This window comes from Danio rerio, chromosome 18 (genome assembly GCF_049306965.1).
Source record: "Danio rerio strain Tuebingen ecotype United States chromosome 18, GRCz12tu, whole genome shotgun sequence".
Classification (NCBI taxonomy): domain Eukaryota; kingdom Metazoa; phylum Chordata; class Actinopteri; order Cypriniformes; family Danionidae; genus Danio; species Danio rerio.
This window is the reverse complement of record NC_133193.1, coordinates 36,603,598-36,747,776: the sequence shown is the minus strand read 5'-3', so window position 1 is coordinate 36,747,776 and position 144,179 is coordinate 36,603,598. Positions and strand designations below refer to the sequence as shown.

The 144,179-nt window shown below is 36.4% G+C and overlaps 6 protein-coding genes across 15 annotated transcripts; 1 reads left to right on the top strand and 5 right to left on the bottom strand.

Annotated features, from left to right (window-relative positions):
* Positions 1-11,236: 11,236 nt before the first annotated feature.
* On the bottom strand, positions 11,237-15,553 carry olfcq19 (olfactory receptor C family, q19). Of its 2 annotated transcripts, none has more exons than XM_073928743.1 (6): positions 15,280-15,553; positions 14,838-15,060; positions 13,820-14,647; positions 13,466-13,693; positions 13,171-13,294; positions 11,237-13,099 (listed from the first exon to the last, which is right to left on the bottom strand). In XM_073928743.1, the coding sequence occupies exons 1-6, from the start codon at positions 15,498-15,500 to the stop codon at positions 12,186-12,188; spliced, it is 2,538 nt and encodes an 845-aa protein (XP_073784844.1). In that variant the 5' UTR covers positions 15,501-15,553; the 3' UTR covers positions 11,237-12,185. The 2 variants fall into 2 exon arrangements, with proteins under 2 accessions (XP_073784844.1, NP_001077346.1); NM_001083877.1 differs by having other exon boundaries at positions 12,186-13,099; positions 14,769-15,060; positions 15,280-15,500.
* Positions 15,554-37,272: 21,719 nt separating this feature from the next.
* Positions 37,273-45,846, bottom strand: nampt3.1 (nicotinamide phosphoribosyltransferase 3, tandem duplicate 1). Its single transcript, XM_009293769.4, has 9 exons — positions 45,680-45,846; positions 44,373-44,435; positions 44,188-44,253; positions 41,555-42,103; positions 41,397-41,459; positions 40,929-41,291; positions 40,774-40,836; positions 38,957-40,669; positions 37,273-38,702 (listed from the first exon to the last, which is right to left on the bottom strand). The coding sequence occupies exons 1-9, from the start codon at positions 45,744-45,746 to the stop codon at positions 38,695-38,697; spliced, it is 2,955 nt and encodes a 984-aa protein (XP_009292044.4). The 5' UTR covers positions 45,747-45,846; the 3' UTR covers positions 37,273-38,694.
* Positions 45,847-50,980: 5,134 nt separating this feature from the next.
* On the bottom strand, positions 50,981-54,635 carry nampt3.2 (nicotinamide phosphoribosyltransferase 3, tandem duplicate 2). Its single transcript, XM_021467940.3, has 4 exons — positions 54,277-54,635; positions 54,122-54,184; positions 52,311-54,017; positions 50,981-52,043 (listed from the first exon to the last, which is right to left on the bottom strand). Exons 1-4 carry the CDS (start codon positions 54,476-54,478, stop codon positions 52,036-52,038), a joined length of 1,980 nt encoding a protein of 659 aa, XP_021323615.2. The 5' UTR covers positions 54,479-54,635; the 3' UTR covers positions 50,981-52,035.
* A 1,484-nt stretch (positions 54,636-56,119) lies between these two features.
* LOC141378705 (uncharacterized) lies at positions 56,120-66,069 on the bottom strand. Of its 2 annotated transcripts, XR_012393937.1 has the most exons (3): positions 61,533-66,069; positions 61,284-61,431; positions 56,120-56,239 (listed from the first exon to the last, which is right to left on the bottom strand). XR_012393937.1 is itself a non-coding variant. In XM_073929791.1 (2 exons), the coding sequence occupies exons 1-2, from the start codon at positions 62,547-62,549 to the stop codon at positions 61,378-61,380; spliced, it is 1,071 nt and encodes a 356-aa protein (XP_073785892.1). In that variant the 5' UTR covers positions 62,550-65,820; the 3' UTR covers positions 60,082-61,377. The 2 variants fall into 2 exon arrangements, 1 of the variants encoding a protein (XP_073785892.1); XM_073929791.1 differs by lacking the exon at positions 56,120-56,239 and having other exon boundaries at positions 60,082-61,431; positions 61,533-65,820.
* Positions 66,070-66,453: 384 nt separating this feature from the next.
* Positions 66,454-101,731, bottom strand: LOC137488235 (uncharacterized). 7 transcript variants are annotated; one of them, XM_073929795.1, is made up of 13 exons: positions 101,599-101,686; positions 99,894-100,000; positions 98,899-98,997; positions 98,719-98,817; positions 98,551-98,589; positions 90,508-90,616; positions 87,252-87,334; positions 70,669-70,731; positions 70,484-70,549; positions 67,757-67,851; positions 67,579-67,711; positions 67,421-67,483; positions 66,454-67,315 (listed from the first exon to the last, which is right to left on the bottom strand). In XM_073929795.1, exons 7-13 carry the CDS (start codon positions 87,301-87,303, stop codon positions 67,020-67,022), a joined length of 768 nt encoding a protein of 255 aa, XP_073785896.1. In that variant the 5' UTR covers positions 87,304-87,334; positions 90,508-90,616; positions 98,551-98,589; positions 98,719-98,817; positions 98,899-98,997; positions 99,894-100,000; positions 101,599-101,686; the 3' UTR covers positions 66,454-67,019. The 7 variants fall into 7 exon arrangements, with proteins under 7 accessions (XP_073785896.1, XP_073785893.1, XP_073785898.1 ...); XM_073929792.1 differs by lacking the exon at positions 98,551-98,589 and having other exon boundaries at positions 67,757-68,127; positions 101,599-101,731; XM_073929797.1 differs by lacking the exon at positions 98,551-98,589 and having other exon boundaries at positions 101,599-101,731.
* Positions 101,732-106,568: 4,837 nt separating this feature from the next.
* LOC137488308 (uncharacterized) lies at positions 106,569-119,976 on the top strand. Of its 2 annotated transcripts, XR_012393940.1 has the most exons (8): positions 107,191-107,516; positions 110,441-110,562; positions 110,906-111,039; positions 111,128-112,912; positions 113,885-114,011; positions 114,185-114,270; positions 114,579-114,621; positions 114,719-115,178. XR_012393940.1 is itself a non-coding variant. In XM_073929807.1 (4 exons), exons 1-4 carry the CDS (start codon positions 107,230-107,232, stop codon positions 119,708-119,710), a joined length of 564 nt encoding a protein of 187 aa, XP_073785908.1. In that variant the 5' UTR covers positions 106,569-107,229; the 3' UTR covers positions 119,711-119,976. The 2 variants fall into 2 exon arrangements, 1 of the variants encoding a protein (XP_073785908.1); XM_073929807.1 differs by lacking the exons at positions 111,128-112,912; positions 113,885-114,011; positions 114,185-114,270; positions 114,579-114,621; positions 114,719-115,178 and adding an exon at positions 119,690-119,976 and having other exon boundaries at positions 106,569-107,516.
* Positions 119,977-144,179: the final 24,203 nt, after the last annotated feature.

Here is a 144,179-nt window from a genome sequence, read left to right as displayed (position 1 = left end):
AGGGACTCTAAAAATTATGAATATTGTGTCCATTGTAAGGGCATGTTTTTAAGAGCAGAGCTGTGAAGACACATGAGAAGGTGCTCTTCCAATCTGAAGGAAGATGACCACAAAGGCAGGAAGAGAGGACTTGGCCTAGCAGCAGTGGTTAAATGAACATGTTCAAGTGCTGTTGTAGAAGGGGTGCTAAAGATGTTAAGCCATATGCATGATGTTGGAATTGCAAGTGTAGTTCGCAATGACTTTTTTCTACTAAGGTTTGCAAGGTCTTCTAAGTCCCTCTACAGTAAACACGGGCATGACCCCTCAAAACACGACTATAATTGGTAAACAGTATGCCATCATGGAAGATTTCTACAGATCATGCGTAAAATGTATTCAGTCTTAACTTTAGAGGATGCAGGTAAACCATCAAATTTCCTAAATGTGATTGCGGCTGTAAAAGAAACTGGGATTTGATGAGGATCAGAACAGCTACAAAATTCCAAGCCTTGCATTAGAAATTGGCCATTCTTTGTTAAAAGAGAGTGAAATTATTAATTGCCATGCTCTCATGGCTGGAGATGAGAACCTCATCAAGTCCTCAGATGTTCTTCTAAAAGCTTTGCAGAGCAAAGTGGTCAGAGTACATTGCACACAGTGCCTTAAGCACAACTAGTGATTTGAAATATAACAAGCCAATGCAACGACCTCTTACCGAAGAAATCATGAAATGGAACAATCAACTTGATGACCATGCAAAGTCGGCAACTGCGGCACTGAAGAAGGAGGCAAAAAAAAAAAAACAGAACTACTCCAGTGTTGCAAAAACAACATTGATTAAGCTTGTCCTCTTTAATAGAAGGTGTATTAGAGAAGTAAAAAAATTAAACTGAAAATTTTCCTGGAAAGAGACTGCTCAAACCCCAAAAAGTGATTAATTTGTCTAAACATGAACTGAAGTTGTGCATGTGTTTTGAGTGGGTTGAGCTCAAATGAAAAAGGGGAAGAACCTAACTCTTAAAAAACTAACTCTTAAAAATGACAAAGTCCCTAAATCTGATGATCACGAAGAGAGAGATAAATAGGAATGAGAATTTATTTGCTGTTCTACACTGCATGAGGACATCAAAGTCTCAGGAAGTTTGCAGATGAATAAGCAAGTGCTATGCAAGCCTAATTCCCAGCTGAGAATATAAATTGTAACAACTTCTCAAATTTTAAACTTTTAGACAAATAAAATAGAACAACTTCCTGACTTTCTGTGTCAAGACATTACAGTTCATAGACAATTTTACCATCTCTCTGAGCACACCATTCAAAAGCGCAAAAATTTCCAAATTGCTTCGTGCAGTTGAAAATGAAAAGCTGTGTGATCAGCAGGAAAAATCTCTTGATGAAATTGGAGGTAAGTTCATGTTATTGTTTGTTTTCTTTGCACTGTATTCTGATACACATTTCCTCTTGGAATATACTTACCCATTACACATTTACACCTGTCCATGAACATACCTGTTGCCCATTTTCTTTTGGAATATACTTATAACCTCTTCCCAATTTCCCTTTCAGATATACTTACCTTCCAATGGGATGTTTGATTTATTCATCAAACATTCCATTGCTGGTTGCACTGGATAGTGTAATTTTACTTTAACTGTCTGTTACAAAGGAAAGGATATAAAAGTGCATTATTTACAACTTTCCACTGTATGCCAAAACCTAATTTTACCCAGTCCTATTTTATAATAATAAGATCCCAGCCACAATAAATTACATTTTAATTGTGTTGTGTTTTGGCTGAAAATTGAATTGATACTTTCCGACTTATTGTCCAGATTTTACAGATGATGGTGACCATGACGACAATGATAAGAGTGATGAAAACCTAGACATAAGCATTGCAGATGAAAACTGCTATGTATTTTAAATGCCAACAAATTTATATCATACTGGAGTGATAATATATTTGATGTTTGTGCACTAAAATGTTTGGGAATGGGTGATTTTATTTTTGTGTTTTTTTGTGTTTTTTTCTGTGGTGATTGAAGAACCTCGTATCTCACAATCGATCAACCAGTCTGCAGGGTCACAGATCCATGGTTAGTAGTTTTTATTTAAAAAATTTGACAAAAAATCTGTGTCCTGGTATAATTTCAACCAATGTGAACATATAGACATTTAATATCAACATGTTACATATGATGGTTTAAACACTGAGGCCCCTATTTAAGAACCTAAGCACATGGTCTAATCTTTTGTATTGTTTTTTTTAAACTGGCCTGCACACAGTCTAAAAGAGTTTCCCTATGCTCTAAGCATAGAAATGTGTGCAAATGCACTTGCTTTTTAAACAACATGATATAGGATGTGCAATTAAGAACTGCTTTAGCCTGATTCTAGTAAAAATAATTAGACGTCACATTGTACCAGGGGTATATAAAGCAACATAACAAAATTTTATTAAAATTTGTAGTTGATCACTACTGTGGATAAGATTAAATATTTTTTTTAAAACAAGTTATAACCAATCTGAAAAAAAAAATCTGATAAAATTATTATTATTATTATTATTTTTTTGTGTTTTATGAAACACTATGCCAAATGCTCTTGCAGGGCACAATGCATAAAATTGTAGTTTGTGATTAACAAAAATTATATTATCCTGTTTTTTTTTAGTTGCTGACAAACAGAAGCCAAAATGTACTGTGAAGAGACCATGGTCGAAAACAGAGGTCAATCCAGTTATGAAGCACTTCAGGTCACACATTGCTCAAGGTCATCTGGCATTGTTAAATAAGTGTAATTATGCAAAAAGTGTAAGCCAGTCCTCCAAGAAAGAAGACTGCAGAACATCAGGGATTTTGTCCGAAACAGAGGGCTGACCCTAAAGTACAGATTAACCAAAAATCTTGATAGATTTCACTCTGATTTTCCGGTTCTTAAATGTGTTGTAGCACTTTATAATAATTGCACACTTCAAATAATTTATTAAACATTTAAAAATAATTCATCCTTTGTTGGCGACGTAGTGGCATAGTATGTAGTGCTGTCTCCTCACAGCAAGAAGGTCGCTGGTTCGAGACTAGGCTGGATCAGTTGGCAATTATGTGTTGTTTGCATGTTCTTTCTGCACTCGCGTGGGTTTCCTCCGGGTGCTCTGGTTTCCCCCCCACAGTCCAAAAACGTGCAGTACAAGTGAATTGGGTAGGCTAAATTGTCCATAGTGTATGTGTGAATGAGTGTGTGTGTGGATGTTTCCCAGAGATGGGTTGCAGCTGGAAGGGCATCGGCTGTGTAAAACATGTGCTGTAAAAGTTGGCGGTCTATTCCGCTGTGGCGACCCCCAGATTAATAATGGGACTGAGCCTAAAAGAAAATGAATGAATGAATCATACTTTGTTGAATATTAACTCTACCCTAATGGATGTTAGTAAGCAACAGATACTCTGCACATTGTTTTTCACATACTGTATATAGAGCATTTTAATACTTTAATAACTGAAATTTCATTACTAAATTAATGTTGCATGAGTTACAAACAAGTTTTTTAAGATTAGTTGAAGGTTTTTAATATTGTGAATAAGTAAACAATTAATTAACTTTTCATATCACCATTTATAACATTCTAGTATTTTTTTAGGCATATTGTAACAGTTTGTAAATAATGCAATACCTAGTTACTTAGCAATGAATCCTCATGTGTTTATAAATCAAAAATAGAGCACTTTTAGCATTTTGAGTCCTTAATGTCTCTTAGTGTTAAGTTAATGCTTAAAAAATGTTGTAAATACTTTATCCAAAAGAATGTGTTTTAAAAAAAGATTGTATCATAAATGTTTTTTGAGTGGGACATTTGAATTTTCTGTTCTGATAGAGAGAAAAAAATATACAATAAGTGTGTGTGCGTGTGTGTACATACATATTAGTACATGTGCTCCAAAAGACAACAAAAAACTGACCTTTACAATAAAACCAGTGGTGCCATACAATGCCATAGAAACATGAAATGCAAGCGAGAACAGAGAGACAACAACAAACTGATCCACTAACCACCCTAAATGGTTTCCTGCTTTGCTATGTGGTCATCGCTTTAGTTGTTCACAATATTTACTATGGATTTATCCCTTTCTTTTAGCAATATACTTGCTTGTGCATGAACTTATCTGTTACCCCTTACCAATTTAAATATACCTGCACACAAACTTGTATTACACATTTCCCTACCGAATATATATTTACCTATTATCAAAAACAGAGCATTTTGTCTATCCCTATTTTTTCGTCAGCACATATAGACCTTATAAACTATATTGTAAGTACCTCAATTTGTTTGTTGTGTGAATATCGATCTTATAAACCAGGGTTGCCTTTCGGATGGGGAACTTCAATGCTATAAGTGGATTTTAATCCACGTATGGGGATTTCGTTTCAGAAAGCCAATTGTCTGAAAGAGTATATAACGGGCCAATGAAATGCCAAATGAGTAGGCAGCGCAAGCAAGCACATGTGGCTTATTGCAATTAACTCTGCATATAAGCACAGGGAAAGCAAGGAAACGCTATCCTTTTAGCTTCAGAGACTTTTACAGCCTTCTGAGAGAGTCGATGAGGGTTCCTCCTGCTGTGATCCAGCGATTTCGAGCGAACGGAGCAGTCTCCTGGTCCAGAGTGTGTACAGCGGCAGACGGTCGAGCTGGGCTTCTCCCTTGCCTGGCGTTCTTTGGGTCCCGCTCCTCCAAGCGCTCCATCCAAGCCTTGAGCGGAGGAAGCGATCCGTCTAACCAGATGGTAGCCCTTACGTTCGATGACACCGGGGACCTGACGTCCACTGCTGCATCGGAGGGTGGGCTTTCATTGTCCTACGAGAATCCAGGCCCGCTTGCCCCCCTTGGGCAGGTGAGCGCTGTCAAAATGGATCCTGAAATGGATATGTTAGCCGTGCTTTCCCAGGCTGCTTCGGTTTATCCCCAGCTTCGCGGCCAGACCGACTAGATGGGTGCTACATATCGGACCAGAGGGCTAAGCCTTTAAAGCCTCTCGTCCCCTTCTTCTTGGAGGTGCACAGTAGGCTCACGCAGTCTTGGAGGGCACCTTTCTCTGCCCGTGCTGCTTGTTCCTCCACCCTCACCACTCTTGATGGTGGAGCGGCCAGGGGGTATGTGGCGATTCCTCAGGTCGAGCGCGCGATTACAAGGCTGCGATCCAGGTTGATTCCGCGTTGCACACGATGGCCACCTACCAGCGATACCAAGCACAGGTGCTGGCCGAGCTGCACGAAGGTGGGTCCAACCCAGGCTTTTTACAGGAGCTTCGCACCGCAACCGACTATGCTCTTCAGACCACTAAGTCCGCTGCATGTGCGTTGGGGAGGACGATGTCCCCATTAGTGGTCCAGGAGCGCCACCTCTGGATAAATTTGGCTGATATGCTCAACAAAGTCCGCTTTCTTGACTCCCCCATATCCCAAGCTGGCCTATTCGGCGACACCGTCTGTGAATTCACCCAGGAATTCAAGGCGGTGAGAGAGCAGTCTGATGCAATGGGTAATGTGACCTATCGGCGGGACTATAAGTCCGCTCCGCCCGCCGAACCATCCATATCTGCTGCTCATCGCCGAAGGCGCTTGGCTACAAGAGCTGCCCCGCACACGCCTCAGACGAAGCGAGCATCGGAAAGCAGGCAGCCCCCCTGCCCAGAGCGCCGCTAAGTCCGGTAAATGGACCGCGAAGCGTCCCTGGGACAGGTCATATGGAGAAGAGGGAACTTGCTATTTCGCCGCTGGAGGGGCGGGCCCCATTTCCAACGGCACATTCACTGCCATGAAAACATCAATGAAAGAGCACTTTTCCACTTCCACGGATGGAGGACGGTCTCCTTTCTCCCACCCCTCGAGCCTCTCCTACGGAGTTTGGGTGCGGAGTGAGAGCAAATCTCTCGCCTCCAGCTCTTCCGTGGGACCCTCGCGCTTACAGGATAAGCACACCTACTCCGCGCTGCCCCACTGCTCGTACATGAGCGATTGTAGAGATAAGTACATTAACGAGAGCTCTGCCTGCATGGTTAGCGTGGACCAGCCCTTCGCGGTGGCTCAAACGCATAATCCGACTCGGCTATGCAATTCAGTTTGCGAAATGGCCCCCAAAGTTCACGGGTGTGTATTTCACCAGGGTCAGCCTGCTGTCTTGCGAGAGGAGATTGCTGTCTTCCTAGCGAAGGATGCAATCGAGCCGGTCCCTCCAGCCGATATGGAGAGCGGGTTTTACAGCCCGTACTTCATCGTGCCCAAGAAGAGCGGTGGGTCACGGCTAATCCTAGATCTGCGTGTTTTGAACCGATGTCTGCACAAGCTGCCATTCAGAATGCTCACGCAGAAGCGCATCCTCTGGTACGTTCGTCCTCGAGATTGGTTTGCAGCAATAGACTTGAAGGACGCGTTTTCCATGTCTCCATTCTTTCTTGCCACCATCAGTTTCTGCGGTTTGCGTTCGAAGGTCAAGCTTGGGAGTACAAAGTCCTTCCCTTTGGGCTCTCTCTGTCTCCGCGGGTCTTCACCAAGCTCGTGGAGGGTGCCATAGCGTCCCTTCGGCTCGCGGGCATCCGCATACTCAATTATCTCGACGACAGGCTGATTTTAGCCCACTCTCGGGAGCAATTGATTATGCACAGAGACAAGGTGCTCCGGCACCTCCACCTGTTGGGGCTTCAGGTCAACCGAAAAAAAAAAGCAAACTCGCCCCCGTGCAGAGGATCTCTTTTCTCGCGCTGGAGCTGGACTTGGTCACCATGACAGCTGATGCTTAACTGTCTGAGAGAGCTCGACAGCAAAATAGTGGTCCCACTGAAATTATTTCAGAGGCTCCTGGGGCATATGGCATCCGCAGCCGCTGTTGCGCTGCTCGGATTACTCTATATGAGACCACTCCAGCACTGGCTTCCCAATCGAGTCTCCAGACGCGCATGGCACGCGGGCACACACTGAGTCACTGTTACTGCGCTGTGTCGCCGCGCCCTCAGCCCTTGGAACGACCACTCGTTCCTACAGGCCGGTGTGTCTCTAGTACAGGCGTCCAGTCATGTTGTTTCAACAGATGTCTCCAGCACGGGCTGGTGTGCTGCGGGCATGCAGCCACGGGCCTGTGGAAAGGAACCCAGTTGCACTGGCATATAAATCACCTGAAGCTGTTGGCAGTGTTTCTCGCTGGAGGCATTTTCGGTCAGTGACTCGTGCCTGGAATTTGGGCCGGATTACTCTCACGTTGTCCTGAGACCCCGCCCAGGATATGTGACCAAGGTTTCCACCACACCGTTTAAAGACCAGGTAGTGAACCTGCAAGCGCTGCCCGCGGAGGAGGCAGACCCAGCCCTTTTCTTATTTTGTCCAGTTCGCGCTTTGCGTATTTATCTGGACTGCACTCAGAACTTTAGATCATCTGAGCAGCTCTTTGTTATGGCGGTCGGCAGAAGGGAAGTGCCATATCGAAACAGAGGTTGGCCCACGTGATAGTGGATGCCATCTCCCTTACTTACCAGTGTCCCCCGAGAGTGCGTGCGCATTCCACTCGGAGCATTGCATCCGATTGGGCGTGTGCATGCGGTGCCTCTCTAACAGACCTCTGTAGAACTACGGGCTGAGTGACACCTAATACATTTGCAAGGTTTTACAATCTGCGAGTGGAGCCGGTTTCCTCAAGGGTATTAGGTAACCCTTTGGTGATTGAGGAAACAACTCAGTTAAGGTGTTGAAACACGCTTTCTGCACCATTCTCCCTAACACAGAGATATGTGCGCTTTTTCATCTGTCAGTAAAGTTCCCCGTTAGGTGAGCCCTGCAGATTCCTCCGAGGCCCCCAGCACTGACTCAGCGGAGGAGTCACTTGCTGGCCTATTACATTGTATGTCTGCCTGCTGGTAAGCCCGCGTTTTGGGTATAGGTGCATGCTATGCGTGATTCCCACTAGGCGATCCCATATGCTTATTCAGCCACGGTGCAGTCCCCCCTCACGGGCGGACCCGTGTCTTCCCTCTCCACTAACCATCTTATTACATGCGTACTCCCCCTTCTCAGGGCTAGTCCATATATTTTGCCCCATTGGGTAGCAGGTGGCCTCCGCAGCGTCCTCCCTATCGGGACTGCATGCTTTCCCAACGTACTGTCGTATTTTCCTAGAATTATCTAGACGCTTGCGACTGCCAAACAATATATCTAAATCCGTAAAACTTTTTTTGAAGTGGGATAAGTTAGGGCCAGGGGTCACGTTGGAAGACCGCGCCTCTTTGATGCAGGAGCGCTCACGCTATGCCTGGCTATCCTCTCATCGGAGGGGAAGGTAGGGTGCAGTCATTATGGCGTTTTCCAGACATTTCCCCATACCTGGATTAAAATCCACTTATAGCATTGAAGTTTCCCATCCGAAGGGGAACACTCTGGTTACTAAAGTAACCCTCGGGGAACGGAAATGCTATATAGCATGGCCATAATGGTTGTTCCCTAGCTGTAAGTATCAATCTCTTCAGCTTAAAAGGATAGCCTTTCCTTGCTTTTCCTGTGCTTATATGCTTATATGAGTTAATTGCAATAAGCCACGTGCACAAGCTTGCACTGCCAACTCATTTGGCATTTCATTGGCCCATTATATACTCTTTCAGACAATTGGCTTTCTGAAACTAATCCCCATAAGTGGATTAAAATCACCTTATAGCATTTCCGTTCCCCTCCTCGGCGAACGAGGGTTACTTTAGTAACCAGAGGGATCACCAAACTTGTTCCAGGAGGTCCGGTGTCCTGCAGATTTTAGCTCCAACTCAAACTAAACACGCCTGAACAAGCTAATCAAGGTCTTACTAGGTATACTTGAAACACCCAGGCAGGTGTGTTGAGGCAAGTTGGATCTAAACCCTGCAGGGCACCAGACCTTCAGGAATGAGATTGGTGACCCCTGTTATAAACCATGTTGTCCCTTATAAACCAGGAAGCAGCTCATTCTGTGTGTTGTATGAATATTGATTTTATAAACCATATTGTCCTTCATATATCCCCTCTTTTCGCAAGGGTGTCAAAGTCTGGAGTCTGCTACGGCAAAACACGAGGCACAGCAGGTGGTTAAAAGCGAGGTACGCAGGGCTTTACAGGACACATCCGCAGCGTGCAAAACCCTCACGACCATTAGTAAACCATTCAAAAGAGGCGCCTCTTACAGCATTAAAGCACATGCGGTGTGATCAACCCCCTAGGTTGTAGTCTTTAAAAACAGCAAAACTTTCTTGGCATATTAGACATACCATTTTCTGTCCAACATTCTTCCTTAAACAAGATATTCAGAGTGATTTTTTCTTTTTTTTTTGCCTGACTCATTTTCAGTCATTAATGGTTGATTGCATTTTAATATCTGAGAGTGTGTTCTAATTCTACTGGTTGCGCTAACCAGGGCTGGACTGGGGCAAAAAAAATCGGCCCTGGCATTTTGGGCCAGAGCGGCCCACTAAATTCAATTAAAATGCTATCTATCTATGCACGTCCAATATTTTTTATCAACTCATATTTTATAAAACACAAAAGCCATATGTATGAAATAAATAAATACAAACTTTAATCTCAATTTAATTTCTGTATACTGTCCATAAAGATATTTGTTGAGTTCTAAAAAATACACTATTCATTCATTTATTTTTCTTCGCATAAGTCCCTCATTTATCAGGGGTTGCCGCAGTGGAATGAACAGCCAACTATTCCAGCAAGTTTTATGCAGCAGATGCCTTTCCAGCCACAACCCAATAGTGTGTGTGTTGCTTATATGTGTGAGCGTGAGTCATTATCTGAATGAGCTGCAGGTGTGCATGCTGTCAGTGTAAAGCAGGTCGCACACCAGAAACGACGCTCGGCGGCGCGCAGCGCCACGCAGCGCCACGTATTTTAGAATTCTAATCATAGGTTTCTATCAGGATACACACACCGGCGCCGCAAGTCGGCGGCTGTCGGCGGCGCCCGGCGACGGCTCAGGACGCAGTTCATTTTTCAGCCGCGCCACAGAGCGCCATCTGATTAGTTTCATGTTAAATATCATTCGAATGTGCGCGTCTGGTGTGCGATACTTTAATCTGTCATGTACGCGCCGTGTCGCGGTGCCGAGCGGCGCTTCTGGTGTGCAACCTGCTTAAGTGGATGACGTAATGTTAGAAGTCCAGTGATGATGACCTCTGCTGGCCAGCGAGGGGAATGACTATGATCGAGTCGGTGACACTTAGTTGATGTTAATTATTGTCGAAATACATCTAGTAGTACTCTGAAAATATAGAGTAAGTTTACTGAAAACGCATTAATGTGAAGCTTAAAATTTTTTTCTACTGGGCTTAAAATGCACTTCATCTGGGCTTAAACCACCAACCAAAAGGGTTGAAAATACACTTTATCTGAACTTAAAGTATACTTTAACCATGCTTCAAGTACATAATTTAAATGTTTTTTGTTTTTTTTTAAATGAAATACACTTTTAAAAATACATTTTAATGGCACTCGAAGTAGGTCAATTTAAACACAACACAAGTATATTATTGCATATTTCAAGTAGCTTATAATTAATCTTAATTATATATAAAATAACAATAGGCTTATAGTTTAATATCCACTTAGGATACTAATAAGTCTAAAAAAGTACAACTTAGGTACAATTTCTTTTCACCTGGGTAGACAATGCAAAATTCTTCTGCAGTTGGTTGTATTATACTTTTTTGGCATTGCCTTAGTTGGGTTTGTCTGTGCTGCTGTCACAGTCTACTGTCTGTGGATAAGGGAGAAGAGACTGGTGGCAGCATGTAGTGTTTAATGGAATTAATGATTCTAAGTAGACAGAAATTATTTTTTTCTGTGTTGAAATTACAATCATGAGCTTGATCACATTTAGGTCAACATGAGAAAAAGTTTAATAGCAATATTAAACATAAGATGGTTCATGTAAACTTACTTATAGATGAATGAGTTAACCTGTTCAAAGTATTGCTGCTTATGTAGCAAACGGTGACATATAGTTGTTTTTTTATCCACCTAATATTAATAATATTATTAATATACTATATATATAAACAATCCATACTTGCATGTGTAAATAAAATGAAATAATTACAATAAAAGTTATTATAATTTGAACGGAATCTACATTCATACCCTCTGGCACCTTCTTTGCAGCACTGTACAAGACGTATGACCAGAAAAGTAATGGTCATGAGCCTGTATTTTCTTGTTTGTTTTTTTTTTCTTTCACTTATATCAGTTGGTAAAGTTTGGTCCTCACCACTGTCTTGCTTGGTTTGGGACTAGTGGAGCTGTGCGTTGATGGAGTTGTTCTTCAGTGTTTCAGATTTCAGCATACATTTACATTATACTGAACTAAACTCAACTTTAACTGACAACTGAACTGAAGCAGTTTTTATTTACTAGAACTTCATCTATATTAAGCTGTTTTGTCACAATCTACATTGCAAAAACATATGTAGAAGTAAACATTAATTCAACTGAAATTGAATTGAAAAATGACAGCATTTATGACGATTTAAATAGAATAACAGTAACCAAATATAGTGGTGGTGATGGTATATAAACATATCAGCAGCACACATTGTCGCTCACTCTCTCCTTCTAAGTATAACAAAAATATAGTTTGAAAAAACTTTAAAAAGACTAATAACTATGACATATTTATTAGGCATTAGCAAATAGTTTATTCATAATTTCCTAAGCATTGATTCCACATTGATATGTTAGTAAGTGGTTTAAAACTACAGATATAGATGCTATATTCTTGACTTACAAGGACATGATTAATGATTGTATTGTCATACTTTGTCATCAATATTTTTACTACTAAATCAAGTGGTGCGTTATTTATAAACCAGTTACTTAAGAGTAGTTGGTGGTTTCTGAGAACATTCAGAATATTTAAATTATTTATACATTTTATTTTCACACATGTAGTAATTGGTATCAAGTGTTAACAAAAAAAATTGTAGATAAATATTGATTTATTCATGCATGAACACACCCTTACTATAATGAAAATTGGCTTAAAGAATCTGATCTTTTTATATATGTGTGTAAATCAGCTGAAACATTTTTGAAACTCGTTTTTGCATTGTGCTTATTTTAGTAAGATTAAACAAAAAATGATAGGGATGTGTCAATACGATTAAGCAATTTCACACCATAGCAATTCAAAACTATGTATTTTGTGCTTCTTTTCCCATAATTGCCTTTTTAGTGTTTCTCTCTGGATGTAAAAGGATGATGTAGCACTTAGGGGCAAATATGGCCAGCAGTAATCCAAAACTGGAAGCTAAAATGGCAAATATTTCCACAGCCACTGCGTATTTTCCTGGAGAGCTCACATATGCTGGAACAAATGCAATCCATACAGCACAGAAGATCAACATGCTAAAAGTAATAAACTTAGCTTCATTAAAATTATCTGGAAGATTTCTTGCTAGGAAGGCTAAAAGAAAGCTTACTGCTGCCAAAAGTCCAATGTATGCTAATAACATTGAAAAACCAGCCACTGAGCCAATGGCACATTCGTAAACTATTTTAGAGCGGATATATTGGTTGTTTTTATGGGGTGCGGGTGAGGCAGTTGATAGCCAGACTGCACATATCACAACCTGTATTGCTGTCAATACCAGAACTGTGCATCTTTGTTGAACTGCTCCAAACCATTTCATAGCACCTTTGCTCTCTGGTCGAGATGACTTGAATACAGCTATTACCACCATAGTCTTGACCAGAATGCTGGAAATGCATAGGACAAAGCTTATGCCAAACACAACATGTCTTAACTGACACGTCCATAACTGGGGCTGGCCAATAAACAGCAGCGCACACAGGAAACACATTTTTAGTGACAAAAGCAGCAGGAAACTGAGCTCTGAATTGTTGGCCCTTACTATAGGCGTATTACGATGAACAGCAAATACAAACATCACAAGAACACAGAAGCAGGTGCCAAGGAGGGAAGCAGTGGTCAGAGAGATGCCCAGAGGATCCTCATAGGACAGAAACTCTACTTCTTTGGGAATGCATTGGTCCTTATCTAAATTAGACCAAAACTCATCTGGACACATTGTGCATTCAACTGCACCTGTAAGTGAGACAAAGATATAAGTTGAGAATTGTATAAGAAAGTACTTTAAATTTAAATAAATGCCTTACCTGTTATATTTGAAATCTCACCATCTCCACATGGGAGGCAGTCAAAACAGCAAACCGGCAAGCCCTTAATCGTGGCAAGCCTAGTGCCTGGTGCACAGCTCTCACTGCACACAGAACTTGGGGGCTGAAAGAGACCTAATCTTTTAGTAATTTGTCTTTAAAGTCCCTTTTATATAATTCTCAACTTGTCAATTATGGTATTTGTATTTTCATTGATTTCATAACTTTACATATTTTTTATATTATAAATAAACAATTTGTAAGTATCTTTATATTAATATACAGTGTTATTTACTTTTTTTGACTCAAAGTTCCAATATAATGCATCCTCATCCAGTGTAAGCACCATCCCTGTTGCAACCTCTTCATTTACTACACCAACTGTTTGGGCCCTTATTGAGCCGTCAGAGCTCGGCTGCCAGTTCAGGACATCATAGATGGCCAAAGCATCTCCATTCTTGTCAAATGACACATGATCCCCAAAGTCTGTGGTAAAGTTGACATTCTGTAGGTAATGAACCAGCTGTACAGGTTGTAAACAGGACAGATGTTGCGTTCATTTGAAATATGAATTAATATTTTGCGCATGTATTGCATTTCCACATCAGCTTTTACATGCCTGGAGAAAATGTGTACCTATGGCTCTTACCTGCCAGGGTTTTAAATTTGTTATGTCAGCACAGCTGTTTACACTGAATGGTCCTCTTCCGTCCTCACACTGCATCAAGTCATTAAGCGCATGTGCCAGGGCATAAACTGCCTTATAGACATTGTAAGACGCTCGTAGCTCTGAAACCTCTGTGTATGGTGTTTTTGTGGTTCTCAGATCCTCCTGTCCTGTACATATATTTATGACTTGATCTCCACTATTCTTTTTACCCCCAGTTTCAAAATTGCACCCAAACATGATTTCCCAGAATATTCTGATCATATTGTTTTTTGGATCATTTGTAGGTTGGAGACGTAGCAGAAATTCATAAAGTCCCTGAATCTCCCCACGCCTAATAGCAATGCCAAGTGTGCCCTTCAGAAAGGGCAGTAAACGTGGACTGTGATGTACAAAAGAGGTAGCCCAAGCTTCACTTGCAATCCACTGCCTGTCTGTCATGTTCTGCAACACCAACTCATCAATCAAAGGTATCAAAAAGGAAGGAGTGGAAAAAACAACTATCACTCTAGCTGTAGAGGCCTGAATCATTTTGGTTATGTGCTTAATATCTTCGAGGTTGTTATCATGGGGTAAAACTTCAGAAAAAGCAACACAACCTCCAAACAGCTGCATTTCTTGCTGGAAGGACTGAGCCGCATAAACTCCATAGTCATCATCACTGTAAATGAGACCAACCCAAGTCCATCTAAAATATTTCAAGATCTGAACCATAGCACGGACCTGGAAGGCATCACTGGGAATCGTTCTGAAGAAAGAGGGGTACTTTTTTCTGTCACTCAAACAGGAGCAGGTGGCATAGTGACTAACCTATTTATTGGAGATGAAGAGGCAGAGAGGGTGAGAGAGAGAGGCATGAGACAGAGAAATAATATATATTTTATGTAATGTGTTTTTACATTTTACATTAGCTTTTTTCACCCCATCTTACTATAGGTACTCGAAACAACCCTAGAATACTTGAAATTGCAATGGAAACAGTTGAACTTGAATCCCCTACGATTCCAATCACTGGGGGTGGGCCAGTGCAGTTGATGTTATTGAAGAACTCTTCTGTTCCACTAGCCATGGATATGGCAGCCCGAAATGCCATTCCTAGCATCACACAGTTGTCAAATAGATGGTAACCAAGAGTGATGTTTGGCAGAAGATTTGGATTTTTATTGATTTCATCAATTGCAAAAGCCATGGTTTGAGCCTGCTGGAAGCTTTCCATGTCAAATCTAATTAAAATATAATAATAATACAAAAAAAAATAGATTTACATATTCTGTTACCAGTACAATTAACAATAAATCAAGCAAAAAGTATTAAGCAAATTCACAATAGCAGTTAATACTGAATTCAATATTATGTGATATTTTATGAAAACAACTAGACAGACAGACTTTGGATTTTTTATTTCAGCCATATTCAAATGTTATTATTTACTCCATACTCACTGCACACAGTATGGTGGTTCTGGCTCTGTTTTGAAGTCCAGATCTGGGAACACTGTGAGGAAGTCAACCTCAAACAGGCCGCCAAGTATAACATCTCCATCATGGTACATTTCATTCAATCTGAAGTGTCCCTGGAGCTGACAGGTGTTTGATCCGAGTATTGAAGCTGACATAATAAAATTAAAAATCAGATAGATGGAGATGTTCAGAATGACCCACATTTTGAGTCACCCAACTACGCTACACTCAAGCAAAACCACACGCAACCATCATTACAATTTAGTGCATTTAATTTATGATAAATGTTGTGTGGGCTGTTGCTTTAAAAGAGCAGGCGGTGCTAAGTGATCATCCCTGGACATCAGGGTGTTAAGACCAGACTACATCTAATGTAGAAGCTTTGGGAAATTACATCAGTACTTACTTCCTAACAGTGCTGTTCCATCAAATGTCCTCTAGATGTCAGTCCTGCATTTGACTTTTTTTTCTGAAAAAAAAAAAAAAAAAAAAAGAGTAAGAAATAAAGGTAATAATATTAACCTGCCTTGAACTCTTACTCTGGTAGTGCCATGGTAAAATGATGCTAATAAATTTTAATACTAAACTGAAAAATGTAAGAATGTTTTGACAAGATGACTAATGAATACCCAGCTAGAAGGGAACGTTCTCTCAACTTTGGCTAACATTCCCTACAGGTTGTGTTAATGTTTAAAAAAAAACATTTCAATGTAATATCCAATGAATATTCAAAAAATGTTTTTCCCAAAACAATGAACAAGAACATTCTATCAATGTTTTAAAAATATCTGTAAGGGAACAGATTAAACAACGTTCTCTTAGAAAACGTTTTCACAATGTTTTTTAAAACAAAGAAAGAACATTCTCACAGTCACATTAGAGAAATGTCTTAAGAAAATCATTGAGATGTGAGATGTGGAATGTTCTTTGAAGAATGTTCTAGCAATAAAACATCTGAACAAAGCTAGCACATTTTATCTGCAACATTTTAAAAACATTTTAAGAGTATTGAAATGGCATCAGATTAAACAATGTTCTCTTAGCAAACATTTTCACAATGTTTCATAAAACCAAAGTAAGAACATTCTCACAGTTACAACAGAAATGTTATTATATTATTATTAAGAACATGATTTATTTTCAATATCAAGACAGAAAGACAATTAACATACTAATTTTAACCTGTACTTAAAAAAAATATACAAAATGCCATGTTCAAATACTTATTGCAGGCAAATAAGTAAAACCTAATGGTTTAAAAAATAGTGGCAAAGCACAGATTTAAAGTGACAATTAATTAGCATTTCCTACAATTATGAAAATAAGTATTATGTGTCAGCAAATTATTCTTGTTTAATATACCAGATTTTTTAGTTTTTGTTTAATTTGTTACACGTTATACAATGAGCACTAGAATATAAGAAAATGCAGTGCTTTAAACTTTTTTTCCACATTGCTACTGTAAAATTAGATATGTTAAATAGTTACAGAGAGTGTTTTATTTTTGAAAAACAAAAAAGAAAACAAACAATGTTATTAACAAACATGTAGAATATTTCTAGAGAATGTTTACCTACCATAAAAGAGAACATTCTGGGAACTTAAAGAAAACTAGCCGCTAATAATGTTATACGAATGTTAGAATATAATGTTCTAAAACTGTTACCAGCGAATGTGGTTAGAATATTTCTAGAGAATGTTTTCCTACCATTAAAGAGAACATTCTGGGAACAATAGCCGCCGAAAACAGTAATGCAACATTGCTTGGTAATATTCTCAGAACATGTAGAGAACTAAAAATTTCTAGCTGGGTACATGTCATGGTGACTTAAGCATTTATTTTTTCATTCATTCATTTTCTTTTTGGCGAAGTCCCTTTATTAATCAGGGGTCGCCACAGTGGAATGAATCACCAAATTATGCAGCTTGTGTTTTACACAGTAGATGACCGTCCAGCTGCAACCCATCAATGGGAACCACTCTTACACTCTCATTCAAACACATACACTACAGACAATTTTAGCTTACCCAAATCACATATAGCACATGTCTTTGGAGTTGTGGGGTAAATAAGAGCACCCAGGGAAAACCCATGCCAACATCGGGAGAACATGCAAAATTCACACAGTAATGGCAACTGACCCAGCCAAGGCTCGAACCAGCAACCTTCTTGCTATAAGGCAACATCACTAACACCGCTAACACTTTGGATAACAATTCACCTCCGTGAAGTTGGCACCCCATAAAAACAAATAATCCCCAAAAACTTTACCATTCGTTTGTGCTGATTTGTGCCGCAAAAACGATCAGGATCAAAAAGTCAGCCACAACTGAACCAGATCTGGGCCATATCTCAGAAAAAGCATGGTCCATATCTGGGCCAGATGTGGCCCATACATTTTCTCAAATCTGGCCCAGCTGCGGCCCATGCACTTTCTCAGATCTGGCCCAGATGCAGCCCATGCAGTTTCTCAGATCTGGTTCAGTTGCGGCTGAATTTTGGGTTAGATGTGGCTCACGTCTACATTTGGTAGCTATATAAAATCACATTAAAAGGAATGCTTAGTTTAAATTGCTTTATTTAAAAAAATGCTTTAAAGGAAGCATATAAATTGATAAATATAAATATATAATTTATATAAATTATATAAATAGATGCATACAAAAAAAAAAACACAACAACAACAGATTGATCAATGCAATACAAATAAATATATGAATTAGATAAATAAATGCATACAGAATTATTACAAATTAAATACAAATAAATATACAGAATAAGAAGAACATACAAGCACAAATGTATATACAAATTAGATAAATAAATACAGAATAAACACAGAAAATATATATATATATATATATATATATATTTATTTATTTTTTTTAATAAAATGCATATTAATTAAATTAACAAATATTTTATAACCATATAACCAGAACCAATAATTAAAAAGATATATAAAGGGCAATCCAAAAACAAGATCAGAGGCTAGGCAAGGGTCAAATAAACAAATGATAATTACAGAAACAAGATAAACAAGTACGAGTAGACAGAACAAACACAGAAATCGCATATTTAACAAAAACATATTACTTAAATAATTACAACTAAATATTTATTAGCATCTACCCAGAACCAAAAAATAAAAATAAAAAATTAAATAAAATAAACTGAAAATCTAACAGGGCAGTCCAAGAATGAGGTCAGGGGCGAGCAAGGGTCAAAGCAAAAAAAAAAAAAAAACAGTCCAATGCAAAACATCCTGAAAATAGGAGAAGACAACAATTAAAAGGTGCTGTTTGCAGAGTACATACAGGCAAAACTCGATTACAATTTAAAGCACTTTAAGCACCTATTTTTTTTTTTTTAAGACTGACAAGCAACGTATTGAACACCTGAAATGTATTCTTAGCAATACATAAAAACATTCCATAGGAACTACCTATCAATGTTAAAAATATATAAAAAATAATATTACTATAATATTTCATAGTATTAAACCTATTTTAAATGTGCTTGTGAAATTATTATTTTTTTATGTTTTCGTAGATGGAAAGAGAACTGAAAATTAAATTACATTAAATTAAAGGACTAGAAATACTATTATATTGCTAAAATAAAACAAATTTGAGTAAATAATACTAATACAGAGTAAAAGTACATGGTACTATTTAAGTTAGTTACATTTGAAAAAAAAAAATCAGATTTTCATTACGGACCTTTTTTAATTCTAAACTTGTTTGAATGGTTTAATTGTTTAATTACAAGACTACATAAAAAGAACTTTGCACTAACAAAGGAAGATTATTTTAAGGAAATTTATTTTCAAGCTTAGGAAGGTTTTACGTATATGATGAAAAGATGTAAAAATTTAAAATGTAGCCTTTTATTTACACATTTTACACGGTTTTTCTTGTTTGCTCATTCTGTGTCTGCCTTTACAATCTGGCAAATTTGTTGCTTAAATAACGTTTATAGTACTTGGATTTTTTTTTTTACATAATTATAAACAAATGACTTTACAAAAATATATATTTTAAAAATAATAAAACAAATGACTTCATTTCATTTGACGTATTTGAAATATTTTTTAACATTTTCTACATTTTTCAAAGCAGTGTTTTAAGAGCCTTATTGTTTATTTTGATAAATGTAATAACAGATTGCTTTGACCTGTAATGCCTGTACAATTTAGTGACGCTTTAAGACAGACTATGTATAAATCATACAAATACCTCATTCAAAAACGTTTCCAGCATACCAACCCCATGACGTCAGACACAGCAATATTCCAAGATGGGGGTGCCTTTGTGCTAAAAGCTTTAGTAAAACATGCCTTTTTCATCAACATTGTTACATTAATCAAGTTTGGTTAATATATTTTTATTAAATCGGAAAGCAATTTACGAAATAATGTAAACTTGATTGACTGCATCACTTCTACTACAAGACACTGGGAAGAATTTTTGCTAGGTGATGTAGGAAGATCTGACACTCAAAGTTTTCTCCATCAATTCATAGTCTGAAATCTTGGTCATTAGTGAAAGTACCTTTGAACTGACCGCAGATCTTGATGTGGTCTTTCTTTATCTGGTCTTCTCCACTTTCGATCCTTCCCTGGGTTCATCTTTACAAGGAACCTGCTGAATGAAAAAAAAAAAACTTAGTGATAAAAACCTGGACTATATCATGCTCTAAAATGTTTGAAATAAAAGCAGCATAAAAGGACAAGCTTGTGGTGGAGGTTTGCTAGAAAAACCTGTGAGAGAGGATGTTGTGTGTGAGTCAGACTAAGACAGACTGTTGTATGAATGTGTGTTTTTGAGTGTATGAATGTGAGAGTGCATTCACAAGAGTGCGTGTTAGTTTGAGGATTTTGCTATTTTAAATATTAGGGTCCAACAGAGTAATTTGGTTAGTTAAGTTGTTTAAAATTATTTTCATTGATTAAATACTTGCCCATATATAGATGTAAAGAATAACCAAATGAAATAATGTATTAAAATGTCATTATCATTTTTTTATTCAATCTGCAAATCATTTGTTGTGAAATTTGAATGACTTCCATTCAGTATATGAATAAAATAAAATTAGAATAAGAATAAAACAATAGAACTCTATAAAAAAAAATACTTCCTATCAAAATAAAGCAGGTGCTTTTATCTTAAGGAACTTTATTAGTATAGTTCCCTGCTTCCAGTTAGTTCAACTTCAGATACCTCCATAATCTATACTCTGGTGCTTCATTTGGTTCTTGACTTAAGAGTAACTGGTGTCGCATTCCAGGTCCATCACAATCTGAGCTAGAAGGACAATATGACTAAAGACAAGACAAATATGAATACACATAACATACAGAATAAAACATTTAAAGATATAGTTTACTATTCTGCCACCATTTATTCATCCTCTACTTGTTTCAAAGCAGTTTGAATCTTTTAAACACTAAAGCAGATATTTTGAAGAATGTTAGAAACCTGTAACTATTGATATACAAAGTAGGAAAAACTGGGTTTGTGTTCATTCATTTTCTTTTCAGCGTCATCCCTTTATTAATCTGGGGTCACCACAGTGGAATGAACAGCCAACCTATCCAGCATATGTTTTACGCAGCAGATACTCTTCCAGCTGCAACACATCACTGGGAAAAACCCATACACTCTCATTTACACACATTCACTATGGACAATTTAGCTTACCCAATTCACCTGTACCGCATGTCTTGTGGAGGAAACCGGAGCACCCGGAGAAAACCCACGCCAACACGGGGAGAACATACAAACTTCACACAGAAATGCCAACTGACCCAGCCGAGGCTCAAACCAGAAACATTTTTGCTGGGAGGCAACAGAGCTATCCACTGTACCACTGCACTGCCTGAGTTTATGTTCAACAGAACAAAAAAATATTTTGAAACAAGTGGAAGATAAAATATGTCATTATTTTTGAGTGAACTATCCCTTTAAAATTCAAGTGTCAAGCATTAGTCTAAAAAACTTATGTATCACTACAGGAAAAATAAATCAAGTACCTCTTGTGAACAAGCAAAATTATTATGCCATTGTTTTCAATGGTTTTCTTTTACATTTTTCACTGTGAAATTATAACTTAAACATGCGATCCAAGGTAAATTAACTACTTTTTACATAAAATAAAAAGTTAAGATAAAAATAAAAGTTACATCAACAGACTCTGTTTTTCCAGCTCACCAATACTTTCAAATTTTACATTTTTCAGAAAACAATTCAATAAATTACCTTGTGGAAACATTTAGACTTTCTTTCAAATTAGATTTTTTTTAATAATAGATATTTTAAATAAGCTATGACCTCACACAGTGATAAAATAGCAGCAATAAATCTTGTAATATTTTAATAATAAATAAAACATAAAATATATTATTTCAGTACCCAACAACCAGTCTGACATATACAAGTTACAAAATATGTACAATATTGTACCTGGTGTGCTTGATGATGAAGTCAAACAATTAGTAATGCACTGATGTGAGAGTAGTCCTTTCCTTCAGCTTGCATCCTTGCATAATTACTTTCTTTTCTGTAACAAATTAACACAATACAATCAATTTATAAAAATATTATTTTTACTTGCCACAAAACCATTTGTTTGGACTTGATACATAAGTACAAGATTAATGGTGCAATTTAGTTTCCAGGCAGTTTTGAAGTAATATAAAACAAAAGATATGGATTTTAAGCTTATTTAACACAATTAATTTTATTTTTTAACAAGGTTTAATATTTCATACCACACTTAGCCTTCTTTTTAAGCTAATTAATTTCCTTCATAAGTCATTTAACACATCATGTTTCATCTGTGGATTTTTTTTCAAACGTTTTGGCTTTAAAAAATTTTTTAATGCAGACCAGTTTCAGCAGTGGCCAGCAGGAAACCACATAACGTTACTCTGCAAACTTTTGCTGAAACTTTATAAAACACACATTAACAAGCAAATCAAGATCATTAGGATAAACGTTACCAAAAAGAGACTGTTCGTTCAGTGTTTCAGCTAAAACCAGTAACGTTACAAAAGCGGAACTCGGCACCTATCACAACTGTATCTATAAAACGGGCAGCATATGAATCATTCAGTCACGCTCCCGTTTCGACGCTGTTCTTCATATAACACGTCTTATTGATCATTTAATTGGGAATGACGAGCGAATAAAAGGACAATTGTAACTTAAATGAATTTGTTAAAACCCCGAGCACAATCAACTTAACAGATTACTGAACTGACGGCTGCCATCATTCTTAGCCGTTTTTAGCCATATTATCCACATATAAGTTACAGTTTTATCACTATTCAAAACAGGGGCTTTTCTAACAAATTTCTAACAAAAAAACATTACTTGACGACAAATATCTCACAAATATGATTTTAAAATAATAATATAAAGAAGAAGATGAAATGGCGGACTTGACTTCACTTCCTCGTTTGAAAAAAATAACCGTCATTCATGAGGCTCCGCCCACTCCACCGTAATGCAAGGATGAAGCTAAACACATATTCGCCACCAGGGGGCAGTTTTATGATTATGTTTTTAAATAAATAAATATATATATATATATATATATATATATATATATATATATATATATATATATATATATATATATATATATATAATATATATATTAGGGTAAGGGTAATTAGTCAAGTTATTTTATGACAATGATTTGTTCTGAAACTGTCGAAAAAATATATAGCTTAAAGGAGTTAATAATTTTGACCTTATAACACTAAAAAAAAAAAAAAAAAACTGCTTTTATTCTAGTCGAAGACTTTCTCCAAAAGAAAAAATATTATCAGACATACTGTGAACATGTCCTTGCTCTGTTATGTAACATGCTGTAATTCTAGAATATTTACTGTTATTTTTTAATATTCAGTAGCTTGTTATGTAAAAACTATAACAGTTTAAGATATATTTACAATTAACTAATTGCTAATTAACATGCTTATTAATAGCATATTGTCTATAAAATTTGTTGACGCTGTTACAGGTGCACACACACAGAACCAGGATAGTTGCTACATCTAGTTTCTTTTAGATAGACCGCATTTTTTGCCCTAGACTGATGAGCGAGGTGTCAAATCGACCGGCCTGTTGAGGAAAGATGTGCTATGTTTTTTCAAAGAGGTTGGGGGTACACTGCCCCCATGAGGGGCAAGAAAGTAACCCCCAAAATCCCCTTAGACAACATGGGCACAAAAAGGTTGAAATCGATATCTAGATTAGAGTCGTAGAAGCTTGGGGGTTGCCTCATTTTACTCGGCGTATTAAGTCCGTTTTAAGTAGTGACATATTAAGTTTGTTGACACTCCCTAGCAACCACTTGTAGGCCCCTAACAACCATATAACAACATAAACAAGCCATATTTCAGCACAAACCCAGCACTAACGAAAGACACCAGTTTTGCGTGATTTAGGCCCCGTTTACACTAGTGCGTTTTAATTTTAAAACGGCGATTTAGAATGTAAAACGATCCGCGTCCACACTTGCGTTTTACCCAGCGTTTCTGAACAGCTCTCCGTCCACACCAAAACGCTGAAAACGCACATCACGTGACCACACACACACTCTGATCAAGCGCTGCAGCCCATCTACCCAGATGAGAGCTCTGTGAGTCGGACGGCTCATCAAGCATCTCCCGCTGGATCTAATCTCACTATATTTATTAAATGGGATATTTCATTCATCATTCATCTTGTTGTCTTTATCTAACGACATATTCCCTGACTTTGGTCATCGGAATCTATTACTTGTTCGCAGGTAACGTGGTTTGGCTGAGCGCAAAGATAAGTTAATGATTATTGTAACCACGTAGCCTACATTCTGCATATTGACTGATCGCTTGCCTTTATTTCCTATAATGTATAAACTTATTGTATGTTATACTTTTATAATGGCCATTATCGATTATTAAAACTGATATTCAGCAAAAGAGAGGGTGTGTTTCGTATTTTCACTGAAATTGAAAGGAGGCTGTTGTTATAGGCTCTGTTTTGTTATAAATATCCACACAGTGAAGATGACGCTCATATATGCAGCACAACGCCTCAACATTTCTGCTGTCTGTTAAGTTGCTAATATTAAAATGAAAATAGGCAGTTCCTTAAATCATGTTTACATTTTATTGTTGAGAAAGTGAAACAACGTAGCCAGGGTGATGTGAATGAAGTTATAAAGTAAACTGTTCCCTTTGAAGATTTACCCGTCTCCTCGGTATAGTCTGTTTTCCATATCAAACTGAGAAGAAGAGACTGCAGCCTTGATCAAACTTGCGAAGTCTGAACTTACAAGGAGATGCAGGACTGAACTGTGTGTGTTAGGCTACTTAATATTGAGGAAAAGCCCCAATCAGAGAGGCGAATGTCTGCAGCCCCGCCTCCGTTTTCAGATGTCTACGTTTTTGCTTATCCACTCTAAGACGGAGCAGCAGCGTTTCAGAATGAAAACGGCCTCTCCAGCGTTTTCAAAACGCTCCGTTTTCGGCGCTCGAGAACTCCGGCGTAGTGTGGACGGATGGCGTAACCGTAGCAAAACTTATGCGTTTTCAAACTAAAACGCATTAGTGTAAACAGGGCCTTAGAGAAAAGGGGGTGGAGAGTGACTTCACGACGCCCAAAATATTTTGCTTATATCTAAAGGAGGAAAACGGATAGTGTGTTCATTTAAACGGCACAAACCAGCACAAACTGAGCACAAACGACCTGTGCTGTTTTGAAGTCTTTTGCGCAACATGGGGTGCAGAGTGACGTCACACGTCAAAAAATATAATGCTTATTATCTCAGACTCCAAACCAGCAACGTTCATTTTTGCGGCACAAATCAGCAAAAACGTAGCACAAACGAATGGCATAGTTTTGGGGATTATTTGTTTTTATGGGGTGCCAACTTCACGGAGGTTAAACAAATGTTTTAATTTTGTCTTTAAGATTGCCATGCATTTTTCTAGGTTATCTTTACAGAGGATTCAAGAAATGCACTGTTTAAAAAATTATTAACAGGATATGTAAGAGTTATTTTATTCAGAACAGATGCTGCCAATTTTCTACTTTAAATATTAAAAAATGTAACACTGAAAATAATTTATTTTGTTTCAAGTTATTTAAATAAGACAAAAAGTGACTGTTGGTTTTAGGTAGTGTGCGTTTTAATTTCAGTTATTCAACGATGTTGTTCAATAAATAATCATAGATAGCAGTGTGTGTTTCCTTCAGTTATTTTAAAATCAAGTAATTCTCCCCTCATTTAAACATCTCTCACTTGTAATATGAGCATATTTACTGTATTGTACAAAACTTTATATAAATGAATAAAATAATTGTTCATAAATCTAAATCGAGTTAAAACGTTTAATTAATCGAGATTTAGGTTTTAGGCCAAATCGCCCAGCCCTTGTACAGCATGTTTCAAAGCTAGTAACCAATAAGCTGATAACCAATGAGTTTAGCAAACTAAAGTACAAAACTATGCATCATTCAGCTCACTGGACCATTTCTGCATGAGTTTTATCACATATTTTATAATATTTTTCAAAACACGGGTGAAATAATCTCCCATCATCATAATACAAAATGGAGTCATACATTTTATGACATTATGAACTGAATGAAAACTTGGTGGCAAATGGGCAAGACATAGTTTTGAAAAACAGTGGCAGAATAAAGATTTAACGTGACATTTAGTTCGTATTTCAGTGTTTTTTTACTGTGCTTACCTCTAAATTCTGTTGCACTGCAGGTGAGTTGCCGCAGAAATAGAAACAAAAACTAATTTTAACATGAAAAAGAAAGCTTTTAAAATGTGTAACGTTAGTTAGGAGACACTGTTAAGTATCCCTCTTGTACTCGCCACTTAAGTTGGGCTTCGCACTTGCTCCTCGCGAAAAAAAATGACGCAATATCGATGTGCGCATGCGCAGTAAGACATGGTATGAGATTCTAACGGATGTTAAAACGAAATGTCAGGATATCAGTTCCATGAAAGTCCCTAATCTAAGAATTTCCTTAGTTTGAAGGTTGACACTAATGATAGCAATAGCACGTCTGCGCAGGAGTATGCATAGCAGTTAAGCGCAGCTTCAAAAAACCAGCCGAGTTTTACAGCTCCTCCATTCATAATGTCGAGATTTACTCGATAAGGGAACGTCTTGACTCTCTAAACGAGAAGAAAACAGCACGATCTGTTTACTTAACTATAGCAACTGCGGCTCCCGTTGCCGTATGTTGCCAGAAACTACAGTGAAAAGCTCAGAAAAGCACGTAAGGGTGACCATAGACATTATATAATAGATAGCTACCTCACGGCCCGCTTCGGTTCGTTGCTCCTCCGATCAACGCGGCCACCATCTTAATCCGGTGTAGCAGTCGATTCTGTTCCCCTCGGATGTCTGTTCCCCTTTACGCAATTAAACTACATGGTTTGCGTTGTTGCCGAGGTGTAGCAGTCGATTTTGTTCCCCTCGGAATGTCTGTTCCCCTTTACGCAATGAAACTACATGGTTTGCGTTGTTGCCGAGGCACCATACGTATGATCGCAAACAACGTACCCGTGAAGCACAACTGGATGTACGGAAAGCAGAGTGGTTCTTAAAGTACGTCAATCAGTGAACTAAAACAGACAAAACTGAACGCCGTTTTCTCCGATATACAGTACAATAACGCTTATATTTATCAACTGATTATAATTTTATAGTGTGAAAAACCCCATCTATTATAAATGTCTATGAGTACAGTCAAGACAGGAGTGTTCAAACTCGGTCCTGGAGGGCTGGTGTTCTGCTGAATTTAGCTCCAACTTGCTTCACACCTGCCAGGAAGTTTCTTGTAGATTTGGTAAAAAGTTGATTAGCTGGTTCAGGTGTGTTTGATTAGGATTGGAGCTAATTAGTTTAAACGCTTCAGGGGCCTGTTTCAGAAAGGAGGTTAAGTGAAAACTCAGAGTATTTTAACCCTGAAATGAGAGAAACTCTGGGTTTTCCGTTTCAAAATGGCAGGTTTGTTAAACTCGAGAAAGCAGGGTAAGTCAAGCCTGTTTCTGAAAGAAAGGTAACTTTAACTCAGAGTCAGTTACTGTGGTAACTTACTCTGTGAATCTAACCTGGTCAGAAGCAGGTTTTATTCTCTAAACTCAGAGTTTCTGTCGGTCTCCTCCCCTTTTTTAAAGATGAAGCGGTATTTCTCCCCTTAGCCTTACGCCTCCACACACCTATTTTAATGCTTATTTTGGATACGTGCATAAAAACGATTGATGGAAACGTCATGATGCACATAACTTTTTAAAATATGCATAAAAACGCGCATAACTGAGTAGGATACACTTTTATTCGATAGAAAATGTGCGCATAAACTACGATGGAAACACTTTTACTGAACAAATTACAGTATGTACATTAAAAAAAAGATCATGATCATATGATAATGAATGTGTGTAAATGAACAAACCAGCAGGCTCAGCACACTGTAAGACGTCTTAAATATTGTTTTAGTCATTCTAAAATGCCTTAACTGTTTCAGTATTAGTGTATATTATTAATTACCTCCGAACGTCTGGTGCGTGAGTCTCCGCGTCTCATGGCTTCAGACGCCCCCACGTGTTCATTGTGTTTCAGCATTGTCTTCTGACATCGAGGCGCAAGTACATTAATTAGGCTAGATAAAGAATTAATTGACGCAGCTTCTTCTACCACAGTAAATTCTGTTTTTACTGTTGATATTTGGTGCCAGTTTAATCAGAAATTGACGATTTTTTTTCTCTTTGACTCGTTGGATGGAATTTTATTCGCATCTTTTATGCAATATTCCAGTTTTGCACATACATTTATGTAATATATTTGGATGGAAACATAGCTATTGCCTACATTTTAGTCACACAGGGAAGAACTGTAATAGAATGGCTTATCCTTTTTTAATAAATAATTAAATTAAATTCACCTTCAACATGCACTGTAACTAGATTAATGGGATTATTATTCTTTCTAAAAATTATTTTTAGTACTGCTTACCTTCTAAATGTTATATTAACCTCTATCACTTGATCAATAAAAAAGGCAGACACACAAGTGCAGTGTTACATCATTTAAAACTAATAAATGTATAAAAAAAAGTTTAGAAAAAAAATATAAACGTCACAAATTACATTACTTATTTTATTATACTTAAATATTTAAATACTTAAAAAGTGAAATTAGGCATTAACTTGAGTAGCTGTTTTCCCACGCTAACTGTCTCTTCTTCACTAATGGTTGCTTCTTTTCAAATATATACGCTTATATTTGCTATAACTTTGCATGAGAACATCAAGTTCAGCTGGAGAAAGAAATGGTGATCTCTTTTATAAGATATTGCCATTGTCACTCGTAATGTCTGCGCTCCATTGATAATGCCTTTTTAAAGTCACGGTGTGCGCGCTTAACTCTGAGTTGGTCTACTCGAAGTTGATTGACCCAACTCAGATCAGCTGTTCTGAAACCGAAAACTCTGAGTTTTTAATCTCTCGGTAAATCAACTCAGAGTTCAAGTTTAAACTCTGAGTTGTTTGAACCTCCTTACTGAAACAGGCCCCAGGACACCGGCCCTCCAGGACGGAGTTTGGACATGCCTGGAAAATCAAAGAATGGGTAAATGAGAATGGTCTAGATATATTAACTTTTGCATCAATAAATATAATGTCACCAATTCCACCTTGGTTACTTGAACAACCAAAAGTAGATTTAAAATTACATGAAAACAAAAGAGAGATGGAAGAAGTTGTTAACATAAACACATATGTCAAGAACTACATTATTAATGAATATTACTCATATCTACAAATATATACAGATGGTTCAAAGAGTATGGAATCAGGGGCCTGTTTCAGAAAGCAGGTTAAGTAAAAAACTCAGAGTAGTTTTACCCTGAAATCAGAGAAACTCTGGGTTTTCCGTTTTTAAAATGGCAGGTTTGTTAAACTCGAAAAAGCAGGGTAAGTCAAGCCTGTTTCTGAAAGAGAGGTAACTTTAACTCAGAGTCAGTTACCGTGGTAACTTACTCTGTGAATCTAACCTGGTCCGGAGCAGGTTTTATTCTCTAAACTCTGAGTTTCTGTCGGTCTCCTCCTTTTTAAAGATGAAGCGGTATTTCTCGCATTAGTCTTACATTTCCACACACCTATTTTAGAGCTCATTTTGGAGATGTGCATAAAAAAGATTGATGGAAACGTCATGATTCACATAACTTTTGAAAATACGCATAATATAACGTGCGTAACTGAGTAGGTTAAACTTTTATTTGATAAGATGCACATAAACTACGAAGTGCACTTAACAAATTACAGTATTAAAAAATGGTTTGTTAGATATGATGATGAAAATGTGTGTGAAAGGACAAACCAGCAGACTGAGCACACTGCAGAACATCTTTAATGCTGTTTTAGTCATTCTAAAATGCCTTTACTGTTTCAGTATTAGTGTATATTATTAATTACCTCCGAGCGTCTGGAGCGTGTCAAGATCTCTGCGTCTGGCTTCAAACGCCCCCACGTGTTCATTGTGTGTCAATTGTCTTCTGAGGCGCAAGTACATTAATTAAATAAAAAATCATTGATGCAGCTTCTTCTACCGCAGTAATTCTGTTTTTACTGTTGATATTTGGCGCAAGTTAATCAGGAAGTGACGATTGTGTTCTCTTCGACTCTTTGGATAAAAACGCTGCTTTATTTTTAGGCGTTATCCCAGTTTTGCACAAATTTATGTAATAGCCTATAATTTGATTGAAACACAGCTATTGCCTACATTTTTGTCATACACAGAACAAAGTCACGTACGAGGCTTGTCCTTTTTTTTTCATAAATAATTAGCTTAACCTTCGACATGCACTGTTACTAGATTAATGGGATTATTATTCTGTCTAAATTATTTTATTACTGCTTACCTTCTTAATGTTATATCAACCTCTATCACTTGATCAATAAAAAGGCAGACACATAACAAGTGCACTGTTAAATCTATTAAAACTGATAAAAGTGTATAAAAGTTTAGAAAAAAGTATAAACGTCACACATTACTTTACTTATTTTATTATACTTAAAATGTTTAAATACTTAAAATTAAAAAATACGCATTAACTTGGGCAGCTGTTTTCCCACGCTGTCTCTTCTTCACTGATGGTTGCTTCATTTTAAATATATAACTACACTCATATTTGCTATAACTTTGCATGAGCACATTAAGTTCAGCTGAAGAAAGAAATGCAGAAATGCTCTCTTTTTTTTTTAAGATGTTGCCATAGTAACTCGTAATATCTGCGCTCCATTGATAATGCCTTTTTATAGTCACGGTGCGCCGCTTAACTCTGAGTTGGTCTACTCAAAGTTGATTGACCCAGCTCAGATCAGCTGTTCTGAAACCGAAAACTCAGAGTTTTTAATCTCTCGGTAAATCAACTCAGAGTTCAAGTTTAAACTCTGAGTTGTTTGAACCTCCTTACTGAAACAGGCCCCAGGAAGGACAGGAGTGGCATTCTATGTCCCAGAGCTTGAAGTGAGGAAGCCTGGAAGGATATCAGATGGAACTTCTGTATACACAGCGGAGATGGTTGCAATTTTGATGGCATTAGAGTGGATATATGAAACCAGACCTGATAAAGCTCTAATATGTTCTGATTCAATGGCTGTCTTGATGAGTTTAAAATCAATGGAATCGAAAAGAAATGACATTCTAACAGAAATTATGATCAAGTTAAATAATCTAACACAGATTGGAGTAATAGTTCATTTAATGTGGGTTCCAGCGCATGTCGGTATTTAGGGCAATGAGGAGGCAGATAAAATAGCTAAAGAATCTCTACAACAAAATGAACCAATTAGACACATTTTACTAAGCAGAGCAGAAGGAAAAAGCTTAATCTTAGAAGCTTGTAATAGGAAATGGCAGAAAGTTTGGGAGTCCAATATCACAGGTAGACATTATCAAAAGATCCAAAAAACAGTAAAGAAAAGCAAAATATCACATAATCTTAGTCGAAGAGAACAAGTTATTTTAACACGTTTAAGAATAGGACATACATTTTTAAATCAAACATTACACATAATGGGGAAACATGAGACAGGTTTATGCAACACATGTCTAATAGATGAGACAGTAGAACATGTTTTAAAAAGGTGCAAAGCATATAAAAATGAAAGAAGAAACCTTAAAGAGGAATTGCATAGTTTAAGATACCTGGATTTCACAATAAAGGGTTTATTAAAAGATGGTTTAGATTCAGGAAGACAAATAAAGGCAGTAATAAGGTTCATTAAAAATAGTGGATTATACAATAGAATTTAGGAAACCAGTTCAACCTCTTCACACTCCATCACAGTAGGTGGCGATATGCACATTTAAAGTTGGTTCGCAACTCGCCATAAAACGAAGAAGAAGAAGAAGAGTTTGGACACTCCTGAGTTAAGAGGTTTGTTGCAACGCTCTTAATAAAATCCTTTACCTTAGGGATTATTTACACTTAAGATAAATTACTTAAGGACTTTTATGCAACCAGGCGCTATTCTCTGAGGTGCGCCTTTCTGTAAATACGAGACAGTCCAAATGCACAAATTTCCTCAATAAAATGACAAGTGATTGACTTAAAACGTAGTTGTCTGTAATGTCCAGTGGTCAGCCAGCCCTGGCTTTTCTAACTTTAGCACTCGCACTCTTATTTTACTAAAGAGAAAGATGATTCAGTAGCTTAAATTAAAACTAAAACTATTTTACAGAAAAAGATTTTGGTTTACTGAAGGAAAATAAAACCCAAAATAACATAAAAAATAAACCAAAACTAATAAAACCATGAATGAAACAAAATAAAACTAAACTGAAATGAAAAGCAAATTTGAACTATCAAAATTAAAACTCATTAAAAAAAGAAAAGATGTAATGACTTTGCTGTGGACCCAGAGTGTTTGATATGGTCTCTTTAATTGGCAAATGTTGGATCAAGTGTCTTTAAAAATCTTCTAAATCCAGATTCCACAATTATAAAAATAATAATCATATTAATAATAATAAAAAATAAAATAAAAAAAATCCTTGATCCAGCTGGTTTTTTAGCAGGTCATGTGGACACTGGTGCAGCTTCAGATGTGGACACAAAGAGAACCGCATTACATGATGACCATGTGTTTATGATAAAACATCTTTACATGCTTTAGACTTGAATAAACCAACCAAAAGCAGCTCTTGTGTTCATGTTAAAAGGGACAGTTCACCCAAAAAAGACAATGTCCTGTACATTTACTCACCCTCCTGTCATTCAAGATGTCGACTTTCTTTTTTCAGTAGAACATTAAAGCAGATATTGAGTTGAATATGTAGTTCTTTGGTGTTTCATATAATAACATTGAATAATGACAGGTTTATTAAATTAAAAATACACATCCAAACGAGTCTGAATCAATAGCGTTGTCTTCTGACGACAATGAAGTGAAACCATAGCTTTGTGTAAGAAACTGAACAATATTATTAGCTTTAATCCACAGCCTGGTCAAGCAGATGTTGGCACTTGTGTGACTGTAGTCAGGTAAACCCAGGTAAAAAAAAGTGCACTAAAATGCACTTTATTTAAGTACTAAAAGTGCTCTATTTTCGCACACTAATTTTGAACTTAATGTACTAAAATATAGTATTAAGTAAATGTTAAGATAACTTAATACCACCTAAGTGTACACAACTGTGCTATTTTGAGACACCCTGAAATTGAACTAAAATATGCTTTTAACATACTATATCTGTATTTTAAAAAATATATTTAGTTACAACTAGAAATACGCTTGAACCCTAATTTTAAACATTTATAAATATATTTAAGAATAGCTTAAAGCATAATAGTAATATATTCAAAGAATATACAAAATGTCAAAGCAGTGTGCTAAAATACACTTTAAGTACACTAATTATACTTTTTTAGTAATGTACTAAAAGTGCTTTATTTTCGCACACTAATTTTGTACTTAATTTACTAAAAGATAGTATTAAGTATATGTTAAGATGAACTTAATACCATCTAAGTCAGGGGTTTTCAAAGTCTAAGACAGTGGGCCTCCCTTTTGACACAACTTATCCATTGGCGCCCCCCACCTCCCAAACACGCACGCGCACACACACACACACACACACACACACACACACACACACACACACACACACACAAATATATATATATATATATATATATATATATATATATATATATACACAGTATATATAAAGACACAGACAGATGTCAGACTGTTAACTCACTTTTATCATCATTTGCATGAAAGTGCAATTATTTACAGAGTAATAACAAGTATTTTAATATAATGTTTTTAAAACTAGGATGATGGTTCAATATGAATAGAACAGATCCAAGAACTGTTCATCCCAGTCAAAACAGTCGAAGTTTAGCGGGTCTCATGCTGTCATTAGCCAAAATATGTTGACAAACCACACTTAAAGGTCGTGGTTCATCAGCTGGTCCTGTCCACGTAAATCCTAAACTCAAATGCTGATAATCATATCGTCGTCTTTTGGGTTTAAGCCCTGAACTTGAAGGCTTTGAATCGGGGGGTCTCAGAAACCGATCCATTGTATTAGCAGGCGTATACCTGTATTGGCACTGGCAGGCTTGCCAAACAGAAGCGAATTCACAGCTATGGCCTTCTGGGTAAAAAAGTTTTTCTTATTTTTGACGTATTATTTTTTTTAGCTTTGTTTAATTAAAACGTTTAAATATAATAAAAAATGCATATAATAATTAAACTTAATAATTTTATTTTTATTATATAATATTTTCCCGCGCCTCCCCTGACATGCTCTGGCGCCCCCCAGGGGAGGCGCGCCTCACACTTTGAAAACCCCTGATCTAAGTATACTCAAATGTGCTATTTTGAGACACTATGAAATTGAACTAAAATGTGCTTTAACATATACTATATCTGTATGTTAAAAAATACATTGTTGCAACCAGAAATACACTTGAACCCTACTTTTAAACATTTATAAATGTATTTGACTAATTTAAAGTATATAATAGTAATATATTAAAAGAATATACAAATTGTAAAAAAAAAAAAGTGTGCTAAATACTGTATTAAAAGTATTTGGGGAAAAATGTACTATTACTACAATACATTACTAATAGATTTTTAATAAAGTCAATTTAATGTAAACTTAAAATTACCACACTCAAAATCAATTTAAGTGTTAGTGATAATATTGCATTCACTTAAGTACAACTTTTGGAAAAATGTACTTCTACTACAATACATTACTAATAGATTTTTTATATATTAACTTATTTTAAGCTTAGGATTAGTATGTAAACAGTGTACTAAAAATCAACTAATGTTTAAAGCATTTAAAGCTGACTAATAAAACTGTTTTGGATGCTTTTTCTGTAGTGTACTTTAGGTATTACTGGTATTTAGTATACTTTTGTCAAGTTTACTAAAGTCCTACTGAAGTATAAACATACTTTTAATTAGTATATTTATAGTGTAAAACCATCAAACTTATTTAACACAAAAAAATAACTATTTACTAAAGATGTATTTGCGATTATTTAAGTGTATTTTAATTGCATTTAATTATATATTTTTTCACCTGGGAAGTCTAGATCAGATATGCGGCCGGTCAGAAGTGCGATATGCACATTAATACAGCAGCAGTTTTAAAATGACACTATAACAATAATATTTTTACAGTACTGTGATGGTTGGGTTTATGGTTGAGGTGGGGATAGGCAGTATAAAATACAATTTATTGGGTAATTTGATAGATAACATAAATAATACTTGGTATAACTACTGTTTTTACAGTGCTGTGACGGTTGGGTTTAGGGTTGGGGTGGGGGAAGACGTTAATAAAATACAATAAATGGGAAATTCAATAAATAATTCTCGTTAACTTCCGGCTGCATCCACATCCGATCTAGCAACAACCCTGTAGTTTCATTGTAGTCTGCTCCCTTTGATGACGAATGTGTAAAGGCGTGTGGTTGGACTGGAGGTCAGGTGATACCGTTTGTTATTGGTGGGTTGATCACATGACATTGCATTTTCACTGTCACTCATGAATATTTTATTAAAATGCAGGAAATGGTTTAACATTTCTTTGTCTTAATGGACCACTAGTTCTCAAAACTGTCTCATGGTGAGGCCGTCTTAAACAGAGTTCAATTAAAACATATAATTTAAAAAGAAAATTATAAAATCAATAAATACCTCACGCTTAATTTTACAAGTATATGTTTTAGCAAATGGCAATCATTCTTCCATCCATATATGTCTGAACATCACAAGATCTTTATATATTTTTTGAATGAACACCTGATGCGACATTAATAAACAGCACTATAGGCGAATTACTGGTTTATAAACAATGATGCGCGCTCATCAAGGTTGCAGAAAAACAGTGAGGGAATGACATTCAATGTGGTCCAGAGTTTGTTTTTGTCTTAGAAATAAGATATATTGATTACATATTATACAATATATATAAAATATTAGCAAAAGTAACGTTAAAGTCTGACGGGTCTATTTGCGATAGCACTCTCCCAATGGATTTTAGATAAGATGAAATGACCAAGCATCCAGCCAGAAATGTACAACGATCTTATTAAAACTCCAAGAGAATTTAACAAGAGAGAAGTTAAAGGCCTAAAAGTCTTTGGATGCCAGCAGTTTTGTTCTGTGTGGTCGCGTGCAAGAAATAATGTCCCATGATTACCAAATTTAAAATATGTAGTGCTAAAAAACGAGGTTCTGCCTAGCCAAGGACAAAGAAAGAAGACAGAACTGTACAAGGCCTGAGTAATCATCAACAAGCAAAACAACTGCATTCTGACAGCGAACTACACCTGTACTGCAGGGTACGTGAACTTGCATGTTTACATTTCATTCTAAGCATTCAGTGTCCGCCGTTTAATTCACCATCTGTAACAGCCTTTGCTGCAATCATTGCTGCAATCAACGAGTAATGTGTATGATTCAGCATAGCGTGAACTTACCTGATATAAAATGAGAACTGCAGTCATTTTTAATTAGGTCCTCACTCTATTCAGCTCTTCAGATGGCTGTTAGCCAAAGACCTCTGCGGTTGGCATTAAAAGCATTGTGTTGTATGGTAAAATTAAATTTTTCTATTTTTGGACTTTCGATTTTGGCATCTTACCGCACACAACATGACATGTTTGCTATTGCATCTGGTCTTTTTTTGCAACAAGTATGCGCTGTTGAACCCGTTTGACATCATGTGTGACGTAGGTTGGTAAGTCCCCTACATGAAAATTAGTGTCCAATGATTAAGATGAATCACTCTCACGCTGTTTGCATATTATAACATGTCACCGACTCGGTCCCAGTCATTCCCCTTGCTGGCCAGCAGAGGCCGCCATCCCCAGACTTCTAAGCATTACATCATCCACCTAGACTGATTGTGCACACACCTGATCTAAATCCAGTTAACGACCCACGCTCCCTATATAAGCCACACTCAAACACCAGCTCATTGCGAAGTCTTGTTCAGCCATGGCCCACATTTCTGAGTGTTAGTCCCTGCCTGATCTTCTGTGCGTTACCCTGGACTGTTTCTGACTCTGAATTGCCTTCTGCCTGCCCTTGACCCACCCTTGTTATATGGACTCTAAACCACGCTGCCTGCCTACGACCCACGCTTGTTATATGGACTCTAAACCACGCTGCCTGCCTACGACCCACGCTTGTTATACGGACTCTGAACCACGCTGCCTGCCACTGATCCATGCCTGGTAAGACACTCTGTGTCTGTCAGCTGCCAGCCCCACGATCTATATTGAATACTGTTGATGTTCGCACTTTAGTGCGTGTTGTATGTTTGTGATTGAACTGTGTCTATTAAATACTGCAAAATGGATCCCTCCGTGTCAGTCTCCTCGTTACAAACAAGATTTTCTTTTTTTTTTGTCACACTATAAGATATACTATAAGTGATCTCTTACATTTTATTAAACATCATACTTAATACTACATAGCAATTTTTACTGCCTATTTGTCTACAACCCATATCAAGGATTCCAGCTACTGCCCCCACCAAAAACATTTAGTTATATACTTATTTCTTAGCCACATATGTAAAATGAGACAAAACACAACTAATACATGCATTCAGTTTTATTGAACATCAATTATATAAAAACAAGTGACATTCTGTAACAATTAAGAAAACAAAAAATCATATAAACAAATACACCGTAAGCTCTTTTTAACACTTCTGCATAGTGTTTCACTCTGACTCCTCAGTTCTTTCCTCAATGAAAAACTATGAATGAGGAAAAGTGCAATAATGCACTTCCAGTTAAGCTGAAAATAGCCAATCATCAGTCTTATTAGCCATTCTGTTATGTAGGGGAAGGGGATCTGTGCAGATTTTCTTGACAGGATAAGTTATGTCATTTGGAAAATACTTTGTGTTTGTGTGTATTTTGACAGAAATATAACTTGGAATTCCCCAGTGTGTGTATTACTGAATCTTCATCTGTGTTCTGCTGTATTGTGTTCTTGATGAAGGCTTGAGATAGAAGGTTCTGTGTGAGTCTAGTCCAGTTAATTTAATCTTTCTGATGTGTATATATATATATATTTTTTTTTTTTTTTTCAATATTTTGCCTTTAAATCAGGGGTGCCCAAACTTGGTCCTGGAGGGCCGGTGTCCTGAAGAGTTTAGCTCCAACGCCAATTAGACACACCTGACCCAGTTAATCTAGCTCTTCTTGGTCATGCTAGAAGTTTCCAGGTAGGTCTCTGGGTTTGGGGAGCCCTGCTCTAAATTAAAAGAGAATAGGATTTTTGTGTGTCCTTTTTGTTACCTATCCCCTCCCCAAATATGCACTTTTAAAATAGTTTGTAACAGTAAACTCACTAGGAATTGTGGCCAATCAAACACAGTCTGGGGTGTGCATGTTAATGATCCTGTGTGCAACATAGCAGTCTGTATTTTGTTCTGATCTGCTTGTTTTTTTTAACCGGGATTTTTCACTCAGGATTTACTTGAGAAAGAGGAAACACCGGTGTGTGTGTGGCTCTTGGTGTGTCCATTTCCATCTACTACACTCTTATTATTTAGCTAATATTATTATTTAATACAAATTTCCCTGTTGAAGGTCATCCCACCGATGTGCAGCTCTGCCAGCCCCAACCAAGCAAGCCAGAGGCGACAGTGGCAAGGAACCAAACTCCACCTATTTAGGTGGAGAAAAAACCTTGGGAGAAACCAGGCTCGGTCGGGGGACCAGTTCTCCTCTGGACAAAACTAAAGGCAGAGCTGCAGTTTGGATGTCGGAGAGGGTCGGGAACAGTGGAGTCCTGTTTTTCCTGGCTATACTTTGTTATGTTCCTAGTGAAGAGAAAATAAAACAGAAAATTTGTTATATGCATAGAAGAAGGACCTCAATGAGGAAATTTCATTGAATGATTGTAGAAAAGCCTGTAGAGAGGCTCAGACACAAATTGTGAACACAAGATTGTAAATAATAAAATATAACTGGCTAATAAGAGTTCATAGATCTCCAATATTACAAAATATTGTGGATAAAAGTGGTGTAAAGTAACTTTGTCATGATTTAGTGAAAAATGTTGTGTAAGTCTCACCTGTTTCTGCATGTTGTGTGTGTGCTCGGGTCTGTGAGCAGTGTGGTGAAGAAGGGGATGATGGGAACTGCTCAGAGGGACACAATTCACTCTCCTTCAGCTCCGCATTTTCTCTGACCTCATTGAAGGTGTACGTCTTTATGATCTTCCCATTCCTAAACACAGTCTGGAGCAAGTCTTCTCCGTACTCCCCCAGACTGCCGCTTCCCTCTTCCAGTGTCACCAGACTTCCACTGGGTGTCCTGTGAAGGGAAAGCCGGCCTTTCTTTGACTTTTTAGTGGGGTCTGCAATGGGGTCTTTAAAGACGTTTATGGGCACCCCGTTCGTCACCGCATAACTGCACTTAAAGCAGCAGCTGAGCATATCTCGGTTCAGTTTCTGCAGCAAAGCTCCTCCTGAACCAAAGCCGATGTTCTCAATGCTCCATCCGTGCTTTTTTATGCCCTCTAAGATGTCCTGTAAAGAGTCTATGTCGATGCCATCCCCCTGGATGACTCTGATGTAGGGGGGCAGCACCTTATAGCCTTTGGAGTTCTCGAGCGGAGGGAACTTCTCTCCTAGGATCTCGAGCACTCTCAGAACTGTTTCTAGAGGGTCTCCTGAATCGGGTCGGACCACCAGCGGGGCGTCAGCGCTACGCATCTCCACCAGAGACCTCAGTTCTTCGCCCCAGATCTTCTCGCAGGCATTGTAGATGTCGTAGCTGTCACTGACCACAGATACAGGGACGGATGGGAACATCCTGACAATGTGTTCAAAAGCGTCCTTCTCGTGGTCCTTTCCCCAGGCTGTGATTGTGCTGTGCTCTGCGGCTGGCACCGAGAAACCAGCAACTGGCTCTTTAGTGCCGTAATATTTCTTGATGAGTCTGATCCCAGCCATGGTGTCTGTTCCTTTGAAGTTCACCAAGTGTGCAGATCCACCGATTCCAGCTGTTTCCTGAGATGAAACTCCTCTGTAGCCGAAATCGTGCAGCTTATATTCAAGCCCGTCCAGGCTTCCAGAGGTTTCCATCAGATATTTGGCCAGAATCTTCTTTTGCTCTCGCGAGTTGGTCGCGACAGTGATAGGATACCAGATCTGCAGAAGAATTGTCTCTATCCAGTTAGTCAGCCAGTAGCACTCATCATCTGTGTTTTCCACAGTGAATAGCACGTTTCCACGCGGGATTACACTTCCCTCTGGCACAGCCTTGATCTCGATAGGCAGATGGCCGTTGTACTTCTCCAGAATGTAATTCCATCCTTTCTCATTGAACATGTCGTCATGAAAGTGTTCCCGGTACACTTCCTTTGCTTCCTGAATCTTCTCCAGAGTGACGACCTGTCCTTTAAAGTACTTGTGGAGAACATACTGAAGTCCATAGAAGACCGTCGTGTCATATCTGATTTTCCTGGGTTTGTTGGGGTTGGCCTTCTTCTCACGGCACTCAAAGTAAGAGTACATCTTACTAGTGTTGGGCGGGTATTGGTTGTAATGTGTCACCTTGTAGGAGTCAGTGGCTAACAAGATGTTAAAGTCAGCATCTTCTTTATGCCTTCCTGAGTCCTCTGAAGCAGAGCTAGCCTGAGAGACATCGTCAGTCTCAGAGAAAGTGTCCAACACAGGAACTCTATCAATCTGAGAGACAGCGTCAATCTCAGAGAAAGTTTCTTTTGCAGAAACACTCTCAATCTGAGAAATCGGGTTGGTCTCAGAGGCAGTCTTAGACACTGTGACAGAAGAAGAAAAGACAGAAAAAATTGATCAGTATGCAGGTTTTTCAATAGTCTCTGGATTCATCATTGCATAAACCAAAAACTGAATAATTCCATACCTTTGAAAGCTGGACTCGCTCTGAATATAGCGTCTTCTTCCTCATCAAGAACAACTGCAAGTCCTGGAGAAGATAATATACAGCATTTAACAAAATGTCAAAAAGAACTAAAGAACAATTTAAGTCAAATTCAGTTGCTTTCCTATTGCACCAACCTTGATATTTAGAGTAACGTTGAACCAGTCTTCTTGTGTTTGTAGGGTCAGCCTTCTTGTGACACTCAGAGTACATCCTACTTGTGTTGTTGGGTGGGTGTTTGTTGTAATGTGTGACAGAGTCAATCTCAGAGAAAGTGTCCATGATAGGAACTCTATCGATCTGAGAGACAGTGTCAGTTTCAAAACAGGTGTCCATTGGAGGAACACCAACAGTTGAAGAGACATCATCAATCTCAGAGAAAGTGTCCACTGGCGCAACACCTTCAACCACAGAGACGCCGTCATTCTCAGAGAAAGTATCTTTTGGAGAAACACTCTCAATCTGAGAAATCTGGTTGGTCTCAGAGGCAGTCTTAGACACTATGGCAAAAGAAGATAAGACAGAAAAAACATTATCAGTATGCTGGTTAGTCAATAGTCTCTGGATTCATCATTGCATAAACCAAAACCTAAATAATTCCATACCTTTGAAAGCTGGACTCGCCCTGAATAGAGCATCTTCTTCCTCATCAAGAACAAATGCAAGTCCTGGAGAAGATAACATACAGCATTCAGTAAAATGTAAAAAAGGACAATTAAAGAACAATTTAATTCAGATTTGGTTGCTTCCCTATTGCGTTTACCTTGATATTCAGAAAAACGCTGAATCAGTCTTCTTGTGTTTGTAGGGTCAGCCTTCTTCTTGCGATACTCGAAGTAAGAGTACATCTTACTTGTGTTGGGTGGGTATTGGTTGTGATGTGTGACAGAGTCAATCTCAGAGAAAGTGTCCAAAATAGGAACTCTATCAATCTGAGAGACAGTGTCCGTCTCAGAGACAGTGTGCGTTGAAGGCACACCATCAATCTGAGAGACAGCTTCAGTTTCATAAAAGGTGTCCATTGGAGGAACACCAACAGTTGGAGAGACATCATCAGTCTCAGAGAAAGTGTCCACTGGAGCAACACCTTCAATCTGAGAGAAAGAGTCAATCTCAGAGAAGGTGTCCATCACAGAGACACGGTTTGTCGGAAAGGAGGTGTCAGTCTCAGAGCAAAGAAACCTCTCAGAGACACCATCACTCTCATGTAGGAAAACTACCACAGAGACACCGTCATTCCCAGAGAAAGTGTCTTTTGGAGAAACACTCTCGACCTGAGAAATCTGGTTATTCTCAGAGGCAGTCTTAGACACTGTGGCAAAAGAAGAAAAGACAGTAAAAAACATTATCAGCATGCTGGTTAGTTGATAAATTAGTTGATTGCTCTAAGTAAAAATAAAATTCTTTAGTTAGGGCTGGGCGATAAATTGATTTTATAAATTAACTAGACTGTGTAGTTAACATCGATATGTTTGAATGAAAATCGTTTTTCACTCAAAACACATGTAACGCTTCTCACTGGGATTATGCACATTGCCATAAACACACAACATGGCAAAGAGCAGGGGAGAACTCTGGCTTTTTCTCAATTCTATAGAGAACAAACTAGGTTACCTCAGAAGAACGAACTCAGAAATCCACAAGAACACAGAACGTGTCCTCTGAGAAATGAGATGTTGCATTTTTCCTGCATTATAACCTTTTTTACTTGTTGGATTAATCTAAATTTGTAACAATCGATTCCTGAATCATTCGAATCACATGTATGAAAACATTTTGTCAACCCTGTTTAATATTTAATGATGACGGGAAACGTTGTGGAGGCACCTAAATGTTTTCTTCAGGGTTTCACTAAGTGATATTTAAGACTTTTTAAGACCATTATGATTTAAATTTTAGACTTATACAGAGCTAAATGCTCAGGGAATCTTCTTTTTGAATATCCAAATTGGAAAAGATTTTCACTTGATCTTTTGAAAGAAATATTATTATCACTTAAGTGATTGTAACTTAATATTGCAATAATAATAATTTATTAACAAAAATATATGTCAGGTCAGTAGTAGTCCTCAATAGTAAATAAATGGAGAACTTTTAGGCAAATGTTACTGTAAGGAAAGTAGTTAAATGCTATTTTTAAATACAAAGCCTATTTGAGATTAGGATTGGTGGTGAATGTATGGGTGTTAATGGCCAATTTGACAAGCTATACATGAACAAAGGAAAATTATGATCTGTTAAAAAAGAATTAAGACCTACAGCATAATATTTCAGTAGATTTAAGACTTTTAAAGGCCTAAAATTTATCTTTTGAGATTTAAGACGTTTTAAGATCCCTCGGATACCCTGTTTCTCAGGTTATTAAAGTTGTCTTCTGTCACTACTTGTACACATTCAGTGTATCGCTGCACAATTAATCATTTAAACATTGATATCTCAATTTAAACACCTATGCAATATAAATTGTAAAATTTGATGATTTGTATATGTTTAGTAATCCTTCGTTGCTCAGCATTCAAATCTGCTTTTGATGGACGCCGAGTTTCAGTTTTTACCATTTTCATGTACAAAGTACTGGAATAACAGTTTATAGGTCACATATAAACACTGACGTTTATGGTAAAGATTAAAATCACAGTTTGACCACCAATATATGCTTTTAACTTGACGATCAAAAAGGAAAGTTGCAGCAATTACATTGTTTAACCAATAGGTGGAGACAACCAGTGGTCAAAATATGCCACTGAATAATTAAAATCATGCCACTGAATAAGTAATATGATACATCTAGAAATGAAACATGAAGTTTTTTGAAAGAGTGCCTGACCCATTAATTGAAAATGAGACTTAAATTAAATACGACATAGTGTACAAATTATAATGTTAGATTTATATATTTAGCATTTTCAGCAACAGCAGCAAAGATCATTTTTCATAGTACTGATTATTTTACTATTTATATTTATTCAGATGGTTATTTTTATATATTTATTTTTCAAGTTATGTTTGCTAAACAGATTTATTGATATAAAAAAGGTCATATAATTTATTTACAATGCAGTTTGTAAAGTAATATTTTCTGTCTTTTAGTAGAGATATTATATGAGACATTATATGTCCCCTTTTTAACAATTATGAGATTAATTCCTCTGTCATTTTTAAAAATGGTTGAATTCATACTATATTATTTATCAATAAATCTTAGTCTATTTTATTTTTAAATGACAGCAGGTGTTTCAGGAAAAGCACGCTTTATAAGTAATACCATTCAACTAAATTTTTAAGTAGTGGTGCAAAAAAATTGGGGAATTTTAAAAAAGTCCTATCGCCCAGCCCTAATTTCAGTTGTCTGGATTCATCATTACATCAAAAAACAGAAACTGAATAATTTCATACCTTTGAAAGCGGCTGGACTAGCTCTGAATAGAGCGTCCTTCTCCTCATCAAGTACAACTGCAAGTCCTGGAAAAGATAATATACAGTATTCAGCAAAACATGTACATTTCTGCACTCCGTACAGCACATCTGGCTGAGAATATTCACTGTCTGAAAAACAGTTTACTTCAAATACAGTTGCTTACCTTGATATTTGGAGAACCGCTGGAACAATCTTCTTGTGTTGTTGCTGGTCATCATATTTGATTCTGAGGGAGAAAAATATCATTTAGCTTTTCTGAACAAACACCAAAGTCTTAATTTCATCATCTAATGAGTCTTCCACTATGGATGTGCATTCTTCAAAATATCTTCTTTTGTGTTCATCAAGAGGAAGGAAACTCGCAATGTTTTTTTACTGAAGTTTTATAAAATTTACTAAAAGAAGGAAATTTCCATTTCAAAAAAGAGAAATGTGCTGGTAATTTTCTACCAGGACATTCTTTGTATTTTTACAGATTTTTTTCTTACAGTGTAGCTCACAATAAAGTGACATTTAATTTAAACATTAGCACATTATTTATGTAATGTGAGACAATATTAATCTGTGAATAAAAATGTTCCGAAAAAAAAAACAGTAATTCATTGAAAACATTAACAATATAATAATATTATAATATATAATAGTATTAATAAAGTAATACATTTATAAGTAGTAATTTAATAGTAATACACCTAAAACTGTTAGTTTTATATGGGTTGTATACTAGTATTCCACTGTATTACATAGACAGGCATTGCATTTGAGTTCTGAATAAGGCAAATAGGCTTAACCCACCTGTTTACTGTAGTAAAAACTTTTTTTCTATATTCAAGTGTATTTTTTTGTTTCCATGTATTAAATAAATAAACTGCCACTTTTCTAATTAAATGACATACATATACATATTTTAAACTGACAGGCTAATTCCTATATTTCACAATCTGAATCATAATAATAAATGAGTATTTTTTACACTAGTCAACACTTGATGTTTCTACAGTATCTCTGTCAGTGAGTCTGTGAAAGGTAAAACGATTTCTGCCTCCGTTTTCATTTCAAATTTAAAGGAGACTGGGGTGATAATTTAGTATACAGTTTATGAGCTAATTCCAAAAGTTTTAGGGGGGCTGAGTAGAAATATAGGGGGGGCTACAGCCCCTCTAAAATAGGCCTAGCCACGCCCATGATTTATTAAACCTAATGACCTGTCCTCGACGCAAAACGACGAATTTTAAGCTTATATTCGTGACTAATTGGACACTGACGATTGAGTTTACTTCAGTAAAGTACAAAATATATTAAATACATAAAAATAATAAACATACAGTAAATCCTGGATGTGTTTGACTTATTTTGTACAGATATTTTAGCACATTCGCCATTTTCCTACACCACATTTATTTTAAATACAAGTATATAAACCTATAAAGCTTAAAAATGTATGTATACTGAGTTGTACATATGTTTTACCTTGATTCTGGCAGAAATCCATCGGTAGTTCGTTATTTCTCGCCAAATTATCTTGTTTGTAGTTCATCACTGCAATGCAAAACGATTATGAGGCAGTTTGCAAAACAGGCGCTTATACATACGTCAACATTCCAATTTAGAACGTGTTCTAAAAGCCCCGCCCACTCAGGGAGCTGCAGACGCACGTCAACACGCGGCCGCCATAGAACTAACAATATATAGGATTATAGGATAATATATGAAGAGTTTAGAAGCACAAACCTCTAAATGCCATTTGATATTTCTTGTAATATTAGCATTTCTCTCTGATTCTTGTGTAGGCTCAGTATTATTTCTTTTAAAGTGACAAAAAAGCTCTTTTAACTGCCTTGGAAGTTAAATAACTGAGAAAAATGCTCATTTTAAGAGAGAATTACAGATGGCATTAAGAGGTTTTTGCATCTGAACTTTGTATGCAACAGTCATGATGCAGAACATAAAATAAAATACATACATACAAATAGATATGCACACACCAAGATTATTAAAATTTAATCATTGTAAATATACTGATTATTATCGTTTTTATTACTGATTTATCCTAAAATGTTGATTGTTAAATGTACAGTTTATTCTGATTTATTATTTTTGTAGTGATTTGTATGAATAATACATGTTGAATAATATATTGAACATTAATGTGATATATTGAATATTATATATTGAATATGTATTGTTGATATTTAATTATTTATAAATATCTTCCTTTTTTTACACTACTACTATTTACTGTGTTTACTGTTTTTTATTATATATTACGTTTTATGTAAACTTTAGAACTGTTTTGGCAATACATTTGTAACATTCGTCATGCCAATAAAGCAATTATTGGATATATATGTTTAAGGGATCCATCATATTGAAATCATTAGATTTTACAGATTTATTTTTCATTATTAGAGATGTTTTATAGCCTTCTTGTTACTTGTAATTGAGGTCAAAGAATTATAAAATATTTTAAAATATTTACAGAAAAAACTAAAGGAGGAAAACACATTTTTTTTTGCCTTGTGTGAAACTTCCCAGGAAAAATCTGAGGTCAAAGAATATTATTTTATTATAAAATATTTTAATATATTTATAAAATATATAAAATATTTTTATATATTTAATATTATTTAAAATAAAATGTATTTAATTTTATTTATTATTTAAAATAGTATTTAAAAATATTTACAGAAAAAACTAAAGGAGGAAAACACATTACTTTTGCCTTGCTAAATTTACTTTTGCTAAAATTAACAACTGCTAAGCATTATCGAGTGTATCATTGCGAGTTTAACAATTTAAAAAAGAATTGTGCATTCATCAAAGTTAATTATTTAGTAAAATGAAAATTAAACCGGTTTCCAAAAATCATCAGAAAATTTACAAGTACAAAAATAGATGTACAAGTCTTCTAGGCTCAGTGTTACAGAAAGAACGCAGTGGTGAAATGTCTTTTCAAAAAGTATTAATAAACATTTTGCAGGGATAGTAAGATTACCTGTGTAATATTTTAAAATGAATTTCTTTTAGGTGGCGCAGTGGGTAGCGCAGTTTCCTCACAGCGAGAAGGTCGCTGATTCGAGCCTTGGCTGGGTCAGTTGGCATTTCTGTGGCATGTTCTCCCAGTGTTAGCGTGGGTTTCCTCCGAGTGCTCCAGTTTCCTTCACAATCCAGACACATGCAGTATAGGGGAATTGAATAAACTAAATTGGCCGTGTATAGGTGTTTCTCAGTGATGGGTTGCAGCTGGAAGGGCATCCACTGTGTAAAATATATGCTGGATAAGTTGGCGGTTCATTCCGCTGTGGCGACCCCTGATTAGTAAAGAGACTGAGCTGAAAAGAAGAAATGATTGAATTTCTTTTACCTTATTTGACAGTAAAAACTTACTACTTGTAGACCAAATATCATCTATAAAATATAAAGAAAAATATTGCTTCCGTGTCAAAATGGCTTTCGGGAAACAACTATTTTCTGATAGGCTATAAAAGTTATTACACTTTTTATTCAAGATACTGATACCACCAAGAACAGTTTTTGGAATTTGCTTTAAGACTGAGTTATAAGTAAGATGGATTTTCATTAAGTAAAGCAGTTTATTAGATGCTTTTCACAATCAAATTATAATCGTTATGCAAAAAAACAGTCCCTGACAGAGAATTTCCTGATAAATCTCACCACTGCTATTTAGTAAATCTCAAACAAAAATAATTCCCTTGTCAAACCAATCTTTTATAAATATACTTTTGTTTTTATGCAATACATGTTGGTTATTCAATGGAAGCCCATTTCACACATTGTATAATAAAAATATATAACTAAATAAAAAAAAAAATTAAAACTATAAATTCAGAGAAATAAAGTCACAATTCTGAGTAATAAAGTCAGAGTTGTGAAATATAATATCATAATTCTAAGAAATAGTTGCAACTCCGAGTTATAAAATCTGCATTCTGAGTTATAAATTCTACATTCTGAGTTATAAAGTCAGAGGTCTCAGAAATAAAGTTACAATTCCAAGTTAAAGTTTAGTGTTTTTCCCATGCTGATAAACTTCAGGTGACCTGTTATATTGATTTTTTTTCCAATTTATACGGTTCCTTTTACAGCATCGATGTTGTAATGTAATTAAAATACTTTCAGTTAAATAAACTTTGGCATTCATTTAGTTGATCAAGCGTGAAATGAGACAAAAAGCCGTTTACTCGCATGTGCCCGTCAGAATCGGCAGGCTAGCGCAGAAGCTCTATTGAATATACTGGGGTAAAATAAATGTTCATGTTTTAAAGACATGGCGGGAAAAAAATTTATTTAATGCCGAGCTTCTTGTAAAATCTGAGACAAACATATCGGATATAACTCAGCAGGTGGAAAACGATGATTTTTAAAGAAAACAGACCTTAAATGTGCAGATATTTGCATTGGCATACAGTTGACCGGAAGCGATTAACCCAGGTTACTGGCAAATTCAAAGTCCTATTAGCATGCTTCGGCATATACTTTATTCTGAGTTATAAAGTCAAAATTGTGAATTATAAAGTCAAAATTCTAAGAAATAGTCGCAATTCAGAGTGATTAATTCTGCATTCCGAGTTATAAAGTCACAATTGTGAGAAATAAATTCACAATTCTGAGTTATAAAGTCAATTCTGAGGGAAGAAAACCGAAAGTTTAGGATCAACACTGTAAACATTGCAACAGCATGCTGTGGACAACAAACCTCCAGCTGTTGCTGTGATTTCAAAGTGCTGATATGGTGTAAACATCACATAATATCATTTAGTTCAGTTTGATTTAAACAATCAAAAGCATATTAGGCATAAAACAATGCAGTCCTCTGGACACCCTGGTATTGTCTATTATTGTTAACCAGGGATTGAAAGTTTAAAAACTTTTTATTTATATTTTGATTTATTAAGACACGACAACATTGCATATTGCAAATCTACATATTTATATAGAAAATGTGTGTGCGCATGTACAGTATATACATACCGTGCTCCGCATATATGACATACTCACAGATCTCTCATTTAAATTATTATTCTCTACAGGAAGGTATACTATATTATATTTGAGCATGTAGATCAGATTAGTCTGTACTGAAGCCAAATCTGGAGCTTATCTAACAAAAGAACTTATGATACTGGTCCAAATTTGTTTACCCAAATTTTTATGTAAGAGAAAAATATTAAATAAAGAATCTAAAAAGAGCAAAACTCAAGAGAAACAAAAAAATTCGTTAAATTTAGTTGAAATTTAGTTTGTTTGATGCGCCTAATTTTTTTTTAAAGTTAGGAGCACCAGTGCTACCAAGCAAAAAGGTTAATTTCGAGCCTTGTATTAATAACATATTATATATAATATTTGCATAATGCTTTCAGCGTATTATAACAGCTCGTTACCCAGTGATAAGCGGTTATTAGGCAAAATTAACGTTAAAGTGAGTAGAGTTTGTCTGACAGGTCCATCTGCGATAGCACCCTTCCAATGAATATTGGATAAGACAAAATGGCCAAGCATCCAGCCCCAAATATACAACTATCTTATTGAAACTCCCAAGATTTTACAAGAAGTTAAAGGACTAAAAGTCTTAGTATGCCTACAGTTTTGTTGTGTGGTCGTGTGCAAGAAATAATGCTCCATGATTATTACCATATTTAAAATATGTAGTGCTGAAAACCGAGATTCTGCCTAGCCAAGGACAAAGAAAGAAGACAGAACTGTACAAGGCCTCAGTACTCAACAAGCAGAACAACTGCATTGCTGCAATCAACAACGAGTGATGTGTATGATTCAGCATAGCGTCAATTTACCTGATATAAAATGAGAACTGCAGAGTCATTTTTAATTAGGTCTTCACTCCATTCAGTTTTTCTTATGGCTGTTAGCCAAAGACGTCTGCGGTTGGCATTAAAAGCAGTGTGGTGTACGATAAAATTTAAGTTTTTGAACTTTTGATTTTGGCATCCCACCGCACAACACGACATGTTTGCCCGTATGCACGGTTGAACCCGTGTGACATCATGTGTGACAGGTTGGTAAGTCCCTTACATGAAGATTAGTGTCCAACAGTTAAGATAAATCACTCTCTCACGCTGTTTGCATATTATAAAAAGTTTTTCTTCATTTTTTTGTCACACTATAAGATATACCATAAGGGACTTTTTACATTTTATTAAACATCAGACTTCATACTACATAGCAATCTTTACTGCCTATTTGTCAACAACCCATATCAGGGCTCAACGCTAAGGATTTCATCAACTGCCCCCTAAACATTTTGTTATATACTTATTTTTTTGCCACTGTAAGAGCCAAGTATGCATAATTCATTTGTGGTTATAATTTAGTTAAAAAGGTTAAAACATGATGAAAATTGATATTTAAATCTAATAAGAATTCATTGTGATTGTATTATCTAAAATGCATAATTTAATAATTAATACAATTTAGAAACCTTTACTTTGGTATTTTGGCTTCCGCCAGTAATATATCATGAGGTCGTTAGTTCATACGTTTAAGTCAGATTGCAGTTGTGGATGTTGGAAGCAACAGTTTTTTGACCGAGCTGATCGAGTCTATTGAAACATTGTGTATTTTTGTTTGCATTTCTTCAGTAAACCTTTTTTAAAAGAAGAATCGGTCTTACTCGCGTTTTTGCAAATACTAGTTGTTGGAATAGAAGCTACAAAAGGTCGTACATAAGGATTTGCCCAAATGGTGTGCCACTACAGCCACATATGTAAAATAATGAGACAAAACACAACTAATACATGCATACAGTTTTATTGAACATCATTTACATAAAAACAAGTGACATTTCTTAAAAACAGAGAAAACTAAAAAATCATATGAAACACACCGTGACCGCTTTTTAACAATTCTGATTGGTGTTTCACTCTGACTCTTTAGTTCTTTCCACCAGAAAACAATGAATGAGGAAAAGTGCAATGCTACACTTCCAGTTAAGCTGAAAATAGCCAATTGTGAGTCTTATTAGCTACTCTGTTCTCTAGGGGGAGGGAATCTGCAGATTTTCTTGATACGATAAGTTCTGTCATTTGGGAAATACTTTGTGTGTGTGTGTGTGTGTGTGTGTGTGTTTATTTTGACAGAAGTATCACTTGGAATTCCCCAGTGTGTGTATTATCGAATCTTCATGTGTGTTCTGCTGTATTGTGTTCTTGATAAAGGCACACTAGTCGTTTCCAGGTAGGTCTCTGGGTTTGGGGAGCCCTGCTCTTAATAAATAGAGAATAGGATTTTTGTGTGTCCTTTTTGTTACCTATCCCCTCCCCAAATATGCACTTTTAAAATAGAGTTTGTAACAGTAAACTCACTAGGAATTGTGGCCAATCAAACACAGTCTGGGGTGTGCATATTAATAATCCTGTGTGCAACATAGCAGTCTGTATTTTGTTCTGATCTGCTTGGTTTTTTTTTTTGTAACCGGGATTTTTCACTCAGGATTTACTTGAGAAAGAGGAAACACCGGTGTGTGTGTGTGTGTGTGTGTGTGGCTCTTGGTGTGTCCATTTCCATCTACTACACGCTGTTTATTTAGCTAATATTATTATTTAATACAAATGTCCCTGTTGAAGGTCATCCCACCGATGTGCAGCTCTGCCAGCCCCAACCAAGCAAGCCAGAGGCGACAGTGGCAAGGAACCAAACTCCACCTATTTAGGTGGAGAAAAAACCTTGGGAGAAACCAGGCTCGGTCGGGGGACCAGTTCTCCTCTGGACAAAACTAAAGGCAGAGCTGCAGTTTGGATGTCGGAGAGGGTCGGGAACAGTGGAGTCCTGTTTTTCCTGGCTATACTTTGTTATGTTCCTAGTGAAGAGAAATTGAAACAGAAAATAAAACAGAAAAATTTGTTATGAGCATAGAAGAAGGACCTCAATGAGGAAATTTCATTGAATGATTGTAGAGAAGCCTGTAGAGAGGCTCAGACACAAATTGTGAACACAAGATTGTAAATAATACAATATAACTGGCTAATAAGAGTTCATAGATCTCCAATATTACTAAATATTGTGCATAAAAGTTGTGTAAAGTATCTTTGTCATGATTTAGTAAAAAATGTTGTGTAAGTCTCACCTGTTTCTGCATGTTGTGTGTGTGCTCGGGTCTGTGAGCAGTGTGGTGAAGAAGGGGATGATGGGAGCTGCTCAGAGGGACACAATTCACTCTCCTTCAGCTCTGCATTTTCTCTGACCTCATCGAAAGTGTATGTCTTTATGATCTTCGCATTCCTAAACACAGTCTGGAGCAAGTCTTCTCCGTACTCCCCCAGACTGCCGCTTCCCTCTTCCAGTGTCACCAGACCATCACTGGGTGTCCTGTGAAGGGAAAGCCGGCCTTTCTTTGACTTTTTAGTGGGGTCTGCAATGGGGTCTTTAAAGACGTTTATGGGCACCCCATTCGTCACCGCATAACTGCACTTAAAGCAGCAGCTGAGCATATCTCGGTTCAGTTTCTGCAGCAAAGCTCCTCCTGAACCAAAGCTGATGTTCTCAATGCTCCATCCGTGCTTTTTAATGCCCTCTAAGATGTCCTGTAAAGAGTCTATGTCGATGCCATCCCCCTGGATGACTCTGATGTAGGGGGGCAGCACCTTATAGCCTTTGGAGTTCTCGAGCGGAGGGAACATCTCTCCTAGGATCTCGAGCACTCTCAGAACTGTTTCTAGGGGGTCTCCTGAATCGGGTCGGACCACCAGCGGGGCGTCTGCGCTACGCATCTCCACCAGAGACCTCAGTTCTTCGCCCCAGATCTTCTCGGAGGCATTGTAGATGTCGTAGCTGTCACTGACCACAGATACAGGGACGGATGGGAACATCCTGACAATGTGTTCAAAAGCGTCCTTCTCGTGGTCCTTTCCCCAGGCTGTGATCGTGCTGTGCTCTGCGGCTGGCACCGAGAAACCAGCAACTGGCTCTTTAGTGCCGTAATATTTCTTGATGAGTCTGATCCCAGCCATGGTGTCTGTTCCTTTGAAGTTCACCAAGTGTGCAGATCCACCGATTCCAGCTGTTTCCTGAGATGAAACTGCTCTGTAACCGAAATCGTGCAGCTTATATTCAAGCCCGTCCAGGCTTCCAGAGGTTTCCATCAGATATTTGGCCAGAATCTTCTTTTGCTCTCGCGAGTTGGTCGCGACAGTGATAGGATACCAGATGTGCAGAAGAATCGTCTCTATCCAGTTAGTCAGCCAGTAGCACTCATCATCTGTGTTTTCCACAGTGAACAGCACATTTCCACGCGGGATTACACTTCCCTCTGGCACAGCCTTGATCTCAGTGGGAAGATGGATGTTGTACTTCTCCAGAATGTAATTCCATCCTTTCTCATTGAACATGTCATCATGAAAGTGTTCCCGGTACACTTCCTTTGCATCCTGAATCTTCTCCAGTGTGACGACCAATCCTTTAAAGTACTTGTGGAGAACATACTGAAGTCCATAGAAAACCGTCGTGTCATATCTGATTTTCCTGGGTTTGTTGGGGTTGGCCTTCTTCTCACGGCACTCAAAGTACATCTTACTAGTGTTGGGCGGGTATTGGTTGTAATGTGTCACCTTGTAGGAGTCAGTGGCTAACAAGATGTTACAGTCAGCATCTTCTTTATGCCTTCCTGAGTCCTCTGAAGCAGAGCTAGCCTGAGAGACACCGTCAGTCTCAGAGAAAGTGTCCAACACAGGAACTCTATCAATCTGAGAGACAGCGTCAATCTCAGAGAAAGTGTCTTTTACAGAAACACTCTCAATCTGAGAAATCTGGTTGGTCTCAGAAGCAGTCTTAGACACTGTGACAGAAGAAGAAAAGACAGTAAAAATTGATCAGTATGCAGGTTTTTCAATAGTCTCTGGATTCATCATTGCATAAACCAAAAACTGAATAATTCCATACCTTTGAAAGCTGGACTCGCTCTGAATATTGCGTCTTCTTCCTCATCAAGAACAACTGCAAGTCCTGGAGAAGATAATATTCAGCATTTAACAAAATGTCAAAAAGAACTAAAGAACAATTTAAGTCAAATTCAGTTGCTTCCCTATTGCACCAACCTTGATATTTAGAGTAACGTTGAACCAGTCTTCTTGTGTTTGTAGGGTCAGCCTTCTTGTGACACTCAGAGTACATCCTACTTGTGTTGGGTGGGTGTTTGTTGTAATGTGTGACAGAGTCAATCTCAGAGAAAGTGTCCATGATAGAAACTCTATCGATCTGAGAGACAGTGTCAGCCTCAGTCTCAGAGAAAGTGTCCATCACAGGAACTCTATTAATCGGAGAGACAGCGTCCGTCTCAGAGACAGTGTCCGTTGAAGGCACACCAGCAATCTGAGAGAAAGCTTCAGCTTCATAAAAGGTGTCCACTGGAGCAACACCTTCAATCTGAGAGACAGAGTCAATCTCAGAGAAAGTGTCCACACTGTAAAAAAAAAAAAAAGTTGAGTAAACTTAAAATAATAAGGCAACCTATCACACATAGCTTTTTGAGTTAACTCAACAAACAGGGTTTGAAGACCAGTGAACTCAAAATATTTTGTTGAATTCCTTAGTTCTCTGAACAAAAAGTATCATGTTCACCCAACAAGATATTTTTGTTTGCTGAACAAAAAATATCATGTTCACCCAACAAGACATTTTTGTTTGCTGAACAAAAAATATCATGTTAACCCAACAAGATATTTTTGTTTGCTGAACAAAAAATATCATGTTCAACCAACAGGATATTTTTGTTTGCTGAACAAAAAATATAATGTTCAACCAACAGGATATTTTTGTTTGCTGAACAAAAAATATAATGTTCAACCAACAGGATATTTTTGTTTGCTGAACAAAAAATGTCATGTTCACCCAACAAGATATTTTTGTTTGCTGAACAAAAAATATCATGTTCACCCAACAAGACATTTTTGTTTGCTGAACAAATATATGACAAAATGGTCCATTATGCATTCACTAATAATTTTTATAATTTAAATTAAATACACAAGAAGTCAATTAACCTTTTATTTTTTTTAAACTGTTAAAAACACAATATAAAACATTTTAGTACAAAAATCAACATTTAACAACTTGTACTGAATGTTTTTACATGTGTGAAAAGTTTGTACACTACAACATTGCCTAAACATAAAATGACAGGCGAGCTTTCTTCATGCTTTACTAAGTTAGTAAAACCAAGCTAATGTGTCCAACACTTAAACCAGATGAGTACAAAAATATCTAATCTAAATAAACGTTAAACCCCACTCCATTCAAAGTATATAAAGTGTAAAGCACTTTGTCAACAAAGTACACAATTCCAAAAACAGACATGAATAAAAGAATAACTCAGAAGGATGTCCTCCTCTTAACTTGAAGTTTTGTCAAGTCTTTCCCAGTTTTTCTGGCCAACGGGGCATCAGAAACTTTTGAACAGTCACTAGAATTCTCATCCCGAACCTCAAAACATTGTCAGTTCAAACATCCTATAAAGCATCTCAAATCTATGAACACAGTAATATGAAAGTACAGTATGTTTTATTTCACATTTGAACTTTAAATTGCACCTACCTGTGTATTAAATGAAAAAAAAATAAAATAAAATATAGTTAGATATACAGTACTGTAAAACTCAAGACTTCAGTCTTCATCTTCAGTCTGCAAAGTTTGTAACCAATGATGGTTGCAGTGCCTTTTTGCAAAATGGCAGTGTGCAACTATAACAATTTAGACTTCAGGGACTGAACTCTCGCAGAGCATGTGCCACCAAGATCCATGAATACTTTCTGAATCACTTCAAAAGTATATTCATAAGTAAAGTTCTTTTGTTTATTCCATATTTAGTGCATACAAGAAACCGAACAAGTAAGCAAAGGCTGCAGGCAGATCTGGAATATCCTGAAGAACAATGGCTTCCTCCAGGATTATAGCGAGGTTTATCACATTGGGCAGGGATGCAGAAGTGCCAACATCATCTTCCACCACAGTGAGGATTCCAATCCTTACATCTCTGGTGCTGTGATCTTCAGGGTCTGTGTCCTTATAGGAGATTAAGTAATAGAAGGAGAAATCAATTGATGTGTAATATTAATTACTACTTATTGTTATTATTACTATTATTGTTGTTGTTATACAAAGAAAATAGAATACATGTAATACTTAAGTACTCACAGCAACAATTTATAGCTATACACAATGAATAATTTATTAAGCATTAGCAAATAGTGAACTCATTATCTGTTAAGTATTAACTCTACATTAATAGACGTTAGTAAGCGGTTTATAAATACAGCTACAAATGCTGTATTCTTGACTTAAAAGCATCTATAAATGTTATTAATAATTGTTTTCATACTCTGTTAATGATTATTTTTTATTACTAATTTAAGTATTGCATTACTTACAAACCAGTAATTTATAAAGTTTGATTTTTAGATCATTCAAATGGCATTATAAATGATTACTAAACTATTCAAATTAACATGTATATAACTTATAATTAAGGCATATATGAATAGTTACTTTGTATGTTAATAAATGCTTTATTAACTCAACAACTTCATGCAGATTTGTGACCTAATCTAAAAGGAGGACTATTTACGCTTTGCAAATCCATTATAAATGATAATTAAAGGCTCAGCATTAAATGAACAATACACCTTTGCCATCTAAACATACTGTAAATTTAATAAAAACAATTTAACAATATATTGAAAACATGTCAATGTTATTTATTGATGTTTAAACTGTACAGTAATTTAATTTTAAACAGGATAGCAAACACTTTTCTCATTTGAGTTTCATTTGTGTATTGTGAAAGTCGTTCATTGTACTGTTTAGAACATAACTGAACATTTAGTTGTCATTTATAAGGGAAATATACAGCATAAATAGTCCTCACTTTAGGACACAAAACTGGATAAAGTCGAAGGTATTAAAACATTTACAAACATACAAAGTAACTATTATTACATGCCTTAATAGTAAAATATATTAATTTTAATTTCAATAGTTTATTAAATATTTATTATGTATTCTGAATGATCTTAAAAAGACACAAACTATTCTTAAAGATCTGGTTTGCAAATAATGCAATACTTAATTTAATCAAAGTACGAAAACACAATCATTAAGCACTTTATACATGTGCTTATAAGTCAGGAATACAGCATTTGTAGCTATATTTACCTACAGTTTTCTAACATCTATTAAATGTAGAGTTAATGCTCAAAGGGGAAATAAAGCACTCAGTCAAGTTTACCTTATTTTGTACGTTGGATTCCACTTTAATGAAAATATATTAAACTCGTTTAATGTAATTATTTAGATGAAAACGGCATGTTTTACAAAAGATTTTAGACCTAGGGCGCAGCCATCTTGAAATGTTGCTGTGTCTGACGTCACAGGGTTGGTTCTGTTTCCTCAGCTGAACAGATAGAGTGGAAGTACTTGATTGAAAACAGAGACTGGACAGCCTAATTTAACCCAAGGCATGAAGTTGAGGACTTGGAGCTGATGCAAATACAAGCATCAGATGTGTGTATAATATAAAAGTATAAATATTTATTCAATTTTTTGTCCTCTTTTAATTACAGATCATTTAAGGTGCTTTGATTCACTCTTTGAATCAAATTCATTGCTCCTGATTCATTTGCTGCCTGACTGCCTGTCTGAGTTTCACCCATGATTGTAACGGACTGAACACGGAGACTGGACAGCCTAATTTAACCTAATGCATGAAGTTGTGGATGTGCATCAGAGAGCTGCTGCAAATACAACAAATACAAGCATTTAAGTGTCTTGACATAGTCCACAAAGACGTGACTTAGTAAAGCGTGAATTGCAAGAATGATTTTAATCGTTGCTTTAGTCTAAATGTAAATCCCCTCGTCAGGCAGTGCTGGAACAGCTTGAGAAAGTGGACCACAGCGCATCAAAGAAAGGTATTAACAAAAGAAAATTACACAACTTAAGACACTTAAATGCTTGTATTTGGTATATTGCAGCAGCTCTGTGATGCACATCCACAACTTCATGCATTAGGTTAAATTAGGCTGTCCAATCTCTGTGTTCAGTCCGTTACAATCATGACAGACAGGCAGTCAGGCAGCATATTACAGAGAATGAATCAAAGCACCTTAAATGATCGGTAATTAAAAGAGGGGAAAAAAAAAAAAATTATACTTTTATATTAGACACACATCTGATGCTCGTATTTGCATTAGGTCCATGTCCTCAACTTCATGCCATGGGTTAAATTAGGCTGTCCAGTCTCTGTGTTCAGTTAAGTACTTCCACTCTATCTGTTCAGCTGAGGAAACAGAACCAACCCTGTGATGTCAGACACTGCAACATTTCAAGATGGCTGCGTCCTATGTCTAAAATCTTTAGTACAACATGCCGTTTTTTATCATAATGGCTACATTAATATACATATATATATATATATATATATATATATATATATATATATATATATATATATATATATAGATATATATATAGATATATTCATTCATTTATTTTCTCTATATTAATCCGGGGTCGCCACAGCGGAATGAACCGCCAACTTATCCAGCAAGTTTTTACGCAGCGGATGCCCTTGCAGGCACAACCCATCTCTGGGAAACATCCACACACACATATTCACACACACACTGATACACTACGGACAATTTAGCTTACCCAATTCACCTGTACCACATGTCTTTGGGGGAAACTGGAGCACCTGAGGCACTTACATGCAAACTCCACACAGAAACGCCAACTGATCTGAGGCTCGAACCAGCGACATTCTTGCATTCTTGCTTGACTACCTACTGCTCCACTGCTGAGCCTATATTTATATATATATATATATATATATATATATATATATATATATATATATATATATATATATATATATATATATATATTTTTTTTTTTTTTCAATCCAATGACTAAAAATAATGTTCACTTAATTGAGTGCTTTATTTCCCCTTTAAAAGATAACAAATTAACTATTTGCTAATGCTTAATAAAACATTTAGTGTGTAGCTATTATTTTGTTAACAAGCAGACTAATGAAAGCAGAATAGGGTATGAAAATGGGTAACTTACCAGACACATCTTGAGAAAACAAGCAGAATTTTCACGCAGAAAAAGTGGCAATCCCTCAAGAGCTGCTCTTTTTCGATGGGTGACAATATCAGTGACCAAGAAGAAAGTAATTTAAAAGAGTGTATTACAGTCTTATAAGGTCTTGTAAATTTAACAAAGGGATTACAATTGTTTTGCAAGTAAAATTGTACTTTGAGCATGATATTTCATTCATGCTGTTGAAAACCCTGTGGCATTATTTTAAGTGTAAAACATAAAACAATAATTTTTAAATAATTGTGTGGTTTCCATACAAAGGAATTTGATAATGGTTGTGTTATCAAAAATAAAAAATAAATGTAATCCCTTGAACTTTGTTTTGTTTCATGTGACAATTGACCCTTCGCTAAGCCACACCCTAAAACCGCCATCCACCAATTGTGGCTTAGCAACCGTAGCTATGCGCAGGGGCTCTGACAAGAAACAGGTGAACGTGTTGTACATATGGATTGTGCAAATCCTACACCAGGTCTCCTAAAAGTTTGGAGGGGATGGTCGAAATATTTCTCTTTTCAAAACCAAAAACCCAAGAGAAGAAATGCCAGCGTGGATCAAGCTCTGTGAGGGGTGCTAAAGGAGCGGAGTTAAGTTGGTTTTGTTTTGATATTTCTGACATTCAGTAATAGACCGACGGCAATAACTCACACACATCTTACCCTAAATAGATCTAAACTGTTTCCTACAAAAGAACAAAGCAGGTTATGTTTCACAGATGTCTTTTTCTTTTTCTTTTTTTTTTTCCGCTCAATATTATGAGTAATGCTCCGTTTAAGCCTTAGCCATAGTAACGTTAACTTAGTCATACTAATAGCGAATAGGTCATAATGACATGAGTTATTGATCTAGTAAAATATGAATCTGCAACTGCGAATCTGTTGCTAACTTTACTGAACTTTATATTTACATCTATTTCAAGCTACAAATATTTGAAATTACAAATCAACAGAACAAAACCGAGATATGATCACAAACTGAGCACTTGCAATTAATATACTTTATCAGCAGCTGTTTTTCAGTCATTTATAAAGAGCATACAAACACACTGACAGTAATAGGTAACTTACTGTCTATTGTTATGAATCAATGATGCTAATATTCGGCAAAATTCCATCAGTTTTCAGTTTCTGGGTGTTTTTTCTATGAATGAACTATTAAAAATTATATCATGCGTGTTTCCTCGTCGCTTATTAACGCTATATTTCATTGCACAACAATTAATCTATCAGGCTTTTTGGCTAAAATAGAGAAATCAGTTTAATTTGTTAGTATTAGATTATTTGTAAATTTCACCTCCCCTGCTGAGCATAAGCTAAGCTGTTGAATGGTCAGAGTATGAGGCGGCTAGGGTAAGCTAGCTTCAATTTTGATAGAATTATTCTCTAATCAGTTGCCTATTATGTTGTGAACATACCAATATAACACATACTGCAGTCCTTTTTTGTCTGGCTTTCTCAGATATCTCACCATGTTCGCCAAAAATTACATTATATGCCTGGCAATGTCTGACACCAGCGCACACATTGTAAAAGCCGTGTCAAGCACGAAAGCTTGACAGGCGTAGCAACAGTAACTAAGGAGAGCGGGGCTTAGCGAAGAGTCAATTACTTTGAGTTACGTACAATAACGTACAGTTAATATTTTTCTATCTTCGTCTATACATGTATTCATTTGAAATAGTCACTCAAAACAAGTGAAACATCTGTTATTTGTCTTACCTTAACTGTCTTACCTCTGTCACACAGTCAAAACACTACTTGACACAATTTGAGTGAAAGAAAAATTGCTTGAAATTTAAAAAAAATTGTTGTAATTCCGTTTTTTTTTTATTTTTTTTAGATGGTATTGCCTGACCTTGAAATTCCTGCTTTTGTTTGACAGGACAACTATGTTGCACATGTTAAAAACATCACACTGATGAATAAGGAAATAAATCTTAGAGTACCTGATCATCCAGCTTGTCCAAAAGTGTCTTCATCTGTGCACCCAATGAATCCCGTCGTTTTCTGTACAGTTTCAGAAGAGGTGCTGTATATTTATCAATTGACTCTCAGGAGATCTACATTAAAGATTCGAGAAAACTCCATGCAGATCTACAGCATACAAAAAAATACATATTAATATTTACACATAAAAAAATATATAACAATGTAAATTCATAAAAATATTGAACAATTGCAATATAGTGACTTACCTCTTCCTTTAAAAAAAGTCCAGGCCATCGCTCTCTAATTTCTTCCACCAATGGCTGAATCTCAACAACTTCTTTTCGGCGAAGAGAAAAGGTTTCTTGCATTTGCCGGTGAATGACTGTCAAATCCTTTTTTTTTTTCTTCATTTCATTGATCATAGCAAGTCTCACCTCCTCAAGGGAATCTTCAGTGTGGCCTTCAGGATGGTCAGGTAAAAAATTTACCTCTGCTCTTTTAGGCTTTTTCATGTAGGGCCTTTCTACCATACCCTCACAAGATTTTCTTTTACAGTTAACACTCAACTCAGAACAACCAGCCTCCTTCAGTTTGGCCCGATAATTGCCAAGCTTAAACTTAATACTCATCACCCATCCGTCCCAACCTGTGCGTTTGCCGGGTTCTGTAAGGCAAGGGTGTTTCTGTACAAGACAAGACGCAACTGACTGGATCTCATAGGCATCAGGGTAGGCTTTGATATCAAATATGGCCTGCACAATCTTGTCCAGAATCTGGGACTTCATTTCTCTTGAGACATTTAGGGGCTTATTTGTCTGCTGGTAAACCTCATTGGCTTTACGCAGCCTGAGTTCAACATCCAGAGGAAAAGTGGGTATGTTAAATGTGGATGGCCACTTTTCAGCACTTCTAAGGTTTCTTAACACAGATGATTCAGGACTTTGATCCCCACTGTGACAGCTTGGCATGCTTGCTGTATCAAGAGAAGACACTGAATTGGAATCTCCTGCAACACCCTGTGAAGGACATACCTCTTCCCACAAAAGCTTTAACGTTGCCTTCTCTGCTGGCAGCTCATTGATATCATTCAAGTTGCAAAGTTCATTGTTAAAGTCCAGATCTTCAAATTGTATTAGAAAATCTCCATTTTCTAATTGACACTTCTCACTAAGGAAAGACTTCAACTGGTCCACCGACTGAGGTCTTTGAGGCAGCTCCACCCTCCTGATGTTGGTAGGGGAAATGTGAATCTGCAACAACATATTCTCTATAAAACAAATCATCTAAAATCAAAAGGCCATTGCTAGTGCTCAAAGATACACCTATTTTCTATTGTAATCTTTATAGTTGGACCCCCAAAAAAATCATCTGTTCAGATTAAACAATTTTATGTCTGATTAAAGAAGCAGAGAAAACTGTTTACGGTTACTTATAACCTCTAAGGAGTTAAAAACACTTTTGGTGTCACAAGCACTTTCAGACCAACTTTGTATGGACTCAGTGGATGAAAGTCATTCAGCATGTCAGGATCAAGAACATGAATGTCACTGAAACTGCTTTCCTTAATCTCAAATGATCTAAAATGTTCAAGATACCAGGCTGACAGTTTTGTGCAAAGGAATGACACATCTTGGGAGGTCACTACACAGTTCAATATTTTGAAAAATTCTGGCAAACCACTACATTGTCCTGCAGAGATTACCATGCCAGCTTTATATCGAACTCCATGCAAATGAATATCAGAGGAGAGTGAGACTTGACTTGTGTTAGGATACCTTCTCTTAATCACTGTTCTGATTGATGTTTCCAGAGAAGCAATTGTGAAAACATTTGCTTTCTCCACATATACAGTTTGTTTAAAAAGATCGTCACCATCTAGATAATAAGCCATTATTTGTTGATGCTTTGAGGAAAGTGTCAATAGAACATTCTTGAAGTTTTGAGTGTCATGGACTACTTTTTTGAAGTAGCTGTGCTTTGCCTCAAAGCGCATTGTCCAAAGTGACACTAATGGTCCAAAACAACTAATCAAATGCGGGTAATGGTTAATAAAATGATGCTTTGGACGTAGCTAAAAGCAAGGAAAAGTTTCAACCATGCAGTAAATTTTGGTGATCTACAATTTTGCTCTCTAGGTAGCACAGCGCCTCCTCTGAAAGTTTTGATGATAGAACGATCTCAGTAATGTCCTTCAGGTCCATTAGAATCTACCAAGATGGTTCATTTTCAGGGATTATGTGACCAATCATTAGAGGTAGCAAACGTAAAAGTGTCCAATTTTCGTGTGCATTTCCCCCTACAGTACCCTTGGCGAAACATGACTTTGTTAATACCTTTGGCTTGTTAACCCTGTCTGAATCTTTGTACAGGAAAGAATTAATGTAGTTATTGAGCTCATCAAATGAAAATTTTCCTTTTGAAATTAAATCTTTCAGGCACAAAGACAATTCTACAGGTACAACACCTTCCAAAAAATCATGTAATGCATCAGGTGGGAAGCCTGTAACAGGATGAAAGAAAGACAAGTGCTTGCTTAGAACACATTCGCCTTTCACACCACTGACATGTTGCACACTTACATCTGTCTGGACTTTCTGCACAAAGGAATTGTGTTCTTCTGCAGTTCTTAACTTGAAATTACTGATCTCAACCTGGCCAGACTTGAGTTCATGCTTCCTTATCAAACAAAATCTACAGAAATTGTCAGAATTAAAGCTTTCTTGAAAGCCTGCCAAGCTATGGGCTCCTAAATTATCAGCACATACGCAAAAGACTGTTCCGTTTACATACTGACTGAGAGCAGGAACAAAAACACCTGTTTGTTCCAAACACTTCACATCCTTTATCAGTGGATTAAGAAATTTCTCATATCCAAAGAGCCGCACATCATCACTTTTACCAAGGACAGCAAGTTGAATGGAATTAAGACTAGAGCGAAATTTGGGCGGCAAGTTTAGAATCACCCAATAAATAGCAACCATCTTATGAATTTTTCTTGAAGTGCCCAAGGGATTGCACACTTCAAATTCATCCACATACAGTCCCAGAGATATTGCAAGGTCTTTGTCACATAGTAGTCTGTTCTCTTTAAAGTAGGAACCATCTTGAAAATACTCATAATGTCCAGAAGTAGACTCTCCACTGAACACAATCTTATTCAAAATATCTTTATGACCCAGTAGGCGTTCTAAGACATGATATAAAGACACATAAACAAAGTGTTTTTTGTGTGTTCTGTCATAGAGATACTCAGTTGGCTCAATTACAGAGAAGTGCTTTTTGAAATATAAGTTCCTTCTATGGTCTGTGGATTGTCACCGACTCGGTCCCAGTCATTCCCCTCGCTGACCAGCAGAGGTCACCATCTCCGGACTTCTAACCATTACGTCATCCATTCCACCTGATCCCAGCACACCTGTTCTCCATTCCACTAATGACCCACGTACCACATATAAGCAGCTCACACACACACTTCAGTGCGAAGTCTTGTTTAGCCCCGGCCAGCATTTCTGAGTGTTCTATCCTGCCTGATCTCCCGTTTACCACTTCAGCCCGTTTCACGACTCTGCTCTGTCTTCTGCCTGCCCTCGACCAAAGCCTGTTTCCTCGGACTCTGATTCTCGCTGCCTGCCCCTGACCAAAGCCTGTTACACGGACTCTGAATCACGCTGCCTGCCTCTGACCCAAGCCTGGTAATCACACTGTGTCTGTTATCTGCTACGTCTCCCTTGATGTGTATGTTGTATGTCCGCACAGCCGTGCGAGTTGTTGATGTTTAAGTGTGACTTAATAAATACTGCAAAATGGATCCCTCCGTGTCAGTCTCCCCGTTACATGGATAAACTACCTTTTTCTGTAGTAGTCAGGAGAAGAGGATTGGTCTCAAAAATAGCACTGCTAATTTTCTGGAGGATACTAGCATCTACATCAATGTTGTGGTTGACAAATATTTTTGATGTTTTCAACAGCAAGAGACTTGGAAATGTAGAACATATCATGAATTTCCTCAATGATGCAATGAATGGCACTCTTGGATACATGCAAGACTGTTTGCATTTTCAAAAAGAGAGATGCCAGTTTGTGTCTAAGAGTCTCAATATCCATACTCTCACAACCAATTTCAGCAGCCTCTTGAACACACCGTGAGGGCTGCTCTGCATCATCATGATTGTCATCAAAGTTTGTTGTATCAGTATAAAGGTTCTCAGTTACAGTGACTGAATTTCTTATATCTTTTATTGTGTGATGTTTGTGTTTCCTATTCCTGTGAAAGGTAAAATTGGTGAGCTTGTTGGTTTTATACTCACAGCTAGAAAAAGGACATTGTATAGTTTCATGACTTCTTAGATGTCCTCCAAGATGTTTAAAAAAAATCACTTTTACTGCAAACAGTTTCAAACTCACACAACTCACATTTTAATTTTACATTGACATGTCTAATAGGTCTGTGGGTGTGGAAGCGCGATAAATGTGATTTCAAAGCACCTTGTGTCCTAAATGAGCAGACACAATCCGAGTATAGACAGGGCCAGTTTGCCCCTTTGTGACCTCGTCCATGACGAAGCCTGTAGTGTTTTACCAGGATCTCAGTGTCAGTATTTGAAAATTTGCAGTATCGGCATTGCATTACGTCAATATTTAATTATTTTATTAAATTGGTGGAGTCATTTTGAGCAAAAAAAAAAAAAAAAAAGAATGTATTTTTAGCCATTTTACTTTTTTAACATAAATTTAATCTAGCTGACTGTTTAGGTAAGTTGGTTGAAATATATACTGGCAATTTAGTCGAGCTAACTGATGAACAAGCACATAATGCTCTTACATTAAAAAATAAAAATCACGCGATTTTCATATTATTCAAATGACAAAGTTAAAGCACGTCACCATTTGTTCCACTGGCAAGCTTGTCTGGTTTGAAGGAAGAAAAAGGGTGTTATGTGCACAATGCACACTAAAGTCACTTGCTGACAAGCAATCCAGATAGACAGGACCTCAACTTATATTCGTTTTTTGCAAGAGAATCTGCCAAGGAAACATCACACCTGATACTAATTGTATTAATCGTGTGAGTTTTTAAAGCAAATGACTCGAATGAAATCGCTATTTGTACCAAATACAAGCACACAAAACTTTGTGATGTATCGTTAGCCAAAATAAATGCACGAAACAAGTAATCCACGGCTAAATTACAACAAATAGTTATATATTAGGATACATTGGAACATCAAACCCAACATATCAAATAATATAACGTTAGATGACAACATAAAAGGATATATAAATGCCGATGATTTTGCAGAAATCCGGGACAGCTCTAAACAGCTCTGTTACGGTCTCTCACATCAATATTACACTGGTAAAATAGATCAAGAAGTTAGATGGGTAGCACATCGCACATAAAAACATATACAAATATATACAATCGATGGTGAAAACGATTGACATACGTTACCTGTAACTCCGAAGAAAAAAAAGATGGTCCGATTTGACACGCACGCACGTGAGCTTTATGTACCCCCAGCAGCGAGCTATGAAAGTAAATCGCGCATGCGCTAAAAGCTTGTAACGCGCATGCGCCAACGAAAGGGACATGCATCAACTCAAAACTAACAATCTTGTATTAGTTCAACAAAATATTGTAAGTTTTTAACATCGAAACACCATATTTGTTGAGCAAACTAACTATTATTTGTCAACATTTTAAATTACATTTTTTCAGTTTACTTAATACACTTTGTTCAGAGAACTTTGTGTTAGTTGGCTTTTTTACAGTGCATTACAGGAACTCTATCAATCTGAGAGACAGCGTCAGTCTCAGAGACAGTGTCCCTTGAAGGCACACCATCAATCTGATAGACAGAGTCAGTTTCATAACAGGTGTCCATTGGAGGAACACCAACAGTTGAAGAGACATCATCAGTCTCAGAGAAAGTGTCCACTGGAGCAACATCTTCAACCACAGAGACATCGTCATTCTCAGAGAAAGTATCTTTTGGAGAAACACTCTCAATCTGAGAAATCTGGTTGGTCTCAGAGGCAGTCTTAGACACTGTGGCAAAAGAAGAAAAGACAGAAAAAACATTATCAGTAAGCTGGTTAGTCAATAGTCTCTGGATTCATCATTACATAAACCAAAACCTAAATAATTCCATACCTTTGAAAGCTGGACTCGCCCTGAATAGAGCATCTTCTTCCTCATCAAGAACAAATGCAAGTCCTGGAGAAGATAACATACAGCTTTCAGTAAAATGTAAAAAAGGACAATTGAAGAACAATTTAATTCAAATTTGGTTGCTTCCCTATTGCGCTTACCTTGATATTCAGAAAAACGCTGAATCAGTCTTCTTGTGTTTGTAGGGTCAGCCTTTTTCTTGCGATACTCGAAGTAAGAGTACATTTTACTTGTGTTGGGTGGGTATTGGTTGTGATGTGTGACAGAGTCAATCTCAGAGAAAGTGTCCAAAATAGGAACTCTATCAATCTGAGAGACAGTGTCCGTCTCAGAGACAGTGTGCGTTAAAGGCACACCATCAATCAGAGAGACAGCTTCAGTTTCATAAAAGGTGTCCATTGGAGGAACATCATCTGTTGGAGAGACATCATCAGTATCAGAGAAAGTGTTCACTGGAGCAACACCTTCAATCTGAGAGAAAGAGTCAATCTCAGAGAAGGTGTCCATCACAGAGACACGGTTTGTCGGAAAGGAGGTGTCAGTCTCAGAGCAAAGAAATGTCTCAGAGACACCATCACTCTCATGTAGGAAAACTACCACAGAGACACCGTCATTCCCAGAGAAAGTGTCTTTTGGAGAAACACTCTTGACCTGAGAAATCTGGTTATTCTCAGAGGCAGTCTTAGACACTGTGGCAAAAGAAGAAAAGCTGATTGCTCTAAGTAAAAATAAAATTCTTTAGTTAGGGCTGGGCGATAAATTGATTTTATAAATTAACTAGACTGTGTAGTTAACATTGATATGTTTGAATGAAAATCGTTTTTCACTCAAAACACATGTAACGCTTCTCACTGGGATTATTCACATTGCCATAAACACACAACATGGCAAAGAGCAGGGGAGAACTCTGGCTTTTTCTCAATTCTATAGAGAACAAACTAGGTTACCTCAGAAGAACGAACTCAGAAATCCACAAGAACATAGAACGTGTCCTTTGAGAAATGAGATGTTGCATTTTTCCTGCATTATAACATTGTTTACTTTTAGATTAATCCAACATTTGTAACGATCGACTCCTGAATCATTCAAATCACATGTATGAAAACATTTTGTCTGCCCTGTTTAATATTTAATGATGAAGGGAAAAGTTGTGGAGGCACCTAAATGTTTTCTTCAGGGTTTCACTAAGTTAAATTTAGGACTTTTTAAGACCATTATGATTTTAATTTTAGATTTATACAGAGCTAAATGCTCAAGGAATTTTCGTTTCGAATATCCCAGTTGGAAAAGATTTTCACTTGACCTTTTAAAAGAATTATTATTATCACTTAAGTGATTGTAACTTAATATTGCAATAATAATAATTTATTAACAAAAATATATGTCAGGTCAGTAGTAGTCCTCAATAGTAAATAAATGGAGAACTTTTAGGCAAATGTTACTGTAAGGAAAGTAGTTAAATGCTATTTTTAAATAAAAAGCCTATTTGAGATTAGGATTGGTGGTGATTGGTATTGGTGTTAATAGCAAATTTGACTAGCTATACATAAACAAAAGAAAATTATGATGTATTAAAAAGATTTAAGACCTACAGCATAATATTTCAGTAGATTTAAGACTTTTAAAGGCCTAAAATTTATCTTTTGAGATTTAAGACGTTTTAAGATCCCTCGGATACCCTGTTTCTCAGGTTATTAAAGTTGTCTTCTGTCACTACTTGTACACATTCAGTGTATCGCTGCACAATTAATCATTTAAACATTGATATCTCAATTTAAACACCTATGCAATATAAATTGTAAAATTTGATGATTTGTATATGTTTTGTAATCCTTCGTTGCTCAGCATTCAAATCTGCGTTTGATCGAGACTAGAATTCAGTTTTTACCATTTTTATGTACAAAGTACTGGAATAACAGTTTATAGGTCACATATAAACACTGACGTTTATGGTAAAGATTAAAATCACAGTTCGACCACCAATAAATGCTTTTAACTTGACGCTCAAAAAGGAAAGTTGCAGTAATTACATTGTTTAACCAGTAGGTGGAGACAACCAGTGGTCAAAGTATGCCACTAAATAATTAAAATCATGCCACTGAATAAGTAATATGATACATCTAGAAATGAAACATGAAGTTTTTTTAAAGCGTGCCTGACCCATTTATTTATTTAGCATTTTCAGCAACAGCAGCGAAGATCATTTTTCATAGTACTGATTATTTTACTATTTATATTTATTCAGATGGTTATTTTTATATATATTTTTTCAAGTTATGTTTGTTAAACAGATCTATTGATATAAAAATGGTCATATAATTAATTTACAATGCAGTTTGTTAAGTAATATTTTCTGTCTTTTAGTAGAGATATTATATGAGAACCTTAAAAAAAGCTCTGTTTACCATATAAGTGGGTCTAATTGGATTTGCATTGTAAAAGTTAAATAAAAGTTAAAAATGTATTATTTTTATTTCAAATGTTAAGTTTTTAGTTATGATACTTCTAAAATCATTCCACATAAATCTGCAGATTTTTTACAAAACTCTCAGCAGAAATAGCAAAAATGTCTGCCCCTACTAATAGCTTTCGTAAATATCAACACTGTGAAACAAAACTTGGTCAGTGCAGAAGTCAAGCAGCCCAATGCTAATAAATGCAATAATATACAGCTCACTAGCCTAGTCCGAATAATTTATATGAACTGATATAGCACAAAATAAAAATGAATAAACCTCTGAATGTGTTGAAATGAACAGTTTAAAATAATAGGAAAATATATCATCTTGAAAATGTCCCCTTTTTAACATTTATGAGATTAATTTCACTGTCATTTTTAAAAATGGTTGAACTCATACTATATTATTTATCAATAAATCTTAGTCTGTTTTATTTTTAAATGACAGCAGGTGTTTCAGGAAAAGCATGTTTTATAAGTTAATAAATAATATTGGGGAATTTTTAAAAAGTCCTATCGCCCAGCCCTAATTTCAGTTGTCTGGATTCATCATTACATTAAAAAACAGAAACTGAATAATTTCATACCTTTGAAAGCGGCTGGACTAGCTCTGAATAGAGCGTCCTTCTCCTCATCAAGTACAACTGCAAGTCCTGGAAAAGATAATATACAGTATTCAGCAAAACATGTACATTTCTGCACTCTTTACAGCACATCTGGCTGAGAATATTCACTGTCTGAAAAACAGTTTACTTCAAATACAGTTGCTTACCTTGATATTTGGAGAACCGCTGGAACAATCTTCTTGTGTTGTTGCTGGTCATCATATTTGATTCTGAGGGAGAAAAATATCATTTAGCTTTTCTGAACAAACACCAAAGTCTTAATTTCATCATCTAATGAGTCTTCCACTATGGATGTGCATTCTTCAAAATATCTTCTGTTGTGTTCATCAAGAGGAAGGAAACTCGCAATGTTTTTTTACTGAAGTTTTATAAAATTTACTAAAAGAAGGAAATTTCCATAAAAAAAAGAGAAATGTGCTGGTAATTTTCTACCAGGACATTCTTTGTATTTTTACAGATTTTTTTCTTACAGTGTAGCTCACAATAAAGTGACATTTAATTTAAACATTAGCACATTATTTATGTAATGTGAGACAAGATTTATCTGTGAATAAAAATGTTCCAAAAAACAAAAACAGTAATTCATTGAAAACATTAATAATATAATAATATTATAATATATAATAGTATTAATATAATAACACATTTATAAGTAGTAATTTAATAGTAATACACCTAAAACTGTTAATACAGTTTAATACGGTTTGTATACTAGTATTCCACTGTATTACATAGACAGGCATTGCATTTGAGTTCTAAATAAAACAAATAGGCTTAACCTTAAACAGGTGTACTGTAGTAAAAACCTTTTTCTATATTCAAGTGTATATTTTTTTTTGTTTGTTTCCATGTATTAAATAAATAAACTGCCACTTTTCTAATTAAATGACATACATATACATATTTTAAACTGACAGGCTAATTCCTATATTTCACGATCTGAATCATAATAATAAATGAGTATTTTTTACACTAGTCAACACTTGATGTTTCTACAGTATCTCTGTCAGTGAGTCTGTGAAAGGTAAAACGATTTCTGCCTCCGTTTTCATTTCAAATTTAAAGGAGACTGGGGTGATAATTTAGTATACAGTTTATGAGCTAATTCCAAAAGTTTTAGGGGGGTTGAGTAGAAATATAGGGGGGCTACAGCCCCTCTAAAATAGGCCTAGCCACGCCCATGATTTATTAAACCTAATGACCTGTCCTCGACGCAAAACGACTAATTTTAAGCTTATATTCGTGACTAATTGGACACTGACGATTGAGTTTACTTCAGTAAAGTACAAAATATATTGAATACATAAAAATAATAAACATACAGTAAATCCTGGATGTGTTTGACTTATTTTGTACAGATATTTTAGCACATTCGCCATTTTCCTACACCACATTGATTTTAAATACAAGTATATAAACCTATAAAGCTTAAAAATGTATGTATACTGAGTTGTACATTGATTCTGGCAGAAATCCATCGGTAGTTATTTCTCGCCAAATTATCTCGTTTGTAGTTCATCACAGCAAAGCAAAACGATTATACGGCAGTTTGCAAAACAGGCGCTTATACTTACGTCAACATTCCAATTTAGAACGCGTTCTAAAAGCCCCGCCCACTCAGGGAGCTGAAAAAACCTTAAATGCGATTTGATATTTTCTTCTAATAGTAGCATTTTTCTCAGATTATGGTAGTATTATTTCTATTAAAGTGACAAAAAAGCTTTTCATTGCCATGAAAGTTAAAAAGCTGAGAAAAATGCTCATTTTAGAAGAAAAGTACAGACGGCATTTAGAGGATTTTGCATCTGAACTCTTTGTATGCAACCGTCATGATGCAGAACATACATAAAATAAAATACATACATACATATACAAGCACACAGATTATTATTATTGAATCATGTAAATATACTGATTATTATAGTTTTTATTACTGTTCTATCCTAAAATGTTGATTGTTAAATGTAGTTTATTCAGATTTTTTATTTTTGTATTGATTTGTATGAATAATATATGTCAAATAATATATTGAATATTAATGTAATCTATTGAATTTTATATATTGTTGATATTTAATTTAACTATTATAAATAAATATCATCTCCCTTTTTTTACACTACTACTATTTACTGTGTTTACTTTTTTATTATATATGCATATTACGTTTTATGTAAACTTTAGAACTGTTTTGGCAATACATTTGCAACATTTGTCATGCCAACAAAGCAATTATTGGATATATATATATATATATATATATATATATATATATATATATATATATATATATATATATATATATATATATATATATATATATATATATATATGGGGGATCCATCATATTTAAATTATTAGATTGTACAGATTATTTGTTCATTATTAGAGATGTTTTATAGCCTTCTTGTTACTTGTAATTGAGGTCAAAGAATTATAAAATATTTTAAAATATTTACAGAAAAAACTAAAAGAGGAATACACATTTTTTTTGCCTTGTGTGAAACTTCCCAAGAAAAATCAACAACTTCTAAGCATTATCGAGTGAATCATTGCCAGTTTTACAATTTAAAAAAGAATTGTGCATTCATCAAAGTTAATTATTTTGTAAAATGAAAATCAACCCCAAAACCGGTTTCCAAAAATCATCAGAAAATTTACAAGTACAAAAATAGATGTACAAGACTTCCAGGCTCAGTGTTACAGAAAGAACACCGCGTTGAAATGTCTTTTCAAAAAGGTTTGAGTGTTAGTGAGTATACAGGGTGTAAGTGGAGGTTTGAGTGTCGGTGGATGTATGGTGTGTTTGTAGGAGTGGTATTGAGTGTCTGACTTATTTGTGTAGGGGTTATTTGTGTATATGTCAGTGGATGAACAGGGTGTTAGTAAATGTTTTTTGGTGGATGTTAGTGTATGGGTTATGGGTGGGTTTCATATTGTTGGTGGGTGTGGAAGAAGGTGCAAGGTACATGTGGATATGAAGATGTGGGAGAAGTGGGTTGGGGGAACGTAGTTGAAGGGTTGTGTAGTGGATACAGGTGTAGAAAGGTGAGTTGGATGAGAAAAGTGTGGTAGCATGAGTGGGATTGTGGGATCTAGGTGTATGGCTGTTGGAGGTTTGAGTGAGGGGTGTCGATGAGGAAGAGTGGGTGATGTGTATCTGGCTGTTTAGGGTGGGCGTTTACAGTGATCATAGATGTAGGTGTGTCACAGTACAGCTCTTGCCATGTAGCACTGCTATGTTTCTGTCACCGCTGTCCGCTGTTTCTCTCCCCTCACTTAATCCCACCCAAAACTCAACCTACACTTTCTACACCGTTTAATCCCTCTCATATGAGTTTGGAAATTCACAGATTCAGATATTATCTGAAGAGCAGATAGTAAAACTTTTTTGTTTGATGCTGTTTAATGGGACAAATTGCAGAGGGGACTGACAATCTCTAACAAGTTTTACATGTGGCACAAAACCAAAGCTTTGAGGAAGTGCAAAGATCGGCTGTGTATCAATCCTCTTGAAGAACAGACCAATTTCTGTCTCCCCTTCTGCTGTAAATGACACAATGTCCTGTATTTCTCCATGGCTTCCATTATTTAACTGAATGGCACTTTCCCTTTTTCTCTTAGACCGACAGTAAGCCTTGCTGGTAAAAACCAGACCATTATGGACCATCCTATTGTGTACTAGTACAATTTCTGGTACTTGTCTCTCTGCTGAGAAGAAGGCATTCATTTCCTCATCCTTTAACTGCTTAGTTGTGCCACTGTCTAAAACTGTGGTGCCCTGCCAACGCAGACATTTCTGCACTCTTGGATATTCACTGAATTCTCTGCAGAAGTTTAACACATGGTCACTGATCACATGTGCATCATATGCAACAGAAACTTGTTGACAATCTGAACAGCAACACTTTTAGTTCCGTGGATCAACTTCAAGAGACGTCCGTTCGCATTTTCAAAAACAAAAGCCGAGTGTGCCCACAATGGACCCCACAGTTTCACTGACTTCGCAAAGTGAGTGAGAAGATGTACATTGAAAGTCATGCCTGTCTCTTCATAGAGTAACTAAAATTTGACAACAAACTCAAGGGGCATGATGTCTGCTTTGTTGACTTCCTCATAGGTGACAGATTCCTGAAAAAGAAGGAATACTGCCAATACAAGTAAACTGAGATGTTTTAAATACAGAGTATCAAGCACACTTTCAAGACATGGCAAACAACAGAAAAGCAACCAAGCTCTCCATTCTGATGCCTTTCAGTACCTGAACTCCTCAATTGGCCTAGGCAAGCGGGTAATGAGATGTGGAGGTTGGATGCTTCTGATGCGATTTTCTAATACACGTAATGTGTCTGGTCTACCAATGTAATAGGGCTGATAACTACTCTGAAAAAAAGTTTCAGTAATCTGTCTGGTAACACCAAGAAGGACAGCATGCATATAATCAGGTACGAAGCCCCACACTACGTCAAAGAACGTCATGTTTATCAGTTGGGATGGACCTTTAACCCCTCTGACAGGCCTACCTCCAGCAAAGGCAATCTCCATATCTCTAATTGTAGATTTTGAGTCTCTGTCATCGTATCCTGAAGCTGACACAGTGTACTTTACTTGTCGCTCAACTAAAACACCTGGTTGAAGGCAGAAGCCATGTCCATAATAGCCATTAAATTGGGTCATGTTCTGCATTGCCGGTCTTGCTTTAGAATCTACACAGCAGCAGATGCCAACAATTTTGCTATTTATCTGAACACCATTTTTTCTCCATGAAACACCCTTAGAGCTGAGTGACTTTGCTTGTTCAGTAAATGGTTTCAGGTAAACTTGCATAGATGGCTCATGGCTTCCAAACCAAAGACCGGCAAAAATCACATGCTTGAATCTAATTTTGGGAGGCAGTTCATTCAAGTGTAGGTGTATTGGCCAAATAGAAAATTTTGAAGATTTGAAAACAGGAGACCCATCTGAATTAAAATTGTATGAAAAGTTGTTAGAATTTGACAGAATCCCTCCTGGTTTAGACAGCTTTTCATAAAATGCTCCATCAAATATGTCTGAGATAACATTCTCAACACTGTGTGGTCTGTCAAAGCGATAGCCGAGGTGCTTCTGTATTTCTGGATTTTCCAGAAGATTCTGGATTTGTGGTGCAACTGGCACATTGATAAAAAAGCTACCATTATTTAAAGTAGTGATGTCAACTGTTTCGCTGCAGGATGGACATTGATTTATGTTCTGGTCAGTGACTTGTTTTTGTGTGCCTAAGTGGCATTTGCAGGCCTGACAATAAAGGTGAAAGTCTACAATCTCTGAGTTGTTCTTGAAAACCTTGTTAAACAAATGTTTTGAACCTGGAACAACATCATTATCAAACAGAAAAATTAATCAGGGTCAGCAAGTCATCTAGTTGACAGCCAGTAATGTTATGCACAGCAGCATAAGTCATTATCAGCAGAAGAGCCTCAGCCTTTGTGATGGAGCCTGTAGATTTGAGAATATTGCCCATGCCTTTGTCCGTGCCAATTTTTTTAAGTGGATCATCACTTTCACTATCTGTTCCATCTGTGTCTTCAGAAGATGTGCTAAAAGTGTTCTCCTCTGGTTCGTCCAAAACAAATAAATCTGATAAATCTCCACCCTAGAGATTTATATATATATATATATATATATATATATATATATATATATATATATATATATATATATATATATATATATATATATATATATATATTTACATGCAGTTTAGTTTAGGACAGGATAAACAACTAATATGTATTGGTTGTACAATGGATGATTCATTGTATGCATATTGATAATGTGGTATATAAATATATAGCTTCTGAAAACTAAGCTCTTGCAGCCTAAAGGTTTGTTATAAATTCCATATACAATACACACATTTAATTTTTTATAAATAGCTTTTTGGTTTTGGGCATAAATTAGCTTTTCTTTTATTTGTTGTTAAGAAGAAATCCCAGAAGATGGGTTTTATGATGTTTTGATGAATAAAAAAAGTGGAATGAAAAAATATTCTCATGCATATTGAACCGAACCATGATTCTTGTGAACCGTTACATCCGTGTATATATAAATATATATATATATATATATATATATATATATATATATATATATATATATATATATATATATATATATATATATATATATATATATATATACATATACATATTTATTTTTGTTTAGATTTCAAATTCATAGCCTTAAGTGCTAAGGAGGGACACCAGCTGGCAATTTCTCAGACATAGAAAGACAAATTTGTTCCCCAAATGAAAAACAAAAACATTAAAAGAATAAAGACAGAAAGAACATATTACGTAAATGATAATCTTAATAAATTGATTAATTTAGGAGCAATTTTTTTTAAAAGGGATTAATAAAAAAATTATATATCTGTTTTTTTAAGTCATATTATTTAATTTTTTATTGTTAAATGTATATGAATACATTAACATGTACTTAATTTGAATTTTTGTAAGTTTTTTCTTCCATGCAAAACTTTAGACATCAGCTCACCTTTGTGAGTCAAAAAAAGCGGGTCTCTGTCTGCTTAGAATTTAGTGTAAAGAGAGACTATGCTGCATTATAGCAGACCTACTGTAACATATACCGGGTCTAACCCAGGGGTTTTCAAAGTGTGAGGCGCGCCTCCCCTGGGGGGCGCCAGAGCATGTCAGGGAAGGCGCGGGAAAAAATATAATATAATAAAAATATAATTATTAAGTTTAATTATTATATGTATTTTTTATTATATTTAAACGTTTTAATTAAACAAAGCAAAAAAAAAATAATACGTCAAATATAAGAAAACCTTTTTTACCCAGAAGGCCATAGCTGTGAATTCGCTTCTGTTTGGCAAGCCCGCCAATACAGGTATATGCCTGCTAGTACAATGGGTCGGTTTCTGAGACCCCCCCGATTCAAAGCTGCAATGAAGTTCACGGCCCTTTGGCCGCCGGGAAGAAGGAGGCGGAGAACCGAAGCAGTTTTAAAGTGATTTATTAATGACAGTGACGGCAGCCTCCTAAACCAAAACAAACGGACGGCAGCTCATCACGGAGACTGCCGTCAAACTGAAAGCAAAAGTAAAATATGTCCGGGTCCGGTCCTCTCTCGGCTTCCTCTGCCCACGTTCCTCCTTTTATGATCCAGGGCTCCTTCCGTGGGATCTGAGGCAGGTGTGCACCGCAGGTGTATCCACTCACGCGGTGGCCTCACTCCGTTCCCATGGCTCTCGGCCATGCCCCCTCGCCACAAAAGCCTTCAAGTTCAGGGCTTAAACCCAAAAGACGACGATATGATGATCAGTATTTGCGTTTAGGATTTACGTGGACAGGACCAGCTGATGAACCACGACCTTTATGTGTGGTTTGTCAAAATATTTTGGCTAATGACAGCATGAGACCCGCTAAACTTCGACTGTTTTGACTGGGATAGACAGTTCTTGGATCTGTTCTATTCATATTAAACCATCATCCTAGTTTTAAAAACGTTATAATAAAATACTTGTTATTACTCTGTAAATAATTGCACTTTCATGCAAATGATGATAAAAGTGAGTTAACCGTCTGACATCTGTCTTTATATATACTGTACAGGGCCGGAGTGGGACTCTTTTCAGCCCTGGAGTTTCAAGCCTCAGACCGGCCCACCTCAGTTCACCACTGACTATATTAAAATAAGGTCATTTCCAATTCAGTTCTAATTACACTATTACGTCTTTTTTTGAGAAAACAGCTCTTTTAGAACTTCAAATGTTCAACAACCCTTACAGTATTATGTCTTAACAATAAAAATGAAAAAAAAAAAAATTTTACTCAGACAAGGACCGAACCCAGGTTGGCCACGTCATAAACTAACGTACTAACCACTGTACCACAACAGCTATATGATGAATGGAGACTTATCAAGTTATATCATCATTAACCTGCAGGCTGCATCCTGCTCACGAGGCTACGAGAAAATAGATAAAAAGAGCAGAGCTGCGGTAAAATAAGGAAGAAGGCTGTGGTCAAGTAAATAAATAAATTATTTTTAAAAAGTGTGACTGCTGAGAGCAACAGATTCTGGAACTAGGGACACCGGCCCTCGCGGCCAAAAAACGGACCGGCCCACTGGGAATTTTCCAGGTCCTCCCGATTAGCCAATCCGGGCCTGATACTGTATATATATATAAATATATATATATATATATATATATATATATATATATATATATATATATATATATATATATATATATATGTGTGTGTGTGTGTGTGTGTGTGTGTGTGTGTGTGTGTGCGTGTGCGTGCGTGTTTGGGTGGAGGGGGGCGCCAATAGATAAGTTGTGTCAAAAGGGAGGCCCACTGTCTTAGACTTTGAAAAACCCTGGTCTAACCGACCCAGTCCCTAGAATCGAAAAGACCCAATATTGTTTTGATTCAGTGTGAATGTGCCATTTTAAGTAGCGTTGATGTCATTACAACCCAAATGAAGTCTATCAATTCAAGTCAAAAATCACCTACAATATACTGTAATAAGCTTTATATATTTCAGATATTGTAATTTTTTTAAATAATTGTATAATTTTATAAAAAGACCAAATGGACTAATGAGATTTTATTAAGATTTATATTAAAACAAAATTCCGTACCATTTAAATTAACGTTAGCTATACAATCACACAAATGAATGCGCAAATGTGTTACAAACATTATGCTACATTAGGCCCCAAATTATTATGCAGAAGTTTAATTAATTTGTTGATTTCATTGTTATTATTTGTTTCTTTTGTTTTTTATTGATTTTTGTATTAAGACTAATTCTAAATAAAAAACATTTGATACATTTTTCCAGATCAACACTTAAATGAAATAATTATTATTAAAAAAGATTGTTCTGTAAAATAATTAGAAGTGACAAATTGTGAAAAAAATAGCTATGCTGAATTCAGTATCATATTTCTAGGTTTGCAGCAGAAACAATCAAGCAAATACATCATGCTTGTTTTTCTTTTTCTTATTTTACAAAGAGTTTTATGTCTTGAGTGTTTGGACTATATTGTGAATATAAAAAACTAGCCACATATATGTGTGTGTGTGTGTGTGTGTGTGTGTGTGAATCCAAAATGCATATGTCTTACATTGCAGTGTTTCCTCATTAGCGCAGTATTAGAAGTTGAGATTGCGTTAATGTAATAGCCTACGAGCATGCGGATCTCTTTGCTTGCGCTCCGATTTCCTCTGCTCGTGCACTTGTGCGCTCTCAAGTAAACACTGCTGAAGTGCGATTAAGTGCGTTAATGTAATGAGTATGTCTCCAGCATTTATTTGTTTTGCTAGGAATATTTATGAATGTGTCCAATAGACCTACAGAGTAGGGTTGTGATTATGAGGAAATTTCCCCACCGGTTAATCGACATGTGACAACACCGGTAATACCGGTATCACCGTGGGAGTGGGCTTTCTTCTTTTCCTCCTTTTTTCTGCTTTTAAATAGCTTATAAATGCATGTGTATAATACTTTCACTTTCAGTTTTGCGGGAGTTGCCAATTCGGCGTCAATTGTTTAAATGGATGAAAAGGAAACTACAAAAAAAAAAAAAAATCACTGTTAAACAACACATAACTATTATTACCATAACGAATAAAACACAACAATACTACAGGCTGAAAAAACTGGAAGTTAGGACTATACAAATAACAACCATAAACGCCTATATTATATATTAACAGATCCAGTAATGCGGAAATGGAGTGTGCCGCTAGAAGCGGGGATGAAAAAGAGCTGGAAAACCCTAAAGCGGGTGTTGTCGCCGCGCGCGTACTGAATAGTGGTGTTGTCGCGCGAGTTCTTATCAGCTGTGTTGTCGCGCGCGTACTGTAAAGCGGGGACGGAGGGTATGTCGCGTCGCGGGGGCACTTTTGATCATTTTGGAAGGGAACTTTCTATCCAAGACTAAAAAGGGCATGTGCACTGCACATGTTGAGCACTGTGTGTGCACGTGCCTGCAAGTTGGGGAATACGACTAATAATCAGTCATGGGGACTGCAGAAACACAGCACACTGTTCAGATTGATGCATGAGATCTCTATCTCACTCATGGTTTGTCCTCTCAAGTGGGGGAAAGACAATGCACAACGTTACCCACTGCTGTCAACCTGGGCCAAGTCATATCTCTCTTGTCCCAGAAACCTCAGTCCCAAATGAGAGGGTTTTTTTCTGTTGCAGGGGACATTGTAAATACCCAGAGATACCAGCTTTTACCAGATTATATTTATATGATAATTTTCCTTTAAAGAGCCCATATTATACATGAAATAGGGTCATATCTTGGTTGTAAGGGTCTCCAACAACAGTCTAATATGCATGCAAGGTCAAAAAACACTTTCATGGTCTTATAATCTGCATTTATTTTTACCTAATTATCCCAGCGACTCCTGTATGAATCGTCCAGTGATTCATTTGTTCCCAAACCCCTCCTTAGCGCGGAGCTAATCTGCGCTGATTGGACCGATGACAGTCTGTCGCGATTGGTCGACTGCCTTCAGTCAGAGAGGGAAATGGCCAATAGCTAATCAGCAATTTAAAAAGTAATCACAGTTCATACACGCTCGATAGTGTAGGCGTGAATTTTAACTGCCACACTATGGCGAGTGGATAGTGCCACGGATAACCGAACGAAGGAGACAGTCGTGTACTCGCCATACCACACACACACACAAAAACACACACACACCTCCGGATGACAACGCTCCCGCTTCCGCCCGCACCCGCCAGGTTTTAGCCTGAGAACCCGCTCCGTTTTCTGCCCGCCGCGCCCGGTCCCTCTAGAGCGGAGAACACAACCAAAAATCACCCAGTATACAGTCCAGACAGCCAAGCTGTCTGTATAGACACATACACACAGCACAAAGCACACAGAGCTCGTTCGTTCGTTCGTTCGCTCTCTCTCGCTCTCTCTCATACGCTCTCTCATACCAAGCAGACTCTCTCTTTCTAATTCGCATAGCAATATCCGTGATATTGCTAGACAGCCCGCTCCCGTCCCAAATTAAACCCGTTACCGACCGCTCCCGCGATTTATTCGGAAATTTATTCCCGCGGCTGTCCCCGCGCCAGATTTCTGCGGCGCGGGAATAAATTTCCGAATAAATCGCGGGAGCAGAACTCTAGCACGGAGCTCCATAAACAAACAGCACGCGTCGCGTTTTTAACGTGACTTTGCACGCGATAAGATAATATATCCAGTTAACCTGATACAGTACACGCGGTTACAAGTAACAAATCACAACTAAATACATTTGCAAGCTAGAGTCAACGAGGCAACAACTTTAACCGCACGTACTTACACTTGAGAAATGGAAGAAACCCATCCTGACGTCCATCAGTTACTCTTTACTGATCCTTCCTTTAACAAACTCAGATGAAGTATTCTTTGTAGCATGTAGCTTCCAGAAGTTTCCAACTGCTTGGTTATAATGCTGAGGTTTCATCTTTGGGTAGAGACTCAATATATCCATCTGCAGTGTGACTTCAATCAACCGGCATGTTTGTGTGTGTGTGTGTGTTTGTGGGTGTGTGTGTGTCTGGGTTTCTGCGTCAGAGGGTGGGGCCTCAGGTTTGAAATCTCCCGGGTTTGCGCGTGCACGTGAATAACTTGGTTTCGTTCGTACGTCATGGCGAAACACCTAATGAGTCGGTATCAAGGCGACTCGTTCGAAGCACTATGAGTCGACTCTTTTATAGATGAATCAACAGTTTTAAACACTGTATTCTTACAGATTTAAGCCTTAGCTGGATACTTCACTTCACTTAGAGCTGTGTTACACACTACATGGAGGGGAATTTTCAAAAACCCATAATATGGGCCCTTTAAACCCATCTCTATCTAAGTGAGTGAGTGATTAAATGTTGAATGTGATGAGTTTTCAACAATACTAAATTGAAACTTAATTTTTTTACATGGTTTAATATTTTTTTATTAAAATTGAAGTTCCTGTTTTAAAGCTTACAGATAGATGACTAATTTGTATGTCATTGACACTTTTGGCACTTTTTTGGAGTATTTTCATAAGTTTTGTTTTTTCCTGTAAATGATTCAATAAATACCGTACCGTGACATTCATACCGAGGTATTACCGTGCCATGAAATTCTGATACCGTTACATCCCTAGTAAAATATGATCCTTGCATAATGATCACAACTAAACAAGCTGGCACTCATTTTATATATAAACTATAAATAAAAAATAATAATAAAAAAAGTTGAGAAATGGAACATTATGTAAAAAAAATGTAAAGACAACAGGCTAAATAAAAGCGCCTTGTCAGAGCTAAACATCACCGCACACGTGTCAGTTTACAGCTTCTGTAAAGTTCAGACATCATATACAGATCATACAATCTCAATCAACAACATGCAAATGTATAAATATTTCGATAAATATTGTTATGGAATATTTATAAATATATGATCTTGCTTTTAGGTTATGATACCATCTCTTAAAAGCAGCAGTTACAGGCGCTGCATAAGGGCGTGCACTGTCAGTGGCGGAATACACACAGCACTGGCAAAACGTTTTATTTTTAGTTTTATTTGTTGCAGATTTGCGTGTTGTTCCTTTTTAAAAATACCTTTTATTTTTAAAATCTCTCAAGTTAATGTTGTCTATCGAGTAACATAATCTCCCTCGCATTGGAGTTCGGTGCGCAGTAAGATTGACCAACAATTGAATGGCTTGCCTATAGACTGATTTCACGCGGCCGCCATTTTCAAAAGCGAAATCGAGGCTGCGGTGGGAAGAAAACCGGAAGTATCATTAGGAGTTACATAGAAATGTGTAACTGGCTGTATATCTTATTAGCGAATTTAAAGTGACACAAATTTATCATTTCTCCGCCTTCCGGGTAACCCGAAGGTCCGTTCTGAATAAATGGTGAATGTAAAAAGGGATATCAGAGCTCATTTTCAGCTAAGTTAAGGGAAATGGCACTAGTTAGCTAACTTTTTCTTTTCCAAACACACGTTTTAGATGCAATTCATCAAACTCGAGTTAATAAACTGATTCTTTCACCACATTAGACTTGTCACAATACTGAATTAAAAGAAAAACCGGCAATTTCACGCTAATATTTAAGGCAATATTGATGGCTTTCTTAAAACAGCGCTGATTTGCCATTGTGGTCACGTGTTCAACAGAAATGATTGTGATTGGCCGAGAAGGTCATCTTCCCCACTGCTGTATACTGAGCACAAACACAGACGAGCCGAGCAATCTGCTTGATGACTCGACTGATCTTGACGGCTGCTTCGCGCTCCAGTCCGTGTATCTGTGTTTGCACTGGGTGAAGATCGGTAAACTGAGTTCAAACCAAACACAGATACACGGAGACTGAAGCGCAAAGCAGTGAACATCAGTCGTTTCGAGACATCCGCGCTCAGCAGCGCTTCCATGTTAGCGGGGAAATAGCCGGGTTTAAAACTTCAGTACCAGGACAACACTATTACAGACAACATAAGGGCGTGCTACAGAGGACTGCTGTGTTTTATCACTCACTGGGTTACATAGACTGAAGCATGAAAGCGTCCTCATGGTGTTTAACTAGTGCCATGAGCTGAAGCCTAGGAGGACACTTAAGCGTATCACTGAGATTGTGATGTTGTTTGATGCTAAATTGCTTTTAATTGTTTAAAATAAACGTACTAAATAATATTAAACTGATGGTTACACCATTTTCTGCATTTTGAAATCTCGGCAACAGCTGGAGGTTTGTAGTACACAGCATGTTACTGCAATGTTTACAGTGCTCGTCCTATACTTCCGGGTTTCTTCCCACAGCAGCCTCGTTTTGGTTCTTTAACATGGCGGCCGCGTGAAATAAGCGTATTGACGGCGTAGGCTAACCGTTAAATAGGCTGAGCATATTTTTATTAATATTAAAACACATTACAAGAAACTAGACACCCTTTGATTTTTTTCGTTTACGTATATTTTTTTCAAACAAAAAATGTAATGAATATTTTATTTTGGTTTTAATTTTATTAGAAATAATATAATTTAAAGGCTACACAACTCCCCCATGGCTCCAATTGCGTTTTGACAGATATCCTAGATAGACTTTCTGGCTCAAAGACATTTATGCCTGTTAATTTCAGTGCTGTATTTTGACAGATTTCGCAAAGGCTTCAGCTATTCTACCTGTCAGCTGGTACCAGCCTCGGTTTTGCAACTTGACTCGTTAGGCGTCTGTGTCTGGATGACAGCGAGAGAGAGAGAGAGAGATGAGATCAGACCTCAGATTCGATGTGTGACCGCACGTCTCAGTTACTTTGTTTCAATTTTTAATATTGGCTCATCTAAATTAACTTTTCATTTATTAAAAGCCGAAATATTGCCAGACAGACGAAGCAACTTTCGGTTTTTGAAGAGAGCGTCCTCAGAGATAAAAGACGCGCGCACACACAGGTTAGCTTTACCTCTTGTAGGCCAATTCATTATGGATTTTTTTTTTAATTAAACGCATAATAATCAAGTGCAAAAAAGAACAGCTGAACTTTGGAAAAAGTGCTCACGGCAGTTGCCGCTATAGTTGCTTCGTTTCTCTGCAGTTGGCTTATTAATGGCGCGGCATTGCTAAAATCAGTCTTGTTTTAGTAAAAAATAAATAATAATAATAATAAATAATTTATTTATTATTAAACATTTTGAGATGATGTCGCGTGATTTTTAAAATGAGAGTATGCGTTGAGTATTTATGGCTATTGATCTAATCTACCCGCGACCCACCCATAGTTGAACATCAAGTGTGTTGAAGGTTCGTGTATAAATTAGTTGTGTTTCCTCCAACTGCTGCCACCTTTGTCAGGCAAAGTTTGCAGATTGCCTCATTAACGTCTTCAGGTTCTCTTTTTGCATTTGGTTTAAACCCAAAATATAGCAAACAGGCGCTTTTGCATTGCGTTTTGACACTTAATCGTCCGCCATTCTCTTTCTTTAAATTCGACTCCTCTTGTTCTCTTCATGTGATAAATAAAATATGACGCATTGTAGCTATGTTCAGATGATAATTCTACCAGTCAAGAACATTCATTTCAACTTCCGTGACAGCGGATTCAATGCAGCGAGTGACCTCATCATGTTCCCTGTCAGCTCGCTGGACACTGCTCCTTAGTGCCCTACTGTAATACGCAGTGTATAAGCGACCGCCGAAATACCTTAGTGGCTAGAATGACTGTTCGAATTAAACTGGCGGCTGGCCTGACCGCTGTCGAAATTCGCTCTTTTTGACATTTCCGTCATTATCTGTTTCACCTTTGCAGGGACGGATTTCAATGTTGTAACAAACAATTTGATTACTTCTTTGCGCTAATCGAAATGCATGACGACTGTTCATTTACTGCGCAAGCCCAAGCCTAGACCCGCTATGACTAGCTGCTGCAACGTCCCGCGGCTGCTTTTGTCCTTTCATGTGCGACTCGATGACTTTGAGCCCCATGGTTCCTAACGAATAGGTCTTTTTGCATTATTTACACATTGCCTCTTTGCCACATTGTTAAATTTACACTTTCCCATTTTTGCATTTTGAACCTCACCTCGGCAACCGCATAATGAAAGCACGCAGGTGCAGACCGACGTAAGTGTCTGTAGCCGACCTGCCGTAATAAGCTAATAAATCACGGCGACTGTCATTTCTCTCCTGTTTCACACATACTAAATTAATCAACTATTAGATGTTTTACGGTGAACCACAGTGCTTCCCTATCGTCATTAAGCACATCTGCTAAAAATGTAATACCTACAGCCGTTTTACGGTAAAATTTAAGACAATTTAAGACCTTAATTTCCTGGATTTTAATTTAAGACTTTTTAAGGACCCGCGGGAACACTGTAATAAGTTTTGGTGTGATTATTACCCGCTATTAAAAAATAAAATGTTTTGAATGAGAAGCTGTAATGTAGACGTGGCGGGATGATTTTTGGCGTGGTGCCCCGCCATGGAAGAATGAGTGTAGTCGAAACCATGCATTGTAAACTTCTGCTCAAAGGTGTAGTTTGTAAGGTTGACACTTAGTAGTTGAACTAGGTATTGCAGTTTAAATTTAAAACACTTTTCACCCGTCCTCTCCAACAACTCCACACAAACGCAGGTTGCCAGATTAATGACACCAAAAGAAGTGAGCATCCCTGACTATGAAGCCTTCAACATAACTACACCTGACATCATGTTCTAACCACCTTAAATTTCTGTTTTGAACAGAAAAATATTTAAAGGACCTCCATTTCTCACAGATGATCAGCAGCATAAACTATATGACAATAGTTACCTCAGGTAGAGATTATGTGCTTTTCTCAGTGTTAAATGCTACCAATGCGAGTTTGAATAACATTTTTGGTCTAACATGGTATTTTTTAGAGAAATCAAAATATTACATAAAGCACCTTTAGGCCCAATCCCAATTTTATTTTTGTACCCCTACCCCTTCCCCTTGGCCCAGCTGAGGGTTAAGGGGAAGGGCTTCAAAATGTAGTGCTTTCTTGTTTGCAGAATAATGTAGGCTACTCATTGAATCATTAAATAACAAAATGACCAGTAAATGATAAAACGTGGTTGAAATCAGGGGCGCAGCAACCAGGGGGATAGGAGGATACATCCCCCTCACTTTTAGAGACAGACCAATTAGAAGGTGATTAATAATAAAATAAATGTAAAATTCTATTTCTGCTACTTGTCTTTGTCTGTGTTGATCTGCTCTGGGTCCATTGAGCTGTTGTCAACATTGTGGTTGCTTATCATCAATTCATTTTCCTCCTATAAAACAACAGACAGGCCATTAATATTCTTGATTATACATTACTTACACATTGTTCATAATATTCTATATTTTATAATATCTTGTGTTCAGAAGAAAGAAACAACTTAAGGGTGACTATGTTAGTATTAAGATTTTAGTTTTAAGGATAAATATAAGCTTTATAATTACCTTCTGTGATCAAAAACCTTAACAAAATTTGAATTTATAAGATATAAACATGATATAAACATCCAAAGCTTGAAGTTTCTCACTTCTGCTTAAATGGATCAATGATTTTCATGATGCCACCTCATACATGTTATCAGTTTCTTACCAAATCTTCTGACCAATAAATATATGCTAATTATTTTTAAATCTTATATTAATTCAAAAATTATTTTTTAAAAACTATACTTGCTTTAAAGGGCACCTATCATGCAAATGTTACTTTTGGAAGCTATTTGCACAGAAATGTGAAAGTATAGTGCGTAGATTTAAAACAATAAAAAAAAAGTGATCTACATACATTTACTTGCTAACTTCATCAAATATATTTTTACCCAATAACAGTGATTATAGCCCGTAATTGAATGTCATAACTGGCATCACTCGTTAGACATCATCAATATATGATCATGTCATCTTATCAGCCATCCCTATTACGCCCTATTCACACGGGGCGTCAGCGTCAACGCTTCCCATTCACTTTGAATGGGTGACGTCAGGCGTTGCCGAACTGCATTGTGGATCCGTCGGCGCCGCTTCAGAAGCGTTCCTCGCTGCAGAAGTTGGGACCAGCTCAACTTTTCAAGCGCCGACGGAAGCGTCAGCCAATCAGATCGCTGTATGCAAATACACCAGCTCAGACAGTGGCCTATTGCTGACTGAATTTCATTGGCTGACGCTTCTATGACGATCGTTTCAGCTCCAACTTCAGACACGCCCTCTGTCAAGCGTTGACGCTGAAGCCCCGTGTGAATAGGGCGTTACTGAGAATCACACTGTTAAAATGACTCCACCTTACCCTACAAATTAGAGGTGCTTTACACCTGTAGATTGATTGTTCTGAAACAGGAATTAAAACTGTTACAAGGATGCTTTTTCTCTTGGTGCAGTTTTCACATGGGCTGAGTCCAAAATCACATACCATACTATATAGTAGGGCTGCTCAATTTTGGAAAAAATCATAATTACGATTATTTTAGTCATAATTGTAATCACGATTATTCAAAACAATTATCATTTGAAGTCAAAATTATTTGCGCTCCTGAGAGGTTTTTTTTTTTAAATAACTATTTTCCAAATTATGTTAAACAAAGCAAGGAATTTTAACAGTATTTTCTCTAATATTTTTTTCTTCTGGAGAAAGTATTATTTGTTTTATTTTAGCTAGAATAAAAGCAGGTTTAAATATTTTGAAACCCATTTTAAGGTCAATATTATTAGCCCCCTTAAGCAATATATTTTTGATTGTCTGCAGAAGAAACTACTGATATACAATGACTTGCCTAATTAATCTAATTAAGCCTTTGAATTGCACTTTAATTTGAATGCTTGTATTTTGAAAAACATCTAGTAAAATGATATGTACTGTCATCATAGCAAAGACAAAACAAATCAGTAATTAGACATGATATATCAAAACTATTATGTTCAGAAATAAGTTAAAAAAAACTTCTTTCCATTAAACAAAAATTGGAGGAAAAGGGTTGCTAATATTCAGGAGGGCTAATAATTCTGACTTCAACTGCATATATACAGTTATTTTCCACCCTGCAAAGGAAAGAGAAATAAATACAATAGAATAAAAATATGAAACAAACTGTGATTTAAGCATATTCACACTAAGAAAAACACTATAGCTACAAAAATCCTTCAGTCAAGAGCAGCGAGTAATTTTCTCGTCATTTGATTAATGATAAAACTGGCGGCCATTTCACACTGTCACTTTAATGGTTTCTCTTTCACGTCTTTTGATTCTCAACTCGTTTGTTTATTACGCAAATGAGGGTTAATATGAATAATCACTAATCACCACGTTTTGACACCTATTTGACCATTAAAGCGCTCACGTTAATGACTTTAGATGTCTGCGCTCCTCTGCTCGTCTCAGTGTGCGAATGAGACTTAATGCTGACTGTGTGCTTTTGTGTGTGCGCGTGTTGCACACACACATAAGCACGCGGTCATACGCGCTTTTGGTATATGATGCAGTAATCGTTTATCTCGATTAATGGTTTTTCATAATCGTTAGAAGCCATAATCGAAATCCAAATCGATTAATTGCACAGCCCTACTATATAGTATGCTAAAAACAGTATGCTAGCCGAGTAGTATGTCTGAATTCATAAAATTTAAAAACCAGTATGTGAGAAGTACACGGATGCACTACTACTTCCGGCAACTTATCCAGCACATGTTTTACGCAGCGGATACCCTACCAGCCGCAACCCATCTCTGGGAAACATCCATACACACTCATACACTACAGACAATTTAACCTACCCAATTCACCTGTACTGCATGTCTTTGGACTGTGGGGGAAAACGGAGCACCCAAAAGAAACCCACGCAAATTCAGGGAGAACATGCAAACTCCACACAGAAACATCAACTGACCCAGCCGAGGCTCGAACCAGCAAACTTCTTGCTGTTAGGCGACAACACTACCTACTGTGCCACTGTGTCGCCTATATTATATTATATTACTGTTTAAATGTTTGATCTTACCCGATGGTAATTCCATTTTTTCTTATGGAAAACCAGCACTTGTTTGCACTATTAAGATGTTGTTAAGTTGTGGTTAGTTTAAATTAAAATGGATGTGTCTTTGATTCAATAATAATGAATATTTTCAAACGTCTATTTGCAAACTATAGCAGCCTGAATAACAATATATATATATATATATATATATATATATATATATATATATATATATATATATATATATATATATATATATATATATAACATTTTATAATGAGGCAACATTATTTAATGCTACCTAATGTATAATGTACTAATGTACTCTAATGTAATTAAACTTTTTGGTCCAGACACGATACAACATCAGGCAATAACAAAGAGTTGGGTTTTTGGGTGCTAGTTGTTTAGCAATGGCTCAGTGTGTCCCAGCCTTTAGATAATTGATTTCCTTTTGGGTGAATGAAGCCAAATCACACAAATACCTCTGAATCAGACATGTGACGGGGTCTTGTCTGTGTCTTCGTGGATCTGTCCTGGGTCCATTGAGCTGTGGTCAACATTGTGGTTGTTTATCCTTCATTGATCTTCCTCCTATGGAACAACAGACAGGCCATTAAAATGTTTGAATCTTTAAAATACTGGTCATACTACATGACATTCATTGGCTATAATTCATCAGTAAAAAAAAGTTTAGAAAATTACATACAGGTCTAATAGTGTGCAGTAAACACATCCATCTTAATGATTTTTATATTACAGTATAAAAATACAGTTTGAGCATGCAAATTTCTGTCGTACAACACTGCGAAAATGGGTGGGATTAAAGAATAAGTCATGTTTTGATTTTCAATTTGTCTCACACAGTCATGTGATGTAGGTCGCAAGTCAGAGTTTACCAAGCTTGAACTTGAAGCACCAGCTTGCAATTCCAGTGTGTGCGTATAAATGAAAGCCTATGGGGCGAAAAGTGCAGTGTGACAGCGGTTTAACACTGCACACTCGGGTATGTAAGGGCATGGTATTGGTAATAATTTGTAGATGGGTATCCAATATGGTTACTCAATAACCTTTGTCATTTCACCACCTGATGGCAATTTATAATTATAATTCCAAAGACATCAGTATGTAATTATCTGAATTTCTTCTGAATCTGAAGAAACCTCATTTATATCTGAAAAGGAGTCATCTGTAGCTGAACAACTCTGGTCAGTAACCAACAGGTCCAAATTTGTCTCCTTAATGCTTTCCACCTATGTGTGAAAATATAAATAATAAAAGACATAAACAGATAAAAAAAGTCTAATTTTAAATAGTTTAAATGTGATTTTCTCATGTTTAAAAAACTAATTTGACACTTGCTGCCCATGACTTGTTTTTTTCCCAAAGTAATGCTTTGCATGGTGTAGTGTATCTCATTTTAATATGTGAACATGTTTAATAATTTGAAAAAATTGAGTAATAACCACTTAATTGTGGAATTTCCAGCATATACTATAGTCATGTACTACTACAGATAAAGTTGAAGATACAGATGAAGCTTGAAGTTAAATTTTGCAGCTCAGGATTTAACACGTAAAATGTATTGTAGAAAAATTCTATTAATTAGTTGGGTTAAACTTAATGGATAAACAAAAAAGACAGTATTGTACATGTGTGAATTATCTGGATCTGTAACATCACTCTACTAAAATGTAAGATATTATTGAATAACTACAAAAATTGCATTGCAAAAAAAATTGTAAATGAAGCTAAAATAAATGCAGCTAGCTTAGATGATTATTTTTTTTTTATTTTTATTTTTTTTTTATTTTTTTATTTTTTATTGGTTTTAATGAACATACAAACGTAAACAAAAAAGGCCAAAGACAAATATATCAGTGGACAAATATAGCAGCAAAAGGCAAAGAGAAAAAAAAAATCTATAAATAAATTATTTCAAAATAATAATAATAAAGAAATAAATAAACATACCAACAAAATACCAAAAAAATAAAAATAAAACATAATACACAAAGTTATGCAGTGATTAAGGTCACACATATTGTGAAAATACATCAGATGTGTTCATAGAGTCAGAGAATCATTAGAGGCATCCATATTTTTTGAAAGGCATCCCCTTTGTTTTTTAAGTAGTATGTATATTGTTCCAAGGGCATTGTTTCATTCAAGAGTTTTATAAAGAGTTCAAATGTTGGAGGTTTTTGTTGGTTCCAGTTGAGCAAAATGCATTTTTTTGCTAGATAGGAGATGATGCCGAGTCTCTTTATAGAAATAGGATCAAGTGTCTTGTTCAGTTCTGTACCAAAGAGGTATAGTGTTGGTGTGTTGTCCAATGGAACTTGCAAAGCTTTGGCTGTAAAGTCCTGTACTGCTTTCCAGAAAAATTTTAGCTTTTTGCATTCCCAAAAAACATGCATGATTGATCCTAAATAGGTTTTACATCTGTGACACCTGGGTGATACATTAGGGTACATTTTGCTCAAACGCAGTGGGGTCAGATACATCCTATGTATAAATTTATAATTTTGTTCAATTATTCTGTTATTGGAAAGGGGAATGAAAGTATTCTGGCATATAGCCTCCCACTGATCGTCATTAAAATTATATCCCAAATCTCTTTGCCACACGTTTTTAAGTGATCCCAGTGAAGAGTTGTAATATTCTAATAGTGCAGAATATATCTCCGAGATTTTTCCTTTTAAAGATTCAGAGTTCACCAAAATCTCCTCTATATTGGACAGCTTTAGGGATAGTTGACCTCTCTTTTCGTGACTAATTATCAAATGGCGAATTTGCAGATATTTATAAAAATCCTGTCTTGGTATCTTGAACTCTTGCCTTAAGTCTATGAAGGATTTAAGGGTATCATTGATAAACAGATCTCGGAACTGACATATACCATGTTCTTTCCACTTTATAAACAAAGATTTCCCAAGCGAGGATGGCAAATCTGGGTTAGGGGACAGAGGGGCTAGCATAGATATTTTAGCAGAGAAACCACAAAACCTTTTTGCATCTTGCCAGGCCCGAAGAATGTTGTGGATAACATAGGTTCTTGTCACTGGGGGTAATTTTCCCATATTGTTAATGAAAGGAAGAGATGTCAGAGGTATAGGTGAGCAAAGAGCTTCTTCAATATCTGTCCAGTGAGCAGTTCTTGATGGTTGTATCCAACCAATCATCCCCTTTATCTGCGCAGACCAATAGTATAACTGTAAGTCAGGAAGGCCTAACCCTCCTTTCTCTTTTGTGTTAGTTAGTGTTTTAAAAGATATTCTGGGTGTAGAGTTCTTCCAGATAAAAGAGCTTATCAGTTTGTTAACATTTTTGAAAAAATCTTTATTTAAGTAACAGGGCAAGGATTGAAATAAAAAATTAATTCTTGGTAATATATTCATTTTTATTACGTTAATTCTTCCAAGCAGTGAAATGGGGAGCAAATTCCAATGTTCCAAATCTTCCTTAATCTTTTTAATAAGTGGGGGGTAGTTTATGTGAAATAAATCTTTGAGATTAGGAGAAACATTCACCCCTAAATATTTAAATCCAGTCTGAGACCAGGTGAAAGGTGAGATGGTCTTTAGCTTATTAGAAATTGGCATGTTCATTAAAAATGCATTAGACTTTGATAGATTAATTTTATAGCCTGATATTCTCCCAAATGTATTTATCAGATCTAGTGCTGCTGGTACTGAATTTTCTGGATTATTTAAGTACAGGATTATATCGTCGGCATATAGTGAAATTCTGTTTTCTATTTTATCAATACAAATCCCTGATATTTTACTGCTGAGCCGTACGGCCTCTGCAAATGGTTCGATGGCTAAATTAAATAAAAACGGGGACAGGGGGCATCCCTGCCGACATCCTCTATGCAGACCAAGTTTTTCGGACAGAGTCCCATTTACACATATTTGGGCTTGCGGGTTGCTATACATAGACTTTATCCACCCAAGACATCTATCGCCAATATTGAATTTCTTTAGAACTGAGAATAGGTATGGCCACTCGACCCTGTCAAACGCTTTTTCAGCGTCCAGAGATATTATTAATGCTGGTTGTTTGTACAGGGCCGAGTGGTCAATTATATTTAGTAATCGTCTAACATTGTCAAATTCATTTCGAGTTTTTACAAAGCCAGATTGGTCAGGATTGATAAGTTTGGGCAGTAAGTTTTCTAATCTACGAGCGATTAATTTGGATATTATTTTAAAGTCAACTGGGAGCAATGAAATAGGGCGGAAAGAGCTACATTCTGAGGCATCTTTATCTTTCTTGTGTATCAAGGATATTGCAGCTATCTTCAATGTTTCGGGAAGAGTTCCATTTTGAACAAAATCTGTAATCATTGGCATAAACAAGGGTTCAATCTGAGGCCAAAAGGCCTTGTAGAATTCTACAGGATATCCATCCAAGCCTGGTGCTTTTCCAGTGGGGAGTGATAAAATAGCTTGAAACACCTCCTTTGAAGTAAATGGAGAATCTAGTAGTTCCTTTTCCTCCTCAGATATTGAGGGCAAGGATATCTGCTGCAAAAACAACTTAATATCAACTTCGGAGGGGTTATCTGATGTATAGAGCTTTGTGTAGTAGTCAAAAAAAGAGGATTTTATTGATTGCAAATCATATTTCAGTTGGCCAGCTGCATTACGTATACATTTTATAGTACGTTCAGCCTGCTCCTTTTTGAGTTGATAGGCTAAAAGCTTGCTTGGTTTATTACCATATTCATGATAGTGTTGTTTAGTAAAGAATAAAAGTTTTTTGGCATGATCAATTTGAAGTAAGTTAAGACTATTTCTAACAGTGTTGAGCTTCTTCTTGTTTGCCTCTGTAGGTGACTGTTTGTGAAGTTGTTCTAAGCAGGAAAGCTCTGTTTTCAGTTGTTCAGTTTGTTTGTTTATCTTTTTTTTCCTTGCAGATGCATATGAAATCAGTTGTCCCCTAAGCACTGCTTTAGCTGCGTCCCAAATCACTGCAGGAGTGACAGGGGAGGTCTCATTTTCTTGTCTGTATTGTTCCAGCCATTGCCTAATATTATTACAGGCTTCTGTGTTCGTAAGGAATGAAGAATTAAATTTCCAGTACCTTGTTGAGTGAATCTGTTCGTGTAGCAACAGCCGAAGGTAGACTGGTGCATGGTCAGATATAAGGATTGAACCTATACTACAGGAATTAACAGATGGTAGTAAACCCTGTGGTACGAGAAAAAAGTCCAATCGAGAATATGTCTTGTGTCTCGCTGAATAAAAGGTATAATCTTTAACTAAAGGATTAAACTCTCTCCACACATCAACAAGGCCTGCATCATTAGAAGCCATTTTTAAAGCCTTTGACGCATTGGGGTTAGAGGCAAAGGGTGAAGATTTATCTAAACTACTTTCCATACAGCAATTGAAATCTCCAGCTATTGTTCCAAACTCTGTATTGTATTGGCTAAATAGGGTAATCATTTTTATCATGAATTTAGGACAGTCTGCGTTTGGGGCATAGATGTTGAGCAATGTAAGTTCCCTGCCGTAGAGTGTTCCATGTATAAGTACATACCGACCCTCTGGGTCATTAAATTGTTCTTTAAATATAAATGGAAGATTTTTATGAATCAGTGTTGCTACCCCCCTTTTATTACTCGCAAAGCTTGAAAAATATACCTGTCCTACCCAATCTCTTTTAAGTTTTTTATGCTCCTCACTGGACAGATGTGTTTCCTGTAGTAGTGCAACATCAGCCTTTTCCTTTTTTAAGAATGTAAGAATTCTTTTACGTTTAATAGGATGCCCTAAGCCTCTGACATTAAATGACATTATATTAAGTATATTGTTAGCCATTGGAAATCGTATGTTTCCATATTTTGTTGTGTGACAAAGTAATCGAAGTAATGGAGCAGTATGAACATAATAATAATAAATAAAAGAAGGAAAAAATAAAAAAATATATAAAAAACGAAACGAGACATCCCCCCACCCCCAGAACAAAAGCCTAGTCCCCAAATGACAAGGCATCTTTAGATAACCACAACTTTCCTGTAGCACCTAACTAAAACGGCCAACAATAGGTGTCCACAACAACGCGTAAAAGAGTATATTAACATGTAACGTTAGGCTAGACATAGCCTACAGCTTTACTTTATGAATGAAATTGAATATAACAAAGCTCCCGTTATTTAAGTCAACCAAAAATTATTTAACTAAGAAAGAGCAAGATTTTGTATAGGGATCGTAGCAAAAAGCAAACAAAATAATAACGTTAATAGTAATAAAATCCAGGAAAACGGGAATTATGTCCTCATATTAAGTATACTGGTGGTGAACGGATAAGTTCAAAATTTAGTCTTTAGTTATGTAACAGGTAAAATATATCTATTCCCAAACAAATGGTCCAACCTGGTCATAAAGTTTGCGGTCAAGTAGTGCTAATGCTGCGATGGAACTCCTCGGCTTCGTGCGGTGTGGAGAACAGCTGGATCTTGCCGTTGTGGAGCACCCTCAGCTTACAGGGATGGTGAAACCCGCGGAAGTTTCCCATGCTCAAAAACTTTCTTTTGACATCGTTAAACTCACGCCTCTGTCGAATCGTTTCTGCGGAGAGATCTTGGGCAAATGAGATTTTGGATCCATCGTGGATGATATCTCGATTTCTCGCGTTGCGCAGTACAAATTCCTTGTCTTGAAATTTGAGAAAGCGGACGAGCACCGGTCTGTTTTGGTTGGGAGTTGCAGGTGCCAGCGTACGATGGGCCCTTTCCAGTGTGAAGGATTTCTCGGGTTCAAGACCTATCCATTGAGGGAGTGTGTCGTGTATAAAGTCCAGTAAAGAGCGTGTACCCTCTGCTCCTTCCTTAAGACCGAACACACGGATGTTCTTCCTCCTTCCGCGGTTTTCCAAGTCGTCCGTTTTCATTTCCAGATGTGCAATCCGTTTGGTCGCCATGGTCAACTCAGACTCCGTTCTGTCCAGTCTGTCCTCAATTGCAGAAATGCGCGACTCCGTTTCCTCTATGCGTTTCTCGTTCGCAGAAATCTCACGTTTGATGTCAGTCAGGCTGTTTTCCAAAACTGAGACAGAGCTTGCCATTAGTTCAAGGCGGTTGTTTATGCCATCTAGTTTTGATCCGAATTCGGAGCGAAGCGCTTTTAACTCAGTTAGCACCTCAGCTAAGTCCGCCATGCTGCCGGCCTCCACACTCTCTGTCGAAGGTGATACTTTCGCGCTTCGTGTACTCGTCGTCTTGCGTGCTTTAGTAAAAATATCACATTCCTTCAAAGGCAGTGGTTTAGGCATAGCCAGACCCAGGTTAATAGTCAGTTTGTAAAAGGTAGGAATAGTTTTTTTTACGCGAAGTTGTGGAGAGCTCTCAAACTACGCAGCCATCCTCGTCCAGATGATTATTTTTTAAATGTGATGAAGTGATATCAAATTTTGATACTACCTCTCAGCCTAAAGCCAACTCATTATGTTAAATGTACAGTATACGGCTTTATTTGGCAACTAAAAGAAGCTTGCTGTCAGTTTGCAACTAAAGAATTTAACAAATTAGGAATTTCTTTTAAAAATGTTTAACCCAATGTGACTAATCCAAACAATTGGAGTTGAGTCTAAATTACACTCATCTGGGGTTCGTTCTTCGTACGAGGATTACTCAGTTAGTTAAACTTGGTTATTGACGATTTGACAACATGCAGGATTGTTTTGTTTAAAACTAATTTAAGAGTTGTTGTGAGCAACAGGTCTGGTAGCTCAAACCTGCTCGCAAACAGCAGCTTATTTCATATAAACGGAGTTAGATTCTCACTTAAGACCTTTCAAGCAAAGGTAATACTGAAACTATATTCCAAATGCTGATATTTTCTCACAGTAGTAACCTACAGGTTATTTACACTGGGGAAATTGTAAAATAGTAAAAAATTAAGCTTTAATAAAATTTGTGTATGATAATAGACTTGGCCAATATTCTCATTTTCTCGGGCACACATTTTGAAAGTTTGAAAGTTGCAGACACCTTTACTAATATCAAAATGCTTTTTTTTAAAGCAAAATTTATTTAAACAGGCATTTATTAAGAAACTTGAATAGGCCTACTATAATAAAGAAAAGTAAAACCAAATCAATTGCTAAATAGTCTTGACACATAATAGTGTAAAGCCTGCAACCCACAATTGATGTGGAAATGTATTGTGTATCATATTTACACAGTTTACTGCGGATTTGATGCAATTTTGCTCATGTGGATAATTGAATATTAATCAGATGATGCCATTATGCTGATGTGCCATCAACCAATCATTGCATTGCTGATCATAATTTTAAGGATCGATAGATCTGTCCCTCACAACACATGAAGCGACTTGAGATCAGTTCATTCAGATATTTTAATCTGATTTGTGAAGTTGTTTGAACAACCAGATTAGCCAGACATCAGTTATCAATGTAAAAATATCCAAGATCTGTGAATCAGCTTAGGTTGTTTAAACAAGGTATGAAGAACGAACCCCAGATAGCAAAAAAGTTTCAGAAAGGTACCATACCATGTCAGGAGGGGTCTGGTATGAATGTGAATATTCTGTCTATGAAACAAAATAAGGGCTTTGAAATTATGTTCGACTGTAACACGTTTTACATGCCATAGCCATATTTTATATTCATATTAAGTTGTTACATTAACAGTTGTTATTAACAGAAACAAGCACAGCTACCTCAAAATCAGCCATCTTCTCAAGCCTTTGTCTGGTTTTGGCTGGTATGATGGACACATTGCCAGGCTCCAGGTATTTCTTATATTTCCGTTTTGACATCTACACAAACTTTCAATCAGTAACATTGTACTTTCACAAATATGAATTTTATACTATACACATAGACATACAGACATGTACCTTGTCATCATTTACTTCATCGGTTCTGTGTTGTTGTCCTCAGGACCATTGGGCAGCTCACCTGATCTCTCAGGTGTGTTCTCAAAAAAACCGAAAGGTCTATTAAAGAAGAGATGGAGAAAAGAACAATTTATTTTATATATACACAATCAGTGGCGCAACAAGGGGGTATGCAGTATATGCGGCGCATAGGGGCGCCACACATGGGGGGGCGCCGTTGTGCCAAAACTATTTTTAAAATTATCCTTATTAAAAGTTTCAAATAATAAAAATAAATAAATATATTTTGTTAAAAAAACATTATTTTGCATTTTAAACTAATATAATATTGTTATTGTTTAATTCAAAATCATTTAACACAATAACATGCAGTCCCACAGCCTAAAGTGTTCATGTAGATGTAACTGTTTAGATTTGTTTTTATTTTTATCAAAATAAACTGTCAAATCATACATAATGTCAAAAGTTATAAGATTAATCTGAAAATTTGTCTTCATTTATTATTAATTAATTAATATAAAATAAGAGGGATCACACAAAATTTAACCCGCATACCCCTCAGTAAGTAAATGTGTAGTTGCGCCCCTGTACACAATTAGACGAGTACTGTATCTTAATGCCACATATGTACATACATGCATATATATATATACGTTATTAAAATTGCGTTTGCGTTATGAAGTGTGTGTGCCCGCTACCAGCCAGAGGACATAAAAGGGCTTTCGTGGATTTTGAAATTAACGGCATTTTAACGGTACGTTACCTCAAAGATGTTTGCCAATGTGCGATATTCGGAGGGGCACAAACACATTGTTCCCATAAAAGATATAAAAAATTTTGACCCTAAAAATTACAAACAGAATCATTTGTACCTTGTTCGCTGGGAAAAACACGTTTTATCAAGCTCAGGTACTTTTGATAAAAGGTAAGGTTAACGTTTTGATGAAGTAAGACTGACTACGTCCGTTAACGTTATGTTAACTTACTTAACGTACCTTTGAGACCCGTGAAGAAGAGGTGGAGGAGGAATTGGCCAACCCGTCCAAGCGGATAAGGACAGCAAAAGTCCTCAACCAGGATGACGAAAAGGAAGAGATTGGAACTGAAAAAGAAAAAGGAGCTCTGAAAAAGAAAAACGTAACGTATTTATAAAAATCTTATTTTTTAAACCTCTGAATGTTACCTCATAGATTGGCCTTCGTCTTCACACTGTAACTTCCGCTTTTTTTTTTTTTTTTTTTTTTAAATCAATGAGTGTTTTTTTTTTTATTAAAGAGGTCGATCAAATACAATTACATACATAGAGACAAATAATACAAATAAATAAACAAATGCACAGAAATACACACAAAGACAAATAAACGCCAGGGTAAAAAAAATAGGACTGATGAAAAAAAGTTACATCTTAAAGAGACACAAAAGAAGAATATAAGGATACCGTTTTTGTTGCTTTTGGATGAAGAGAATGCTGGATAGTTTCCAAATATTGGTCTAGGTCGATTTTGAACAGATCAAAAAAAGGTTTAGAGCCACTAAACTTCTGTTTGTGAATATGAAACTTGGCTAATAGAATACACAAATTAACTATATATACTTTTTCCATGTTTTCTTTTGAGTCATCAAACAATCCAAAGAATATAACTTTAAAAGAAAAGGAAAAGTCACTCATAATATAAGATTGAATAAAGATCAACAAATCTGACCAGAATCTCTCTGTGAAGGAGCACTGCCAGAACAAATGAATAGAGTCTTCCTCCGAAGAGTGACAGAGTGAGCAGTTTAAATCAATGTTAGGCTTATATTTCTGAAGACAGGCCTTAGTAGGATAACATTTGTGAATTAATTTAAATGTTACTTCTTTTACTTTATTTGTAATCAGATACTTGTGAGGCAAAGTCCATACTTTCTCCCATGGAATATTTTCAATAGTGTTGTTCCAATAAGGTATTACATAAGGGATTGTTATGATCTCTCTCTGAAAGAGGCCTCTAATTTTACAGTTATTTTTTTGTTGGTCTGCTGAAAAACACACACTTCCAACCATTGTGTCGATTAAATTCAGGGAGTGAGTGTGTGGCCATGGTAGTGTGACACCTTGCATTAGAATAAACACGCCAGAAGGGATAGAGTTTACAACAATGGCATATTCACTAGGAGTAGCAGGAATGTTAAACTTCTGCAAGAAATCTGGATAGTTGTAAAGTCTGCCTTCTGAGTTAAAGAGCTGGCCAACTAAAAGAAAGTTGTTTTTAAACCAATTTTCAAAATAGAGTGATTTATTTTTGTAAAGAATGTCTTTATTATTCCATAAATATTATCTGTGTGGAGAAAAGTTATGCTTGTATATTAGAGACCAGGCCAAGAGCATCTGCTTATGAAAATTGGAGAGTTTGATCGGTATCTTCAAAACATTATAATTACAAACCACCAACTTTGGAGAAAATATAATTAGGGATAATATTCCAGAGTGAGTGGGGATTTTTAAGAAAGTTTTTGAGCCAATTAATTTTAAAGGTGTTGTTTAACGTAGTAAAATCTAGATAATTCAGTCCTCCTTGTTTTATGGGGTTCATTATTACTGATTTCTTAATAAGGTGAATTTTGTTTTTCCAGACAAATTTATTTAACATGCTATCAATCCTTTTTAATGTTTCTTTATTTACCTCCAAGGGAAGCGCTGCATAGGTCAGTCGAGACAACCCTTCAGCTTTAGAGAGTAAAACTGTAACTTCCGCTTGTCAAACGAATCACTTTAAAATGAATACATTTGAGTCCAAAAATGACTGGCAGTTCATATGAATCACTCCAGTTTGTTATCTGTCTGACAATGAATTAGATGAATCAGATTATGGAGTCATTTTAGGTAGAGTCGCTAATCGGTTCATTCAAACACTTCGCGTGCATGCGCGTTAAAGTTAGTATATACAGAGTTTTAAAGCTAAATGCACGAATATTTAAAAAATATATATTTTAAATAGTTTTAAAACATTAATAACTTTTAAAGTATTAACATTCGTAAATTTTGAATTCAGGTATATTTATATGTTCTAACTTTAAATAGACCTAGTTCAAAATTTACGAGTGTTAATACTTTAAAGGTCTTATTGTAAGATCTATGATCAGTGGCGTAGCGGACGGGCCCGCAGGGCACGCTCCGCGGGGGGCCCCGCGTGATTAGGGGGCCCCACGTCGTCGCGATTTATAATAATTGAAAATCCAGGAATCGCAATAATCAAACTCTTGGGAACAACTGTGGTCGGAACCAAGTTTACAGGTCTGTGTTCTCTGAACTCCGCTCAAGCGGTGGACTACTTCATTCTGATTGCTTGCCGCGCGTGATTTTTTTTCCCAAACCAGTTCAGCGCAAACCACGCCCCCTACGCGAAAACCCCACCCCGCTGCTGTGACTCACGTCCGTGGCTCGATTTCATTGGTCCAGCAGCTCCAGCTTTATCACAATGGCAACAAACACAAACTATTTTTTAATAAAAGACCTAAAATACGAAAGGTTAACAAAGTGCGTGTATGAAATAAAACGTAGTACAAACAATCTACAGCTTATATAAAAAAGCTGTGTTTAATGAATAAAAATAGTGCCAAAAATACATGAAGTAAACACACACACAACAGCATCTTAACAATGAGAAAAATTTACTCAAGTACAAAAACCAGCAAAAAACACACAAACATAATATTTATTTAAAAAAACATTTTTTATTATTATAAATTTTACACAGCCCCTGCATGCAAATATAACCTCTTTATCTTTCGCTGTCTAGTATAAAATAGTTAAATTGAAAGATTTATTCTGACAATATCTTGTATTAATTCAGAAAATTTTGTTGTCAAAATTCAGATATTTTGTAAAATAACCCATTTTTTTATTATTAAAGAATGTTACATTTGTCCAACAATTACACATGCTTATTGGTCTGTATGAAATATGGTATCAAATTTAAAAATATTTGAAATATATAATGTTTAATGAAACTAAAAGGTCCTGTTAGACTCAAATTTAAAGAATTATTTTTTTTATTTCTATTGTCTATGCTTTGGGATTTGTGGATATTTCTTTTATAATATTGAGTAGTAAATGATTTACTGAGTAATTAAGTTTTTAATTAAATTGAATAAAAAAGTTATTTAAAATACAATTGTATTTATTTTTAAATTATAATTAGTAATAATCAATAATGAATTACGTTTTCAGAGTAACTTACCCAACACTGCACATAATCTGCATATCAGATGAAAATCAACTGAAGCACAAGTACATTGAACTATACCTGTTTCTATACAGAGTTTGAACGTTTAATAACTGCAAATGAGACCAACATATGTTCTGCAGGCCTTTCAAATAAGGCTTTCATTTAATGCTGAAAACAAGTTAAAATTGTTCATAATATGATTCCTCGCACAGTACCTATTGTTTTACCTTTAATGACCAGAAAATGAGAATAATCAGTTGGACAGCAATAATATTCATTGTTAGAGCCCTCCCATAAAAAATAAATAAACAATACCCATTTTGGTAACACTTTATAATAACTACACACTAATAATTTATTAAGCATTAGCAAATTTAATTCATCATTTGTTAAGCATTAACTCTACATTAACAGAAGTTAGTAAGCAGTTTGTAACTACAGATACAAATGCTCTATTCTTGATTTATAAGCACGTCTATAATGTGCTTAATGATTGTATTTTCATACTTTATTAATAATAATTTTTTCAATACTTAAGTATTGTATCATTTACAAACCAATTATTTGAGAGTACTTTGTGGCTTTTAAAGATCATTTAGAACGCATAAGTAAATAATAAACCATTCAAATTAACATTTATATATCTTATTATTCAGGCATATACTAACAATTAATTTGTATGTTAATAAATGCTTTAGTATTTTAACTTCATCCAGTTTTGTGACCTAATCTAAAGTGAGGACTATTTATGCTTTATAAATCCCTTATAAATAACAATTAAAGGCTCAGTTATCTTCTAAACAGGGGGAAAAAACACAACTTGATTTTTTTCTTATCATTTGAAGATACATAAATGAATCTGCATCAAATGAAAAATACATTTTTGCAATCTTAACTAAAATAAAGTTACCGTACAGTTTAAACTTAGCTAAATAACATTATAATTTTGTATCATAATATGTTGTTAAATTATTATATTGTTGTTGTTTTTTTATCCAATTTTATGTCGTATTTTGACACTCCTGATATTCGGCAATGTTTTTAAACTTTACAGTAATTTTATTTTTAGATAGGATTACAAAGATGTACTGTTCATTTGACACTGAGCCTTTAATTGTCTTTTATTAGAGATTTATAAAGCATAAATTGTCCTCACTTTAGAAATAGGTAGAGTGGCTCTTATAGGTTAGTTGGTTCTAGCAGAGGTGGCCAATCTTGGAGCTCAGGTGGTGGCATCGGTGGCTCTGGAAGCGTTGGCTATGGCAGCAGCAGATCTGCCAGCTCTAGCACCACAGGCTCTGGCAGTTTTGCTGGAATGGGTCTGAATGTGGTTGAGGCTTTGTGAGCGGTTCTGTTGACAGTAACTCTTATGAATCTGGCTTCAATAGCTCTGGTGGCAACTGGCAGCTCAGGCTCTGACATGGTGGCATCTCAACAGAGTTAACTCTTGCGGTGGTGGCAACTACAGTGACCCCTACAACCTTGTGCCTCAATGCACATTGTACAAGCGCACAGAGGTTGAGTAAGTGGGAATATGGGGTTCATTGTTCCTGAAAAATAAAAATAAATTACACAAAGACACTTAAAAAAAAATTATTAGTACAATTTTGACATTTCTAACTCACATACTTGTTCCTCCCCTTTTGTCTACAGTCTTTACCAAAGTGCAAACCATTTTTGCCCCACAGCACGTTTTTGGACAGCCGTTGTTGACAAGCCATGCCTGATCGAACATGAACATTGTGCTGGCACCTGTAATGAGCCTACAGAAAAAATATAAATTTTTAAATGTTTAAGTGTGCAGAAATGTTAGATATTTTTATTTTACATTTAGAAATTTCAAACGTTTACAACAATGATGCAGCAATATTCTAAATTATCTGTCAACAAAACATACAGGAAATCTGTAGGACATGTATGTAGCATTTGTTTTTAGATTCATTCATTATTTTGATGAAGCATTTTTACCTAAAGATCACCTCAGATGAGATAAGTGAGTGAAAGTTTACTTTGTTCTATAAAAGCAAGGTTTTGTTGTTTTTGTGAGTATCCACAAATAAAAAAAAAACAGTTGCTGCTTTGAATGGTCATTCTCTTATCTTTATGACCAAAATGAAAGAATATTTCAAGATTTACACAGCCTTTAGAAAAAAAAATACATACACACACACACGCGCGCACACACACACACACACACACACATATATATATATATATATACAAGCATACCTGCAAGTTTGTCAATATCGTGAGTTAAAGCTTTTATGCAGTGAATATTGGATACTTTTAATTATTTAGCATTTAAATCAAATGAATAAATGCCCATCATCACAGACAAGCATGCAGGCAGTAAATCACTAAATGTCTCAGAAAGTTATATGTTTATTAATAAGGACTGTCATCAATATAACCATTGCAGCTATTTTATCTGCACAGACTTGTTTCTAGGTGGGCTGTCAACTCACAGAAATCCTGTATATTTAAACTAATCAGAGGACGACTGAGGATCTTTAAAAAGATTTCCAGAAAAGTGTGCCATATGCATCAGAAGTTGCTTGGCATGATGTCTGAGGCTGAGACTATATGATTTCAGAATCACTGTGGCTGTGCATATGAAAATCTGTCTATCCAGTCATCTTTCCATATGACCTGTCCTAAGTTTATACAAATACTGGAGCCATCACAAGGGTAAAAATCTCACTGGACTATTACAAACCATTAACCAAGTCAATGTTAACTGAGATTTCTAACTGGCACACTAAAGCAAAATATATTAATAAACATCTCAATTTGTGTGAAAAATCTAAAATGTTTTGAACAGTGTGTTTATGTATGTTTACAATATTTACTGTAAAGTTATTTTCAGTGTGTTACATTTATATAGTGTAAAAAAGAATTAACTGATTTTACATTGTGCCTTTTTAGGTTTTGTCACTGCCACTCTCCAACTTACTCAAGACTCACTAAGTTTTTTTACCCATTCCTTTACTCCCCAAATCTCTCAATGCATTTTTTAGAATTGCTTCAAAACATGTGTGGCCCAAATGTGATTTACTGTTTGTACGGCCTAAGCGATAGGTGCAGAAGTGGTATTTATTCTCAAGAGGCAACCAGTTCTGTAAAAGTAGAAATAATTTACCTGAAAGACTGTTCACCCATAAGCATTTTAACTGAGATATCCCAAAATTTTACAGTAAGCCAAGTTTATTACAATAAAAGCAATAATAATAATTTATATTATTTATAAATCTTTTAATGCTGTTCAAACGTTTGAGATCAATATTAGCTTTTTTTGCTCACCAAGGCTGCATTCACTTTAATAAAAATACAGAAAGTTGCATTATTGTGAAATGTTAATGATATTTAAAGTAATATTTATATTTTGATGTAAATCGATCATTTATTCCTGCGATGTGAAAGCTGAATTATCAACATTATCACTCTAGTCTCACACTATATGCAGGGCCGGATTAACCAATGGGCCTTATGGGCACAGGCCCAGGGGCCCGTGCGCACTAGGGGCCCCTGCGAGGGGGGAGAAAAAAAGACAATTTCGGAGTGTCTTTTTAGGCTAATTGCAAATAGCGCATCCAGTTGGACTAAGCTATTCAGGGTTTACGCCTATCGATGCCTGATTGATAGAGACAAGATGAGTAAAGAGCAGTGTAATAATACAGCCGCAGTGGCGCACCTTGTAAGGCACACAGCACCAACTTTTGACGCGATTACACATAACATCGGTTCGAATCCACCATCAGTTGAACTCGTGCTACTTTTTTTTCTCCCCATTACATATCAGATTGGAAATATATTTATTTTTAACAGGAAAGAAACATTTTTTAAAAATAATGCAAATGTGATATAAAGTCACAAGTGTCTCGTGGGTATTTAATAATGTTTAGCCTTATTATACGCGCCTCCCTCTCTTCAAAAACTCTATTGCTCAGACAACTGTATTTCCTCTGAGCAAAAAAATCGCGATCACATATTAATATTATTATTATATTTAAATTGCCTTTCTTTCTTTAACTAAACAGAATGCTGTAATTGGTCAAGCGCGGAAACGTCAGTTTTGTAATAACCCGCACTAAACTGAGCGGACTTTATCTGTCATAGATCAAAAATGAGTGGACAAGTGGATTTAGCAAACGCGAGAGAAAGAGGAGAGGAGGCATCTTTATTGAGGCATTTTCCATACACACCTTCTTTAAACAGACCCGTGATCAGGAGAATGAGGGTACAGAAGAAGACGTTAACTTTAAAAGATGAGAAGCTAGCATTAACCAGGCGGAGGAGGCTAACGGCAGCGCAGCGCGGACTGGATTCATCGTGTGAGAGACAGACAGAAAGGGAGAGAGAGAGGGAGAGAGAGAGAAAGGCCAAGAAGAGGAGAGAGAGGGGAGAGAAGAGGTATAGTGTCTGTGATTTCGGATACTTTTAGGTTTATAATCAAGTTTTCATCACGAGAAGAGTAGAGAAAATACAGGGAGAGGAGAGAGAGAGTAAATCAGTGTTTGTATTATGAAAGACTCAGATTCATAGAACTCAGATTCATAGAACTGGATTGGAGAAGCATTGTGCGTTATATGCCATGGCAATAATATGCTTTATAAGTTTGTAAAAGCAATACACTAAAATACCCTTAAAAAAAAAAAAAAAAAAAAAAATATATATATATATATATATATATATATATATATATATATATATATATATATATATGTAGTTTTATTAGTATTTCTATTTAATGCTTTGAAAAATAATTTAAATCTTTGCAGACTATAAATACATATGTACTATATATCATTTATTTAAATATGTGGGCAACAAATTATAGATTAATTTTATTTAAAAATTATTATATTATTCTTATTTTTTAAATTCAACTATTGGGGTGCGGCCAGGTAGGGGGCCCTACAATACAATGTGCCCAGGGGCCCCTGAGTTCTTAATCCGGGCCTGACTATATGTATCACTCAAGTGTCACACCATAGTTCAGAAATCATTATAAATGCTGATTTATTATCATTGTTGGAAACAGTTTAATTAAATTAGATTTCAGTAAATAAGAAACGCATTATTTTAACTTCAGCATTTATTTAATTCTGTATTTTGGATTAATTGAAGCATCCTTCTATAAACAAAATTACAATCCTTGCTGATCCCAAATTTTTGAAAGACTGTGTGTACTAAATTTGTGTGTTAAATGAAAAAACAATGTATTTTTTACCTTTAGATCCGCAGCTTGGTCTTTGGGACTACAATCGTACTCTCCTGAGGGCGATCGAACATGCTAAAATAAAGATAAAATAAATAAAATGAACACTATAAAAAAAACATACACTCACATCTCCATGACTAAATTATTAATATTAAACATTATTAAGCAAGAAGTGTTTACCGTTTGTCAACGATAGATCCATTACAGACGAACTTGATTGATGTGCACTCTGAACTTCTTTCTCAGACGACAAGTAACAACGTTGCCCAATGAAATCGCGCGTGTCACAGCTGCGGGGTGGGGTTTTCGTGTAGGGGGCGTGGTTTGCGCTGAACTGGTTTGGGAAAAAAATCACGCGCTTGCCGCCGAACCGCGTCATGGCCAATGAAGACGCGCCGCTGTTTCTTGCCGCCGGTTCTCGTTAAAAAATGAATGACTTCTGGCTACTTTGACGCTCTCGCCACTTTCGGTTTGTGATCGCTCCTCAGTTTGTGAAGGATTCCCCGCGTTGTCACGCCACTCCGCCTCCTTTCCCCGCTCCTCATTTTATGACATAGATATATACACTAGATATCGCATAGGGACCCTGAGCATGCGTCTATAGCGCCGCCTCATTGGTACAGTGCTCCCAGGACAAATTCCATTCAACCGCACTAGTCAAGACAGTGTTATTACGTGAAGATGCTGGACTTAAGCGCTGTCTACGAGTGTAGTAACGAGCAAACAAAGCACAAAGGCAGAACATTTCATAGGATTAAGTTTTTTACGTTTTTGTATGTTTTGAAATTTGTGCTGAGGTCACGTTATTGATAATAATATCTATATTCACTTACTGCATTCACCATAAGGCAAAGTAGCACCAACTCGCACTAAACACTCGGTTTATGCTAGGTTTGTTGAATAAATCAGCAAACAATGCAAAAGAAATATGACAAAGAGATGCTGCGCTGCCAGAAAATTGTATTATTGTCGGCTAGCGAACGAGTCGTTCATAACGGAGATTCATTCACAAACGAATCGCTCCCTCCGTCAGTATGAGAAGTGAAAGCAGGAGAGGAGCTGTATTTTAGCACATGATTAGATCAAATTTAACAGGGAGAGTGAATAGTACATTGTCATACAAAACACAAGCTTTTTGTCAGGAATGCCCGTGCGATAAGTGATAGAAAGTGTAGAAAAGTGATGTCAAATAAAAATTTTCATATTAAAAAAAAATTCATACTAACATCCAGGAAAACTCCCGATCATAGATATATGTGTATATCTATATCTATGTGTATATGTGTATATCCCCCCCAATCCCCACCCCGCAACTGGGGGCCCCGTCGGTGATCCCTGCAGGGGGGCCTCCGCATTTTGCGCTACGCCACTGTCTATGATCTCTCATGTGTTTGACGATATAAGGCATTGATCCATTATCATAAATTGCATAGCAGTTTAATGAATTAAAACTTTTGTTTAAAGAATTAATTAGACTATATTATACAATTGTCAAGTATTAAAATGTCTTGGACATAACAGTTTTTAAAGTTATCAAGAAAAGTTGTGAATGTCTAATCTTGCTTAGCATGGTTCCAAACTTGTATGATCTTTTCCTATGCGGTTTCCCTCTACCTTTATATATTTGACAATAAAACATGAATTGAAAAAAAGAAAGCTGGCAATTTCTTTCTACAATTTTGTACAGTTAATTAATCACAACTGTATCAATGATTTGTAGAAAACACTGAGGACTGCTGAAGCCTCAGAAAAAAGAAAAACCCTGCTCAAAATTGTAGAAGACAGAAAGGAGAGGAAGAGAGAGGCCCCACTTTTTGAAATGGGTCGTCCCAAAAACACAGATGACAGAAGTCACAAATTTTCTGACAGTGAAGATGAAGTAATAACTCAGAAAATACATGAAGATTTGCAATAAAAATATAGATCAATGAAGAAAAAAATAACAAGAGCTTCAAGAAGATCTAGAGAAATGCACAAACAAGTAAGAGTTTAATAATGAACAATTTTCATTTGTTTATATTCTTAAAAAAAGGTATGATGTTTCAGAGTATTATGAAAATCTGATCAAGAAAAAAGTTTTTCTCTCTGATTTTCGTTCTCTACCAAATTTAAGGTGTGCTAAATTAGAAAAAGAGAAACAGGATCTTGTTGAAGAGCTGGCCACCTACAAAAGCCTCAACACAACACTGCAGTACAATATAGATGAAGTGCTACAAAGAGCCTTCTCCAAAAAAGGTATTATTCCAAATCATTTTCACCACATTCAAAATTTTCAGACCAATTCTCTGGCATTAATTCACTTTTTTTTTTTTTTGTATCTTTATCTTACAATTTATGCTAAATGCTAAAATTCCTCCCAGTTGATGGCCTTTAATGGTTTATTATATCTTATTGGGTTCAGATTTGTGTTGTTTTGGCTATTTTGCTTTTTGTATCTTAAATATGTCTTTTTTCATTATAGTGTATTTAAAAATAAATGGTTATTGAATTGAAATAAAACTTTTTCATTTTAAAACATCAACACACAGTATTTATCTCTACCAATTATATATTGTTCTTATATTTTTGTTCTTTTCAGCTCCATCTTTTCTTAGTATACCTTCTGGCTCTTTTGAGAGCACACCTGAGAGATCAGATGAGCTGCCTAATGGTTCTGAGGACAACAACAACACCTATGAACCAATGAGACTTTATGAAGTAAATGGTGACAAGGTACATTACTATATTTTATCAAGCCTTTTTACACTATTGGTTTCACACATCAAAAAGTTAACTTTTCCTTAAAATTTCTTTCCAACAGTTTTCCAATCTTTTTGATTCTCAGAATTATTATTTTTTCTGCCTTTTGGTCTACTACATGGGACAGCTTCATTTACTCCAAAAAGTGTTCTTTTCACTTTTCACTTTTCAAATCTAAAGTGTTGTAATATGTTGACGTTTTACTGTAAAAGCAAATTAAATAGCATAGTTTGTGTTAAATAATGTTACTGTTAAAACTTGCTCACAACTGTTAAATATTATGACCAAATGTATGTTTTAATCTATTAAAGTAACCATGTTATAACCTAGATACAACATTTAGGTGGTACAACCTTTTTTACACAATTGCATACATGCTTTTTAATGTGTAAACCTAACCCCACCCCTAACCTCACAGTGATATCAATAGCTCTATTGAGTGCAAGGATCTGAGACTGCATTTCAGAGATTACACATCTCACATTGCATGCGCAAGTAGCCGGATACTATTGCACAGATTCATTTTTGAAAGCATTTGTGAATAATATCTGCCCTTAAAAGAGTTCTGAAAGTTTCCACTTGAACCACTAAAATAATTAGAGATCTTTACAACTTCTTGTTTTTAATTTGAAATCATAAAAAAATGCAAAACAAATTTTTTGCGATAGCTAAATTTCTACAGTCAAAATTTCAAAAACACCCCATTTTTTGCTCATCTTCTTTTTTATTTGACAACTCACCTATTTACTTTCGTTGTTATTCATTTAAAAAAAGCCGCTGGTCCTTTTTATGTGTATTATTTGCAAACTCGAGCAACAACTCTGCTTTAACAGCTGCCTAATGATGTGGGATTAATCAGATTGCCCATTTATGGATGCCTGAAAATTGCTCTTAACAAAAGAAACTGCTTTTTATTGCTAAAACAGCTCGAAATGAGACTGAACGTCTAAAAAAGATTTACAAAAGTCATTTACAAATGACCACGCCTGCTCTTATTGAAAAAATAAGGTGGATATATCTGTGATGTTTAATGTTTTAATAGTTTGTTTGTCCAAATAAATTGGTTTTAGGTGATCTTTACAAGATAGTTCAATCAAAGAATTACACAATTTACTCATACTCAAATGTTTAAAACATTAATGTTTCTTTCTTCTATTGAACACACACAGCAAATTCATCTGAGTTAAATTCTAGGTGTTGAAGCATTTCAGAGTAAAGTGTTGACGTTAAAGAGTTAGATTTTGATAAATGAATATAATAAGAGTTAGAATTTATTTTATTCAGTGCGAAATCAAGGAGTTATCTTTTCAACACTTGTTGGTGTTATTTCCAACATCCGGGAATTCATGCAGCCCCAGTCACTGAAGAATTTTCCAGCCGCCATTTTCCATCTGAGGTTTAGAACAGCAACTGGTGAGTCAAACTACCTAAATGTTGGTATTTTACTGACTTTCTTTAAGGAAATACAGTTGTAAACATATTGTTAAGTTAATAACTTTAGAATGGAGTGACAATTTTAATCTTCTGCGGTTCATTCATGGTCGTTTGTGTATCTAGCTTAACTGCATTACTATTCACTTCTTTTCAAGAATGTTTTTATATATGCTCACGCATACATAGTGCATAAAAACATCAAATGTACATGTTTAACACATTTCTGTCACGCTTAAAGCCATTTTGTGCGTTGTTACCCATCTGTAAAATAAAATCGACACTTCTCCTTTAATTCGAAGCAAACTAGCGAGGGAATCCCCGGAGCAGCCTAACGTTAGCCTACTCTGCCCGGATGCTAACGGCAACACAGGACGGTTTCCAAAAGCTCAGGAGAGTTTCTAAAACATATCTGGTGAGTAAATGAACATATGCTTACTTGTAAAAGGCTTCCTGACTAAAACATATGATTGTTTGTTATTCGTGTACGTTAATTTGGTTATTTTAAACACCGCGGACCTTTTAAACTGGTTCATTCTTGGCCGTCCATATACCGTTAGTTCATAGACTCGCGTGATAACGTACGCTTGAATTATATTAAGCGTTGACAACCATTAGAGTCGGAATGTTAACATTAATGTCTTTAAATGACCGCGTTTGCACTTTCTCAGACATTTAAGGTTACAGAAGTCTCCCGGAAGTTGCGGGACTAACGTTAACGTTATCCCGCAAATGCACAGAGACTCCCAGATGCCCAAGTAGATGCTCGCAAATGAATGATAATCTCCCGGAAATCGCGCGTCTCCCGCCCGGTCATTAAACACTTTGCACACCCCTCTCCACCGCATCCCTCCCAGCTCTTCAGGTACGTCGCGCGCAAGTTACCCCCACCGCTCTTTAGGTAACGTTACGTTGCGCGCAACTCATCCCATTGCTCTTCAGGTTCTCATCTCTCCCGCTACCTCCCGCAAATCAACTCTGTATCCCCCGAAAATTACTTTTCCCAACTCGGGATGTCTGACGTTAGTAAGTTAGGCTATTTCTGTAGTCAGGAACATCTTAGTCAAGCTTTTTCTCCCGCATGATATTGTGCTTAAAACTATAGGCTAAACTTAGCATGTACTGTACACAACATTTCCGTTTTATTAAAGACAATTTAGTGCGTTGTAAACAGCCACCTGTCTGTAAAATTAATCAACTGATTCATATTTGAGCAGCCTAATGATGATACAGGTTTGATTTGTAGATTTATTATCAATAATCAACATCTAAATCAAAAGATATCTGAAAAAGTGTGAGGCATACTTTGTGATGTTCATCTCTCTTTTTTATCTGAAGGTTATGCATATGTGTTAGATACTAATTTTTTGTTGTTTTTTTTTAACAGCCACAGTTCTCTGTACAAAAACACAAGACCCTGTGACGGTGGCTGATAAGAGACGGATGGTGTATTTCCAGAGTTGGTGAAATGACCAAGCACACCTTCTTGGTCATATGTGGTGATAATAATGAAGGTATGTTTGATAAAGTTCTGTATTTGTTTCACAAGCTGAGAGGGTATTAGAGCATTAAAGAATAATGAATGACATGAAGGTGATAAGTTTTGTATTGTGGGTGAACTGTTACTTAAATAATGTTTTGCTCTTTACTTTGCACTTTTCCTCTTCTGCTTATCCTAATATTTTAGATTATATTTGGACCCGAAACATCTGCTAGACTCCAGTAAAGGTGGCGTCAATACTGGACCTGAAAGGGCCTAACAAGTTGAATCTGGTAAAGAAACACGCTAGCGCACACACACACACACACGCACACGCTTACAGAAAACTGTTGTTTATGAAGTTTATGGATATTTTTTACACTGTGGCCAATATTTTGGGAAAGTCAGCATCACTAAATGATATAAAAGATTTTAAGCTCCTCTAAATTTTGCTCCAAGTGTTGTGTTAAATTGAGGATTCTGGACAGACAGCTGCCTGTTTTTCCAGTTCTAGTCATAGTGGTTAACTTGATTGTTTTTGGAAATCCAACAGTGATATATGTGTTTTTTCTACTTTTCCATATCCTGTCACCTCAACCAGCTGGGACAGTCAAGTTGTGGATCATCATGAAGATTTTCAAAAGGTGAGTTTAGATTTCTTGAATGTTTTATTTACTTTAAATGTTCTTTTAAATGCATCATAGAATTTGATTGCAATTTGTTTTCAAACATTTTTCTTAGTCATGCTGGAGTCTTGAAGAGTTCTTAGATGAGCATCACCCTATATCCGTGCATCAGGAACCACCAGACGAGCAATCAGCAGCTACTACATCGTCATGGATAAAAAGTTCATCCTGTGGCTGGGAAGCACTTCATTCACAGGACATGCTTGATGAGATTTCCTAGCTCCAGTTTGTTTTCACACAAGTTTACAGCATTTATACCTTCATTTAAACTGCTGTGTTTGATATGGAGGACCAAGGAAACACCAAAAGTGAAAGATTTGCACGCCAAGTTGTTTGAAATGTAATTTCAGAAGAAAACTATGAGTTCAGAAGTAAACTATGAGTGACGATATATTGAACTTTCAAATTGCTCTGATAACACATCAAGTTTGGACCAAAGGACTGAAACAGCCTTTTTGAGCACTGGTCATACATATTTTGTTGATACTGTCTGTACTAATAAAACATTTAAAGCATATTTGACATTGTTGCATTTTAAAAACTGTATGAATTGTTGAAGTTTTGAATGTTTTCAAATAAATGTTTTTTCTTTTGTAATTTACAGTCTATTTGACCTTTTTACCATATTTACACTCAAGAGAGTTGAATAAAATAACAATATATTACACCAGGCGGTGTTAAATATAGTTACATTTTTTAACTCTGCCCAGAGTTAAAATTAACCCTTACTTCGGTGTCAATGTGCCAACCCTTTTGAAAGTGTTGATTTAACTGTTTTGAGTGGACCCCATGAGACACTTTCAAAGTGTTGAAATTAACACCCATAGAGTTGTTTTGGGTCCCCATATTTTGCTGTGCATACACACAAATAATATAATAATATAAATAATATAGATATAAATATAAATAATATAAAAATGGATGCAGGTTTTAAGCTTTCATTTAAATATCTTTTTTGTCAGAAAAAAAGAAACTTGTGTGACAAACCATGCAGACAATAATGACTAATAACTATCCCTTTAGTAGAAAATAAAACAAATAGTTATTTATTTTCTGTTTTGAAGATCCACATAGGAGACAACATTTGGATCCGAGAAGAGGTGTGGAAAAAAATCTAATCGACTACAAAAGATTCTCTTTTTGTGAAAGAGATGGCTGTAGCATTGTGGGGGACTGCCACTTTAAAAACAAGAAGTATGTCAGGAAAGGAGTGTCCCACCAAAAATAGTTCAGCAAAGCCTCCCTTGACACCATCCAAGTTGCAAATTTTGAGAGGTAAATAAAAAAATTTCTAATCATTCATGGATGCACTATAACCATAGAAAAATATTTTTACAGTTGAAAAATTGTTCATTCTAAGCTATTCATTGATCCATTGATACTCATTTATGTAAGAGTGTATTCAGCTGGCTGTTCTTGCAGTATGAAGCCAGCAGCTGTATATAAGACTGAAGGGATTTATTCTGCAAAAACATCTAGCTGTATGTACATTTGTCTAATTATTACACAGCTAATTGGTTTAAAATTAAACCATTAAGGTAATAATATACCTTGTAGAGAAAAAAAAGACTTATGCCCAATCCAAATTTTACCCCTTAGCCCTTAATTTTTGCAACAAACAAGCACATGTTTTAATATATTCATAACTGTGTTCATGTTTTACTGTCATGCTTTATAAAAATAAAAAAAAAAAACGTAAAAATCCCCCACTGAATTTCGCAATCTATAATCCCTAATAATAACTTCTGCATAGCAGTCCCACAACATTCTGACACTTGATGACACTCAAATACCCTGTCAGTATGTCAAGTGGCTGGGAATGAGCTTTTTACAGTGTCTGCTATAATGTTAATGTTGTTTTTGGTGTGTTTAATATTACATAGATGAATATGGCCACTGTGTAAATAGACAGTACGATCTTATTGCCACATTAGATCGTTATGATAACATAATATATGCCTTCAGTAAATTCCAGAAGATAAATACCAAAAAATAACACAACTGGAATAACTATAGCAGTCGCCATCATCTGATCTCAGCAAGAGATTGCGATGACATAGGATGACGTGTGCAGGTGCTGCAGTACTGTCCCATTTCTTAGGGGTAATTTTAAAGCCCTTCCCCTTAACCCTCGATTGTAAGGGCCAAGGGGAAGGGGAAAGGGTAGGGGTACAAAAATAGAACTGGGTGTGGGCCTTAAACAGCTGTAGCCTCTGATGGCATCAAACAGTCAAGAAAAGCAGAGTCACAGATAAGCATAATGGTCAAGATAATTATTATTATCTATAATTATGTTGTTATCTATAATTATTATGTTATTAGTTTAGCAGCTGTTATTTGGGTATAACATACCTTGAAATCCTATTATTAACCTATCAGAATAAAGTATTTCAGAGAGCCGTTTTATAACATTCAATAAAATATTTATAAAGTACTGTGGTGGCCACAATTATTAGAACATATTTTCACTGACTTAAAATGGTTTTAAGTCAGTTGATGTTTTTAAGTCATGTTTTTATGTTTTGCAATATATATGCAAAATAATGTTGTGCAAATGCTGTATTTATATATTGTATTAAAATATATATTATTTTGTATCTACAGCATTTATACACAATTGCCTTATGCTGTAAAAATGATTCTGCCTTTTTCTTTTTCAACACGATTTTATAAGCTAAAAACAAAATTGTTAATTCAGGTTAACCTGGCAAATTTTCATTGTCTTAGCTACTCTGCACATAGTGTTTGTCACCTGAACTTAAAAACATATGCTGAACCAGCGTCCTTTAAATTGTGCCCTATACTTCCAATCCAGCAGGTAACAGAATATGCACAATTATGTCGGTTCGCCAACTGCCAAATAAACACCAAAAGTCAGACACATTGGATATTTTTCACCAGATTTTTCAATCATCCCATTGGGTAAGTAATGTACCTTCAAATTTATGTTATAGCTTGTAAAATGACATATATAACATTATTCTCCATGTATTGATGACAGTATAATGTTTCTAGAGCAGACTTGACTTTTTCTTATACATGAGGGGTTTGGCCATGTTTATAACACTTATTGAAGATAGTTTTAGGTTTGAATTTGCAATATCTCAATATGTTTATAACAAAAAGTACTTTTTTAGTTCCCTGACTCACTTAAGTTTTATAGATTTAACAATTTCTCGTTTATTTACAGTAATTGATTTAAATGTACTTTTGTCACTCTATAAATTGTAGTATATTCCCAGAGGGCAGACTGACATACTAAAGGTGAGGTTTTACCAGTATTTCCATTCAAAAATGTACAGCAGACAAATATTTATAATAATTCACCTAAATGCAGTTTTGTCATTCCAAAGGTTGCAGCACATTCCTAGTGAAAGACTGAATTACAACAGGTGAGATTTTACCAGATAAATCTCATCATATGCAAACAGTAAGCAAATATCTAAGAAAATGATTTACAATAATTCATCTATATGCAATTTTGTCATTTTAAATGTTGCAGCACTTTTCCAGAGAAAGACGGACTTGCAACAGATGAGATTAACAAATATCTTCTGTCCTATGCAAACAGTAAACAAAAAATGGGAGGAAAAATCAGTAAATTTATATTTTAAAGATTTTGTGATTACTTTGATCTTGATTATGTGCACTGTTTATTAAAGAGGTTTTGGATGATTTTATTCATGTTTTTCTTCATAATATTACTTCAAGCAGTGTGGGGCCTTTGATAAGGTAAGTGAAGCTGCAAGTTTCACTACATTTTACTACAGCCAATCAACGAATTGTTATATGAAACTAAAAGCTAAAGCACAACCATTATGCAAGTAATGATTTTTAAGTAAATAACATTTAGTGTACTGATGTTGTTATGACTTTCAGCTTTTCAGTGTTTTGTGTGTAAAAGATTGAGATGTTTACCATTTTTTGTATACAATACACAGATTATGAAGAAGAGCTGAGAAAAGAGATGACTCCTGGAATCATCACAGTGGTGGAATATGCGACAGACCCCTTTCCATGTGACTCTAGTGATGTGGTCCTTGTAATTGAAGAAGGGCATAACAAGGCAAAAATTGTTGATGAACATTTTAGCAGATATTTGTAGGGCAAGAGTACGCTCACTTAACATTGAAATAAAGCTCAGATTTTATAATTTTCCATGTTCTGATGTAATTTTTTTTCAAGAGCCTATTAATTATATAATTATTTTTAGATTAATTTTACTTTACAAATACTGTCAAAAATTACTTTATAAGAAAATTACTTTGTAAAGAAAATTATATTGAGTACATTGTGTGTAATTGCTAAATTGAGAGTAAAATCCTTTTAAAAATGTGAAATGTATATTGTAGTCTGTTCTGTTTCTAATTGAGAAAATCTACTTGATTAAGTTCAGTTAATTTGAAATTGTAAGTTTATATATATATATATATATATATATATATATATATATATATATATATATATATATATATATATATATATATATATTTAAAGTAAACTTGGCAAGTTCTACTAACTTGATAATGTAAGTTAACCTATTAAAACTACACTTTGCAAGTCCAATTTACTTGAAATAACTAAACTAAACATTTTAAGTTGAGAAAACTATGAATTAAGTCAACTTTACTGAGTCGATAAAACAAGACGATTTGACTAAGTCGAGTCAACACATCTTTTTACAGTGTGTAGACAGACACAGTTTAAGATTAAGTCTGTCTCAGTTTGTTCTGCTTCTTCATGATAATGTTGAGATCAGAACTCTCTATGGAGCACTGACTGCTTAAGAAATTTGTTTACATAAATCACACTGGAATATTACAATTAATAGCAAATTAAGTTGCAAAATCAATGTTTGGAAATACAAACTGTTATTACCTACTGAAACACTAGCAAAAAATAGAAATAACTGACTTAAAACCACTTTAGCATGGTGAAACTACTAATTTGCTAATAATGTTAATTGAACAATTAAATGCCTACAGTTGGAAAATCACAAATAGACTAATTTACTTCTTTTTTTAAGTCTGTTTCAGTGACTGGCTGAAACAAAAGGAACCCAAAAGAAAAGAGAGAGAGAAGAGGGAAAACCAGATGGGGTATTATTTATCCCAAAAAATACAGGATATCATCAAAAAAGTTAATAAAAAAATCAAATGTGTATTAAGAAATCGTTCACATTGAAATTGTTAGTAGTTGTTATTTTAGCATGTTAATTACAGTTCGTGCTGTACGGTACAGTAATTATATTATTACAGTAATTTTGTAAATTCTTCAGGCTGTGAAATCAAATAAAAAATTGTTTGAATTGTTGCTTGTGGTCCTGAATATTTATTTACATGTTTTTCACCCACTGAAAAGAAATTTGACCAGCTAAGCACAGCTCAAACCAGCTATGACCAGCCTGACCAGCTAAAACCAGCTACGACCAGCCAGCCTGACCAGCTAAAACCAGCTAATACCAGCCAGCCTGACCAGCTAAAACCAGCTAAGACAAGCTTGACCAGCTAAAATCAGCTTGACCAGCTAAAACCAGCTAAGACAAGCTTGACCAGCTAAAACCAGCTTGACCAGCTAAGATCAGCTTGACCAGCTAAAACAAGACCAGCTAAAACCAGCTAAAAAGTGGCTAAAACCCCTCTAAAACCAGCCTGACTAACCAGCTATGACCAGCCTGAAAAACCAGCTAAAACCAGCCTGACCAGCTTATGCTGGTTTAAGCTGTTTTTTTTAGTAGGGAAATAATGGGGCACTGATGTCGCGGCTCCTGAAATGTTTTGATTAGGCAATATCTAATCAATAAACATAAAGTGATTATTTTAACGGCACAAACCAGCACAAACCCAGCACTAACAAAAGACACCAGTTTTGCGCGATTTAGAGAAAATGGGGTGAAGAGTGACGTCACGGCTACCGAAATTTTTTGCTGATATCTAAAGGAGGAAAACAGATACAGTGTTTGTTTTAACGGCACAAACCAGCACAAACTGAGCACAAACGACCTGTGCTGTTTTGAAGTCATTTGCGCAACATGGGGTGCAGAGTGACGTCACACGGTCAAAAAAATAATGCTTAATATCAGACCCCAAACCAGCACAAACGTTCGTTTTTGCGGCACAAATCAGCACAAACGAATGGCATCGTTTTGGGGATTATTTGTTTTATGGGGTGCCAACTTCAGAGGTTAACAATTCAGATCATTTGCTAATGGCTAGACAGGTTTTTTCTTAAAGAAATTGAATGAACTGGCATTTGCTACAACTATGGTTGCAGCAATAAACAAGTTCATTGCTGCAAACCCCTAGTTAGCAATCAAAAAAGCAGCGAGCTCCACACCTCCTTTGTATTTACCTTCCTTCACCTTTGAAAGCCCTCCAGCCTTGCGTCATAGCCAAACATGAAGGATCTGTGTGATTACATTGCATGTTGGGTGCCCCTGTGAGGGATGAGGGTTAGAGGCGGGGTTAGACGAGCGCATTAAAAAGTATTGGATGCAGCTAAATTGCACTGCACAAGGTTGGCCTCCAGACCACTCTAGTTGCTTTTGCTAGGCTAATGTTTTATTTATTTATTTTGTATTACTATGCAAGTTTAAGGAGGTCAAAGGGCTTTTCAAGTTGTGTAGCAAATCATTTAAATCGTAGTAAATGTAGATCTACAGTAGGGAAAGTAACAAACACTAGTTTAGCAATTGAGCATTTTTAAACAGCCAATCGCTCAACAATGAGTACGTTTACATGGACATCATTAGTCTAATCAGATTTTAATGTGATTAAGACAATCCTCTAATTAAGACTACCATGTAAACTGCATGTTTAAATGAACACTTAGTATTATTTTAATGCGATTAAGACAATTGTAACACAGTCACATAATTGTGACACAGAGGGATCCATTTGCAGTATTTTTATTAAACAGTTTAATAACAAATTGCACACAGATGTTGAGCTTGCGCAAACTCACATCAAACACAGTAGTACATCGTTGTTGGGCTGGCGGCAGGTAAACACAGGATGAGTATGCAGGCATGGGTCAGAGGCAGGCGGCTAGCATCAGAGTCAGTAAGCAGACTAGAGTTCAAAGGCAGGCGGCAAGGATCAGAGTTGAGGTTCGGGCAAAGGTATAAGGCAGGCAGCAGGCTGGACAAGGTCAGTAATCGAAGCAATGTATCAACGGGGAAACAGGCAAGGATGAGAAACACTCAGTAGTATTAGCCGGAGCAGAACAAGACTTCACAATGAGTGAATGAGTGTGAGTGATGCTTATATGTGTGAGTGTGTCATCAACTGAATGAGCTGCAGGTGTGCATGCTATCAGTGTAAGTGGATGACGTAAGGCTTAGAAGTCCAGTGATGATGACCTCTGCTGGCCAGCGAGGGGAATGACTGGGACCGAGTCGGTGACAACAATACTCTGATTAAGAGTTTACCATGTATACAGCGATTTATTTTTTATTAATTTAAACTAAAGAAAAATCAAATTAAAGGTGCAGTAGGTGATCTTCTACAGTGTTAACAGCTTAGCATAAAACTTTGAGTCACAGAGCCTCCCCTGCCGTCCAGAGCCAAGCTTCCTGAAGCATGCGCACCTTCAAGATGACAGCAGAAGAACCCTCTCTCATGTGTTAAAAGTGATTAGTGCTTGTCTGAGGGCTTGCAGGAATTACATCATTACTAAGCCAAACTGACATGCTATTTTAGAGCAAATATTTAGAGTTGCATAATTGTATATAAAACAATATAGGGAGAGACTAGGCAGAATAGCGGTATTTACTTGTGTTTTGTTGTTAAACTAATTAAAATCTACATTATCGATGCTGTAAAAGCTCCCTTATGAAACTGAAAATAGTCTTATGAATCTTTTACCAGAAGATTTTAGTGGCTAAACAACACTTCTGTGAAGATATAACCCATTTGTAACAACAACATCTAACGTTACATCAGCTTTGCATGAATATAAAATAGTTTCAAACAAAAAATTACCTGTCTAAGTGAAATCCTTTAGCCACAGTGTGATCCTTTCAGATAAAACAATTATTGAATAAAATGTGGACAAATAAAGATCTACAAAAAATTTACAGCATACAAACAGAAAAATGCAAAATAGAAATAACTGTAAAATATAAATCTTAAATATTTGATGAAAAGATGATAAATTGCATACATAAATACATATAAATGAACATTTAAATGTACACAATATATATATATATATATATATATATATATATATATATATATATATATATATATATATATATATATTAGTGATGCACCGATATGGATTTTTTGGCCGATACCGATAACCGATAATTCTTCAGACTTGGAGGCCGATAGCCGATATGTATATGCCGATATTTATAAAGATTTCAAAATGATATATTTTTTATACAGCAAACTTCATAAAAGATTGAACTGCTCTTATGAACTAAATAGTCTATAATCACAACAAAAAAGCTTTAACTTCAAAATTGCAAGGTGATTATAGACCTATATTCACGATTTCACATAAATCAGCATGCAAAAAATACATTACTTCCTTTTCTTCATAGAAAGTTAACATGCAACTTGACTGTTGCAAGTTGAATTAATAAGGTTAAATAAGGTTAAATAACAAAATGGGATTTCATCAACAAGCAAGTTAAATATGTTTAAATAAGATGAAAATGAAAGGACTGAAACCAGCTCAAATGGTATTGAATAAAACGTGTTACAGTGATGTACACATTTACAAATACGCCATGTCCGAAAAAGCCTTTTTTAGAGGTGTTTTGACAGTTCAGAGCCACCATACAAGTGAACAGCTAAATATATATATAGTACGTTTAGAAAATGTGGCACGGATTCATCCTATTTGGCGTTTTAGATTCTTTTTAACATGTAGGAGCTGCTTGTCAATCAGACAGTGCTTCTGCGCTCGTTCTTGCTGTCAATTGCGGGGAAAATGATCGATAAAAAGTTTATGATAAACTGCTGTGAGTTTCACTTAACTGTAGAGGCAGAGTTGCCATCAGAGTCAGGTTTTGATACAAAACCTGCATTGAGCTGACTTTATGACAAACACAGAGCAGAATATAAAGACAGAATGAGGGGCTGGCCGAGAGCCTCTATGACTGGATTCACCTCACCTCTCCCCCGTGCTACAGTGTGTGTGTGTGTGTGCGCGGTGACAGCTCGCGCGCTCGTCATAATCAATATGAATATTCCGATCAAACTGAACACATCTTACATCAACAACATGACAAGCAACGCGTTGATAATATCAAATAATCAGATTACTATTAACCGTTATGTTTACACGTGTTGTAAAATGTGCGGGTCCAGCTGCAGTTTGGGGTGTGAGTGTGAAGCGGAGAGGGAAAGGAAGAGCGGTTTTTGGGCAATGAGACAATTTTAGGTGACTGATTTGTTGTACCACATGAAAAGTAATAAATATTTTGGACCAAGTTATATGTATCCTCGTTCATTCACTGGATGCAACTAAAAGAGAAGGCGATTCACCACGAAACTAACATTATTCGGCCCTGGAGTAATAAGTTAAATCCACTGCTATCTCTACACAACAAAGAGATGGAGCAGGAAAGGTTTACACATGTAATATTTTTCCTGAGGCAATTTAAAGCAAAATACACAATGACAATCAATCAAATACATCTACAATGATAAGGAACATGGTTACTTACTGACTTATTAACGTACAGCAATATCACATGAATAAATGACAGACTTTGAAGGAATAAAGAGCGTGGGAGAGATCCATTATAGTGCACTGGGCAAGTCTGAACAAGTTCCGCCCACACGTGTCTGTATGTAACTCCTGTTTTAATATTTATGACAGGGCTGTATATTCTAGTACTAGTTGTCTAGGTTCATGAAGGGGAGCTTGGTTTTTATTTCTCTCTATGTGTGCTGACTACAAAGACGTTAAATAAAAAACTGAATTTTCTTCCCTTTTTTTTATATCAAATTAAGAAATGAAAAATTGTAGAATAAAAAAAAAGAATACAGTATTATATAACCAAGGAAAATGTATTTTTTTCCACAATTATTGAATGTTTTTTTTCCTCTTAGTACATAAACAAATAATGTAAACAACAATGTACCATAAACACAACCCAATAATTTTCTCACTTGGAAATTGGAACAGATGAAAAAAAAGTCCACAATTTAGCAAAACTCTTTGGAATAAAAACAGTTCCTTGTGATGTGTGTAAATGCAATGTCTCAGTCCTACCGCTCCCTTAGGAATGGCATTCAAGAGGAGAAGACATGAAGAGTTGAAAGACGGGATGAGATGAAGATTTGAAGGGTTGATGCAGCTAGTAAGATGTCTGCCTGAAAGAACCAATCCGTGGCAAGATCACTCGAAATCTAAAGTCCCATTTGCATCATCCACGATTTAGCCGGGGGGAATAAACCAGTCTGCAACAATTGTACACTTCAAATTAATGACATCAACATCATCAGAACGTTTAAAGCATTTCTAACAAACCATATAATGAATTTTGTACACTCTGTATGCACATTTGGTGTTTTTATATACATCTCAAAAAGTTTGGAATAAAAATATGCTTTAAACTCTTTTTTTTCCTCACACATATGACACTGTGAAAAAAAACTGTTAAATAAAATACATTGATCAAATAAACATAAATCACTTGCATACCATTTGCTACAATTTCTATTAAACATGTTGAAAAAAATATATATGTATATATTTATATACAATTCTTAAAGCAACGAACACCGCATGGTCACCATGGTTAGCAAAGCTAGCATCATCAGCTGTGCTTAGCTTCTCTTTGGCTAACCCACATCAGTTACTCAGTAGTTTATCTGCAATTCCTTAAATAAAATCACATTCTGACTGGTATTTTTTTTCAGATAATGGAAAAATACTACATAACATAATCATATTCAAGCAGGATCGACTCACCAGAATGCTCTGAATCAAAACACAGAAATCAGTGTGAAGTACCCACTTCAGCTTCAGCAACTCGCACTCAGATTATGCATATGACAATTAAGCACATATAAAAAGAAAATCCTTCACACAAAATTACGAAATCTCTATCAAAGAAAAGAAAAATCCACACAGGTGGAGCGTAATCTCTCATCAGTCACGCAATCAGCTATATCTGTGCACTCTTCCAGTGCACGCGCTTACCGCACCCTCTTAAAGGGGAAGCGCCAAATTAATGCAGGCTGTTCTGCAACACGGAAAAAAAAGAATGGGTTACACTCTCCCCCTCTAAACCGCATGAGTCCCTGCATGCGTTTTAACTAGGCTGGCCGCAAAAATGGTTCCTAGGGAATCAAAGAATGATGTGAGAGCAAGTAATATGGGCTTCCCTAATTCCTCATACTCTAAAACCTTCGGTGGCCGTCTCTCTCGACTTGAACGTCTGAGGGGTACGGATTCAGCATCAGCTGGGCCATGGGGCAATTCTGGAGATTCTACCTCAGCAACTGGTACTATCTCCTCTGGGATCTCAATGACTATATAATCAGGGACATGTTCAATCTCACTAGATTCTGGCACAGGAAATACTGGTGTACTTCCTAGAGGAAATTTTAGAAGCTTCTCTAGAAGGTACAGTTACGGGATGAATAGCTTCTGGTCTGGGAACAACTGTAGTACGTGGAGCAAACTCAATTGCATGAGGGTTCAACTCATCAGATAATTTCGCAGAAACATTATGAGAGCTACGTGACCCATCATTCACCTGTTCAATGAAGGGACTTCTTGTGAGTATTTCAGGGATGGGTATTTGAAAGTAACTTTCCTCTTCATCACTAGACTGCCCCTCACATTCGTCACCTTCGCATACTTCAGTATTAGCCCTTGTTCTCATCTTATGTTTCCCTTTCACAGCTGAAGCTGTTCTAGGCATCTGATCTTCTGAGCTTGCTGGCAAGAACCCACAGGGCAGTAAGAGGTCCCTGTGAAGGGTACGATGGGGACCATTACCCTTTTCTGGCTTCACTGTGTAAACAGGGCCATTTGAAACTCTCCTGACTACTGTGTGTACAACCCTTTCCCATCTATCGGCGAGTTTGTGCTTGCCCCTCACACTTAAATTTCTCACCAAGACCCTATCACCAGGCATCAGTTCAGCCGCTCTGACTTTTAGATCAAACCTCGCTTTGTTTTTTTCACTCACCCTTCCTTGATCGCTAAGTAGTCGACTTGGAAACCCATAATAAACAATGAAGTTTTTCCAGAGTGTCTTGGCAATGGTCTTAGCTTTCTGGTCCCTTGTTGGTATCGCCACAGCAAACTTAGTTAAGTGGTCAGTAATGACCAATATATTCCTGATGTCATGATTGTCTGGCTCGAGAGATAAATAATCTATACACACTAATTCAAGAGGAAATGTTGTCCGTATGGATTCCATTGGAGCTGCTTTTTGAGGGTTTGCCTTTCTTCTGAAACACCTTTCACAAGTATGACACCTGTTCTCAATATCTCTTGCCATCTTTGGCCAAAAAAATCTAGAACGAGCTAGATCAAGTGCACGCTCATATCCAAGATGCCCTATTTCATCATGAACACCCTTCATGGCCCTTTCCCTGCACTGTAGGGGCAGAACTATCTGTTGAAGCACAGCCCCATTAGCTGCCCACTTCCGATACAACACTCCATCTCGTAGCTCAAGCCTTTTCCACTCTCTCAGAAGCAACTTAACTTCAAGGGGTTCCAGTCTAGTCTGTCTGAAGTTAGGTTTTTGACCTAGTTCAATAAAAGAAATTATTCTTTTCAAAGATGAATCCTCTCTTTGAGCACGGTACCAGTCCTCACAGGTCATTCCAGGAATGGTCTCATAGCCTGAGGTGGCAAAACTATCAGGAATGGACGAGGCATTTAAAGCCAAGGACTCTGCAAGAACAAACCCTGGTGCCTCATAAGTTTCATTGGACAACACAACTGCATGGCGGTCAGACAGTGCAGAGAGTGTTTCATTGGAGATATCCTCTGTTTTCTCACATAGTCGCCTTTTTAAAGCTTCAATAGACCTCTCCTCTTCAAGAAATGCATCATCTTCCTCAGGCGGATTCTGTGGTCTCCTGGACAATCCGTCAGCGTCCTTATTGACAGACCCAGCTCGATACTTTATGTTGAATCGGTATGTGGATAATTGTGCAAGCCAGCGATGTCCTGCAGCATCCAGTTTCGCAGTGGTTAACACATACGTCAGAGGATTATTGTCAGTGAGTACTGTAAATTCGGTGCCATAAAGATAATCTCCAAACTTCTCACAGACAGCCCATTTTAAGGCTAAATACTCTAATTTATGTGTAGGATAATTTCTTTCACTTTTGGAAAGTCCCCTACTGGCATAGGCTACTACACGAAGCTTGCCCTCCTGCTCCTGATAAAGAGCCGCACCCAACCCCTCTCTTCAAGCATCTGTGTGCAAGATATAGGGAAGTTGTGGGTCTGCAAAGGCAAGGATCGGCGCAGAGGTTAGCCCGTCTATCAAAGTCCTGAATGCATTTTCACACTCAACTGTCCACTCCTCAGCAATAGAAGCATTGGGATTGACAGGAGTGTTCGGTTTCTCTCTTTTATAGATCTTTCCACTTTTTCTTGGGGGACAATAGCCTGCAGTTAGGCAATTTAGTGGCTTGGCTATTTTAGAGTAACCCTCGACAAAACGCCGATAATACCCAGAGAAGCCTAGAAAACATTTTAGCTCTCGCCGTGTTGAAGGACGAGGCCAATCTTTTAAAGCTGAAATCTTTTCTGGATCTGTGTGAACTCCATCAGCATCCACAACATGCCCCAGATACTTCACAGAGGACTTAAAGAACTGGCATTTGTCTGGAGACAGCTTCAACCCAAATTCTTTTAAACGATTTAACACTTTCATCAATCGGGCTTCATGTTCCTCAAGTGTTTTGGAAAATACAATAAGATCGTCCAGAAACACCAGTACTTCTCTCAAATGCAAGTCTCCTACACACTTCTCCATAAGCCTCTGGAAGGTGCTAGGTGCATTTGTTACACCTTGAGGCAACCGGTTAAATTCAAAGAAGCCAAGAGGACAAACAAAAGCTGTCTTGTGCTTATCCTCTTCGGCTACTTCAACCTGGTAATATCCAGATTTAAGGTCCATGACAGAAAACCATTTAGAACCACTGAGTGCTGAAAAAGTCTCTTCTATATTAGGAAGGGCATATGCATCTTTTATTGTGCGCAGATTGAGCTTCCTGTAATCAACACATAGCCTAATTTGTCCATTTTTTTTTGCGGACCAGAACAATTGGAGACGCAAAGGGACTTTCAGACTCTCTGATTATTTCAGCTTCCAGGAGTTCCCATAGATGTTGCCTAACGGCTTCTCTGTCACACGGATGAATTGGTCTGGGACGTTCCTTAAAAGGTGTCTCATCCTGTAGTCTGATATGGTGCTTCACAGCCGTGGTATGACCATATGACAGCTCACCAATTGCAAATACGTCTTTTAAGGAATTCAGTTTGTCTATTATACGTTCCTTCAACTCTTTTGGAATTGGCGAGTGATCAAGATTGAACACTGACTTGCCACTGGGCACCTGATTGGAGCAAGATGATACTTCAGGTTTCAATGGAAGAACATGAGCAGCTGCCATGTCTGCAATCACCCGATTGGGATGAAGAGTAATATCATGTTCAGTCATGTTTTTTAGAGTGACTGGGATCTTGGAACAAGCATGGAATGGGACATTCACTAGAGCATTTTCAACTAATAGCCCACCTGGCAAGGGGAACGTCTCAGGTTGCTCTAGAACAAATAGAGGCTTTGAAATGTTCTTTCTAGTCTTTACTTGACCAGTGATACAGATCATTTGGTTGGCAGGAATAGTGATGTGTTTTTTTCCTGATGCTCTAACTTGAAATGACTTATTTCCATTCTCATAATTTTGGGCAACATATTGGAAAAGCAAAGCATAGTCACCACTGGCTCTTTGAAAGAACTTGGACCCTTTTTTATCTATACCCTGCTGATACAGGCGGTCAAGGACATTTGTTCCGACTAGCAGTGGGACTCTGCTGTTGAAGTGACAATCTGGAACAACAAGTACAAGAGAAGTAAGTTCTACCTCGACACCCAAGACAGTACAAGGAAAAGTTATGACAATTTGGATGTAGCCCAGGTAAGGAATGTGCTGCCCTCCCGCACCTTCAACCTCAAACAAAGCATGAATTGGTTGAATTGGAAGGTAAGAGAAATGGGTCAAGTAAAATGTTTCTGAAACAGTAGTGACTTGCAACCCTGTGTCTAAAAGAGACTCACATTCAATACCTTCAACAAAAACAGAAGCAATGCAACGATGACCAACAAGACCATGTGGCAAGAACTCATCTCTAAACCCATAATTTCCTTGCCTTTCATTAGCATGATTGACAGCTTCATGGACCATTAGTGTGGGACGAGTAAAATGGCTGTCAGCTCCTGGGTGTCCCACAGCAGGAGCTGCTACAGGTTTAAAGAAAGCGGAGATGTTTCGTGCAACTCTCTATACTTTTCTCGTCTTTGCCTCAACTGTAAATTCTTTTTGCGAACAAGTTCAGGGTTGGGTTCCTTACTACAACGGTTTGCAATGTGCCCATCCTCTCCACATTTAAAACAAAACCAGGGTCTCGGCATAGTTGTAAATTCAGAAGGCACATTGGAACTAACAACAAGACAGTCACCGGTAACGGTGTCCTCCCTGGAGTTTTTCTCACTCTTAATTTCACACTCTTTTACTTCACCTTTCTTTAAAAGATAAGCAACTTGTTTCTTAAGAGTGGCTATTTCTCCTTTAAGCTTCTGAGTTTCGTCTTGTTGGCACTTCTTGAAAGGCTCAGACTGAGCTTCTACATTGACTGGCATGCCATACACAGAGTGAGCATGTGCAGCAGCTCTAGTGCTACCAAGGTGTTTCTTCATTCTGTCTAACTTTGCTGCTCTTTTATCTTCTTCTGTTCTAACAGAGAGCAAAAGTTCAGAGAAAGATGGCGGATGGTCTTTGAGGTGTTCTAGCTGAAGTCCTATAATCATGGTCTGGTCCCAGCACCCTCTACAAAACTGGCGAAGCAGATGTTTACGCGAGTCAGTTGCATTAGCTCCCCCTCTAGATATAGCGCGAGTAAGTAGTGTATGCAACCTTTGCAGGTATGCTGATGGTTTTTCGCCAGCATTTTGATTTAAGTTAAGAAAAGTCGCAAAGAGCTCTTCTCCATCTTCTACTTCACCAAAAGCAGACTCAATTTGGTTGAGGTATGAACTTGGTGAAGAATTTAAACCTAAGTGCTTGACAATGTCAGCGGCTGGGGCAAGGAGACTCTCTAAGATTATCCTCACTTTCTGAGGGTCAGGTGAAGATGGGTCAGAAAGGAGAAGATCAACTTGAGTACGCCATGTCTCATAATCAACTTCTCCATTTGGCTTGGGGGTTCTGCCAGAGAATGTGCGAATCCGGCTCTGCCTCATGGGTGAGTGTGCAGACTCATTACGGATGACATGCTCCACAACCACCTTTTGAATCTGAGGAGGGTTAAGCATACTTTCATCAATATGTACAGGGCTATGTGATACATATGAGGGAGAAAAGTTTGTAACCGCAGGTTGAGCTGCAATTGACTCAGCATGGTCGATTTCGACATTGATCTTTCCTAAATCATGGGGACTGTGAACAGTAGTATGTGGACCAGCCTCTGGAGATTGTAAGTAGCCTGAATGAAGCTGGACACTCTGAAGCTCTTTCTGTAAAGCAAGCAGGAATGCTGCTCTGCCACTTCCTGGAATAGTGTTCAGTTCATCTAAATATCTCTGTGCCAGTTCCTCACCTAATTTCTCTTGGCTTATATCACGGACTGTTCTCACGTGCCATGTTACAGCAGTATCGTTTGGGCTCGGCAGGTCTCCTAAACTATCAGGTTCTATCTTTAAAATTGAACTCTCAGATGAATACTGAATGAAAACTCTACCTACTGTCTGGCCTGGTTCATCAGGGACTCTGACTACTTTTTCAATTTCCCCATTTACCTCGAAAAAACCTGAGATGACTTCCATGCTACAGGATCCTTCTACCCCTGTAACATATAAACTGTTTTGTCCATCTACATCAAAACGATTGCAAAAATCCATTTCTTTCTGGAGAATAGAAGTTTTAACAAATCAATTGGAAAATTTAAAATCTCTCTCCAAAAACAATAAAATGAAAACCTATTTAAGAAAATTAGAGCAGTTCGCTAGAGCAGCTATTACTACATGTAACAAATAACCAAAGCTCTCCTGGGCTGGCTCGCCACTTTTATGTAACTCCTGTTTTAATATTTATGACAGGGCTGTATATTCTAGTACTAGTTGTCTAGGTTCATGAAGGGGAGCTTGGTTTTTATTTCTCTCTATGTGTGCTGACTACAAAGACGTTAAATAAAAAAACTAAATTTTCTTCCCTTTTTTTATATCAAATTAAGAAATGAAAAATTGTAGAATAAAAAAAAAGAATACAGTATTATATAACCAAGGAAAATGTATTTTTTTCCACAATTATTGAATGTTTTTTTTCCTCTTAGTACATAAACAAATAATGTAAACAACAATGTACCATAAACACAACCCAATAATTTTCTCACTTGGAAATTGGAACAGATGAAAAAAAAGTCCACAATTTAGCAAAACTCTTTGGAATAAAAAACAGTTCCTTGTGATGTGTGTAAATGCAATGTCTCAGTCCTACCGCTCCCTTAGGAATGGCATTCAAGTTAGCAAAGGTGGATGAGGAGAAGACATGAAGAGTTGAAAGACGGGATGAGATGAAGATTTGAAGGGTTGATGCAGCTAGTAAGATGTCTGCCTGAAAGAACCAATCCGTGGCAAGATCACTCGAAATCTAAAGTCCCATTTGCATCATCCACGATTTAGCCGGGGGAATAAACCAGTCTGCAACAATTGTACACTTCAAATTAATGACATCAACATCATCAGAACGTTTAAAGCATTTCTAACAAACCATATAATGAATTTTGTACACTCTGTATGCACATTTGGTGCTTTTATATACATCTCAAAAAGTTTGGAATAAAAATATGCTTTAAACTCTTTTTTTTCCTCACACATATGACACAGTGAAAAAAACTGTTAAATAAAATACATTGATCAAATAAACATAAATCACTTGCATACCATTTGCTACAATTTCTACTAAACATGTTGAAAAAAATATATATGTATATATTTATATACAATTCTTAAAGCAACGAACACCGCATGGTCACCATGGTTAGCAAAGCTAGCATCATCAGCTGTGCTTAGCTTCTCTTTGGCTAACCCACATCAGTTACTCAGTAGTTTATCTGTAATTCCTTAAATAAAATCACATTCTGACTGGTATTTTTTTCAGATAATGGAAAAATACTACATAACATAATCATATTCAAGCAGGATCGACTCACCAGAATGCTCTGAATCAAAACACAGAAATCAGTGTGAAGTACCCACTTCAGCTTCAGCAACTCGCACTCAGATTATGCATATGACAATTAAGCACATATAAAAAGATAATCCTTCACACAGAATTACGAAATCTCTATCAAAGAAAAGAAAAATCTACACAGGTGGAGCGTAATCTCTCATCAGTCACGCAATCAGCTATATCTGTGCACTCTTCCAGTGCACGCGCTTACCGCACCCTCTTAAAGGGGAAGCGCCAAATTAATGCAGGCTGTTCTGCAACACGGAAAAAAAAGAATGGGTTACATGTACAATTACTTAATTTATCAGCTTAAAGATATCGGCCTAATTTAGACATCGGAACGATAACGATAATCTTAAAAATAGCATTTATCAGCCAATAACGATTTAGCCGCCGATATATCGTGCATCCCTAATATATATATATATATATATATATATATATATATATATATATATATATATATATATATATATATATATATATATATACACACACACACACACACACACACACACACACACACACACACTACCAGGTCAAAAGTTTGGGGTCAGTATGGTTTTAAATGTTTTAAATAAACAATTAACCAACACATTGTAAAATTGTGAAGTGTTATTTCTCTATAAAATAACTGTTCAAAAGTAGTTTATCATTTATTTTTATCATTTATTACAGTGATTTTAATGATGAATTTTCTGCTTCATTATTCTAGTCTTCAGAGTGACATGATCCTTCAGAAATCACTCTTATGAATTATTATTATTATTATTAATGGTAATAGTAATACAATCAATAATGACTGGAGTAATAATTTCACTTGAAACTACACACAAAAAGAAAGCAGTTATTTTCAATTGTAATAAATATTTAACAATTTTAGATTTTTTCTTACATTTAATAAATGCTGCCTTGATGAACAGAATAGTTTTCTTTAAAAAAAAAAACATGAAAAAAAAACTGACCCCAAACTTTTGACTGGTATTGTATGTAAATATACAGTGTTGGATAAGTTACCTAAAAAAACTAATACATTACAGTAGTAAAAAGTAAATAGATTAGTAATAAATTACTTCATGTAAAATCAGATTACTAATTAATTTGAAGTTACTTTCAAATCATATTAAATATAATATGTATATAATTTTATATTCACTGAGTAACTGGGTTGATCACAGCAGCTTGACATATTCAAAAGACATAAAGAGTTATATAAAAAGCAGTCAGAAGTTCTTTAGAGACTGGATGAAGACTGCATTCACAGCAATATTTTTGTTTTGAGCTTAATGAGGGGAGTGAGGGGACTCTATCTGACAGCACCTGCAGTGAAGACCAATTTAAATAATATGATCAGAAATACAACCTGGAGGTACATCTGCAAAGTTACAATACAAATCAAAATGCTAAACTGTGTGATGTAACCAAATACATGTAATGTGCATTATTCAACCATATATTACAATGTCTTTCAAAATGATTTAACCTTTCAAACACATCAAAATGCAATATTGTATGATTGCACATGACAAATATTTTATACCACAGTTCAGTTAATGAGTTATTACTAATTGACCATTATTAACCAAAATAGTAAATAGTTTTTACTGTTATGCTGTATTTTATCAACAGATAATACAAAACAGTTGCATCAAAAGGTCTAATTCGGAAAAGCCCTCATTGCCTGGAACTAATTTTTGACACTTTTATGCTGTGTTTACACCAGATGCGGAACACGTGGCTAAATCGCGATATTCGCATGTACATAGCCGCGTGAACATTTGAGTTAACTCGTTTCATTCGTGTGATTCTAGCTTCGTTGCTAAATAACATGGATTTTATTATGAAAACAACAGTGTTTATGTGCTTTATGAAAGCTGAAAAACAGCATAGATACGTTAAGGGCCGTGTCTGAGTCCACTAGATCCTTTCAGAGGTGCATCCAGCTTTGTTAACTCATAAACTACTCTAGAAACTCAACCTGGATGATGGAGGCTTTCAGCAGTGCTTCTGTCTGAGCTGAGCCCAGTTTGATGAACTGTTGTCGGTGTCTGCTGGAGGATTTCCCAGGGAAAACAACAACAGGTGCCATGTCACAATCGCGCCCCCACAAGAGCAAGCTCCTGATTGGTTAACGCGGTGCGAATGTCCGCTTAAGTTCAGAGTTTTTTAACTCGAGTGATTTGCGTCAAACGCTCAATTTGCGCAAATGGCAGCATTCGCAAATTTTATTTGGACTAGAAACAAGGGGGAAAAAAAACAAGAAAGGCAATTTTGTATTGAATTGACTAAATTAAATTATAAATAAATCAAGAGTTTGGTTGCAAAACGCGAAAAACGCCATTTTTTGACATTTTGATTTTTTTTCCAGAAATCACTGTATAGATTGCTGCCATTATTAACATTTAAGAATGTACATTTTAAGCCTAAATGTATTTTTTCACAAAACGGGATATGCGCCAGACCAGTTTCTTTACAAAGTGCGATATAACAGTTATAGAATGTTCAGGATGCTGCACGAGCTTAGCATCCCCTGGGAATAGGGTCGCCGTCGGTTAGCGCTTGCAGGACTACTGTTTTCTGCTAATCGATTACTTTTCAAAACAATACTCGAGTTACTCGACTACCCCTGGTTCGAGCCAGTGGCGCCTGCAGTCATACAGCTGTATGCACTGTGCGTACCTACCATGAGAGAGTGTGAATTAATGCCGCTTTTTATTTATTTATTTATTTGTGACATAATTGATTATTAAACAGTATACACTACAGCTGCCTGATTTTCCTCTATCGTACCAAATCGTTCTGAGAACACTTCGATATGGTTAAGTTTGTTTCTCCACTGAGGACTCTGGGAAAGAACTTAACCAACAGCTACATGAACTGCTGAAAGACTTTTTTTCTGCTGTGCATCAAATTAAGACACGCTTAACATTATTGATGTTCACAATCCTATAGCTACATACTATATCCATGAAACAAACTCTGTGAACAACGTGGAAATAACTGCACTTAGTCAAGCCAGACGTCTTGTTTAGTGATTTAATGCTTTACCACCCGAAGGACGGTTACGGCGTGTTGAGATGTCGGCCGTCACCGGAGAAAGTCTTATCTTTCATTACTTTATTGGGGTTGTGTTTGAAAGCATTAGTGGCACTGTAGCTGTCCAAGGTACTGTTGTATAAGTTAAATTATAGGTATATATGCACCAATAAACAGGTCACATTAATGAATAAATTAAATAAATATGGATTCTTAAATGTCGGTATAGTTTTTACTCAAAAAATAATAATAAAATGTTGTATAAAAATAAAATGAGCAATTTTCACATTTTTTACGATTCAGTTAAATATAATTTGGACATTTATGGGGGCATGTAACATGTTTTCTTGTGTGTTTTTTTTTTCTCTCAGTGATTTTTAATACATACTGGGTAGCTACGCAAAATATTTTCTAAAATGTCAAGCAGGATTTTGTCTATAGCTTTAATTATGAAGATAATAAAATATTAAAACTAACAAAAATAAGATGATAAAAATGCAAAGATAAAAAGAGCACAATTTTGCTAAATTATAAAAAATATCTTTTTTATGTTACTTGATGCATTCGTTATTTAATGTTTGAATACTAAAATAACAGCCATCGGAAGGCGACAGGGCAGTGCTGGATTTGTGCGTACCTTAGAATGAAATCCTGCAGGCGCCGCTGGTTCGAGCTACTAGTTAAAAAGACACAAAAAAGTCCTTTTTCAATATGTTTTCACGAGTTCACACTTGCATTCTTTAAGTATAAAGCATATTTGGCGTGCTGTCCGGGGGGAGGGCTCTGAGCTCGAGGAGACACCCCAACTCGAGTTATTCTCCTTATCAGGAAACAAAGAGGAGTTGGTATTCGAGCAAAGTATCTAGCCCAGCCCCAGAACGCTCCTCCCAGGAATTCAATGCAAGAGGTGAGGTGACTGGGTGGTGGAGGGATGCTAAAGTCGTGAGATGCTGCAGGTAAGACAGCTTTGGTATATATAGGGGTTTGTTCAAGAACTGATTTGATAATGGGATGACTGTTAATGACGTATTCGATACTGAAACTTCTGCGCATGCTCCTCCCGAAATTTGATTACAAAACATCACTTCACGAGTTCACATTGCATTAGTTTAAGTATAAAGCATATTTGGCGTGCTGTCCGGGGGGAGGGCTCTGAGCTTGAGGAGACACCCCAACTCGAGTTATTCCCCTTATCAGGAAACAAAGAGGAGTTGGTATTCGAGCGAAGTATCTAGCCCGGCCACAAAACGCTATTTGGTTACAGGACAGCAGCCAGACAAGTGTGTAATCCCCCCAAAATTTGCTGATCTTAAAAATTTGGAGGGGTGCTGTTGAGTTATAAGGTATGAGTTTCAGGAGGAAGCGGTTGTAGAATTACAAGGTGTACGTCTCCCATAGGAGCAGTCACTGCACTTGCAGTGGTGCATAATTGTAAGGTGTACGTCACCTGTAGGAGCGGTCACTGCGCTTGCAGTGTTGCATAATTGTAAGGTGTACGTCTCCCATGAAGCAGTCACTGTGCTTGCAGTGGTGCATAATGATAAGGTGTACGTCTCCCGTAGGAGCGGTCACTGCGCGTGCAGTGGTGCATAATTGTAAGGAGTACGTCTCCCATAGGAGCAGTCACTGCGGTTGCAGTGGTGCATAATTGTAAGGTGTACGTCTCCCGTAGGAGCAGTCACTGCACTTGCAGTGGTGCATGATTGTAAGGTGTACGTCTCCCGTGGAAGCAGTCACTGCGCTTGCAGTGGTGCATAATGATAAGGTGTACGTCTCCCGTAGGAGCGGTCACTGCGCTTGCAGTGGTGCATAATTACAAGGTGTACGTCTCCCGTAGGAGCAGTCACTGCACTTGCAGTGGTGCATAATTGTAAGTTGTACGTCACCCGTAAGAGTGGTCACTGCGCTTGCAGTGGTGCATAATTGTAAGGTGTACGTCTCCTGTAGGAGCTGTCACTGCGCTTGCAGTGGTGCATGTTTGTAGGGTGTACGTCTCCTGTAGGAGCAGTCACTGCGCTTGCAGTGGTGCATAATTGTATGGTGTACGTCTCCCGTAGGAGTTTTCACTGCGCTTGCAGTGGTGCACAATTGTAAGGTGTACGTCTCCCGTAGGAGCGGCCACTGCATTAGCGATGGTGCATCATAATAATGTGTGTGTCTCCTGTATAAGTGTTCGTTGCGCTTGCAGCGGTCTATAATAAAGTGAGCATCTCCCTTAGGGGCGGTCGTTGCACTAGCTGTGATGCTTGATATTAATAATGAGGTGTGCGTAATAAGTTGTGCGACTCCAGTTGGAGCGACGCTGTACGAGCATTATCGAGATAGTATGCGAAAGGTGTTTGGAGAAATTGCCTTGTGAATTGTCAATGACTAATGTGTAGCGAGATGTGTTGTGATAGGCTCTAGGGCAGTGGTTCTCAAACTGTGGTACGCGTACCACTAGTGGTACGCGGGCTTCCTCCTAGTGGTACGCGGAGGAATCGCTGAATAATGAAAGAAACAATTAACACTTTTAATCCTTTGATGCGTACTATAACATCGATGTGATCAGCATTTTCTGTTTAGTGAAGCGTACGATCACAGCTCTGTGCTTAGAGTGTTTATTTTAGTGCATTGTGTCATAAACTTCGGAAACTGATATTCAGCAGCTTAAGAATTGATTCTGAAGCGTAATTTGACTGACATGGAAAGTAGCCAATCACAGTCGACCTTGTCTAGTTTTGCGTGAAACGTAAGGGCGGGACAAAGGCTTTCTGTGTTGCAGAGACAGAGAAAACAACTTAAAAACAAATGTTTTGTTGGAATAATGCTTCTCGGATGTTTTCACTATAGAAATGTCTAGCATAGTTATTAAACCGCGGACATATTTCCTGCCTATTTTATGATCTTCATACACGTTTCGCCCTACGACAGCGAGTCGACTCGCCTCTGACCTGTCACTCCTCTATACAGTCTGAATGGCGGCGCGGGAATGGAGGTATTGCGCAATAACTCATTTCTGCAAATGTGGCGAGTGCTTTATTTTATCACGAGAGCGCATTCATGTACGCAAATCGCTAAAACAGACATGCGAGCTCTTAAATATGCTTTTTTCAAATGGACTGGAAGTGCTCATGATCGCCTGCGTGCTCAGATAGAATACAATCACGATCTTTCCACTATTAAAAGTAGACATTATTTATCTTTGCTCCTTGACTAAATTTAGTCAAAAGTATTCAAAGTTATCAAGTATTTAAAAATAGATTGATGCATAATCGATTACAATGCTAATGGTCTTCTTGTTTGGCTGTGTTGTGAAGTGAAACTTACTTTTAGCAAAGGTGGTATTTTTTTATTTCTTTACGACAAAAGTATTATGCTGGAAATGTTTCTGGATGAGGTATTTGTGTGATTTATACATTTAGCTGTATTCTGATCTGTCTTAAAGCATTACAGGTCAAAGCAATCCGTTGTTACTTATTGTTTATTTATCAAAATGAACAATAAGGCTCTTAAAGCACTGCTTTGATAAATGTACTGTTGTCATATTTCAAATACCTCAAGTAAAATGAAGTCATTTGTTTTATTTTTTTAACTGACAGTGTACTTGTATTTTTTTTAAGTTTGTATTTTAGATTAAAATCAAGTGTAAAATAAAATCTCCATGTGATGTACAGCTATTTAAGAAAATAAATTTGCCATAATGTAAAGAAAAATAGTGTAAAATATGCAAATAAAAGGCTAAATTTAAATCTTTTTACCATATACTTTAATTTAACCTTTCAAAGCTTGAAAATATTGTTTAAAAATGGGCAAAAACTGTCTGGATGGCCTTAAAGATTATGTGGTAGTTTTACCAGTGCTATTGAAAAAGAATAATTTTCATGAAAGAAAAAATCGGTCACACTTCCTTTGTTAGTGCAAGTTCCTATACATGTAGCTTTGGGATTTAAGCAATTAAACCATTCAATCCGGTTTACACTTAAAAAAAAGTGATTTCATAATGAAAATCAGATTTTTTTAACTAGTACTTATTAAAAGAGTACTTTGTACTTTTACCTAATATTAGTATTATTTACTAAAATTTGTGTTATTTTAGCAGTGTAATAGTATTTTTACTTGAGTACAAAAAAGATTTTACAAGCATTTAGTGCAGGTTTATTATATTATTAATATATGGTTAATAAATATTATTATTATTATTATTATTATTATTATTATTATTATTATCATTAATGGTTTTTATTTGTATCTATTCCTATATAATGTTTTATGGGTTGCTGACAATACATTTCAGGTCTTCAATACATAGCATGTCAGTCTTGAAAAAAATAGGTGCTGGAATTGATTTTCATTAGGCTGTCCCTATATGAACCCTGTCATATGTACATTTAACATATATTTCAAGATTTGTCTGAAAGTGTATGAATATGACATTTAGCCTATATTTATGAGATCCAAGCAACATTTCCAACTTTTGATGAATAGGCTATTATGAAAACTTTAGATTTAAGTACAGCAGTTTTCTTTTTACTTTTTAAGAACAGTGCCATTTTTTAATAAACTTTTAAAAGCACATTTTAACTAAAATGTTTTTTTTTTTTTACCTGCACGCACAGTTAATGTTCAGACTATTTAAAATGTTTAAAGTGACTGACAATAATACATATTCTTAATAATAGAAATTAATCTGCATCGTTTTTACCAATGTGCACACCTGTAGCTGCTTAATTAGGCCTACGTCGCTATTTTTTAATACTGGTTAAAAAATAGCGTCGTAAGGTGGTACTTGGAGAGACAACTTTTTTCTAAGGTGGTACTTGGTGAAAAAAGTTTGAGAACCACTGCTCTAGGGGGTGTCGAATTTTTCTTAGAGGGGTTTTTTGATGAGGGTTTGTTGGGTTCTTCTAATGTGAGAGCAGTCAGATCGAATGTAGCACTTAAAGGCCTGAGAGGACCAGCGTCCGAGTGTTTGGATCTGCTGCTCTGATAGACCATTTTGTGCTGCGGTGGTAGCTGCGCCTATTCTGAAAGAATGGCTTGAGAAGTTGTCGGCTGGGAAGCCGGACTTAAAAAGGATGCATTTAAGATGCTTTTGAAACCAAAAACGGGTGACTGGGCGAATGCTATTGTCTGTGAATAGAGGGTCTGCTAAGGAAGAGGCTTTAGATTTCCGGATTTGTGAAAATTCTAGCAGTGTTTGGTATGGACAAATGGGTCATTGAAGGTTGTAAATGTAGATGTAATGGCCTCTTTTAGCTTGATCGGTTTTGCTTTGCTTAATAAAAAAGGAAATGGTTTCGTTGTCTAATGTTACTTAATCGGATACGGTGGGATGAATGTTTGGGTTGAACCCAGATGTAACGGTGAGTTCTGAACACCTCAAAAATCTGAAGAACGCTAAAATAAACATTGCATCGAGTGTACGTGCTATGTGGATTGATTCGTATCCTTTGCGAAAAGTGGATATGCATTTAGTGAGTGTTTTCAGCGTTATGGGATGTCGTGTGTCTTGACGTGTGGGGTGGGTTCTTTGTATGCCTTTCAATAAAAGAGCAGTTTGAGAATTAGCTAAGTGAGGTGCGGGGGAACCATAAATTAGTTTGTGGAAAATTTGAAGTCCACTCAAATAGCCTTTGATGGAATTGATCTGGAGTTTTTTGATAATGGTCAGGTAGGTTAGATAAGATGAGATGGTAAGTAGGGAAAAATCAGGAAACAGTATGTTATAACATGCGTGGAATGTTTTAAAACTTTTCCATGCTGTTAAATATGACTGCAGGGTTCTAGGCGCCACCGCCTGAAGGATATATTCGAGGGAGGCTCCAAGCAGGTTTTTTTAAAGGATGATCTATGGAAATATCAGCTCTGAATTAGGAGGGACTTGGACTGGAAATTGATCCGCCTCTGGTGCCAAATGTCTGAATTTCTGGAAAGCAAAACGAGAGAGAGAGTCAGCAATTTGATTTTTGGATGCAGGAATGTGCTTTGCAGTTAAAATAAATATGTCACATGCTGATATCCAAGTGAGGCGTCTGGGTAGGGGAATTAATGCTATAGAATTTGAACGGCCTTTATTTATACAGTGAACGGTTGCTTCATTGTCACAGTGAATTATAATACTGGAAGAGGACCATTCTTTCCCCCATAGGGATGCAGCGACGACTAGTGGATAGAGTTCGAATAGCACTGTTGATTTAAGTGATGGTGAGTCTTAAGTCAAGAGATGCTGCAGGTAAGACAGCTTTGGTATATATAGGGGTTTGTTCAATGACATATTAGATACTGAAACTTCTGCGCATGCTCCTCCCGAAATTTGTATACAAAACATCACTTAGTAATTCATAGCTGAATGCATTGATTTCATAGCGCTAACATAAATTGTCAAACATTATATTACTTTTTTATGTTACAGAGTAATATAAAAATAAAAAAGCTGCACGCAACATTGTCTTTTAAGATCTGCGTCATAAGCTTGCTGTATATGCAAAGCAAACTCATGTTCATCCTGTAATACTTTAAGTTATTAAAGTAACTTTATTATTTTTCAGCCGTAATAAGAAATAAGTAAAACTTAACTGTTAAACCAGTTCAGAAAGATAAAAATAGTTCTCGTCAACAATACAGCTGACCTGCAAAAAATAAATAAATAGCCTAAATTAATAAATAATGCATTAAATAAAAAGTTGAAATTGAAAATACTTAAATGAAATATTTATAATACAAACGAAAAAATAGCAAGGTTAATTATTGCATTTTAATTATACATTTAATGTAGGCTATAGAAAGTAAAAGTAGCCACACCCGAAACCTAAAATGCGTCCTGAAAACTCTTACTCATAACGCAGTATTCATAAAACTAAATAAAAGATTAATAAAATTATTCTGAGCTATAGGCTAAATCTCATTCAATCATTTAATTTCTGCTACGTTTCAACTGTTACTAAAATAACAAAATGAACGAATATATTTCTTCAACTGGCTTGAAGATTATGCAAACGATCATGTGCGTGCAAGTAATAGTCTGTTATACAACAAGTAGTCTGATTTAAAAAAATAACTCTAATATTTAAGTTTCCAGCAGTGATAACAAGAATGAAAATTATTTTGGTTCAGAAAAGAAATAGTTCAACAAGCGACAATAGTCTATACAGAAAATAAATAATATATTTATAAATAAATTATTTAAATAAATGAAACAATATATGTTAAAATAATGAATAAAATATGCGCAGACACAGTAAAATAACAAATGACTGAACAAATTATGATATTTTAACATGCAGACATAATGTATGTATGAAAATGTATTTTATATTAAAAAGTCATAGAAAAAAACACAGCAACGCAACTATGAATGAAAGCCCGTCTTGCAATTTAATCATTTTATATTTACCTTGTTTTCGACAGAACTAAGGGATAGAATCTTGCTTCATCCGACTTTATACAGAACACAAGTCATCCCCGCTCTCATCAGTTTTTGGTCAAGCTTATGGACTGCTGGTTTACATTTAGAAATACAAGCGCATCCTCTTGAGAGGGACGCAGGTTGCTCTTTGTCTTGTTTGCCGGCCAAAGAAAATTTCTTTCCCTTCGTGTGTTGGTGGCAGGGATAGCAAGAAATTATTTCGCTTGCTTGGATAGTAAAGGAAACTGATGTTCATTACATTGCTCTGTGTTTCCTATAGGATTTTTCCAGCTGTGGCGGCAGGCTTTTTATACAGATCTACCAAACACCTATAGCGTTATTTCAATCTCTTTGCTTGCGCGCATAATTTATGAGATAAAATCATAATATACAGAGCAATAGAACTTTATCTATAAAGTATACTTATGAAAACTTACAGTATAAAGTATACTTATGAAAACAGTTAGTTACTCTAACTCAGGGTTTTTCAAAGTCTAAGACAGTAGGCCTCCCTTTTGACACAACTTATCCATTGGCGCCCCCCTCCTCCCAAACACGCACGCACGCACACACACACACACACACACACATATATATATATGAACTTGAAGGATTTTGTGGCGAGGGGGCGTGGCCGAGAGCCG

Coding starts and splice junctions, on each gene's coding strand:
- olfcq19 (NM_001083877.1), bottom strand. CDS start 15,500: ATGTGGGTCATTCTGAACATCTCCATCTATCTGATTTTTAATTTTATT. Junction 14,648..14,768: donor GGTTGTTTCGAGTACCTATA/GTAAGATGGGGT, acceptor TCCAATAAATAG/GTTAGTCACTATGCCACCTG. Junction 13,100..13,170: donor TGAGATTTCAAATATAACAG/GTAAGGCATTTA, acceptor TCTCACTTACAG/GTGCAGTTGAATGCACAATG.
- nampt3.1 (XM_009293769.4), bottom strand. CDS start 45,746: ATGAACTACAAACAAGATAATTTGGCGAGAAATAACGAACTACCGATG. Junction 42,104..44,187: donor TAGTCCAGCCGCTTTCAAAG/GTATGAAATTAT, acceptor CTTTTGCCACAG/TGTCTAAGACTGCCTCTGAG. Junction 41,460..41,554: donor GCGTTTTTCTGAATATCAAG/GTAAACGCAATA, acceptor TATCTTCTCCAG/GACTTGCATTTGTTCTTGAT.
- nampt3.2 (XM_021467940.3), bottom strand. CDS start 54,478: ATGGACACTTTCTCTGAGACTGAGGCTGACACTGTCTCTCAGATCGAT. Junction 54,185..54,276: donor ACGTTACTCTAAATATCAAG/GTTGGTGCAATA, acceptor TATCTTCTCCAG/GACTTGCAGTTGTTCTTGAT. Junction 54,018..54,121: donor AGCGAGTCCAGCTTTCAAAG/GTATGGAATTAT, acceptor CTTCTGTCACAG/TGTCTAAGACTGCTTCTGAG.
- LOC141378705 (XM_073929791.1), bottom strand. CDS start 62,549: ATGATTTGTTTTATAGAGAATATGTTGTTGCAGATTCACATTTCCCCT. Junction 61,432..61,532: donor GACTTTTTTTAAAGGAAGAG/GTAAGTCACTAT, acceptor TGTATGCTGTAG/ATCTGCATGGAGTTTTCTCG.
- LOC137488235 (XM_073929792.1), bottom strand. CDS start 87,303: ATGTTGACAACAGCTCAATGGACCCAGAGCAGATCAACACAGACAAAG. Junction 68,128..70,483: donor TAGTCCAGCCGCTTTCAAAG/GTATGAAATTAT, acceptor CTTTTGCCACAG/TGTCTAAGACTGCCTCTGAG. Junction 67,316..67,420: donor GGCGAGTCCAGCTTTCAAAG/GTATGGAATTAT, acceptor CTTTTGCCACAG/TGTCTAAGACTGCCTCTGAG.
- LOC137488308 (XM_073929807.1), top strand. CDS start 107,230: ATGAGTGGACAAGTGGATTTAGCAAACGCGAGAGAAAGAGGAGAGGAG. Junction 107,517..110,440: donor AGAGAGAGGGGAGAGAAGAG/GTATAGTGTCTG, acceptor ACCAAATTTAAG/GTGTGCTAAATTAGAAAAAG. Junction 110,563..110,905: donor AAGAGCCTTCTCCAAAAAAG/GTATTATTCCAA, acceptor TGTTCTTTTCAG/CTCCATCTTTTCTTAGTATA.